At 44.0% G+C, this 144,179-nt stretch overlaps 2 protein-coding genes and 1 pseudogene across 4 annotated transcripts; 1 reads left to right on the top strand and 2 right to left on the bottom strand.

Moving 5' to 3' along the window:
- Nucleotides 1–15,882: 15,882 nt before the first annotated feature.
- On the bottom strand, nucleotides 15,883–18,538 carry LOC147612298 (pentatricopeptide repeat-containing protein At2g13600-like). 2 transcript variants are annotated; one of them, XM_086782902.1, is made up of 2 exons: nucleotides 18,418–18,538; nucleotides 15,883–18,337 (listed from the first exon to the last, which is right to left on the bottom strand). In XM_086782902.1, the coding sequence occupies exon 2, from the start codon at nucleotides 18,196–18,198 to the stop codon at nucleotides 16,663–16,665; it is 1,536 nt and encodes a 511-aa protein (XP_086639028.1). In that variant the 5' UTR covers nucleotides 18,199–18,337; nucleotides 18,418–18,538; the 3' UTR covers nucleotides 15,883–16,662. The 2 variants fall into 2 exon arrangements, with proteins under 2 accessions (XP_086639028.1, XP_086639029.1); XM_086782903.1 differs by having other exon boundaries at nucleotides 18,452–18,532.
- A 16,753-nt stretch (nucleotides 18,539–35,291) lies between these two features.
- Nucleotides 35,292–103,045, bottom strand: PDF1B (peptide deformylase 1B). 2 transcript variants are annotated; one of them, XM_086782906.1, is made up of 6 exons: nucleotides 102,614–103,045; nucleotides 74,169–74,307; nucleotides 73,763–73,955; nucleotides 73,503–73,613; nucleotides 35,966–36,028; nucleotides 35,292–35,712 (listed from the first exon to the last, which is right to left on the bottom strand). In XM_086782906.1, the coding sequence occupies exons 1-6, from the start codon at nucleotides 102,981–102,983 to the stop codon at nucleotides 35,641–35,643; spliced, it is 948 nt and encodes a 315-aa protein (XP_086639032.1). In that variant the 5' UTR covers nucleotides 102,984–103,045; the 3' UTR covers nucleotides 35,292–35,640. The 2 variants fall into 2 exon arrangements, with proteins under 2 accessions (XP_086639032.1, XP_086639033.1); XM_086782907.1 differs by lacking the exons at nucleotides 35,292–35,712; nucleotides 35,966–36,028 and adding an exon at nucleotides 73,229–73,344.
- A 39,043-nt stretch (nucleotides 103,046–142,088) lies between these two features.
- The window catches only part of LOC147612296 (glutamate decarboxylase pseudogene), a 5,951-nt pseudogene continuing 3,860 nt past the window's right edge, over nucleotides 142,089–144,179 (top strand).

The following is a 144,179-nucleotide window of genomic DNA, read 5'->3' as shown; positions in this document are numbered from 1 at the left end:
CACACAAAGGTCCCAATCCAAATACCCTATACGAATAAGAGCTTGAGGACAAGCCAAGGTGACCTTTCTCAAAGGAGCAGCATCTGCTCCTTTGAGACATTGCAGGTCTCTCTTCCTTCCTCTCTTCTCAGATCGAGATTGTCGTTGGCACTTTACTTCAAGGTAGCCAAGATTATGGCTGAATCTAAAAGATTGGATGGAGGGATGCCTTGGGGCAGGCATGCAGGAATATGTGGAGCTAGATAGCTCTAATGAGACTGAGGAGGATGAACTCATTGAATCCCATGAGATCACTCGCACCCCCATGGTTCGAGTCAACAAACTCGGACAATATTTCAAAGGTGATGAACTCAATGCTACATTGCCAATAACCTTTGACGGCCTCTAGGTCACTGCCATCCTGGATGGGGGGTAGGAGTGAGCATTATCACCACACAATGCTGGGAAAAATGGGGGCACCAACCATGGATGACATGACCTTATTGGTAAAACTCGTTGATGGAGCCACTGCTAGACCCATTGGTCTTTTGAAGGATTTAAAAATCAAGATCCTTGGAACCACCTTCCGCTGACAGCCAGTTTCATAAGACTGCATCCTTGGATGACCCTTCATGAGAGAAACAAAAATAATCCATGACTAGGATACCAACCACATCTACATTTGAAGGAAAGGTCAAACAGTCAAGATCAACCTATGCACTTGGAAGGTTCATTCCATGAGCGGTCGACCCTTCACAGAGGACTTAGTAACAACTACCCAATCCACTGCAATCCACCTGTGTCAAACGTGTGATAAAACAATAGATGAGGAAAAGGATAGCAAGGAATGTGCACCCTTTTTGGAGCCAAAAGACTCTGAGAATTGGATGCATATCCTTGCTACCTTGGACATACTTCCAAGGTGCATGGAACCGGGTTTATGATAGGAGATTACATCCCTCTACATGCTTAGCACTGCACTGCATACTGATATCACCACTCATGAACCCAAAAAGGCCGATAATATGAAACCATCATGGGGAACATGCTCACATAGAACTCGCAAACCCGATGGATTCCTTAGATAAGAATGTTATGTCTTTCCTACCGATTAAGACACCCACCACTTGCTTAAATACATAGAGGCGGTTGAAGCACATGAACACTTCAACCAAATTTGGCAAAAGGAGTTTACCAATAACTCCCTCTTGGTCCGACCACCCCAAAGCCAATGGAACCCATTGACCCCAACCCCAACCCCAACCCCAACCCCAACCCCAAAAGCTTTGTCGCTCTATGCCCAAAGCATGCAACAAGAAGTTAGCACTGGCGGAAAAGGAAGCCAAAAAACTGATAGAAGACGAAAGCGCTAGGGCAAAAGAGACTAAACAAGTGCCCAAACACTTCAAAACCTTCTAGATGGCCAATAGATTTGTACAATATGACTCATCCCAAAGGTCCCACAATGGAGAGCCACGGACCTCATATGACAATCCAGCCAAGGTGAAGGAAATTAACACATGGTAGGCTCGGGCAAAGACCCGAGGCCAATATACATTGGGGATGACCTCTCGACCAAGCAAAAGACCAAACTCATCACTCTACTCATAAATTCTAGGATTGCTTCACCTAGAAGTACACGGATATGAAGGCTGTACCTTCCAAATAGTCAAACACACCATTCCTATGGTTGATGGAGCAAGACCGATCAAGCAAAGATCTTACACCCTATGAAATCAAAGTACTACAAGATGGTCTGGGAAGAAATCGATCAACTCATTGATACCAGATTCATCTATGAAATTGAGCACACAGAATGGATATCACCCATAGTGATAGTTCCCAAAAAGAATGGTAAAGTACGAGTGTGCATGGACCTCAAAAGGTTAATGCTGCCACTATACGCGATCACTATCCCTTACCCTTCACAGAGCACATGCTTGAAAGAGTCCTAGGAGGAAAGGAAGCCTACAACTTCCTAGATGGATTCTCTTGCCATAATTGGGTATTCATTGACCCCAAAGATCAACACAAAACTTCCTTTGCTATTGAATGGGGAACTTCTGCATACTGCATCATGCCTTTGGGCTGACCAATGCCCCCGGCACCTTCCAGCCGTCTGATGTACACGGCCTACAAGGAGTATCTTCAAAAATTCCTTGAGGTCTTTATGGATGACCTCTATGTCAATTCCACGTGGAAAGCACACCTCGAATGTTTACAGAAGGTGCTAGAAAGATGCAGGTTGTACCGTATTTCATTGAACCCTCTCAAATGCCAGTTTTAGGTTAGGCATGGAGTTATCTTGGGACACATTATCTCCAAACAAGGAATCTCCACTAATGATAACAAGGTGCAGCTCATCCTTGACATGCCCCCACCAACCAACATTAAGGGAGTCTAGCGCTTCATGGGGAACGTTGGCTATTATTGGCATTTCATTTTCATGTATGCGAATATAGCTCACCCCTACGCACTCCTGATCCTCTTTGAGTGGATAGAGGAATGCCAACCGGCGTATACCGCCCTAAAGAAATCCTTGGCAAGTGCTCCTATTCTGAGGTCCCCCAACTGGGACATCATCTTTCATGTCCACATCGATGCCTTCGCCTTTGTTGTTGGGTGTGTGCAGGCCCACAACGTGGTGCACATAAGATGGATTTTCCCATCAGCTTTGCCAGTGCCAACTAAACCAGGTAGAACGAAATTATACCACAACTGAGAGGGAAGGGTTAGTTATGGTTTACACGATCAAGAAGTTTTGCCATTATCTTTTGGTGATTGAATTTATCTTCTTCGTAGACCATCAAGCTCTTCTATATCTGCTGGTAAACAAGCCCTACACAACAGGAAGAATCACTAGATGGTTGTTGATCTTCCTTGAGTTCGACTTCACTATCACAATGTGGAAGGACTCACAACATGTCTTGGCAGAAAATATGTCATGCATCCCCAACTGCGAGCCACAGGTGGGAGTTGATGATAATTTACCATACGCCACCTTGTGCCAATTATGCTTAATTCCAGAATGAGGAGAGGAGGTTACACACTTTCTAGCTAATGGCCTATGAGTTGACCCCCTCCTTAACAAGGACCGTGCACCGCACCTCATTAAACATGCGGCCCCCTACCAAACTGATTGCAGGCCAACTCTACAGGCAGGGGAAAGACAATTATCAGACGTTGTATCTGAGAAGAGGAATTTGTCTTCCTTTTGGAACAGGCTCTCTGACTGTGCTGGGGGGCACTTCTCAATAGATATCACTGCATGCAAAGTCCTCACAACTGGGTTATGGTGGCCCACCTTAATGGCCGACGTAGCGGAATATGTCAAGCGGTGCGATGAATGCCAATGAGTGGAAATTCCCCACTTTAAGGAGGACAATATGCCCTTGAATCCCATTGTGTCCTTGGCAACCATTCGAAAAATGGGGCATTGATTTCATTGGACCCATTAGTCCTTAGGCTAGATACACTTAAGCTTGATATATCATCTCAGCCATAGACTATTGCATGAAATGGGTTGAAGCAAGGGCTACCCGTAAAGCTGATGTGCGATCTATTGCAAAATTCATGTATGGGTCAATATAATCACTCGCTTTGGATGTCCCCTTGAGATTGTGAGCGACAATGGCACACACTTTATTAATGACGTAATCCAATTCCTCTTACAAGAATTCCTTGTCACTCATAGGAAATCTTCCCCATATTACCCTCAAGCTAATGGCCAAGCAGAAAGCACCAATAAAGTTCTATGTGCCATTCTCACCAAAATGGTTGAAGCCAGTCCACCACAACAATTGGGAATAAAAGTTGCCGGCAGTACTCTGGGCCTATCAAACATCCTCCAAGGCTATTATCAATGTGACACCCTTTAGTTTGACCTATGGTACTAAGTGGTTATGCCTATAGAGTTCTTGGTCCCGAGTGTAAATTATTGTAAAAGAAAAACTCACGAGCAATGTCCTAGAATGTCACCTGTTTGAGTTTGAAAATCTAAACAAAACACGCCTCCTCGCTGTCTATAGTATGATCATAGAAAAAGTGAGGCTTAAAAAATGGTTTGATGACCAGCTGAGGACAAACAAATGAATGAGGGCGACATGGCCCTCACTATCTATAGTATGATTGCAGAAAAACTAAGGCTTAAACAATGGTTTGATGACCAGTTGAAGGACAAACAAATGAACGAGAGCGATGCTTGATTATGGGGTTAGGAATGACCACCCCGACAAGATTCACCCAAAAATTAGCTCATGTAGATACAAGGGCTAATTACAACAACTTGATGTCTTATGACACATGGCTTTCCCTCCTATTAAAAAAGACTCCTACGCAGTCACAACAGTGACCTCTCAACAAGAGGTTCATTGTTTAGGCACAATCAAAATCTTATTCCACATTGGAAATAATCCCTTGGAAAGGAAGTTTTATGTGATACCTGCAGGAACCATGCGTGAGGAGATCCTTCTCGGACAAGGTTGGATGGGACACAACCGGTGCAACATCGACTAGAATGCAAGGAATGCCACCTTACAATTGACCTCTGACCAAGTTACAGTCCTAATGACAGACAAAGAACCCGTGCCCAATGCTCCCTCATGCCAAGGTGATACTCCTCCCCTCACCACTGTTATTCCACCCTCCGATCCATACCGCTCAAAAAGAGGCCTCTCCCCACTCTGGACACTCCACTACCTCGAAGTGTCCTCTCAACTACCCAACTTGGCCGTAGCCCCCAATTCAAACTCTCAAATGCCACCATTGCTACTACCCCCCCCCCCAAAAAAAACAAAAAACAAAAAACAAAAAACAAAAAACAAAAAACAAAACAAAACTAACCCTACTAACAACTCTAACCAATGCACACAGGGCAAGCACTCTCGAGACAGTGGGTACCTAAGAAGCTTCTCACCGTCCAAAGGTATTATGAAGGTACTACCACTCTGTGGATCCCCTGCCGATCCACTTCCCATACTCATATATTGGCAACACAAGCTCCTCGTCCCTCTCAAAGTCAACCCATTCAACAACCCCAAGCCCACAGGGGTACAAGACAATCGCCGGCCCAAACGCTCCCCAAAGCCAAACCATCCTCACTCACACCCTAAGCCTTACCCAAAAACAAATTACCGATGGATCCCAAAACCTCTGCTTCAAGCTCAACATTACTATGAGGGAAATCACCAAATTTGGGTCCCCAAATCACCAAGGTACAAACTCCCTACTCTTGTCATTTTGCAGTTACCAACCCTTCCAAAGTGGCCTCTATCACTAATATTGCATAGGAGAAAGGGAAGCAAAAACTTCACGACAACCCCTTGCCCCCCCACAGAGAAGCCCACGGTCCAGAACAATGATATACCCTCAACTTCGGTTACTCCCCCACCCATCATTATAAGGCTACCTCGAAATACTCCCTAACCTCTCCATTCTCAGCTACTCCCTCATTACAAGCCTCTAAACTCCCCAGGGAGATACCAATCTTTCCATTACCCAATTGGAACCATCTTCTCTATTTGGTGAACTAGGCATGAAATCAATACAAAACCTGCAATGGAGTGTTGGCTACATAGCCCGTGGGTACAAAACTTGTTTGCATGGTTCCCAAAAAAATGCCACATGGCCATACCATTTTGCACCTCAACTACCACCACGGTTGTACCAAAAAGATGCCACAGTTGCACCAACCTCTATCTCAAACTGCCATGGCTGTACCATTTTCCATCAACTTTGCCACGACCATACCAAACCTCCATCCACTGTGCCATGTCTGTACCATCATTCTACACCCGGTTGCCATGATTGTACCAAAAAGAAGCCACAACTATACCATTCTTTATCCATTGTGCCATGGTCGTACAATTCTCCACCTAGCTGCCATGGCTGTACCAATCGTTGCCACGACCATACCAATCATTACTACGCCCGTACCAATTCAGAAGCGTACGCCCATACCCTAGAGTTTCCATGGTCGTACCAAAATTTGCCACGGCCGTCCTTTCCTGAAAACCTATAAATATGGGCCCACGACTTCCTTTTCCTCACTTTTTGCTCTCAGCCTAGCCAAACTCTTACAAACATTTTTTTCTTGAGCTTGCACTTCATGTCCCCTGTGAGGACAAAAGGACTAGATGTATGAGATATCAGAGCAAAACAACACAGCATGAAATATGTAAGTGAGTCTATACATAATGGTGAGTGAACATATGTATAAGAGCCCTCTGATGTGAGGTGACTTTGAGTAGTAGACATGTGTAGAGGCAGAGATAATGTTGGAGTTGAAGCACGGTCGATACGAAGGCTGGCGTTAATGTGAGACAAAGCACTCTGAGAGGGTGTTGTGTCCCTAAAGGGTGGTGATTTCGTCCTAAGTGGTGCAACTCTAGTGACAAGGGTGCTACTACGTACCGAAAGGGTGTTGATGGTGAAGATAAGCAGAGACTTGGTCTTTCGTCCCGATGGTGTGATGCAGCAGAGAGTGGGTTGTTGTCCCGATGAAGATAGGTGAGGAAAAATGCTAAAGTTCTCTATGTAGCAGAGAGGGCTGTTGTCCCACGAGCTGTGGTAAAACACTGATGATATGTTGATGTGAATGCTGATGTGAATGTTGATGTAGCTCCGCTCGGCATGCACATGAAATTTTCGATCACATGAACCTACCCCGAGAGCGTCCATGCATCACATGGGGAAGTGCTAGACTTCTGCCCAAGACTTCTCCCACATGGGCCGTGAACTTATCACTTAGATAACGGACTGTATTTATCGGCAATAGGAGATAGCAATAGTGGTGCAGCAACAAATGTTTCTTGCAAAAGCACAAGAACAACAAAACACGAAGGCTGTCTATACTGCCACCCTCAATATCAACCTCCAACAGGCCCTGCATGACAGCGAGTGGGTATTGGAAAGCACATTATCCTCCCTTTTAGAGCTTTAAAGCCAGTTGCAAGCAACACAAGAAACATAGTAGCGGGCTCTCCATGAACTCTGCCCTCACTGACGCCATAGCACAAGACCTCCTCCAAAAGGTAGAAAGCCTCAACAAAACAAACCTTGACTTTCTGCACTACCATGAGGTTGTAGAGGAGGCTCTCCATCAGAAATTAGCGCAGATGGAAGCCGTTGAGACACGGGCAGCCCAACACCTAGTCACTCCCTCTGGCCCCCTGTCCCTAGCACAATCAAAAGAAAGGTCGACCCGTTGATGATGAACACCACCACGGAGCTTCCCATCTTGGCCATTCCTCCCCAGAACCCCTCACAAATCCTCGAGCTCAATTTTTGCACCATACGCCTTAACCTACTACGACATGACATATTTATAAATAAACCCCTATCCCAAACCACCTTTTCTTATATACTAACCAAACTCCTAGCCCATAGCATCTCCCTCCTAGCCACCCTCTTCTTTCAAGGGAAACTTTCTTTCACCCACCCTTCCATATTTTTTGACCTCCCAGTCCATCCTCTCCAAGACAACCTTCTCAAGTGGGCCCATCTCCTTCCATACGACTAGCCAACCAAAGACACAGAACCCACAGACCTCGCTGTACAGATGGGCTTTGCCCGTACCCTTATTCCTCCCCCAAGACTACTGAAGGCCTACGATTCCTACACCGCACAGGTTGGGAAGTCATATATGATTCTTACAAATCCCTTAGGCGCTACGAGGAGCTCTAGCCATACTCAGTAGAAGACCTCCTCATCCTGAACCAATGCTGCCATTTGCAAATCGAGGTTACCCATGCCACATATATCATGTAGTTTGATGACTGGCATGCGGCTTTCCCAATGGAGTACACCCCCGAAGAAGCCGCAGCTGCCAAAGCCTTTTTCCACTCCAAACGCCCCGACGACTCCAACTCAGATGACGATGACAATGACAACAATGACAGAGGAGCCTTGGGCACCCAACCCCATCTTCATCTCCCCCCCCCCATTAGCCTCCTCCTCTCACCCTAGCATAAGCACACAACCACCCCCACTCCCACCCGGCACCACCACACTCACTCTCTTCCCCTCACAATCCTCTACACCCCGCCATCTCCGCACTCCACTTCCCTCACCAACTCCTCCCACCTACTACTTTAACCCTTAACTAAGGCCTGCCCAAAGCCACCATCACAGATTTACCCTCAACATCGGCTAGGCCTCCCCCATTACTTACAGGCGCAAGCCTCGTCACCACCATCACCTCGACATCAACCACCCCTCCACCCTCGTCATAACCACCACCCAAAATCCCCTCCGCCCACCCTTGGAAGAAGGAGAAATCCCACCGCCACCACCATGAGAGTAGGAGGAGATCAACCCTCCGCTTAACTCTCTCAATTGGCACAATCCACTCGATCGCACGGAGTTCAAGCAAGCCATACAAATTTAGATCAACAATGATGAAGATCAAGCTCCTCCAACTTTTTCTCTCCCTGCTCTAGCTACACATAAGAAGAGAAGATGGAGACTAGGCACTTCCACTCTTCGTGAAATTAGGAGATTGATTATATCTAAGGAATCTTTCTCGAGGTTGGTGCAAGAAACATTTCAAGATCTATAAGGGGGAAATCATTATAGGTACTTTTTAAAAGGTCAAGTATGTAATGTGGAGCGATGGTCATTCCAAGAGGTGGTTGAAACTTACGTGGTCGGCCTCATGCATGATGGTCAGCTGTTAGCCATACATGCCCGACGCATCACACTCAAGCTCTCAGATCTCTATCTTGTTTGTAGGATTCGTAACAATAGTGATACATTCAACCTTAACCATGACATGGTTTGAAGAGCTGCGATAAGATTCATGTTACATGGATCTAGAATCATAGCTCTCTCATTGGTTAGGCCATTCTTTTTTTATTCACTCAAGGGAAAAAATGGAGATCTCCTAATGTATTAAGGTTAATTATTTCTCAATAATTGCTCACGTACCCTAAGATAGGTACTAAGCTCCATGTACCACTTGGAATCCTTACCCAAGTGTGTCTATTTCATAAAAATAAAAATATATGATCCTATTTTATAAAAAAATCCATGAGTCCAGCTAGCTATGAGAGACGTGAGTCCGTAAGATGTGGGACCATAAGACATGAGGCTACCAAATGTGAGTCTTCTATCTAAGTGTGGTGTGAGTCTAGCTAAGCATGCTATGAGTCTAGATCACTAGACTCACACGAGCCTATTTTATGTAAAACTATGTAAGTCTTTTCATCCAATTAGTGTGAGTATTTCATCTAAATCACGTGATGTGAACCAAGCTCACTAAACCTATGTAAACTTACAATTTGCGTGATCCCAACAAGTTGAATCCAAATGAGCCTAGATCAGTGGACCTATTGAAGGCCTAGTAAGTCTCAATTTTTACATGACATGAGCCCACCAAATTTGTGTACACCAAGTTACTTCAAATCTATGTGAGCCCGTCACACATGAGCCACCCACTAGATGTGAACTCAGCTAGATGTGACATGAGTCGACCAAACGTGACGTGAGCCAACAAAAGAGGAACTAAAAAACCTAACTTTTAAAAAAAATAGTTTTCATAATTTTTGTTGTAGCATCTGATTCTATTCAACCCCAGCTTGAGTGGCCAATCTTAGAGCCACCACGTCTCCTTAACATGTTGTTTTTAAATAATGGTATTACCAAACCTACTCGTCTAGCTAGCCCACCAACCACTCAGTACTAATTGTTGAGAAATATGGTGCCATGGAGCACAAGGAAGGTAGGGAGTGTGTGTCAATCTAGCAAATAGCCACATGAGCAAGTATCAAATATCTCACATGAGCTAACAAAGCCAAGTTTTACTCACCTCATATAAAAGGGGTCATTTTCAAGCAATCAAATCAAGTAAGCTCTCAAGTCTTTCTATGAGTACAAGTCTCTATCTTATAACCTAACTGAACTTGAGTTTAAGCTTTATTAGTGTTAATCTTTCATCATTATGAATATACTTAGGCTGCATCCACCTTAGCTTAGTGTTTTGCATTATCACATTTGTTCACAACACCATACTCAATCGTCCTTGAGGTACTCATGTTTCTTAACATGCTATCACAACAAACCTGGCTCTTATTAGGAGGTAATTAGGAGATATTCATCATGTGATTAGTGTTTATTGAGGAGCTTAATTAAGAATATTCTTGTGAAGTTTAGCAATTTAGGTTTAAGGATTTTGTGGTTGATGTATTCATTGCAAGTTCTTAATCTTTAGCTCATCTTCATCATACGTGCTTCTCTAGCTTCATATAATAGCTTTATAGTGTAATCTTGTAGCATAGTAAGGAGGCACAAAGAGAGCAAGGTAGCTACTTGTAATGTAGCTAACAATGACCCTAACAGGCATATAACTCTTAGTAGGTTAAACCCTACAAGATTAACAACACAACAAGATTCAGTTTTGAGAAGAAGTCAAAGAAGTATATTTTGTCTCCAGTAGATGTGCAGCGACTTTCTAGGCATTAGTAGTAGATATCCTCACAACCTATAAAAGCACCACCAAAATGAATAGATAAGGTTTCAAAAATCCTAAGGTTACCTTAATTGGTATAAACAAACTTTTGTAAGGGGTTTTCATATGGGATCATCTTTTTCCAAGTAGTTTTATTACATAACTCTTATCTCCTCACTTGTATTAGGACTAGACATTGACCGTGAATCGTTATCACGTGCAAAGACTTTATCGACTTCCTCATTGCATATCAAATTTGCAAAAAGCTTACATCAAATTAAAAAAAAAACCAATCTTGTATGAGATCAAACATTGCTAACAAAACCTTCTTAGTAAGAGATTAGACAATCTTGTATGATTAGAAATTGTTAACAAAGCAAAACAAAAGCTTGTTAGTAAGACCTTCTCATCATGGTAAGGAGCACCAAGTGCATGAGCAAACTCATTAGGAAAGAGTTACATCGTCAAGCAAGAACAAAAGGGTACACACATGTGTATACGCATCCAAAGCATCTCACAAAGAAAAGCATAGATGCATAAATCACTCTCCTAAGCATGCCAAAAGCACAAATGCATGAGATGACTGTAATGCAAACCACAACATCCACACATAATGCATCAAAGGCACTTAAGGAAGTAAAACTTAATCACCAAGCATCAAGCATTAGAGTCAAAGAGCCAAGAAGAAACCAACAAAAGAAAGGATGAGACAAAGAGCTAGGATGACAAGGACAAAGCTGCACAAAGAAGCATGAAGGTAACCACACAAGGTCTTCACCAAGCGAAGAAGAGGAGACCACAAGAACCTCACTTCTCAACCCAAAAAACTCAGTACCCAAGCCTATATTGTAGTCTATATGTTGTAAAATGGTGTCGCAATATGAGTAGACACCCATCTCATCTCATTTTTGGTGTTTCCACCACACCTTACCACCTTAAGTAGCTATGGTGGGACTAGGGGGTGATGGCTCACATCGTATGGGAAGTTTCCTCGAAAGGATCCTACACTAAGTCTCCCTCAAGTGCTCTAAGCACTCCGAATCCTGTGTCGATAGACCCTAATGTCATTCCTTACGATAGCACATGCTATAAGTGCCGATTTAATCATGCTTTTATAAGGATTGTCCCAACAAAGTGACGATGTCCTAGAAGCATTATAAGCCACTCTAATGGTCCCTAGTCCATATGGTCCCCTCAATGCCACGAGATCAAATAAGCAAAAGTCTCAACCTTGAACTTCGAAGCAATAAGCTAAAAAGCTTGAGGTGACACAAGTCCCAAAGGTTGCATTAGCCCATGGCTAAGATGATGGATTGGAAATAGAGGTCCACTAAGGAAAGAAGAAGACTTTGAAGAGCACACAAAAGAATAACTCACAATCAGTTGTCAAGGCCAGATGAAGTCGTTACTCTTAAAAGTGGTTTGTCAATGAGAGCTCCGAAGCTAGCTTAGAAACAATGAGTAATCCCCATTCAAACCAGCTCTTCACAAAGAGAAGACCCTTGAAAGTGGTTTGTCGCGAGACGAGAGAAACATTAAGTGATCTCCCACTCAACTTCACAAAGGAAAGAATCCCATAGACTATAATAACCTTCCCAAGAAACTCAAAGAGGAGAAAGAGCAAATGAAATAAGCCCAAGAGCTTGTGATGAGGAAGGTGCAGGGACTAATTCTTGAGCAAGTGGTTGAGCCTATTCTTGAGCAATTGGTCAAGTATGAACCAGTGACCCCTAAGCATATTCCAAACCCTATTCTAGAGCCAATCATGGAGCCTATGAGGGAATGTCAAATCCTCCCAAAGGCCTTGATCGAACCAGTAACCATCCTTAAGAGGACCAATTCAACCACATCCCACGTTGTTATGCAGTGTGAAAGAGGACTTAGAAGTTGGCCTTCAATGGGTCAATCATCACAATATTTTCTATGAGGTGATTAGCAACAACAAATTTAGAGACACTACCTCGTAATGCACATCCCCTACACGATGGCAGATCTTAGCCCACCTCCAAGTGAGTATGATTTTTTTCTAAGTTTAGAGCCATGAGCTTAGAACTCCAAGCTTGCCCCCTCTCTACATAAACTAGATTAACCACTATAGAAACTTGGATTTAGGGGAAAAAAAGAAAAGAAATATTCACGCCGATGGTAGTGATAAAAACTAGGGATATTAACGTGTGAAAAACTCTAGTTTTCACTATCGTGAAAAAATTGAGATTCATGTCGACACACATTGGCGTGAAAAACCAAAGGAATTCACGTCAAAAAAAGCTATGAAAATCACTCGGTGACTGGTGACTGGAGAGATTGCCTTGCCCAAGCCTAGAAAATCTTATCCTAAAAATCTCATTCTCAAAAATTGAAAATTTGGGGTTATACTCTAAGCTAACATCTAGTACACTTGGTGGGTTGCCCAAAAACCATGGGCAAAGATGGGACCCACATAATTGTGCCCAGGGTAAGTAATAACATATACAAAATGTCCCAAGCCTGATGGATCCTATGAACGCCTAGGTATGATAGTAGAGCATTTATTTGGATGATTCAATTTATAAAAGAACATCTAGATTTCAACATAATCTAAAAATTGCCTCCAAAAATTAGTTTGATTGTCCAGATCAAAATCCGCCGGATCTGGTTGGCTGTCTTAAGTACTTCGGCCAGCTGATCGTCTGAGTGCACGTGTTTGATGAGAAGTAAAATTGGATTCTATAATCAATTCGAATTCCTCAATGTATCCGGAGTAAATCTCATATGAATCTAACTCTACCGTCCGTAGACTTTTGTATTTCCTGTGTATCCAAACAATTTTTCGACTTCGTGTCTTGTCTTCTTTAAGCCCACCAGCTGATGGATGACACGACTAAGGGATAAGCTAAACCATTGTACCCACAACAGAAGAGAAGCATATCAACTAAAACTAGTGAGAATACCTTACTCGTTTATGGTGGGAACGAGGGTGTCTACCCCTTTAGAGCTTCCCAAGGGAGGTTCCCTAAACACTTTTTGATGTAGCTAGCTAGTATTGCATCTTCCACCATTGCCACCCATAGTGTTTGTTGTAGCTCTCCACTGACACATCCTCACAACAAGAAACTATGGTGGTATGAGACAAGCTCTCACACTCTCATACTCACTCTCACCACACACACACACTCAAGGGATAAGGTAGAGTAGAGAAGCTAGTACTCTTAATCTTATACAAGGAAAGTGTCCATTAAGTTATCTTTTAAACAACTTACCAAGTGCCTAAGCACCTAGACTTATGTACCCGACCCTAGTCTAAACTACGTGTATGTGTGTCCTAGGCTAACTAATGTACATCTATTTATGCCAACATTACACTTAGCTCGGTCATTCTTTGTTTACATTATTGTGAGCGTATCAGAGCAAAAAAACTAATAAGTTTACATGAAATGATAAAAAATTGCTTAGGCGGGCAAAATTACAAAGTGACCCAACTGAATCGATTTGTTGATGCCAATCACTCATAATGACTCCGGCTTCATAAAAAATACGTTGAAGAAGCTTTTCAAAGCCATCCGTCTCATTAACCACTATTAAATGGCTAGTGTTTGCATTACCGCTATGGACATTATTACAAAGCACCAAAATTTTCTCTCTCTTGAAACTCATACACTTCGTCCACACTCTCTATCAATAAAAATAAGTTTTGATGCGGCCCGCCAGAGTTGTCCACCTAGTTATCCACCAAAAATGGGATTAATATCTCCCCCCTCTTACCTGATGTAAGTCCGTCCTCGGACCTCTACAAGAAAGAGCACGGTCGAGACATTGGTTCATGTGTTGACGTAGAAGAAGCTAAAGACTTGAAGACGTAGGCCACCAGTGTCAATGAAGCGCCTCACAAACTATTAATGTAGCCATATATGCTACATGTTAATACTCAGTTATACTAGGGTGTTGTAATGGTGGTAAGGTTTGGCTTTTGCTGAAAACATTGTAGATGTCATGTGCATAGATAAAAACAAGAAAAGAGTGCCTAATGTAAGTTCTTGAAAGGTGCAAATACCTACAGTTAGTTGTACTAGGATGTTGTAATGGGAGAAGGGTTGGCATTTGCTATCAACGTTACAGATGTCATGTGCATAGATAAAAACAAGAAAAGAGTGCCTAATGTGAGCGCTTGAAAGGTGCAAATATCTGTATGCTACACATAAAAGAACCAGCCATTAGTGATGCAAGTTTTTAGTAGTTTTTCTTTCTTTATCTTTTTATAATTTTTAAAAAAGTATAAGAAGCATGTATGCTTATGCAAGACTCAATGCAGGACTATGCCTTTGACCAAAAAATCTTAGGCAACTTGTTAGACTCTTGTGCCAATACTTAGACTGGCAACTTCTAACATGCTTTCCTAAAAAATAGGACTACGCCAATGGTTGAAAAACCAATTGGCGACTTTGTGTGCAGGAACTTTTTATGGCATTTTTTTGCCCAACAAGGCTGACATCGACTCAAACTTTTTAACATATATGCGGATCTTTTTATGTACACGAATTGCATACAAATTTGTGTCGAAGCTCCCGAGAATATTGAGTTCTCTTGAATGCTTTGTTTGAAGATGAATGTAGACACGAGGCTAATCCCTACAAAAGAGAGCTTGGGGATTGTAATGGATGTATATCTGCATAATCCATAGACCATTGGCTTGTCCCAGTTCCTTGGTGACCTACGAGTCACGGATATCATCAACAGGTCTTGGTCTTGGCTTATGGCAAGGATGGAGTGCCATGAGGATTCCACAACCTTTCCTAATAGAACCCATAAGGAACCTGACATCTGAATTGCAACACATCCACGGGAATTCATACCAGTTTCCTAATTGACACCAAATCAGTGTTCACCAACTATGCCACATTTCAGCCTTAAAAAGACCACTCATCTAATCTTAATTCCACTAAAAGGAGGATGCAGATCTACTAATTCCAGAATTAAAACCTCTACCATGGCTATTCTTTTGCTATATACCTTTCTCACAGACTTACACCTGATTTTAATCCATCCATGATCTAAATGCCCTTCCCTTTGGTGTTATGTACTAATTTTCGTCCCACCTGCAATTGAGTTGCACACCCTCCTTCGTTCAATTGTAATGCTCAATAGGACAGCTTAGCCATCCTTATCTAAGACCATCACAAGATGTTTTCCCACCATAGGCATGTGGACAGCGGGGTTGCTCACCTCTGATAGCAGCAACTATGATCCTTTCTTCAATGCCATAATTTTAGAGAGCAAAAAGGACCTTGATTTTGCAACCGAAATATGCTACACACCTTACTGTTACGTATATATATGCTCACAATAGCACTTGCCACTTTTGAATACATGAAAGCCACCCACGTCTCTGCAATATATAGTCCTATGCTCTATCATCTTCTGCTGTTGAACACAAACCTAGAAACAGGATTATATAAGAATATAGCACAATGGAAAGATAGATTGCAAAACAAAGTGTAATAGAGAATGAAATGAATAGAGAATTTAAGAATTCTGAGACAGGTACAATGTGATGGTGTTCCTCTCATAGATGACGATCTAGATAGACCATGGATGGAGGAAGTACTGAGTGTAGAGGGTGTGCATACTTACAAGAATTAGATACCTTAGCTTGTGATAACTATGTCCTTATATAATGATGCAAGTGGTGTGGTAGACGTGTAAACAACGTGGTCGGTTACGCTGTATGGACGCAGTCACCGCCCGCGTATCCAAAACATAGCCAACCGTCCACTGCCCACTAATAATGAACTTAAGTATCCTAGAGAATATTCTCTATAGGGGCCGGGGGCTCGCGCTCTCAGGTCCCAACTAATGCTTGCATCCTTGATTATCTTCTAACCATCAATGGTCACAATAACGATCCCATTGACGTCTAAGCCAAGGTTCCCACCAAAGACATGTGCACCAATGGCCTCTCCTTATAATGGGGGCCTTACAAATGTGTACCAAACATAGATCTGAGATACATGTCGAGAGGCGGACATTGAGTGTATACTGACACGTTATTCGTATTAGGTGGACTGATTACACCACATATAATACTGGTCCTCTCACTGATTTCCTTTGCATCTCCAGATAAGTCTTGTAAACCCACTATTTGCACAGCTGCTTTGCACACCTCATCTTACCCAATCCAAATGCATTGAGAATGACCACTACTCTCAATCCAACTCTTTAATGGCTCCACCAATACTTCTATTCCCAGAAACCCCAACCTCAATTCAACTACTCTCTGGCTCCTTCAATGCGGCTATATTTTTTCTCATTGCTTCTGCCTTCACTTCCCCCCACTTCTGAACATCTGCATAGATATTGGACATCAAAATAAATACAGTGGCGTCCTTCTCCTTCAATCCCACTGCATTCTCAAAGGCCCTTTTGCAAAGCTCTACATCACCCCACTTTTGACAAGCGCCCAACAGGCTACTCCATGTTACATAATTAGGCCGATAAGGCATCTGCTCCATCATCATTACAGCCTCACTGAGCTGGCCCAGACGACCAAGAAGGTCAATCATGCAATTGTAATGCTTGATGGATGGAGTGATGCTATATTCTTTGCGCATAGCCTGGAAGTACTTCTCGCCCTTATCCAGAAAACCTCCATGACAGCATACACTGAGAAGATTAAGAAATGTAATAGCATCTGGCTGTATGCCTTCCTCCCTCATTCTATCAAACAAACGAAAAACACGTTCATTCTCTCCCTGGTGAGCATACCCTGTGATCAAAGCATTCCATGTCACGAGGTCTTTCAGTGGCATTGCGTCAAATAGCTGCTCAGCGTCAAACATCTTCCCACATTTTCCATACATGTCAATGAGAGCAGTTACCAGAGCTCTTTCAGTACCACCTGGTCTGTGAATCTGAGCATGGACTTTTACTCCAACTTTTAGGGCTGCTCTGTTACCACATGCTTTCAAGATGTTCAGAAAGGTCACAAGATTTGGTGGTAGACCTAGTTCCTGCATGTGTGCATAATGTTTGAATGCTTTCTCACTTTCTCCATGCTCAGCATATGCCAAGATCACAGCATTCCACAACACTACATCCGGAGACACAGCACCCAGTTGCATCTGTTGCAAGCATCTCGACGCCTTCTCGCCGAGCCCCTGTTCAGCATACCCTGTGATAAGCGCAGTCCAACAGACTACATCTTGATCTGGCAGACAGTCAAACACATCCTGTGCTTCCGCAAGTGAGCCGCACTTGGCATACATATCCACCAAAGCACTGACAAGAAAAGGATCTCCTTCTAATCCCTCCATGGCAATGTCAGCATGTATTTCTTGACCTCTTTCCATGCAGGTCAGCTTAGCACAAGCTTTCAGTAGGGCTACAAAAGTGTACCTAGTAGGATGCATGCAGTCCTCTTCCATTCTCTTAAACATGTCAAGCGCACACTGCGAATCACCGTGATCAACAAACCCTTGGATGAGAGAAGTCCAAGAGTACTCATTCCAGTGAGGGAACCTGTTAAAGATCTGCTGAGCATGATGCATGCTTCCACATTCCACAAACATTGGGACGAGGTAGTTCCCTATCACTTTATGAGCTTCCAGCCCATTGCTGCAGATGAGCATATGTGCGCGCTTGGCACATGCTAGGCTTCTAGCTTTTCTGCACTTTTGCAAGATGGAGGTGAAGTTGTCCACTGATGGCAGATCGGGCACCTGCTCCATGAAGGCAAGTGCCTCTTCTGCACTCATCATCTCCCAAGAACCACCACCGTTACTATCTTTCAATGTATGGTACATTTTACAGACCTAGATCAGAAGCCTCCAAGATGGACTTGCCCCCTTGTGCTTGCTATCTTCTTCTTCCTGGGACTATTGTCACATGTGTGACAGTCCTCTCCATCATCAGTCACATGCACATCCATAATCCATATAGTTCCTGTCAAGCAAAGGGCCAAATTACCATAACTTACATCCAAATTTGCCAATTTTGCGAGAAATAATTGTAGGAAACGAGACCTATTTCAGAGTGCAGCATAGCCAATCATCTCACAAATCATATTTTGTCTCCCGCTTATGTGGGCACCCCTGTGTGTGTGCGCGCTACGCGTGGGCACCCTTGGCAGTCTGGGTTCAAAATTTATATATAAAGTCCGCCCCCAGGCTTGATTTTTGCCTCCTTTTTAACCTGTGCATTTTTCAATTAAATTTCACTAAATCGGCTCATTTTTTTAAAATCAAGTCTAACCCATCCAACCTACCTAGGCTTCAAACTTGTGAGCCTATTTTTTTTGCAAAAAAATTAAAGGATCATTAAAAGATAAATGCCCCCTTAGAATTAGAAAGATCAAGAGAGTGATCGGATCTTATGCGTGTCACGCATGCGCTTTGCGAGTGGGCGAGTGGTGATTTTACTCTACTCGTGCGAGTGCATGACTAGCGTACGTCGACGGGTGGTGGGTGTATCGGGTCCTACATGGCGGTCGCTTCTAGTGGGTGGCCCTTCATCATGAGGATGAAGGGGCGATTGGATGGGGAGATTGGGATCCAAAGGCAGAGGTGGAGATGAAGCGAAGAGGTGAGGAGGCCGAGGTGGTGTACGTCAAAAGAAAATGTGTCCTTGATTGGCTTAATGAACGTCTCTGTAACCATGTTAAAGGCAAGGTATTCTTGAAGTTGAGCCAGGAATTCATCAAAAGTCAAGTAGGATTATTCTCGATCAGTAGCGTGTTTTTGTTCTGTCGAGGCAAACCTCCGTTGAAGGGAGAACTAGGTAGATGGTTGCATGAAACTATCTTGCATGATTATGTTGTGTTTAAGATCTTCTATCTTGGTAAGGGGTTTTTCAATGTTCTGTTTATCAAAGGGCAATTTGGGACTGAATTATTTGCCAAGGGCCCTTTGTTCTTTGGTCAGAGGTTAATACATGTTTTTCCCTTTGACCCTCTGTTCTTTGGTCAGAGGTTAATACATGTTTTTCCCTTTGACCCTCTGTTTGATGTCAATAAAAGTCTCCAAAATGCGTGCCATGTTTGGGTCGAGGTGATAGGATTGCCTCCTTGGCTTAGACCAGCTTTGCGCGACATTGCTCAATCCCTTGGCTCAGTGTTGTTTGTCCCTGGTGATAAGGTAGGAGGAAAACAGGGTAACAATGTTGTTTGTCCCTGGTGATAAGGTAGGAGGAAAACAGGGTAACAATGTATGTATCAGAACCCATCTATTGAGACTCCTAAATCTGTTGAAGTTGATTTAGGTCAATTAGGTAAATTGGAATTGGGTCTTAAGTTTGGTGCATTCCCCGGAGCTTGCTTCAAGTGCGAGGCTTTTGGGCACATTGCTAAAGACTGTTGTCTGGGTGTGGAGACCTCAAGAGAGGACCTTAAAGAGGAGTATAGGGGAGGAAACGATAAGGAGAAGGGTCCTCTGTTGGAGTCTCAGAAAGTTGATACTAAGGGGAAGTAAGTGATGCTAGATACTAGGGAGATTGAGAAAGAAAGAGGCTGGGATAAAGTTAAGACTAGAGCCAATGTTAGGTAGAGTAAAGCTGAAGCTTGGAACGCTCAGAGCAGTAGAAGTTATGAGACTAGGAGGAATGGGAGGGGGGATAACCAGAACTCTATTATTTTCTCTAACCCTTATAGTCCACTGCTTGAGAGAGATAACTCCTGGTGGGCTGGTAGAACAATGTTCTGATAAAGTTCTCAGTGAAGCTGGCAAGGAGATTAATCTGGCTCAGAATAGTCAGAAGGATTGTGAGGAAGCGGAAATGGTTCTGGAAACTCCATTAACATGATGAATCTTAAAGAATTCAAAGGATGTACATGGAACATGAAAGGGATCAAAGACAAAAAGAAAAATACCATTTTTTGGGATCTAGTGGAGTCTTGGGACTTATCTGTTTTAGTAGCTGTTCAAGAACATAACCTTTTTGGCAGTGTTCCGGGGATTAATTGCTTTAGTGAATGGGATATATTTTATGGCGGCACTAATTCACGCTTTAATGGGGTTATGACTATAGTTAAGAGGGATCTCAGCCCTAGCATTATAGCTAATCATCCAGAGGGAAGGATTTTGATAGTAGAGATTATTGTTAATGGTGAGAGAATATAGATCATTAATGTTTATGGGGCTCACAATCACAAGTTTAGGAGTTGCGTGTGGGATTGGATTGCTGTGGTAAATGTTCAAGTGCCTTGTGTTCTTTTAGGAGACTTTAATATGGTAGAAAGAGCGGTTGACAAATGTGGTGGTAGCACTGTCTTATTAGGGAAAGAAAAAGGGAAGTGGGAAGACCTTAGAAGGGGTTTGGGACTTAAGGACTGTTGGTACCTTAGGGACTGGAGAGATAAACTAGGGCATACATACTTTAGTATTCAATATCTTTCCTCCTCATCAAGAATTGACAGAGTTTTTTTTAGTCAACAGGCTTCTTGGGTGCCTCGCACATTGAGGGTGACAATGGACTGTAGCTCTACTTTATCTAACCATCTCCCTTTGAAGTGGGGTTGGTCTCATTATGATGGGTCTAATATGGACCTATCTCATTATCCCACTAGGAAATTGAGAGTCAATAATTTACTTTGGAAAAGACCCTCTTTTTGTGGAATATACGAAACCATCAATAACTTAAAAAGGAGAAAGGGAGCTGACAGATCTTGGAAATAGTTTGCCAATGAGATGCAAGGTGTCATTAGGGCTATGGGTAAACAGAGAGCTGAGGAAAGGAGAGGTGAGAAAAAAAAACGGTCTGCTTTACTAGAGGATCTACTATTGAAAAGACAGACTGTTGGGTTGGATTCTGGTGACATTGAGCTGTATCTTAAGTGTCAAGCTAATATAAAATGGAGGAAGATAAATGCTTTAGAGAACATCAGTATTGGACTAGAAAGAGTCTTTTCAACAATAAAAAGAAACCTGACAATAAGTTCTTTATACTATCCAAGAATAAAGGTGACAGAGTAATGGGGGGGTGCATTCTAGATGAGGATGGCACTCCTATACATGACTCCAAATGGGTCAAGTTATTGGGATCTACATTGAGTTTGAAAGAAGATTCTTCCTTGAGGAGGTTCCAAGTTGAAAAACAGGTTGCTTGGTCTTCTTAATCAAAAAATGGATTCTGATAAAGCTAAATGGTTAGAAAGAGATATTGAGATGGATGAGTGTTGGTGTACTTTACTAAAGCTAGGTAGGGAGAAGGCTCCTAGGTGGGATGGTCTTTCAACTGAGTTTTTCACATAACCTTTTGGCCCTCATTAAAAGAGGTGGTGACTGACATTTATAAGAAAGCTTTCAAATTGGGTCACTGGGACACAAGGCCTTTAAAGAAGGATTGATGAAACTCATTCCTAAATAGACTTCTTGCAGGTTTGGGCATTGGAGGCCTATCACCTTACTGACTGTGATGTATAAAATCTTAGCTAAGGTGATTGCTCTCATAATTACCCTTGTGTTGCAAGAGATCATCTCCAAAAAACAACATGGTTTTATTAAAGGCAGGTCCATCTATGACAACATCTTTGCTACTTTACTCGGTAGAGATGTGGCCATTAAAACTCAGCAGAAATGTATTATGATGCAATTAGATCTTGAGAAAGCTTATGATAGGATACAGTTGTCATTTATTGCAAGAGTGATGGAAAGATTGGGGTTTGGTACCAGAATGGCCACTTGTATCTATACTCTCTCCTTGGGTGGATACTCTAAAGTACTCCTAAATGGAATAATAGTAGGGGGCTTTGAAATCAGCAAGTCAATCAGACAAGGGTGCCCTTTAGCCCCCTTATTGTTTGCTATTGCTTCTCATCCTCTAATCATACCACTAGAGTTGGCTTGCAGCCAGGGAAGGGAAGATTAATGGCCTAAAACTCAAACACAGTGAGCAACTGGTCATTCAATGCTTTGCTGATGATTCTCAATTATTTTTAAAAGTTGAGAACAGTAATGTGAGAATGACCTTGGAAATTGTTCAGGATTTCGCTAATGCCTCAGGTTCTAAATGCAATATTATAAAATCTAGGATCATAAGCTTGATAGAGGATAATGATTTTGATCTTCAGAGATGGGGATGTGAGGTAGTACAAAAGGGTCACATTGTTAGACTTCTTGGGGCTCCCTTTGGGGTGGGACTTACTAATAAACAGTTGGTCATGTGGGCCATAAATAGGTTTGTGGAGAAATTGAAGAAGTGGGAAGGCTTGAAAGTACCCTTTCATATCAGAATTGATATATGCAACTCAGTGTTGAATGCTTATGATGGGGTCAAACTGAAGGATGGTAAAACTAAAGACATCTATGCACTTATGAGGAAGGAAGATGCTAATGTTATGTACTGTAACAGCAGATGGAATGTAAAGTGGAGTGTTGCTAGTTGGAAAAAGAGATGGCATTTGATATGGAACTGTTAGGTGCCCAAGAAATTTCAGGTCTTTTTGTGGAAGGTTTGTCTGTGGGCACTTCCCACCATTGGGTATAAGCTGCATAAAAGAAACATGGCTAGTGGTGTGTGCCCTAGATGCAGGTCTTCTATGGAAATTGGTAAGCGTTGTTTTGGGACTTCCCTGCTTTAAGGAGCATCTGGGGTAAAATGACTAGGTGGATACAGAAGGGCTTAAATATGCAAACCTTTTGGGAGGATTGGCTACTTAGGAAACGGGCAATCAATGATGAATTCAATGGATTGGTTTTTAACATTATCAGAGCTTGCACTTTATGGGAATCTGGACCAGTAGAAATGAAATTGTGTTCTTGAAGACTACATGTACAAGACTGCAGGATTCTGAGTTGATGTATAAATATATTTGCGTGTGTTGGTCTATTTGTAATGTAAATAAAATCTAGTCTGTGGAGTTGGATGTGCTCATTCAAAATCTACAGAGGAATATTCCATGATTATGTCCCCATTATCTTGGCAGAGTTTCATGCATACTAGGGGTTGTTCCCTAATGTGGATTTGTTGGATACAGGTGAGATGCTAGATTGAGAAGAAAAGGCCTCCTAGATTTGGCCCCAAGCTCAAAGATGGTACTGTAAGGAAAAGCAAGTGGATCATACTTTCGTGGCCTTTATTGAGAACCATGTTGGCACAAGACCTACTATTAAGGTGTGGTCAAAACATGGAGGTTTGCTGGAAAAACAATCTCCCCAGGTCTGTGCTACTGAGGCTATGATGGAGGCTTGTTTACTGTTGGGATATTAGATCTCATGGGATCAGTCCAGTTTTTTATGTGAAGATGAAAGATGGGATTTTCTTTGTAAAATTTTAAATGAGATAAAAAAGGAATAGAGTAGTGTGGATGTGGGGGTGATATAGGACAGAGTTAGATAGGGTGATATATGATGTTGGTTTGACTTTGAATAGTTAATATAAATACTTTATTGTTCCCAAAAAAAGAATTAGAAAGATCAAAGTGCTTTGCTAAAGGAGGTCTTTGAGTTAAAGATTGGCTTTCTTAACCATGAATAAAGAAAAAATGAATGAACTCTCTGATTACTCTCCGTTGAATTCTCAACAAAATCTTAAAAAGAAAAAAAACAAAGACAACCATTAAAGTGGTGTTTTACTTTAAAATAGCATTGAACTTGAGCTAAATATTAAAACAAGTGTGTTCTCATGTATGTGTTCAATTGAGGAAGGGTAAGTAATAATGGTTCATAGGCATATAGGAAAAAAAATTTCACATGTATCGGTGTTTCCAAAGTAATACTTTAAACACCAAAATACCGCAAAAAAAAAAATCATGCATTTCATAAATATGTGTTCATGCATTTCTTTCAATTAGCATTACAACATGTAAAATCAATAAAAAAATAATTCACTTGCATTGAACATTGGATTAGGAACTATCAAGTCGTAAACCATAGAGAACTTGAAAAACCAAGCCAAACCACCTCTCGGGTTGGGAGACATGAGCACCTCTCGGGTTGGGAGACGTGAGCTCACAATCCTCGAAAAATCAAACTTGAGCCCAACATACGCGAGTCTATAGAGACATGATGTGAGGATGCAAGGATGTGATGTGAGCCTACCTTGGTGAGACATAAGCCAAGTATAAGACGTGACATAAATATTATATTGTAGCAACTAATTAAAATTGTCTATTTGTGGGTTGAAATTCAAGCCGAGTTTTAGCTAATATGGGCTGATTTACATCACCTTTTTGAGCATTCATTTGCTCCACATATGGCTGCCCAATATTGTACAAAGGTAGGAGTGTATCACAGATGTCATGTGAGCATATATTTTGTTGTTTTTTACATAAAAGCATGGGCTAAACTGAGTTCTCAACAAAGACAATATCTCTAATCCGTGTTATGGGTGGATGGTAGAGTCTATATCCTTTTCTTTATGAACTGTATCCCACAAAAATACATTTTACTACCTTATCATCTAGCTTATTGCATTGTTGCTCAGGCACAAGAGCATAGAAAGATAACCAAAAACATGCAAATGAGCCACATAGGTCTTTCTCCGAGTCCAAGCTTCATAAAAGATAATTGTCTCAAGGCCTTAGGGAGCTATGCACCCACTCTGGCATGTCTCTCTAATTAGAGTCTTTGATCAGTGATGATTGGTGGGACCTCACCTCTTGTGGTTTGCTTCCCTCTTGCGAGAATATGGTGGTTCCTCAAAAGCATCAGTACATTAAGTTCTGGGAATTCCATCCCCTAGGGCTGGTCTTCTCTCTTTGTTATAGTTTCTTGTTGGAAGGCCTTGGCATCCTTTGGCTACTCAATAGCTAAAGAAGCCACCCTCTGGATTAACTACTCATCAATAGTTATGCTACAGGGTGGCTCTTTCTCTCTATTGATGTTCCTTAGAAGGCCTTGGCATCCTTTTTCATGTAGCCAAAGGATATCCTTGGAAGGCCTTGGCATCCTTTGGCTACTCATCAATATAGCTAAAGGATAGCTAGAGGATGGCTCTTTCTCTTTGTTGCAATTCCTTATTAGAAGGCCTAGCCAAAGGATATCCTTGGAAGGCCTTGGCATCCTTTAAACTAATTAAGCATAGACTCAAGCATAATTAGGTTACAATATTGATCCTTGTACTTGTATAGAGGCTTGAGATCTTGCTTCACATTTCATTGCTTGAAAATGGCTCGTTTTATATAAGGTGGGTACATCTTGGCTTTAATAGCTTATGTGGGATAATTCCATTTTTCTCATATGGCTTCTTGCTAGGTTTGGTACATGTTTGGACTTCCTCATACTCATTCCCTACCTTTCTTATACTCACTGACACCACATTTCTCAACACGTCTTGTTGGATGAGGGAGAAGATGCCCTGTACACTCACACAGACACACACATGCACACAGTTGAATCGAGCTCAAAGAACGAGAGGGAGACCAAAAGCGAAGATGGAAAGTACTACTTGATGATAATTATAATCAAATAAGTACTTGATGATAATTATAATCAAATAAGTAAAGTACAAGAGTATTATAGTCCTAGCCCTAGGGTTGGTGTGGCTAACACACAATAGTGTGTTCACAAGGGGAAAAAACCCCTGCCCCAGCATAGGGTAAAAAGTACCCGTGTGCAGGGCTATTCACACCAGAGATTTCCAAGCTAACAAAGCCTCCTGAAGTGAATGGTGTGAACATGGACATAGTGCATAGTGCATTCTCCAAAATCTCACTCAGCTTGCCATTTTGATCCAATGCTACATAGATGGTCTTATAGCTAACCATACCATATTTGGACAACATCCTCTTTGATAGCCATATGTCCTCAGGCATCTTGATGACCTCAATGCCAAGAAAGTATCTCAGCTCACCCAAGTCCATGCCAAACTTCTTGAGGAGACCCTTTTTATTCTCAACTTCCTCTTCATTATCACCTCCAACAATCAAGTCATCCACATAGATGGTGATGACCAAATCCACTTATCACTCTTTTTCACATATAGTGAATGAGCAACATTTGCCATATGAAAGCCAATGGTGATAAGATATTATGCAATCTTATCATGCCATGCTTTCGGTGCCTGCTTTAAGCCATACAAGGCTTTATGTAGCCTCCACGCATCATTTGGGTGACTCAAATCTTCATAATCAAAGTGGTTGTTCCAAATATACTTTTTCTTGCAATTCAACATGCAAGAATACATTCTGTACATCCATATGATGCAAAACGTAACCTTTTGATATAGCCACTGCAATAACAGCTCTCACGGTTGCCATCTTAGCAACAGGGCTGAATGTCTCCTCATAATCAATGCTGAGTAACCAATGAACACACATTTTTCAACCTTTAGATCCAACTTACTAGGTAGAGATCATCAAGAATGTGTACAAATGGAATGCATCCGAATCTCTTCTTCAAGTGTGACAAATCTAGTTTCCTACCAGTACACTTATCCTATGGAGTCACACCATACACTGGCTATGGAGTCTTGTTCATAATGTATCTCTACAAATGTGCCTATTCTTTGTGTCACCAACACCGTTTTGTTGCAGAGTGTACTTGCATGTGAATTACCTCTCTGAATTCCATACTTTCTTAAGTACTTATTAAACTCATTAGAGAAGTACTCTCCCCTCCATCTGACCTTAGGCACTTAATATGTAAACCTATTTGCTTTTCAGCCAACATTTTGAAATTCTAAAAGTGAGTAAAAACTTCACTTTTCTCTTTTATGAAATAGATCCAAACCTTTCTTGTGTGGTCATCATCAATCAATGATATATAGTAACAACATCCTCCCATTGATGCCACCTTTGTCGGCTCTCATACATCTGAGTGCACTACATCAAGTTCTCTCTTACTTGTGTTCCTGTCATGTGAAAATACATTCTTTGTTTGCTTTCTAAATTGATATGCTTCACATAATTTATGCATTCCATCCACCTTAAACTCACCTTAAACTTTGGCAACCTGTTAAAATTTTAGAATTTTACATAGACTTCAATCACTTCTCATTCACATGACCAATATGTTTATACTAGATATCTATATTGGCCACAACATCTATGCCTGATGTAAATATAGTAGCTTTTACCTTGGGCATATTTACATCCAAAGAAAATATTATGCCCACTCTTTTGCCCTTTGCAAATAAATGACATTTGTTTTTGAAGTCCTTAACATAGCATCCCTTAGGGTTAAAGTGTACCTACAAACCCTACTCAACCATCTACCCAATAGAAACTAAGTTCTTTGTTATATGTAAGGCACATGAACTACATCAACCAAGTACCTCATCTTGCCATCCCCTACATAGCCCAATGGCATATTCCCAATGTGAGCACTAGGATGAGCCGTGCCATCCTCCATCTCTACATAACCTAGTTTTTCCAAATTTATGATATCTCTAAACCACTTACCCCATGACAAGTTATATGGTTAGAGGCTCCTAAATCCATATAGCATACATCATCACTATTTTTAGATATATCTACAATCATTGAATTTAACATGTGCTGGATAATAAAGAACTTCTCACATCTATCTTCAGCTTGCTTTCTTAAAGATGCATAATTATTTTGTTGTAATCTGTCACTTTTTATGTCACTCTTCTTCTGGTGACATTATGCTATGAGGTGACCTAGTTTTCTACAATAAACGAAATCCTTTGAACTTGATCATGATTGCTATTTTTGCCAATTACCTCGGCTTCTTTGGCTCCCTCTACCATGAGATTGGTCTCTTCCACCTGTGTGTTTGTTCTACTGTGAATCATTGGACACTACTGCTATCCATAATTATAATTTCCAAAATGTCCACCACCTTGGCCTCAACCATGACCTCTACCTCTACTTGTATCTTACTGAGTTTGAGTAAAAGGCCTAGTCTGAAGCGTTCTTACTTTGGGAGGAAGAGTTGTCACCCAAATACTTCTCTTCTATGATTAACAGACACTAAAAGTCCCTAAAGTTAGGAACATTCTTAATGGCTTGTATTCTTTGCCAAGCCCATTCAAACAGATGCTCACCAAGTCATCATCTTCCACTAAGATATTAATAGATCCAAGGGATTCAACAATACCCTTAATCTTCAATGCATACTTATTTGATAGACATGTTCTTCTTCTCCACTCTTTATAACTCCTATTTTAGCTATAACTTCTTTGACTTTGTTTTTGTTTAGAACATCTTTACTAGGTTTTGCCATGCAATTGTTGCTAGATTGTTGGCATCTTGTATATGCCTTATCATAGTGTTTATTAAATTGACTGCCAATATATAATTTTCCTTGCACCCTAGATATAATCTTTAAACGCCCTTATCTCTATTGGAGTTGCGTTCTCTTCATGCAATTCTAGAGGCTCCTTATTATCTCCTTTAACATAGGCCCAAAATCATTTTCCCATCATGAAATTAGTCATTCTAAACTTCCACACATGGAAGTTGTTCTTGTCAAGCTTCTCATTAATAATTTGGTTGATGTTGTCAAAATTTTTTCTTGCAACCTGTAACACAGTAGTATCTACTATAAATCCTGTAGCGGTACTTCTACATAACCTGTACGTCATAGCACATGACCAAAGTAAATGTACATATACCCACAATCAACAATACATGTGTAATCTATGTATGGGCACCCAAAATGCATTGTTGCACTGCAATAATTGGAGTTCGGATAGAAATAGATCCAAACTAGAACTTCCCAAAAGTGCACGAAAACACCTTGCAGTGGTGGCTAAACGGAGGCCAAAATTTTCTCATAACGTGAATCTAGCCGTAAAACCTTAGTACAAAGTACTAGTATAAAGTACTACACACCACACAGGCACCTCTACACTTATGAAGGCAGCTCCTCAATCGGAGATGTGTAGCTCTCAAAGCTACCCAAGGGGTGTCGTACCTAAACAAGAAGGGAAAGAGATGATGATGCTCTTACTTGTGTACCTCTTCCTTTGCCTTTGTAGCTTCTATTTCTTGTTGCTTAGCTCCTTGGGCTCTTTGATACCATGAAAAGATTGGGGGAAAAGAGAGAGCTTGAGCTCTTGCAAGCACACAGATACACACATAAAGACAGAAGGCTGAAATCTTCTTCTTCTTCTTGCTCTCAAAAGAAGGCAAAAGATAACTAAAAACCCAACATAAGTAATAAAGTACTATGTAAAACCGGTACATAACGTGAACATGCTAAATAGGTTAGTTAGCAAGATAAGTATGCCATAACTCGATTGGTAGCTGGACTAGGTAGGTGTAGTCCAGCTATAGAATCACTACTGAAGATTTGCCGTGTTAGCTACCAAACACACCAATGGTGTAAATGTGGAATGGTCACCCAAGTGCATCATGAATGTCACCTCGTGTTGAGCTTGATATCACAATATATAAATGTATATATCCATTACTAAGATAGAACTTATAAGCCTAACGAGGACAGACTAGCATACTTTAAAGCCTATAAAGAATTTTTCCTGTGTAGTACAACCTTTGTAAACAGCTGCTGGTGAGTGAGTGAAGCTACCACGTCTTTACCAGCCACCATAGAAGACGTGATCAGTTATTTAGATGAAATGATAGAGTTGAGTTGAGAAGAAATGTAGTTAGAATTAGAATGCATGGGTGGTGAAAGTAGTAGTATGGAAGCTAGGAGAAGAGAAAGAGAGGAGCGACAACAAAATAGAGATAAGGAGCGTAACTAACGTATGGTAGAGCGGTTGGAGAGGTTGAACAAATTAGTAAAATAAGGATTTAGAGGAGACACATCAGCTAGTATAAATGCAAACAAAGGAAACATAATAGGGAGTACACCCTCTAGCATTTAGAATGATCCACAATACTAGGACCAAATTATTTTGAGTCCTAGTAGTGATGACAAGGGTTACCAGCCTAATATAAGCCCAATTAATGAAGAGAAAGAGAGTGGTAAGAATAAGAGCAATGGAGACGAAGATAGTGCACACTCTCTCCAATTGTTTAAGAGGAAGATATCACTTGAAATCGCACACTCTCTCCAATTTTTTGAGGGGAATTTAGTGGCTTTGAAGATAACAAGAATTTTGGCTTTAGAGACAATTCTTTCATTTTCACAAAGAGAAACCACTAAATTTCTTCAAAGAATAAGACTTTGGCTTACATGTGATTTTCTTTTAAAAAATGGCAGTCCTAGCCACCTAGAGCTATAAATGGACTTTTACCCAGTTCGGGGGACTTTGGGACAAATATGCTCAAAAATAATGATTTGAAGTCACGTGCATGGCTAATGAAATAGTAGCCGATGACCAAAAGTTATATATCTTCCCTTCTACTCCAAAGGATGAGGCTACTAGTTGGTATGGGAATCTAAATGTCGCATCAACAAAAGCAACTTACAATGATCTATCACAAGCTTTTCTTATCAAATATAGAATGTAAGGTTTCCAAGTTCGCCTAGCATAACAAGTAGACTATTTATCTTAAGGCATAAATGGCAGCATTGATCATTATATTTTTAAAAAATGATTGTGAGAAAGATGGGACCCAATGCTCCAAATAAAGAGACACAAAAACATTGATTCATTGATGGGGCCTTCAAAATGTAGAAGCTCAAATACATGTAAGCTTAGATTCCCCGCAAATGATACAAAAACAAGAAGCAAGATATTGGGAAGAAATGTAATTAAGTCAACAATGACAAGAGTAGCCTCCACAACCTTTAGTTGCTATACAGACAAAGCTAGTGAAGCCACCATAAACTTATGGGATGGCCAATATTCCTAGAACTAGAGTGCAAGGACAAGTGCAAGGACAAGGCATGATGGATCCTAAAACATCTAATTGTGTTCCATAGGGTGTAATTTTTTGGCAAGCTTCATTAGGTGACCTTTTTTGCAAATAGAACAAAATAGTGAGCTTTTTTTACAAATATATGAATTAAGAAAATCTAAGCCTATATCTTTGTTTGGATTTGATAAACTAACAGAAAAGATATGTGCTTCTACACGTAAGCCACACTGAGCATACATATCTATTATCTACTAAATAATTTTCAACAAAATGATATTTTCAAAATCAAAATGTGCAAGTGTAGGATGGTAGGACGTGAGAAGAACAAATTCATGAGGATATTCACAAACGTGGGCTCGAATCAGATGTTTTGTTTTGGAACACCACTCTTGACATGTACTCCAAATGCACTAGCTTATAGGAGGCTCTTAAGATTGCCACAATGCAATTAAGATTATCTCAAAGATTGAAAGGTAATACTCTGTGTTCATCAGTTCATACATGGGGTATGCTCATGTATGGATCAATGTGTGTAGGTGTGTCACTAAACATTTCTTTGCCCTTCTCAGATGCTCCTTTGTTGTAAGGACACTGTATTTAATACACATATCCACCAATATGTTGTCAAGTGACACCACTATTTCCGACCAACCCCACTTTGACAAAATAGAGGCAAGGACACTATATATATTCAAAACAATTGGTAATATCATGCGATTAGTGCATTCCAAGAGACAACATGCATACTTATGACACCCAAACTCTTCCCACCAAACTTACATACGAGCAACAAGAAAGTGGAGGCACATGTATATAATCATAAACAAGACAAAGTAAAAGCAACAAGACCAAGATTTCTTTACAAATTGAACAAAAATAAAGACATTATTTAAAGCATTCTCTCTCTCACACACAACGTTATATACAACAAAAGAAAATATTAAGTTCATGTTTTCCTTAGAACATATCATACAACACTAGAAGTAAAACTACTAAGGTGATCATCAAGTTGAGGAATGTCTAAGAGGAGGTGTGCTTTGATGTCCCAACTCCCCACATCCAACAAAGATATCAATGATCGTGTCATGCACATCTGTGGTGAAAGCACTAAGCAACCACCCATAAGAAATAACATTTAACCATTAAAACTCCTAAAATTTGGAACAAGATTGAGATACTTACTTGTAAAGATGTATAGATCGCTTTGCACCTCCCCATGTACATATACCAGCTACTTTTGTTCTCTCAGATGGACACCATTGGTTGGATTCCTCTATCAAATTGAATTTGGCATTAAATAGCATAGGTGAGATCAACTTATAAAATTTTATGGAGAAAGCAAAATAACAAAAGGAGAACATACCATAGAAGGATTTATAAATCTTATCCCTTTGAGAAGAGAGAATCAAACCTTCAAATTTCAAGGTATAACTAATTGGAAAGAATGGAACCTCAAGGACACATGGGCTTATATTAGTAACATCGAACCTTTGAGAGAGAAGTATGGAACTTTACTTCAACTAGCACAGATAGCTTTATTGCCCTGTTGTACTACTGCTAATTGTGAACATGGGTTTAGTATCATAAAGTCCAAATTAAGAAATTCTCTCACCACTATAAGTGCCTCTACTTTGTTGAGAGTTTCAATCGAAGGTCCCCCATTGGCCGAGTTTGACTTTGATGAAGCAATTACGTTTTCGCGTGATGATGTGAAGACTACAAGGCATATCTACAACTCCGAAGAGAATAAGTGAAAGGTAAAGTATATAAAGTTTTATTCGCTTCTTATGCTAAATTTATAAGTGTAAATTCGACATTTAACTTCATGATTGTTATGAATGTTAAGCATAGAATGTGTAATGAGAATCGAGGATCACAAAAGATGATGCAAGAAGTTCAATTTCATGAAACTATCGAAGATGGTGGGTATAATGAAAAGAGAAAATTCTTCTTTTGATATCATGCAAGGAGTTTCATCTTCATGGTAAAATTAATGATGGTTTCTATTATGAACAAAGCAAATTCCTCTTCCATTGTATAACCATGGAGTTGCTCTTAATGAGCAATGATTATGTTTTTTCCTCCAATTTGTCCTTTGATTCTGGCTCTAAATCTTACATATTTTTAGATATTTTGTTACATTTTTGAGAAGTAATTTGAAGGTTTTTCAAATGTTAAATGGCTCTACAAAGCCCTTTGCATACCTTCCACTTTGGTAAGAAAAAAACAAATTTAACTATATGTTAGTGACAAAACCTTCTCAATTAAAAATCAAAGGTTTCTCAAATGTTCTAGAAAACATTTATTTCGAGCACTGTTGTGAACCCCATTAGCTATCTAAGAATTTTAAAAAGGTGGGGACATGATTTGCAACTAGCAAAGTTATACACGTGCATATGGAATTCAAATTAACTTACAGGGTATAAGCAACTCGGCCTACTTTAGGTCCTAATCGGCATTTTTAAAAAACTATAAAAGAACCCAATTTTTTCTCTCAAGGCCCCCTAAACATTAGACTTGAAAAAATATTTATACAGTAATTGCTTGTGAAGATCCTAGATATAGATAGTGATGCAGAAAGATATACTGGTTTATAAAGTAGCTCAAACACATGAGAATTAAACTGCGTGCCTTTTCTCATTTGTTTTTTTAAGGTAAGTGGCACAAGTATGGGAGCTTACAAGTCACAAACACCACACAAGGGCCCATCACTTTTTTTTTCAACACAAACAAGGTAAAGGGGATTCACACATGGCACATTAAGAGTGGTGCCAACCCTTGTTTCTACCAATTGTCGCTTACATTGTTGTTAACACACAACTTAGACAATTGAGCTAGATGAAGCAAAAGGCCAACAACATGGCATCCTTCAACTCTATAATTACTTGAGAAAAAGCACACCTACACTGACCCATCGTGTAACTTTATCTGGATTCATGAATTAATCCCTGTTTTCTTCAATAAATTCAGAAGAGCATGTCTCTATGGAGTATGCACCAATATAAAAGTAGCATGCTCTTGCATGCATCTAATTGTGACCTCTGTGTACTGTCTTTTACCATCTCGATCCCGCGCACTACAATCATGGCATGTAACTATTGCAAACATTGAGGGGTTCAATAATACATCAACTGACTAGCAATTTTTTGTTCTCGAAGGGCTCCACAACCTCGACTTTCATCCGGCTCACATTTTTTGATACATTTGCTAAGCACAACCTGGTACTATCACCTTGCTCAAAGCTCAAGCCAATCAACATGACTGAGTTGCACTAAAGACGTTCATATCATGGTTAGAAGTGTATATATACCTACATGAATCCAAGAACATGTCCCAATTCACCTTTTAGGAACGTGCATGTTATATACTCATGGTAATCAATCCACAAGACTGTATAACTATCAACTCCATTATGCATAGTATGGACTAGATACTACATCCCCACGTACTTCATCAGTGCCCAATAGTGGGTGTAGAACTCTATATCAAGATATGCTCTCACACACGCACTCCACACACACACAAAGTATGGACAAGATACTACGGCATCCCCACTAATGCCATCAGTGCCCAATAGTGGGTGTAGAACTCTGTATCAAGATATGCTCTCACACGCACTCCACACACACACACACACACACACATAAGAGCATTATTCGCACAAAGCTCTTCGTACTAAGTTTCTGCCAAACCTCCGGAGATGCAAGGCAGACTCAGCCATAATGAAGCCTACACTAAGGAAAGTAGCAAATAGAAAGAATTAGTACACCAAATAAGTAGTTAATAGGACCAATGCACTGCTAAAGATAGAAAGAATTAGCACAATATCAAGTGGCCGTAACTCGGACGAAAACTTCACAATGTGAAATCTGCATGTCCACTAATACGGCTGAATTATATACCTAGATGAATCCAAGAACATGCCCGAATTCACCTTTTAGGAACGTGCACGTTATATACTCATGGTAGTCAATCCACAAGACTATAAAACTATCAACTCCATTATGCATAGTATGGACTAGATACTACGACATCCCCACTATCGTCATCAGTGCCCAATAGTGGGTCTAGAACTCTATATCAAGATATGCTCTCACACACACACTCTTAGAAGTGTACTTGAATACCTTAATGTTCTAGTCCCATGCATCAACAGAACGTGTGATCTGTGCCCAATCCATTCATTGCATATACTTGAAAGGGAGGAAGCACAAACAACAATTCGCATTTTGAAATTTTGCTTAGGTAGTGCATAGTAGACCAATGAATATTTACAAATACCCTTAGAAGTAAATTCTGATGTATCTTTCCATGCCCTTTGGCATGTAATGAGATCAAAATTCTCAATCCTTTAAATTATACTAAAGGTTCCACATGATCAGACACAACTTAATATGCGCTGCACATCAACAGCACCAAAGAATGATCAAAGGCTGTTTCTGCACAACCATCAACATGACCCTCCAGAAGATCCTGACAACAATATATTTCTCTTCCAGTTGCATTTACAAAGAACGCCCAACTTGTGTCCGTAGACTTGGAATACATCGGTCTTTTTCCTTTAGGCAAACATCTACTATCCTTTCTTATTACTTACCCTCTCTGGTGCAGGCAACCCAGTCTTCTGCTCATAGTTATTTTCCAGCTTCTGCAAGTTTAACACCACATGGTACAAGAAATGCAGACATCAAGGCCAAACCCATCAGAAAAACACCTTTCAATGCTTTCTACGTTGAATAGCCTTGACGCGAATAGTCCACAAAATACAGGCAGGCAGGTGGGCTCAACTGCCCCTCCATGAGCCCATTGTCAGATCATCTGACAGTAAGGACGTCTGCATATATAGTTGAACACCCTTAATTACATATGATCGAAACAAACAATTTTCACATCACATATACCTGCAGGGCTGGAATGATCATGTCAAGAACAGCCGGTGTCATTCGCTCAAAAAAAAGTATAGACTGCAAGAATTCAAAGTACGGTTAAGAGAAATTTGCATATAATCAACAACCTGAAGGAAAAAACTCTGAAAAGTCAAAAAATATTAGTTAGAAACAATGCCAAAGCTAAAAAACGCCTGCCCCCTTTTCATATCATGTGCAGCCAGGCTGACCAAATACATGCAGCCAGGCAGACAAAAACTCCATCAACAAGATATAGGTACTTCTTTAAGAATTTTGACATGGGAACCCATGAGAATCCCTCGCCTTTTCTATGTCCTCTCTCTTCTCGCTCCCAACATTCAGGCAATCTATACAGGTGATGGCCAGCATCAGGACTCAACATTCAGCTTTAGATCATGAAAAAGATATTAGAACTACGGTAAATTGACTTGGGCAAGAAGCCAAGCGACTTAGCAAGAATCTTGCATTGACTCGAGCCGATGCCCCAGCACAAAGTACACTGTCATACATGCCCATGTGCAAGCTTTTGTGGGTGTGCATGTGCATCTGTCCTAGAAAGCTTTAGAAGAAAAAAAATTGTGGTGAATTTACAATTTCAGCCATCGAAGAGAAACCAGAAGAAAAAAAGAAAAACAAAAGGAGGAAAGAAGGAAAGAAGAAATAAACATTCGAAAGAGGAGAGGGGAAGAAGACAAAGGAGGGAGAGAGAAAGAAAGAAAGTTATATTAAACGTCTCCTGAAGACCCAATGGTTTATGAGACCAAATTGATACAATGGTATCCATGGTATGTCTCATCATGGAAAAGCAAAACAAAACAAGTACAAATAACATAGCTCTCTGAAAGTAGAGGCTGATACAATGATCATCATGGGGAAGTATAAGCACTAGTACAAGAGACTCTCATCATGGAGTACATTAGGATATGAAGCATGTGGGGCGCATCCTCCTCCTCGAGAGGGCACATCCTCCTCCTCGAGTCAAGTATGTCAAGTACATCAAGGAGTGCAAGCCCCATTCCGAAGTAACTCCTCGGGACGGAGTGGAGCTCACAGTATCCTCTGTGGTAGACCCGCGGGGTCCACTATGCCGATATCCTCTCCCAAAGCCAGGAAGAAACTGGTGATGGTCGGCTAGCAAGGAAGAAGGGGTGGTGGTTGTGGCCGACACTCTCTTAGGGCCCACCATTTTTTACCATTGCTGTTTTGACCTTTTTTTTTTAATGGCTGTTTTTGACTGTTATGGGGCTTGCATCCTTTGGGCCTTGGCCTTGGGTGGGTGCCTTGGACTCTTTGGTCTCCCTTTAAAAAGCTCTCCTCCAACCTTCTCTCCATCACAAGTTTCAAGCTCTCAAGCTCAAGCTATCAAAGCTCTACCTTTCATTGCTCTCAAGCACTCCTTTCTTGGGCCTTGGCACTTGCAAGGTGCCCAACTCCAAGTCTCCAAGCATTTCTCTCTCTCTTACCAATGTGAGTATTTTTCTCTTACCTGCATACTGAATTTCCACTACCTTCTCCAACATGGAGTGCTTTCCGGATACAAGAACTAGGGGTGAGAAGGAGAGGAAATACAGCACTGTATGGGTGAATACACAGAAAATTAGCGACCCCCATGCTAAAACATGCATGACAGCCATGAAAGAGATATGCAAACTGCAAGATACAGATAAAGAAAGCCTGCAAAAGAAGCTTGGAGAAGGTTTGGACGAACTCTTACAGGGGCTGCAAACCTCTATGCAAGAGGAGATAGACAGGTGGAAGGAAGAGATGCAAGGCCACATGGTGAGCCAACTCAACAAGGTGCGAGAGGAAATGGTTCAGATGCTGGAAGATAAAACCAGCCATCAAGCCTCCCTGATCTTGGATTTAGAGGCTCAAGTAGCCATACTTAAAGAGGAAAACAACCTCTTGAGGGCACACACCCAATATGAAGAAGGCAAAATTCAGCCATCCCTCAATGAGGAGCTGAATACAAGTAGGGAGCAAGTGCAGACCCTCCAAGCCCAAGAGGAGAAGAAGGCCAATGAAGCAGATACATGGACTGAAGTGATCAAGAGACGCAGCAACAAGTCGCAGAAGCGGGCAATTGGATTGAGGTTGCCAAGAGGCGACGAAACCCACGATCGATCCCGAATATCATTCACGGCACGCTTGAAGAAGAGAAGAGAAGGAAAATCCGGGCACTCAATGTGAGACTGGTGGGATGGAAGGAATGGGTCTCGCCGAAGGAAGCTGCCATAGCTCTATGCATGAAGATGGAGATTCCCGACACTCCCTTTGTCGAGGCATGGAGGGTGGGGAAAGACACCACAAAGGAGTGCGCAGTCATCCTCAAGTTTGAGGGGGTAGAGGCAAGGCAGGCATTCCTTGCCAAAAGACGGGCATTAAAAGGGGAAAAGACTTACCTTGAGGATGACCTTACGCCAGCCCAGGTAGCAAACAGGACGAAGTGCATGCCTCGCATGCTGGAAACGCATAAGGCAGGAAAGTGGGCAATGTACAGAGAAGGGAGGGTGATTATCATCGAGCGGCACTCTCCATGACAGTGTGCAACCTATGGGACCAAACTAGAGATTGCAGTCTGGAACTCCAATGGCGCTCTACAAATAGATGCAGGTCTATTCAAAGCAACATTTAGAGGGTGTGACAAGGTCCTTTATACAAAGAAACACCAGTGCCAGGGGAGCTCTTTACTTGAGGTGCAGGGATATACATGGGAGTGTCCGCCGCCCACAGCCACGCACAGTAGGCCGCGTTAGAGGTTCAGGAGGAGTGGTCACATTATACAGAGAGAGACTGCAGCACGTTATACAAGTGGTCAGACAGGATGAGGATGCACAGTTCATGTGGGTGAAGATCAGGAGCCAGAGATATCTACCTTGTAGTGTGCTACTTTGCACCATCCACATCCAAATATGCCACCCGTGGGGAGTCTCCATACCTGCCACTCTATGAGGACATTTGAAGTTCTCCAATCTAGGGGATATCCACTTTGCTGGAGACTCCAATGCTTGCACCACGAGTGCAGAGGTACCTTTCTTTGAGACAAAGGATCCCATGTACCAAGAGATCGACACTATGGGCACAATCTCGAGCGGACATCACTGAACATGAAAGCCCGTACAGACTATGGGGAGTACCTCCTAGCGCTTGGAGGAGCTCATGGATTAGCCATTTATAATGGCCTCTCGCCTGGTGGCCTGGCTCACCCCATTGATGTTGCAGCTGATCATGCATACTTAGCTTTCTCCCTCACATGCCAACACACCATCTAGCCACTGGACTTACCACACCACCGCCACCCGAGAATCGAGATACCACTTCGCCAAGGATACCTCTTCCGTCTACTCTGACCACATTTTCCACACCCTCTTCGACCTCAACCCAAACATCCCACTTGATGAGCTTTACCACACAGCTTGCAGCCACCCTTCACACATCTGCTGTAGCCGCTTTCCCTCACAACAGACCCACCCCTGGACCACCTGGAGGGACTGTTCCACAAAACAGTTGGTATGATGAGTGCCGCGAAACTTGTGCCTGCCTGCAGCGGCGGGGGAGGTCACTCTGGGCTCCACCACTCACTAGCAAGCACAACACATCATCCGCTGTCTCGTATGGAGGAAGAAGCAAGGGAGGAAGATGAGAGCCTACCTAGCTCACCTCGGGCAGGAGTTGTACCAGTTGTTTCTAGGATAGGACTATAAGGAGGCCTGGAGGCTCTTCTAGGATCGTTGCCCACCAACCCCGATCACCTCACCCAATATATGGCATGCATACGCCACCTCCCTTTACCATGTCCCCGGACAACACCCACCCCCCACCCCCCCCCCCTCCCCCCCAGCATGGTGAGAGATGCTATTGACAGGATGCAAAATGGGAGAGCACAGGATCATGATGGGCTGATTGCCGAGCACTTTTCACATGTGAGGGATCATAGTTGTTTGCGGAACGTGTATTGCACCAACGGCACGTAAAGTACGGGACGGGATGAAACGATCCAACCGAAACGAATACGGGAAGGGTTTTCTTTTTCGAATCGCGTTTTGCTGCAACCGTACAAAACAAAATGGTACGTTTCGTACCGTACGATATGGTACGTGAGTGAAACGGGCTTGGAAAAAAAAAAGTTCAAGTCCCGCATTTCTGACCATTTTTTCCGCCTGCTTTTTCCCGTTTTTGTAGCCATTCCGGGCGTGGGTGGCTCGGCCTTAGGCTCCCTTGTATAAGCTCTCTCTCTCTCTCTCTCTCTCTCTTTCTTTTCTTTTCCGATAGTGTATCAGATGTCACATGGTTGTAACTTTGGTCTCATAGGTCACTTTGGCCTTTTGAAGACGTTAATATAACATTTCATTTCTCTCTCATGCTCTCGAGTCTCTCTCAAGCTCTCTCTCTCTCTCAACATCCGAGTCACACGGATACCAGAGAGCACTACCTCCACGCCCGAGTCACAGGGGTACCAAGCTAGGACTAAAGGAGGATGAGCCGCTCCCATTCACTAGAGTATGGAGGACAACCCCAAAGGACTCCACCAAAGGCAAGGCCTTAGTGCTACAGTTCCCGGACGCAGGAGCCTCTTATGATCCGTATGAAATAACTATAACATCAAGCACCGCGGATACTAGCACGAATGAAATTGTCATTGAAGTTGTGGAGGAGTCAATTCCACTTGAGAAGGAGATTTGTTCAATACAAAACACATCTAAGAGAGCAATGCTGATTGTGGTATTGGATTTAAATGCATTTCTCTTGAAGCGTTGCTTCCAGCCATGTTCTCTACACCAATCCATTATGTATGCTCCAAATAGATACCTTATACTTCGTCCAGGCCCGTCCTCCCACACCTATTGCCGATCCTCAGACCTGGCAGACATATGCAGAGAGACTTTATGATGTGCCTGCACAACCCCCTATACCACAGCCCACAGAGCCATGCTCCACAGCCTCCACCTTCTTCACCCCACCTATGGTTAGGAGGGCCATATGCCGACTCCAACATGGACGGGCGACAGATCATACAGGATTACAGGGAGAGCATCTCATCTATGCTATTGATACATTGGCACCATTTCTTGCTCATCTCTTCAACAGAGCTCTGTCAGAGGGGTTTCCGGCTGAGTGGACGATGCACACTATTGTGCCGATCCATAAAGCGGGAGATGTACAAGACCCCGGGAACTACAGGACCATCATGATTGGCCATATATTGGCCAAACTATACGGGACAGTTTTGGAGGCAGAGCTAAGCACTCATGCAGAGGTTGGGGAATTGAGAGCAGCAAGCCAGGCAGGCTTCCGTCGAGCCTTCTCGACCATCGCCCACATTTTTACATTGAGGTGCCTGATTGATAAAGCCAAGGCACGGAGGCAACGGCTCTATTGTTGCTTTGTGGATTTCCGCAAGGCATTTGATACTGTGCCTAGAGAGCGCCTCTTTCGGCGACTACAGACACTAGGCATACCTTCAGACATGATGTGGGACATATACAGGCTATATGAGCAGGTCTTTGGGAGAGTCCGATGCCCAGGAGGCTTGTCCGACAAAGTTGCTAGCACCATTGGTGTGAAGCAGGGGTGCCCGCTCTCCCCCACGCTCTTTGGGCTCTATATTGATGAGGTGGTGGATTACATCACACAGGGAGGAGGCTCTGGGGTTGAGCTATCATGTATTACTGTCCATGTTATGCTTTATGCTGATGACATCGTCTTGGTATCCGACACGCAGGTTGGGCTTCCAAGACACCTTGTGGCTCTTGATGACTTCTGCGCACAGCAGGGGCTCACAGTGAACCTTGGGAAAACCAAGGTTATGATTTTCCACACTTCACCCGCAATCAGGAGCCACACTACTCTCACATTAGCAGGAGGGTGGGTCGAGGTGGTGAGCTCTTATGTTTACCTTGGCATCACATTTACTAGCTTAGCTGGACGCTTCTCCATGGCTCAGGCAGTCCGAGACAGAGTGACCCGGGGGTATGCAGCTCTTGCTGGCCTTGAGCGTCAATGTCATCAGGCACATTTTCAGGAACCCCGCACGAAGGGGTGGCTCTTTGATACATTAGTGACACCAGCCTTGATGTATGCAACAGCGGTTTGGGCACCAAGGCTTGCAGTCTCCACATGGGTACAGCTGGAGAGACCACAGATCTTGATGCTCTCGAGGATGATACGCAGCAAACCATCCGTCCCGCACGACATTGTTCGAGCCGAGTTTGCTGCACCACCTATGGCACTGGAGGCATTGTTCCAGACGATCTCCTTTATATACAGGATGAGAGAGATGCCCACAGAGAGATTATCCCGCCGAGCTTTTGAGGCATCCAGACAGCTGGCCGAGGCTGGACACACTAGATCTTGGTATGCACAGATGCTACAGTGGTTCTCACATCATGGGATAGACATTGAGCGGTTGCCACCTTTTCAGTATAATCAGTCTGCTCCACGGGGTTACCTCTCTCTCAATGAGAGGAACACAGTGATGAGACAGGACATATGGCAGCACTACATACAGGAGACATGGACAGCACCAGAGAGCCCACTACCACCGAAGATGCTGTATTACAGAGACCACTTTATGAGCATCTTAGGGGATGGGTTTATACATCGACTGTGGTACATGGATGTATACATGCCACACAGCTCTCGCGTTGCTATTGGACAGCTACGAGTCTCATCACATCAGCTAGAGATAGAGGCTGGGAGAGCGGCACGGGTTCCCAGAGCTGAGCGGATATGCAGATTGTGCCGCGAGGAGGTGGAGACTGAGGATCACTTTGTATGTAGATGTAGAGCGCACCAGGGGGTCAGAAATAGATATGCAGTATTGTTTGAGGAGCACTCTTCACTACATCAGTTGATGGAGGCCTCGGACCAGCGACGACAGCTTGGCAGACTACTACTAGAGCTTCATAGTTCTCGAGAGACTCCTCCATACACCCGCTCCCACTAGGGGTGGCAGATAGTCCCAGCTCACAGATTTCTTCCAGAGAGCTATGCCAGTGTCAGCTGATGTACCACGTGGGGTGACCACACAGAGAGCAGAGGAATTGAGAGCCAGGAGGAGACCTAGACAGACTGGACATAGAGCACCCTGACTCCGTCACTGAGAGATAGTAGCTATCCGAATGAGACACCAGATGGAGACACAGGAGAGGCTAGCTCGCTTTCATTCAGACTCAGGGTACATGTTCACGCCATTCACAGCCTCAGCATCGGCGATGTATGATATCTTATATCCCTCTTATGGCACTGGATGGAGTTAGACATAGATCTGCATAGCATGCTTGTACTACCCCTTCAGCATATAGAGATGCATCTTGCCTTAGCACTCCATCCACATCCCCACCCCCCCTTATATTGTTTGTATATGGGCTCCACCGATCCATGATGATTCTTTTCTTCCGATGACTGGAAGAACACAGTTGTATTATTTTTTGTCTCATAGGCCGACTTTGGCCTCTCGTAGACGTTAATATATCTTTCTTCTTTCTCCCTCAAGGCTCAAGGCTCAAGCTCTCTCTCTCTCTCGTCGGACGGACACCCTCTAAGGGTTTTTGTTTACCTTCCAGTTCCAGTTTCATTTTCTAGGTGCCAGTAGTATCATCTTTATTTTTCATTTTCTGGTTTTTTATCCAGACATTGTATCAGATCCACCATGATGTAACTTTTTAGTCTCATAGGTCATTATGGCCTTTTGAAGCATTAATATAACATTTCATTTCATTTCATTTCTCTCTCTCTCTCTCTCTCTCTCTCCCCGCTGCTCCCTGTTCGCCGCCCTCTCCTCTGTTCGCTATTGTCGCCGCCGCCTTCTCCTTGGGCCGCCCCTGCTCACCGCCGCCTTCTCCCCGCTGCTCTCTGTTCGCTGCTTCTCTCTCTTGACATCCCTCGCCTACCCTCCTCGCCCTCGCCACTGTCCTCTCTGTTCGCCACTGGCGGCCAGTACTGCTGGCAATATGCTGGCCCGCATCCCTCCCCGCTAGGGTCTGCGCCGCCCACCCACGCACCCTTCCACCCATCAACCCACCCTTGCTCAGGCCCCCAAGGCAGCAACATAACTCTCTCTCTCTTCTCAATCTAGAGGAATGGCCCTGAGTCTCCAAGAGAAACTCGAGGCCCTCGAGACGGCAATGAAGGCACTAATCAAGGAGAATAAGAAGACATCTGATTCCAACCTCAATGAGGTGGAGAACAAACTACACCGGCACATCATGGCCCTCGAAGCACGGGTCACGGGCCTTGAACAAGAGAACACAGCACTCAAGGAGGAGGAGAGTGCATTGAAAGTGGAACTGGTAGCCGTCAAGAACACCGAGAAGGAAGAAGGGGAGATCAATGATAACACTCTCACGGCCATCAAAGAAGAGATCTCCAAGGAGATCACAAAGGACATGGAGGGAAAACTCGAAGCCAAGCAATCAGGATGGGTTGAGGTGGCGAAGAAGAACATCCGCAAAGAAGTAAGGGAGGAGACTCAAAGGGAAGAACATCAAATCATTCACACCACCATTGAGGAGGAGAAGATGAGGCATGCCCGCCGCCTCAACATTCGAGTCACAGGTATAGCCGAGACACCCAACTCCACTCCCGAGAAAGATGGACAGCTTCTATGCATGAAGCTAGGCTACAGGGAAGAGGACCCTCTCCCCTTCACCAAAGCATGGAGAGCCGGGAAAGACTCAACACGCAAGTGAGCCCTCATCCTACAGTTTGCAGGATAGACGGAGAGGGTCACCTTCATGAGGAAGAGGGTCATACTACGAGGCTTAGAGGGAGCTCCTATTTTCTTGGATGATGATCTCACGAGGATGCAGCTAGAGCATAGGAGAGCTTGCATGCCACGAGTCTTACACGCGAGGAGAGAAGGCAAGAAGGCCTTCTATCGAGATGGTCGGGTCATCATTGATGGCCGGCCCATGGATTAGCGGTTTGGGGCCTATGGGACACAGACCAGGCCACTGACAGAGATACACATGGCAGTATGGAACTATAATGGTTCACTATGGGTGCAGCCCGGACGACTGGAGCATGTTATGGTGGGGAGAGAGATCATACTTCTGACAGAGACACATCAGAGCCCAGAGAGAGGGCTACCTCGAGTAGAGGGATTCCAGTGGGAGCCAGCATACAGGAGGACCACACGCCAGGGTACCTCGAGAGGGTCGGGGGGAGTAGCAATTCTATTCAGACGGGAGCTACAGGGGAGACTGAGAGTGGTAGCAAAGGATCCAGAGGCCAGATACATGTGGATCAGCTTACAGCTCTCACAGGACAGGGTTATATACGTAGTCCTATGTTACTTTCCTCCATCAGGATCCTCCTATGTCATTACAAAGGACATGCCACAGGAGGAGGAGACAGGAGCCTCGCCATACACTTGTCTGTCAGAGGAGATTATGCATTATTCTACACTAGGGGAAGTATTTCTTACGGGTGACTTCAATGCCCACACACAGAGCAGACAGTGTGAGGTGTATGACTATGATAACATGGAGATCCTCCACCCTGTGGATCCAGAGGAGATAGGGGCTAGTCGGGCATCAGAGGACACTGGACCAGACAGAGGACATTATGGGGACCACTTACTAGAGTTGGGAGCCAGGCATCGTCTCGTTATTTATAACGGGATGCTACAGTGGCCGGGATCAGGAGGGTTGACATGCTTCTCACATGGGGGTCATACACGGACCGGAGGCACGGTGGTGGACTACATTATGGGATCTTTGGAGGCATCACAGCTTTTCACCTCATTCTCCATCCCACCTCGTCCTATTGGGGCAGATCATACATACTTGGCATTTTCACTAGCCGGATCACCAGTATCACCAGCCCCCCACATACAGACGCCACACACTACCATCTACTTCACACATGACATGGCAGACATATACACTGGCAGAGTAGAGGATGGGCTCCTACTCATGGATCCCCTAGCACCTATGGATACCATTACAGCCCAGCTGGCATCACTTCTACACACGGCTGCATTACAGAGCTTCCCACATCGTGTCCACTCAGGAGAGCCTGCGAGATCTGGGACTATGCCCTAGAACAGATGGTATGATGACGAGTGCAGAGCCCTATACTCATGGCTCCCCATACAAAGAGCCTTGGGAGCCATCACAGAGCATGAGTTGAGGAGAGAGATGAGGAGACTTACTCGCCGCAAAAGGCGGGCCTTCGCAGGGATACAGGAGCTAGAGATCTTTCATTTCTTCATGAGTAGAGATAGCCCTATCTCATGGCGGCACTTCAGAGAGCCCCGGACACCGACACCCATTGCAGACCCACAGGCATGGCACACATGCAGAGGGCCTATACCACGCCCCACAGCAGCCACCTATACCTCAGCCACACGAGCCTTGACCTACCACAGCTAGCTTCTTTACCCACTCGATGGTAAAGGAAGCTATCCGCCGCCTACAGCATGGACGAGCCGCCGACCATATGGGCCTACAGGGTGAGCATCTCATATATGCAGTAGATTCTTTGGCTCCTTTTCTTGCACACCTGTTTAACAGGGCACTAGCAGAGGGTTTGCCTGCGGAGTGGACGATGCACACCATTGTGCCGATCCACAAAACAGGGGATATGCTCGATCCAAGAAACTACAGGACGGTTATGGTTGGCCACGTGTTGGCCAAACTCTATGGTGCAGTGTTGGAGCAAGAGCTTAGCTTATATGCTGAGCGAGCAAGTTTACACTCATCAGGGCAGGCAGGCTTCAGGAGAGCTTTCTCTACCACTGACCATGTATTCACTTTGAGATGTATGATTGATCAGGCCTAAGTGAGGAAGAGAAAGCTCTATTGCTCCTTTGTGGATTTCCGCAAGGTATTTGACAAAGTACCACGAGAGAGGCTCTTTCAGCACCTGCAATCTCTTGGCATACCAGCAGATATGGGGCATCTATGCATTATATGAGCAGGTTTTTGGGCGAGTCAGATGCCCAGGAGGTATGTCCGAGACTATTGCTAGCACCATTGGTGTGAAGCAAGGATGCCCACTTTCCCCCACGCTATTTGGGTTATACATTGATGAGGTAGCTGACTTCATTACACGGGGAGGCGGAGATGGAGTTGATCTAGCAAGTACCTCAGTACATATTATGCTTTATGCTTTATGCTGATGATATTGTATTAGTGTCTGAGTCTCCAAGAGGTCTACAGCAGCATCTACATGCACTTGATGATTTCTGCACACAGAGGGGTCTTACTGTGAACCTTGGGAAAACCAAGGTTATGGTCTTTCATACATCGAGACAGGGTAGGAGTCAGCTGACATTCACTCTCGCAGGACGCCAGGTGGAGGTGGTGACATCATACGTGTACCGAGGGGTTACCTTCTCTGCAACAACCACGCGCTTCACCATGGGTTCAGCAGCCAAAGCCAGATTGACACGGGGATATGTAGCATTGGCTATTATGCTAGAGAGACAGTGCCACCAGGCGCATTTTCAGGAGCCCCGGACGAAAGGGTGGCTATTTGACACATTAGTCACACCGGCACTGATGTATGGAGCAGCGGTATGGGCGCCAAGACTTGCTACCCATTGGTGGACACACATAGAGAGACCACAGGCCCTCATGATGGCACGCATGATACGCAGCAAACCGTCAGTACCTCATGACATTATCCGAGCAGAGTTTGCTGCGCCTCCTATGATGGTAGAGGCCATATTCCAGACTATATGCTTGCTAAACAGATTCAGAGAGATGCAACAGGACAGATTGTCATACAGAGCTTTTGAGGTATCTAGACAGCTGGCTGAGGCAAGAGACAGAGGATCATGGTATGCACAGGTCACACATTGGTTCTCACAGCATGGCCTAGACATGGATCATCTACCACCATTCCAGTATGACAAGGATGCACCACATATCCGTCTCTCTCATAGTGAGAGGAACAGAGTATTGAGACAGGAAGTAATGTAGCTCTATACACGAGAGACATGGATATCACCTACACAGCCTCTTCCACCGAAGATGCTATACTACAGAGATCACTTCATGAGTATCACTGATGATGGATTTATAAAGAGGCCTAGATACATGGAGGGCTTTTTACCACACGGCTCCCGAGTAGCTATTGGTCAGCTTAGAGTCTCATCACATCGATTGGAGATCGAGACTGGCAGAGCAGCACGGATCCCCCGAGAGGAGAGGGTATGCAGATTGTGCAGAGAGGAGGTGGAGAGTGAGGAGCATTATGTATGCAGATGCAGAGCATATACAGCCATCAGAGAGCGATATCCCATTTTATTCAGAGAGCCACATTCCCTACGCCAGATCTTTGAGGCAGCAGACCAGTGCATACTGGGGAGATTCATTCAAGACATACAGCGTCACAGAGAGACATCATTACAAGCTCAGATAGCTCCAGAGGGAGGATGACAGACACAGATTACTACATTTTTTCAGAGATCCACCCCACTCCCAGCCCCTACACAACAAGGAATTACTCTCCAGAGAGCAGAGACACTTAGAGCCCGCAGGAGACAGAGGACACCTGGCTTTCGGACACCACGCCTATACCAGAGAGAGATGACAGAGATCAGAGCTCAGTTTCACAGAGGGTGCGGAGCGACTGGCTCACTTCAGAGCAGACCCAGGCATGTTCTTCAGGGAGCTGTGGACACCCCCTTCATTGATGTATACCATTCTCTACCCCCAGTATGGTATAGGATGGAGCTAGCTAGGGTGCATATCATGATTGTATACTCCATGCATATAGCTTTGCATTCTCCTAGTAGTAGAGCTCCATCACCTCCCCCACTCATTGTACTTATTGCACACCCAGATTCAGCTTTTTTTAGTTCACTACTTTTTCATTTTGTTGGGATGACAGAGGATACCCCACACAGGTACACTGATTTGTCTCATAGGCCGAGTTCGGTCTTTTGGAAGACATTAATAAAATCTCTCTCTCTCTCTCTCTCTCTCTCTCTCTCTCTCTCTCATGAAAGGAGGAGGCTTTGTTTACAGCTTTTGTACTTACTTCGTGGGGGTCCCATGGGCCGTTTTTCAGCCTCCCGAGGACGATAATATATTCTTCTTCTTCTTCTTCTCCTCAGGCTGGACTGCTGTTCGCTGGTTCGCTGTTCTCTCTCTCGCTGGTTCGCTGGTTCGCAGGCTGGTTCGCTGGTTCGCTGTTCGTGTTGTTGCTTGTTTCTCGCCCTCGCCCTCGCCCTCGCCCTCGCCCTCGCCCTCCCCTCTCGCCCACCCTTCCACCATTCGCCCTCCCCCACCTCCCTTGCCCTCGCCCTCCCCTTCGCCTACCCTCCTCGCACTCCCCTCTCGCCCACCCTCCACTCTCGCCCAGCCCCTCCCTCACCCTTGTCTACTCTCCGCCCCTCCCCTCCCACCCACCCACCCGCCAAGCACTCCTGCCTCGCCTGCGTGCCTGCGCTCTCTCGCGCTACCTGCCCTTCGCCCCCCCCGCCCCCCCCACATTGCCTGCCCCTCGCTCTCTCTGCCCTCCCCCCGTCTCTCTCCTGCGCATCTCTCCCTCCCCTCCCTCCCACCTGTGCGCCCTCTTGCCCGCATGCACCCCGCCCTTTGTCCCCTCCATCTCTCTCTCTCTCTCCTGAAGGTCAGCACCATGTTGAGACCAACCCTGGTCTGCTGAAGTAACAGTCACAGCCCACAAGGATTAACGACAGAAGAAACGTCACAGAGGCATGTATGGAAAAGCTCGAAAAGATACTGAAGGATTTGAAGAAAACCACGGACAGCAACCTCAACACTATCCAGAAGAGCCTCCTCGATCGCATTGCTAAGCTGGAGACCGAGGCAGAAACATGGAAGAAAGAAAAGGAAACAATGCAGGAGGAGATTGCCCAACTTAAAGGCGAAGTAGCTTCATTGCGTGAACGCCCAGAAGAAGGGGAAATCCTCGAGGCAGACAAAGAAGCCATGAAGGAGGAGCTCACCCAGACGATTACCAAAACCCTGGAGGGCAAGATGGAAGCAGTAAGAGAAGGATGGGTGGAAGTGGTCAAAAAAAACATTAAGAAAGAAGTACAAGAGGACACGCACATGAAGATGAGGAGAATCCGTCGCCTGAACATACGCGTGACAGGTATTCCAGAGACAGAGGGGTGCACCCCTGAGGCGGACGGCCGAAACTTATACATAAAATTAGGCCATGCGGAGGATGCACCACTTCCATTCACCAAGATATGGAGGACAGCCCCACCCCAGGACCCCACCCAAAGTAAAGTCCTAGTGCTACAGTTCGCAGACGAAGTGAGCAGGCAAACCTTCATGAGACAGAGAGTTATTCTGAGAAACCTACCAGGGGACCCCATCTACTTTGATGATGACCTAACTTGGATGCAGAGACAACATAGGAAATCATGCATGCCACAAATTAAAGCAGCACGTGCTGAAGGGAAAAAGGCACATTACAGAGACGGCCATGTATACATAGAGGGCAAGATGGTGGCATAGCGCCATATGGCCTATGGGACACAGGAAATTATCAAGAAGCACAAGGAGATATATGCAGCAGTTTGGAACTGCAATGGGGCTCTATGGACACATCCAGGCAGACTAGAGGAGGTTATGGAGAACCGGGACATCATGTTTCTGACAGAGACACATGAAAGACCAGAGAGAGGCCTACCACGGGTAGCAAGGCACCAGTCGGAATCAGTGTATAGACAAGGGATGCGACAGGGCACTTCCAGAGGCTCAGGTGGGATCGCTATACTATTCAGACGAGCACTACACCAACGTATCAGGGTGGTGTCGAGAGACCCAGAGGCACGCTACATGTGGATTAGCCTACAGCTCTCAGAGGTGAGAACAGTTTACTTGGCAATATGCTACTTCCCGCCGAAGGGGTCGAGATTCAACACAGGTCACATGGAGGACCAGATTGGAGGAGAGGAGAGGAGAGAGGGGCCCTTCCTAGTGAGTCTCCATACGCCACTCTATCCGCAGATATCCTACACTATTCGACCATGGGGGAGGTTCTCCTGATGGGGGACTTCAATGCACGCACACAGAATCGACAGTGTGAATCATTCGACTTCACAGATCCCCTCATCCTACAGGCACTAGACGATGTAGATGCAGGGACCACGAGGATGTCAGAGGACAGTGGGCCAGACAGTACAGGTTATGGGCAACACCTTCTGGACCTGGGAGCTAGACACCATCTCGTTATTTATAACGGGATGTCACAATGGCCAGAATCGGGAAGACTCACATGTTTCCCATCATCAGGAGGCAGCAGCACTGTGGACTACATATTGGGCTCGCGGGAGAGCACAGACCTAATAGACTCTTTCACTATCCCTACATGCCCCATTGGTGCGGACCCTTACAGTATGACCTAGCTGCACCACACAGACACCTCTCTCAGACAGAGAGGAACAGAGTCATGAGACATGACATTTGGCAGGGCCACATACAGGAGACTTGGCTATCTCCCAGTCAGCCACTCCCGACGAAGATGCTCTACTACAGAGACCACTTCTTGAGCACCTCCACAGACGGCTTCATCCAGCGACCACGATACTTGGTGGTCCACTTATCACATGGAGCCAGAGTAGCCATTGGGCGACTAAGGGTCTCATCACACCAACTAGAGATCGAGACTGGGAGAGCAGCATGCATCCCTCGAGCAGAGCGCATTTGCAGATTATGCCAGACGGGGGTAGAGACAGAGGAGCATTTTGTTTGCCAGTGTGGTGCTTTGCAAGAGATCAGGGCATGCTATCCTGAGGTTTTTAGAGGGACCACATCACTTAGACAGATCTGGGAGAGATCGGACCAGAGACAGCTAGGCAGACTACTACTAGCACTACAGAGACACAGGGAGATCTTACTTCAGACACCCGCACATCATAGCGGAGGAAGACAGTCCCAGTTGACTGAGTTCTTCCAGAGATTGGCACCAGTAGCCCAGCCACATACATTGGGAGTGACATCTCAGCGAGTGGAGGAGATTCGAGCTAGGCGACCGCCGACGACCCAGACTAGCCGGCTACCACACACCACGGCTACACCACAGAGAGATCGCGGCCATCCGGTCTCGACACCAGCAGGAGGTCGAGGAGCAGCTGGCACATTTTCGCTTTGATCCAAGACGCATGTTCCAGACATTTACGGCATCCTCAGTTCGGATGTATGACATATTGTACCCAGACTATGGGACTGGATGGAGTTGGGAGTAGATAACATATCATACTTGCATCACCCCTTTAGCATATAGAGATGCATTAGTAGCCCTAGTACTCCATCCACACCCTCTCGTTTGTACACCACCATTGAGTCCCCTATGGTCGTGTTGTCATACTTGTACATTTTATTCTCACTCCACATTTTCCTCTTGATGACTGGAGGAACATGATTGTACTACTTGTTTGTCTCATAGGCCAATTTTGGCCTTTTGCAGACGTTAATATATCTTTCTTTCTTTCTTTCTTTCTCTCTCTCTAGAACTGCAATGGAGCACTTTGGACACATCCTGGGAGGATGGAGGAAGTCATGGAGGGACGGGACATCATACTACTTATAAAGACGCACCAGAGCCCAAAGAGGGGGCTACCCAAAGTAAAGGACTATCAGTGGGAGTTTACATAAAGGGGACCACACGGCAGAGCACATCGAGAGGATCTGGAGGTATAGCGGTACTCTTCAAGCAAGAGTATTCTGTTTTATTTTCCATTCCATGATGAGATATGCCATGGACATTATTGTACCACTTTGGTCTCATAGGCCCATTGGGTCTTTAGTAGACGCTTAATCTCTCTCTCTCTCTCTCTCTCTCTCTCTCTCTCTCTCTCTCAGCTTCCACATTTACATATGGGCAGGAGATTGTGGAGTATACAGATGCATATACATATCTTGGGGTAGTATTCAGTGGGCCAGTGTTTTCGATGAGGAGAGCAGCAGAGACTAGATTGACTAGAGCACATGCAGCCCTGGGTGGTTTGGAGAGGATGTGTTCGCAGGTTCAGTTTCAGGAACCTCGAACGAAACTCTGGCTTTTTGACACTCTAGTGACATCAGCTATGCTTTATGGAGTGCAGATATGGGGACCTTCAGTGGGCCATCACAGCGCAGGCGGGTGGAGAGGTATGGAGAGGCCTTTGGTATCTATGATTGCTAGGCTTATTAGAGCCAAGGCTGTGGTACCTCATGAGATTATTCAAGCAGAGCTGGCGGCTGCCCCTCTGGTGATTGAGGCTCTTACGAGATCAGTCTCCTACATACATGGCTTGTGGGATCTCCCCCGAGATAGATATGCACGCCTCGCCCTGGAGTCCTCCCGACAGTTAGCTTTACAGGGAGACACGGCTTGTTGGTATGGACAGATGACATCTTGGTTCCAGGCACATGGTTTTAGCATGGACAGATTGCCTCCCTTCCAGTATTCTCTGGAGGCACCCTCTCTCACTCTTACACGGACAGAGATTACCAGACTCATCCGTCAGGATTTAGTTCAGCTGGACATTAGGAGGACATGGATACAGCCGACTGAGGAGCTGGGCACGAAGATGGCTTTCTACAGAGAGCATTTTCTTCAGCTCACAGCAGATGGTTTTGTGATCAGACCCAGTTACATGGATGTACACTTGTCTCATGCAGTACGATGTGCTATTGGTCAGATTCGCACATCCTCACACCAGCTTGAGATTGAGATTGGCCGATATAGAGGTATACCAGCTGAGGCCAGGATATGCCGAGTATGCCATGGGGAGCCAGAGACAGAGCTGCATTATATATGCCATTGTACTGCATACTATGAGATACGTGGTCGTTTCCACTGTTTATTCAGAGAGGGTTTTGGACCACTTTCCAGAGTCATGGGGTACCAGGACCAGAGGTGTTTGGGATTGTTCTTGCTTGAGCTGCGGAGACATAGAGATAGCCTGCTTAGGCGCACAGAGAGCCAGACTCAGAGGCACATTACAGACTTCTTTAGTCCAGCCATCACTGCGCCAGATGGACCACAGCAGCAGCAGGACATGGATACCGCCCACACCAGGGGTACACTGATTGATCGTGCGATTGAGCTTGGGTGGTCCAGACGCCCACGACTACGGAGGAGGGCATCCCAGCATAGACGGAGGTTGCAGCGGCAGATTCGGATTATTCTTGCGAGGCATGCGGGACACCCAGTCAGGGTGCTGACCACAGAGGATATTGAGGAGATCCGCCAGTGTCCGATGCGGCACATATTATGAGATGGAGGTACCTCCATAGTGTACCTTCCAGTTCCAGTTTTATTTTCTAGGTGCCAGTAGTATCATCTTTATTTTTCATTTTCTGGGTTTTTTTATCCAGACATTGTATCAGATCCACCATGATGTAACTTTTGGTCTCATAGGTCATTATGGCCTTTTGAAGACGTTAATATAACATTTCATTTCATTTCATTTCTCTGACACTTGACAGAGCCACTGAGTTCTGCAAAGCTCGACGCCCCAGACCCCATGGCCCTCGCCCACGGCCACACCACCACAGGAGGATCCAAGCCATCATCTCCACACCACCACAGGAGGATCCAAGCCACTAGGGGTGGGAGACAGTCCCAGCTCACAGATTTCTTCCAGAGAGCTATGCCAGTGCCAGCTGATGTACCACGTGGGGTGACCACACAGAGAGCAGAGGAATTGAGAGCCAGGAGGAGACATAGTCAGACTGGACATAGAGCACCCCGACTCCGTCACCGAGAGATAGCAGCTATCCGAATGAGACACCAGATGGAGACACAGGAGAGGCTAGCTCGCTTTCATTCAGACTCAGGGTACATGTTCACGCCATTCACAGCCTCAGCATCGGTGATGTATGATATCTTATATCCCTCTTATGACACTGGATGGAGCTAGACATAGATCTGCATAGCATGCTTGTACTACCCCTTCAGCATATAGAGATGCATCTTGCCTTAGCACTCCATCCACATCCCCACCCCCCCTTATATTGTTTGTATATGGGCTCCACCGATCCATGATGATTCACAGTTGTATCCAAACACATGCACACTTTTTCTTTTCTTCCTTTTCTTCCGATGACCGGAAGAACACAGTTGTATTATTTTTTGGCCTCTCGTAGACGTTAATATATCTTTCTTTCTTCTTTCTTTCTTTTTCTCTCTCTCTCTCTCTCTCTCTCTCGGTGTGATGCTTGACAGAGCCACTGAGTTATGCAAAGCTCGACGCCCCAGACCCCGTGGCCCTCGCCTACGGCCACGCCACCATAGGAGGATCCGAGCCATCATCTCTCATCATCACAGGACCTTCTTGTGCCAGCTCAGTTTTACCACCTTCAACACCATGTCACAGCGGCCCATGAGGGATGTATTAGGGTGATATGAGAGCTCTCTGCTCATGTACCTAGATTAGATTTTATAGTTCTAGATTTTTGTTATCTTTCTTTATTACTATTTTGTACCTAGGATGATGTGCCTCATGGATATGATGTAACCGTATGGTCTCATAGGTCATTTTGGCCTTATGGTCTCGCAGGACGCCAAGTGGAGGTGGTGACATCATACGTGTACCTAGGGGTTACCTTCTCTGCAGCAGCCACGCGCTTCACCATGGGTTCCGCAGCCAGAGCCAGATTGACACGGGGATATGCAGCATTGAATATGCTAGAGAGACAGTGCCACCAGGCACATTTTCAGGAACCCCGGACGAAAGGGTGGCTATTTGACACATTAGTCACACCGGCACTGATGTATGGAGCAGCGGTATGGGCGCCAGGACTTGCTACCCATTGGTGGACACAGATAGAGAGACCACAGGCCCTCATGATGGCACGCATGATACACAGCAAACCGTCAGTACCTCATGACATTATCCGAGCAGAGTTTGCTGCGCCTCCTATGATGGTAGAGGCCATATTCTAGACTATATGCCTGCTAGACAGATTCAGAGAGATGCCACAGGATAGATTGTCATATAGAGCTTTTGAGGCATCTAGACAGCTGGCTGAGGCAGGAGACAGAGGATCATGGTATGCACAGGTCACACATTGGTTCTCACAGCATGGCCTAGACATGGATCATCTACCACCATTCCAGTATGGCAGGGATGCACCACATATCCGTCTCTCTCACAGTGAGAGGAACAAAGTATTGAGACAGTACCTATGGCAGCTCTATACACGAGAGACATGGATATCACCTACACAGTCTCTTCCACCGAAGATGCTATACTATAGAGATCACTTCATGAGTATCACTGATGATGGATTTATAGAGAGGCCTAGATACATGGAGGGCTTTTTACCACACGGCTCCCGAGTAGCTATTGGTGAGCTTAGAGTCTCATCGCATCGATTGGAGATCGAGACTGGCAGAGCAGCACAGATCCCCCGAGAGGAGAGGGTATGCAGATTGTGCAGAGAGGAGGTGGAGAGTGAGGAGCATTATGTATGCAGATGCAGAGCATATACAGCCATCAAAGAGAGATATCTCATTTTATTCAGAGAGCCACATTCCCTACGCCAGATCTTTGAGGCACAGACCAGCGCATACTAGGGAGATTCATTCTAGACATACAACGTCACAGAGAGACATCATTACAGGCTCAGACAGCTCCACAGGGGGGACGACAGACACAGATTACTACATTTTTTCAGAGATCCACCCCACTCCCAGCCCCTACACAGCAGGGAATTACTCTCCAGAGAGCAGAGACACTCAGAGCCCGCAGGAGACAGAGGACACCTGGCTTTCGGACACCACGCCTATACCAGAGAGAGATGACAGAGATCAGAGCTCAGTTTCACAGAGAGGGTGCGGAGCGACTGGCTCGCTTCAGAGCAGACCCAAGCATGTTCTTTAGGGAGCTGTGGACACCCCCTTCATTGATGTATACCATTCTATACCCCCAGAATGGTACAAGATGGAGCTAGCTAGGTTGCATATCATGATTGTATACTCCATGCATATAGCTTTGCATTCTCCTAGTAGTAGAGCTCCATCACCTCCCCCACTCATTGTACTTATTGCACACCCAAATTCAGCTTTTTTAGTTCAGTACTTTTTCATTTTGTTGGGATGACAGAGGATACCCCACACAGGTACACTGATTTGTCTCATAGGCCGAGTTCGGTCTTTTGGAAGACGTTAATAAAATCTTTCTTTCTTTCTTTCTCTCTCTCCACGAGCTGCTCCATACCTACATCGCCCGAGAGGAGTTACCTTGGACCGAGCCTCCACACTCCGGCCATCGGCCACAATCACCTCATCAACTCTAGATCCAAGACATGCTCTACTGCCATCAAGCTACCTTTCCACATGACATAGCTGAGGGAGACCTCTCGGCCATACTCATTAGCCCCATGCTTTATATTTTGGAGAGTGGTATACCCACTACTCGAAGCTAATGCTGCTCTCATGTTTCTATGTTCTTAGTATTCCATGATGAGTTTCCATGGAGAGTTTTGTAAGATAGCTATGTTTATGTTTTCTTTCTGTTTTATCTTCCATTCCATGATGAGATATGCCAGACATTATTGTATCACCTTAGTCTCATAGGCCCATTGGGTCTTTAGTAGACGTTCAATATATCTTTCTTTCTTTCTTTCTTTCTTCCAAACGATATCTTTCATTCAAAGAGTTAGCCATGGACCCAGTCCGACTTCCCCGCCGCACACTAGAGGCAGCATAGAGGATGGTCACCCAGGGCTGAGAGTGCTCATGGTATGCAGCAGTCCTACACTGGTTTTCAGAGCATGGACTGGACATTCACAGACTCCCTCCTTTTCAGTACGATGAGGCCTCCCCATACTTCAGACTCTCTCATGCTGAGAGGAACCGGGTTTTGAGATATGATCTGTTGCAGTTGCACACCTGTCGGACATGGATTGGCCCAGCCTAACCCCTGCCGCCGCTGACAAAGATGCAATACTATCATGACTATTTCCTACAGCTCACAGAGGACGGTCTTGTCCGGAGGCCCAGCTACAGAGATACATACATGTCACATGCTATGAGGGTGACCATTGGATGTCTGAGAGTTTCCTCACACACCCTCAAGATCCAGGCAAGACCCGCTTCTGCAGGAGTACCATGAGAGGCATGCACATGCAGACTATGTCATAAGGAGGTTGAGTCGGACGAGCACTTTGTATGTAGATTCTCGGCCTACTATGAGATCAGAGGGAGATACCACTGCTTATTTCGGGAGGGTTTCAGACCACTGCGCTGAGTGATGGACTACCCAGATCAGTGATGCTTGGGACTATTCCTTATGGCCGCATAGAGAGTGGCCCTACAATTACGGTTACAGTGACCCAGCTCATCCCAGACCCACATCACCAGCCTCTTCCGACCCTCTACAAAGACAGCCTCTACACTACAGACCGCCCATCTACCACCTCCATGGATTGCCTCTCGCCCTCCTCACTCGACCACCAGAGGTGGCCTTACTATCTCGAGAGTCATGGAGGCCCGCGCTACATGGAGGCCACAGCTACCTGGACCATGTCCTCCACAGCGGCTCGAGGGACAGATTGATGAGATCTTGGCCCATCATTACAGAGCTCAACAAGAGGCTATGGGGCGTCCCCGACTGGATGTAACAGATTTGGGAGCTTTCCTAGCCCCATCCCCGATGTATGACCTCCTACACCCACCTACTTCCACAGGATGGGGATAGTTTTTAGTGGCATCATTGTTCACATTATAACATACTAGAGATAGCCTTGCATTGAACCTAGATATAGATCTATCCTCCCATCTCGCCCAAGAGGAGTTACCTCGGACCGGGCCTCCACACTCCAGCGGGTCCAACGTTCCCAAACCCCCGGCCGTCGGCCAAGATCCCCTCATCAGCTTCAGATCGAGGACATGCTCCACCGCCAGCGAGCTACCTTTCCACGTGACATCACTGAGGGAGACCTCTCGGCCATACTCATTAGCCCCATGCTTGATATTTTGGAGAGTGGTATACCATCTATTGGGGGCTGATGCTACTCTCATGTTTCTATGTTCCTAGCATTCCATGATGAGTTTCCATGGACAGTTTTGTATCACCCTAATGAGATAGATATGTTTATGTTTTGTTTCTGTTTTATTTTCCATTCCATGATGAGATATGCCATGGACATTATTGTATCACTTTGGTCTCATAGGCCCATTGGGTCTTTAGTAGACGCTTAATATATCTTTCTTTCTTTCACTGCTTGTTTAGAGAGGGTTTTGGCCCACTTAGTCGGGTGATGGAGTATCCTGATCACAGATGCCTAGGCCTTTTCCTCCTTGAGCTACACTGCCATAGAGAGAGGCTTCTACAGGTGCAAAGCCAAAGATCCCAACCCACAGATCACCAGCTTCTTCAGGCCTATCAACACGCCACATCCCCTCCCCCTGTATCATCTACCTCCCGACGAGGGCTCACACTACAAAGAGCCTCGGAGTATAGAGCTGCTAGGAGACCGCGACTACCTAGACGCAAACTACCACTACTCCATCAGGCCCAGTCTGCCCCGATCCAAGCACGATAACGCAAAGCTATGGAGGAGAGCGTCCAAAGGCTACACCAGGGCACAGCAAATGTGAGAGTCCTCCTCAGCCCATGCTCCATGTATGATGTACTACACCCCACCATCTCCATTGGGTGGAATTAGTAGTATACCACTTATCATGATTGTACATCTATAGCATTCTAGACAGTGACTGCATAGTGAGCTGCATATGACTAGGATTAGCTTTTCATTTCAGTTTTTTTTTCCATGATACTCAGGACATGGACTTGTTGTATACATATTTGTCTCATAGGCCAATCTGGCCTTCCATAGATGTTAAGATATCTTTTCTTTCTTTTTTCTTTTTTCTTTTTTCCCTCATTCATTTTGAAAGCAAGTGACCCCATGGACCCCGGTAACTACACAACTATTATGATTGGTCACACGCTGGCCAAGATTGATGGATCAATCTTGAAGCATGAGCTCAGCAGATGGGTCGAGGAGTAGAAGACTCAAAGCACCAGGGCATGCAGGTTTCCAAAGGGGACACTCCACACTAGATCACATCTTCACGCTACGGGGGATCATTGAGGAGGGGAGAGCTCACGGGCGTCAGATATACTATTGCTTTGTAGATTCCCGCAACGTTTTTGACAATGTCCCATAGGCCAGATTGATGAGGAGACTTCAAGATATGGGAGTAACAACAGATATGGTATGGGAGATCCTCACACTTTACAGGCCCCAAGGGATGCTCAGAGGTCATGTTGGGGTAAAGGCATTATGCCCACCCTTATAGTGTGTACAAGCCCATAAGTTATAGTACATAGTACACTTAGTACTTTTAATGTACTAAGTGCACTATGTGTACTAGTGCAATATACATGTGTGATAGGGGGTCACACTCTCACACTTGATGAGTTGACTTATCCCCACAACTCTCTCTCTCTCCTTGCTTCTCTGTGTATGTCTCCCACACATGAACTCTAACCCTAATTAACTCTCCCATTCAACTGGTATCAGAGCCAGCCTGCAGCTCTCTGCATGTGCAGTTTCCTTCCAACAAGTTTCATTGCAGTCCGTCCGTCAACAGCCTGCTTACGTTGCTGCACTTGTCGCCTGAACTTCCAACAATGGTGGTGTCGAATTTGCTGTAGAGGAGAAGAAGCTGCAAAGCGCTGCACAGCAGGTAGCGAATCAGTCGTAGGCAGTGTGAGCGTTAGCCACAAGGCGTAAGGCTATTATGCGAAGGCAGGCAGCGATGTTGCAAAGCGACGGGTGAAGCTGGAGCCGCTGGAAAAACACGTGGCGTGTTTTTAGTGCTGGTAAGCGTGTCGCCCACTAGGAGAGCTACGCACCAACACGTGCGCGACCTCATCGCAAGGACTGCTGCTCCCGCTGCTGACCAACGTCAACAGCGGTTTGCGCTTCCTCTCGTCGTCCCTGATTAAATCGCGAGGTGCGACAATAGCCGGGCGCTGCTCAAGTGGCCACGTAAGCCAAGTGCGCTGCTTGTCCACAGGCTCGTGACCATCGTCTTTTTTTGGAACCGTGACCAGCAGCTAGGCGTAGGCAGCTAGCAGACGTGGGCTGCCCAGCCAGCAGCGTGGGCTGCTCAGCTGCTGCCCAGCAGCAGCCACATTGCCCAACCAGGCAACGCAGAGGGCTGCCCAGCCATCCGTACTTTTTCAGCAGGAGCAGCATCATCAACTGGTAAGCGTGAGAAGTCCTTCATCAGCACAATTCTTTCTGCAGCAATGCAGCAACATCAGCAAACCCCCCTTTCCTGCAACAAAAAATCAAAAATTACCTGAGGTATTTGCTGCAATTTTGGAATTTGCATGTCCAATTTGCAATTCAGCAAGTACAATTATCAATTGAGCAGGTACAGGTGCCAAATTGCTCAATTTTTGAGCAAAATTGGCAAAATTGGGTAACATTGGTCACAATCAAGATCAATTTGCAGGAAATTGGATGTCAAAATTTGGGGCTTTTGATGTAATTGTGCAATTAAGCATTCATACATGCTGTATGATGTGAAAAATCGCACATTCGGGCAAAATTGCAGCAAATTGCAGTGCAAATCAAGGGGCTTTTGTGCCGATTGGATTGATTTGCATGCAGGCACTCGCATTTGATGCTTTGGGCAACGTGTTGATGCCTATCAAGCACTCAATGTGCGTGTAAATCAAGGGGCTTTTATGTGTTGGATGTATATGTGGCCAAGGGGAAGCATCGTGAAGACTCTGGATGCCTTCATGTGCGCTAATGTACCATGTATGATCAGAAATTGATCTTAAATCAAGGGGCTTTTCAAGATCTTATGCTTGTTGAGCTTGGCAAAGCAGCAGGCAACACTTTTATGCCTTGAATCCTCAGAAATCAGCTTGCAGTCAAGGGGCTTTTGCCCAATTTCTGTTCGGGACTGTTGTATGCAGTGTTCGGGACTGTAAAAGTCTGATTTTCACTCATTTGGACAGCCAGGAGAGCATTTATTGCTACTGTACTTGCTGGTACAGATTTGGTACAGCTTTGTACAAGTTTTGGCATGGCTGCACATTGATTTGAGTGAGCAAAAATCTCATTTTCAGCTGCTGTACTTGTCGGTACAGGTTTGGTACATCATTGGTGAGCACTTAGTACTGCTGTACAGTACTTTGAAAGGGGAACAGAGCACATTTAAGGTGCTGTCCTAAATCTGCAGTAACCAGATTTTGGTGATTTCATCACATACAGTGGGAGTAGAGTTGCATTTGTGCTTCCGCAGTGGGAGATAAAGCTTGGGAGAACAACTGTGAGCACTTTGTGTGCTTTTGGTGCAGTGTTTACACATTTTGCAGGGAGTCAGGCATTGACAGGTTGCATATTGCTATGGCAACCACAGGTGAGAGCTCTTCATTGCTTCACATCAAGAAGCTTGAAGGCTCACATAACTATGATATTTGGCAAACCCAGTGCTATAATGTGTTGCTCCAGAAGAAGCAGCACAAGCCTATCAAAGAAAGGAGTGTAATGCCCGCTTCTCTTATTGCTGAAGAGTGGGAAGATATGGATGAGCTGGCAAGATCTACTATCATGTTGTCTGTGTCAGATTCTTTACTTTTCAGCATTCGTGAAGAGAAGACAGCTTGGGAAATGTGGCAGAGATTGCAGGACTTGTATGCCCAGCAAAGTGCCTCAAGCAAAGTGTATTGGTTGAAGAAACTCATAGGTCTTCAGATGAAGGAAGGGGCGTCTATGACAGCCCATCTAAATGAGTTTAATGGTATTGTCAACCAAGTTATAAATCAAAAGTTGGCAATGGACGATGAGTTCAAAGCCACCTTTCTCTTATGCACTTTGCCAGAGAGTTGGGACACATTCAGGACAGCCACTAGCAATTCGAATGCTATGCTGTCATATGCAGATGTTGAGGGTGCTCTTCTTCAAGAAGAGATGAACAGGAAGAACAACTCTGTTGGAAAGCCCAATGCAATGAATGCACGTGGGAGATCCAAGGAGAGGGGTAAAAGCCAAGAACGGGGAAGGAGCAAGTCCCACTCCAAAAAGGACTTGGAATGCCATTATTGTGGCAAGAAGGGACACATTAAAAAGCAATGCTACAAATGGAAAAATGATCAAAAGGAAAAGGGAAAAGGCAAAGACAAAGACAAAGATGAAGCCAAAGATGTAAAGCCAAAGGGCAAAAGTGGAGTCAAGATTGAAGAAATCAATGTGTCACATGCAGGTGACAGTGAGGATGAGGTCCTATTCACGTCTTCACTTGATACCCGTTCACTTCTTACAGGAGATGGTCATGGTATGCACTCATGGATCATTGATTCACGTGCCTCCTTTCATGTCACAGGTTGCAGAGACTTGTTTGTCAGGTATACTGCTGGCAATGAAGGAGTAGTTTATTTGGGTGACAACCATGCATGCAAGATTCTTGGCAGAGGTGATGTGAGGCTTGTGTTTTCAGATGGCTCACAGCTTATGCTCCATGATGTCAGGCATGTGCCTGAGATTAAGAAGAACCTGCTTTCTACTGGACAGCTTGATGATGCTGATTATGTTACCACATTTGATCGTGGAAAGTGGAAAATTTGTAAGGGCTCACTGGTTGTTGCCAGAGGCTCTAAGGTGGACACTCTTTACTTCATGCATGCAGGTGTTTGTCACCATGCTAATGTAAATGCAACCGAGCTGCCGGAAATCTCTATGTGGCATAGCCGGTTGGGACACATGAGTGTCAAAGGAATGGAGCAATTGTCTCGTTTGGGTTACTTGCCTTCTCTAAAGTTTTCAAGTTTTCAGTTTTGTGAGCATTGTATATATGGCAAGCAACTCCAGTGCCCCCACAAGAAAGCTCTTGGACAGAAAGATGCTCAATTAGAGCTTGTGCATACAGATGTATGTGAGATGCCTCAGCTTTCTTTGGGAGGGGCAAAATATTTTGTGTCTTTTATTGATGATGCCACACGTAAAGTGTGGGTCTATCCTCTTCGTTTGAAGAGTGATACATTCTCAGTGTTTGAGAAGTTTGTTGCTCTTGTTGAAAATCAAACTGGCAAAACACTGAAGGCTTTGCGTTCCGACAATGGTGGAGAGTATATGTCGAAACAGTTTCATGACTTTTGTGATGCTAAAGGCATCAAGAGGGAGCTCTCTACTCCTTATGATCCTCCACAAAACGGGACAGCACAGAGGATGAACAGGACCATTCAGGAGAAGGTCCGTTCTATGTTGTCACATGCTGCATTACCTCATGGTTTTTGGGCTGAAGCTGTTATGACAGCCGTTCACCTTATAAACAGGTCACCTAACACGAGGCTTGGTGGGAAAGTGCCAGAGGAAGTATGGACAGGGAAGCCTCCGTCATACAAGCACTTGAGAGTGTTTGGTTACGTTGCGTACGTGCACATACGCAGGGAAATGCGCACCAAACTTGATCCTAAGTCTCACAAATGCATATTCCTAGGATATGGTGACAGAGGTGAAATGGGGTATAGACTTTGGGATCCGTGAATAGAAAGATTATACGCAGCAATGATGTCATTTTTGATGAAACATGCATGTATAAGGAGCCTGGTAGAGTCATCTTTGATGATGATGGACATCATGGACAACAACCAAGGGCTGTAAATCAACCATTACAGCAGCAAAACCAGCCCTTAAATGGTGCTGAAAATGGTCCAAATGGACAGCCAGAGATGGCAGAAGATATCCCTATGGATATCCCACAGTTAGAGGAGATACCGGGCATGATCTTTCAACCATATGGCATGGAACAGGAGCCACCAATGGGTGATATGCAGGCTGGACAGCAACCTGCAAATGATGGTCATTGGGTACGGAGGTCCACAAGACCCTCCAGAGCCCCTGACAGGTTTGTTCCAGGGGTTGACTACTTGATGCTCACTGACTGTGGGGAGCCCTCATGTTACAAGGAGGCTTTACAGAGGGCAGACAAGGCTCTTTGGGAGCGTGCCATGAAGTCAGAGATGGATTCTCTGCACAAAAATGGAACATGGAAGTTGGTGCATTTGCCTGCAGGCAAGAAGGTTTTGCCATGCAAGTGGGTTTACAGGCTCAAAGTTGCACCAGATGCAAAGCCAAGATACAAAGCCAGGTTAGTGGCTAAAGGCTTCAAGCAGGAATATGGTGTGGACTTTGATGAGATCTTCTCTCCAGTGGTCAAAATGACCACACTTAGAGCTGTGTTAGCTTTGGTTGCACATGATGATCTCGACTTGATTCAGATGGATGTGAAGACTGCTTTTCTTCACGGTGATCTCCATGAGGAGATATATATGCAACAACCAGAGGGTTATGCAGTAAGTGGAAAGGAGAAGCTTGTATGCAAGCTGAAAAAGAGTCTTTATGGGCTCAAACAGGCACCAAGGGAATGGTATCATAAATTTGATACATTCATGAAATCCCAGAAATTCAGGAGAAGTGACATAGATCACTGCTTATACACCAAGAAAGCTTTGGATGGCAGTCTATTGATCCTCATCTTGTATGTTGATGATATGTTGATTGCCGGGAAATCTCGTAAGGAGATGGATACCTTGAAGAAGAGGCTGCATCAAACCTTTGATATGAAGGATTTGGGTGATGCAAATCACATTTTGGATATGCGGATACTTCGGGACAGAAATCAGCATGTGTTGTATTTGTCTCAGAAGGAATACATTGGCAAAGTTTTGCAGAGGTTCAATATGGATGGGGGGAAGAAGACTAGTACTCCTTTGCCTCCATATGTGAAACTCAGTGCTATGGACAGCCCACAGTCAGATAGTGGCAGGGCTGATATAGCCAAGATTCCGTGTGCTTCAGCTTGTGGCAGTCTCATGTATGCCATGGTTGCTACTAGGCCGGACATTGCATTTGCAGTGGGAGTGGTTTCTAGATACATGGCCAACCCTGGCAAGAAGCATTGGGAAGCAGTGAAAGGTGTCATGAGATACCTGAAGGGCACAGAGGATATGTGCATTTGCTTTGGCAAACAGGATGCATTAGTGCATGGTTACACGGATTCGGATTATGCCGGTCATCCAGATAACCGGAAGTCTACTACCGGTTATGTGTTTACATTCGCAGGAGGTGCTGTGTCATGGATATCCAGGATGCAGAAGTGCACAGCCTTATCTACTACAGAGGCCGAGTATATTGCAGCCACAGAGGCTTGCAAGGAGGCATTATGGCTATCTCGGTTAGTGGTTGATTTGGGTTATACAGGGGATATTCCATTGTTGCATTGTGACAGTCAGAGTGCCATCCAGTTGGCAAAGAACCCTGTCTTTCATGCAAAGACGAAGCATGTGGATGTGAAGTATCACTTCATCAGAGAGGTGATAGAGAACAAGCAAATTCAGCTTGTTAAGATTCATACGGATGACAACCCGGCTGATCTATTGACAAAGAGTTTGCCTCCGGAGCGGTTTGCTCATTGCAGACACTTGATGGGCATTGGATGAGGCCAGTTTCAGCCTTGATATGGCCTTGTATATTATCATGTACATGCTGATTTTTTCTTTTCCTTCATTTAAGGGCACTTTGCCTTTAAGTGGGAGGTTGTTGGGGTAAAGGCATTATGCCCACCCTTGCAATATACATGTGTGATAGGGGAGTCACACTCTCACACTTGATGAGTTGACTTATCCCCACGACTCTCTCTCTCTCCCTACTTCTCTATGTATGTCTCCCACACATGAACTCTAACCCTAATTAACTCTCCCATTCAGGTCATACACAGCATTATAAGGGTGAACTAAGGCTGCCCCCTGTCTCCTATTCTATTCGGGCTATACATTGATGAGATATTTGACTACATAGACAAACAAGGAGGACCAGAAGAACGATTGGCAGGAGTCTTAATACGCATCCTATCATATGCAAACAACATTGTCCTTACCTCTGACTCACCAAAGGGGCTACAAAGGCATTTGGATGAATTACAGGCCTATTGCGTGGACTGTGACCTCACTATGAACCTTGGAAAGACCAAGGTTATGATCTTTAATACCTCCCCGTAGTGGATAGTAGATCCGCACCGTAGTTTACATATAGTGGGGAGCCCGTGGAGCATGTGACCTCCTATGTGCATCTTGGGATCACTTTTTCTAGACCGCAGTCCTCTATGCGGAAGGCAACCAAACCCAGATTGATGTGTGGCTATGCAGCCTCAGCTCACTCGAGAGGCAATGCTCACAAATATAGTTTCATGAGCCGAGGACAAAGCTCTAGCTATTTGACACACCTGTCACACCTACACTATTGTATGGAGATCCCATCTGGGGTCCCACTTTGTACCATAGGAAGAGATGGAGGGGAGAGCCGGCTGAGACAAATACGGAAGAGGTACATGATGGGTGGAAGCCAATGGAGAGGCCCCTAGTGATGTTGATCTTACACATGATTAAGAGTAAGCCTTCAATACCACATGATTAAGAGTAAGCCTTCAATACCACATGAGATTGTGCAAGCGGAGATGGGGACTTCACCGATTGTGATAGAGGCTCTATTCTAGACAATAGCATACTGGCACAGATTATAAAAGCTCCCACCAGATAGATACCCCCAGCGTGCCCTAGAGTCCTTGAGACAACTTGCACTAGACGGAGACACATAGTGCTAGTATGCACAAGTGGGCACTTGGTATGGTATACATGGCATGCAGATGGGGGCATTCCCCCTATTTCATTACAGCATAGAGGCCCCCTCCTTTGCTCTCAGCCATACAAAGTTGAATAAGGTCATCCGGAAGGACATTGTAAGATTAGATACTCAGATGACCATGCGTTCACTCGTGCAACCGCTAGAGATGAAGATGGCCATCTACAGAGATCATCTTCGCTTGACACAGGACGGTTTCATCATACCCCCACGCTACATGGACACACATCTGTCATTTGGGGTGCGATGAGGATCAACGCCATCATTTCCCACCACCACAAGACTTTCTCCCACCGGCTCTGTTGCATGCGCGGATGCCTTGTTGTAGTGACCCACAGCCCTAAGCCTGATTAAGAACAAGATGTTGATTAAACATGATTACGACACAAGAGAGAGAAGAAGAGAAATGAAATGAAATGAAATCTACATTAACGTCTTCGAAAGGCCAAAATGACCTATGAGACCAAAAGTTACAATAATCTGATCAAATGAAGTACAAATGTCAGTGGTGTGAAAAGGTTGCATAAATGCTTGTATATGATGCAGGCCCTTGGTCAACCCCGGAGGACCTCTGGCCTCTACATAACTTCTACTAACTGATGGATGATGAATAATGACTTGCTAGACTTCATGATTAAATGATTTATGTCTTCTACTTATATATATGTTGAGGTATGCTGGTCGACCTGTTCTCGCAGCTGTCGGCCAACTTTGGACAAATAAGCCATAAATGGCTGCCTTGAATATTTGGCCTTTCCCATATGTTGGCCACTGCTTGGAGACAAGTGCCTGCATGCTGGGACTCCCTTGAAGGCAGCCAACTGCTGGCTAGAAGCCTATGATGGCTGCCGATTGAGTTTCCAAGGCCTCTTGCTACTGATGGTGGTGTTGTTACTGATGATTATGATGATTCTGATGATGATGGGACTGTTGATGATGATGATGCTGATGCTACTGGTACTGCTAATGATGATAATGACGATGATTAGTCAAGGATTAAGACTGTTCCTGCAGATGATTAGCCATGGCACGGGCACGTGACATTCCCTTCTACTAAAGTTGATGACAGGGTGGACACTGTCATCCTTCCTCCCTGGATTGCTACTGACTTGAACTTACTGCTACTAACTTTCTACTGACTTTGACTTTAACTGACTGATATTTTTGTCCAAACACCTTTCACTCCTAATCTCCACTTCCAAGTCTTGTTGAAGAACTCAGCACCTGCTCAACTGTCGTCCCCTTGCCTGCTTTCCCCTTACCTGTAACACAACGGTGGGTCACTTGCTGGAACTGATCATGCATGTTGCTAGGCCTTTGGAACTGATCAGAGAGCTTAGTGATGTACTAGTTCTGCGTACATACCCTCAAGGTGTAAGCCCAACAGGGTGTGCTGTGACAAATTCCACCACGTGTCCAAGAGATAGAAAAAATAGAGAGAGAAGATAAGAGACAGGGAGAGAGAGAAGGGTTGAGGGAACTTTGCACAAGACACACGCACTGAGCAGGGAACAGGCCCCGCCCCCTTCCAAGAATTTATTCAGGAACAATCCACAAGCTCGCAAGCCACGCTCAATACATCAATGAATAGAAAAGCAAACAAATATAGCAATGTAGAAACCAAAGTCAAAGTCGATGTCGAGGCACAAGATCCTAATGCCGAGCACACCACGGGGATGACCCACGATCTCTCACCAGGCTAGTACCAATCCAAATCCAACGTACCCAAAACTTGAGCTACTAAGAAATACGGATAGATGAAGATTCTACCACCCAAGCTGAAGTAGAAACAGCCCACAAAAAGGGTTGTACAGGGAAGTATAAATCTGGACCGATCCACGTGGCAGCACGACAACCGCTGGACGGCGTAGTACAGTAAGTGGTTGCAGATCCAGTCAGCAAACTGCTAGTAGACGGCGGCAGTGGCACACAATAGGCAGCCGCGCAGACAGACGGCAAGCGGAAGTAGATCAGGCTGTATGGCAACGGACAGGTGGCACTGTTCAGCAGGTGGCGGCACTATCAGCAGAGAGAGGTGCAATCAGGTGGTGGCAACGCTGTCAGGCGACAATGCAGATAGGCGCAGGCGGCAGTGCAGATAGGTGATGGTGGCACACAACAAAAGTAGCGCAATCCACGCAGGAGGCGACGCAGAACAGGCGTACGGCAGCCACATGCGTAGATAGCAGTTCAGTCAGTGGGGTGGCAGTTTTATATGGCACAGGCAACCCGTATGGTCCAGCAATAGTACAGCAACAAATTCTGGGGTTGGGATCCCACTGGCAAACTTGTTGTGGAGCATGTGGTGTAGGGGAAGCTGGCGTGGGCAGAGTCATGGATGATGGAGGAAAGCCAGGATGTGATGGAGATAGGGAGGGATAAGTCGAGCTGAAATGTGGCGGGAGAGGTGGTCCTCATAGAGGTGGTCAAGATCATGATGGAAATGAATCCGGGTGAAGGCGGTGACAAGGGGTGTGGGTGTGGGTGTGGGTGGTAAGATGGAGCATGAAATCGTGAAAGAAAGTAATACGTGGTCAGCTAGTATGGGGGAGGAGGGATGGTGAAGTCTGGGATGTGTGGTATAAGAGCAGGATATCCCATGAGGTAATCTACCGTACTAGTGCCTCCCCCATGCAGAAAAGATTTAAGGCTGTCCGACTGCGGCCATCTGGCCGCAACCCATTATATATAACCAGCTCATGCATAGCCCCCATCTCCAAGAAGTGTCTACCATATGGTGTTGCATTCCCCATATCTTGGTTGGCCCTCTGGAGGCCCATCTCAGCCAAGTCAATTTCTGACAACATAATGGTATCTCTCTGGAAGTCGTATGTCTGCACTTGTTCCCCTTTTGACCGTGCATTAAAGTCTCCTGATAGGAGGACCTCTCCTTGCTGGGAGAACTCAGCAACGTCTGCAAATAATGGCGCATATGGAGTCTCCCCTTTCTTTGTCAACCTGCATGCATATTCTGATTTCTCTGGTGGGAAGTAGCATAATGCAATATGCATCACTCTCAAGCCAGGCTTGGCTAATCGCATCCACATAAAGCGAGCCTCCTCATCGTGTCTAACCATCGTGAGCATGCATCTCAAATGAGGGCGAAACAAGCATGTCACTCCTCCCGAGCCACGCATCCCCCCAATGGTGCGTGTTTGTCCTCTAAAAGCTTACTCCCATGTGTAACCCTCCACTTTGGATAGCCCTCTCTCAAGGCTTTGATGCGTTTTTGTGTAGAAGATAATATCCCTATCTGTGTAAGTCTCTGTGAAGCCTCCTGTGTTTGACCATAGAGTTCCATTGCAATTCCATACTCCCATCCTCAATGCATCTATGGTCTCATAGGCCCCACACCGTCATGTGGGGCGTTTATCCGTGATGATGACTCGGTCATCACGATAAATGTCCCATTTTCCTACCTTGCAGGCTTCCATAACCTGAACCATCCCGGCTTTCCTGTGTTCCACCTGTAGGGGGGTGCGGTCATCTCCAAGGTATATTTGGTGGTTCGGAGGGTGGCCCTCCTCTTCAAAAAAGCCAAACGGGACTCTGTATCTTTGAACTTGAGGAGGAGAGGCCTCTCCCTCGTCAAGTCCTTCCCGGCTCGCCAAGCATATCTACAAAAGGGGTGTCAGTGAGGCCCATCTGTCTGCATAAAGTCTCACCGTCCTCTCTTGGTGAGTTGCCCGCTTGCAAGCTTGTTACTTGCATACCTAGATTGGCGACACTTCTCTTCCTCAAGAGTGGCTGTCATGATGGATGTGGCATTCGGGGTGTGGACTGTTTTTTGCTTTTTCACAACCTCAACCCATTTCGAGGTTTCTCCAACCTCTTCTTTGGTTGCTTCCATGTCTTTTCGGAGGCCCGCATGTTCCTCTTGGAATCCTGATTTGGCCTCTTGAATCTCTATTGTGATTGCCTTCTTAGCCTTCTCTAGTTCCACCTCAAGTTTGGCATTGGCGTCTCTCAACTGGGCAATCTCTAGAGCAAGGGCTTCTTGTGTAGCTAGCTCTCCTTCCTCTTTGCCATGTGCATCTCTTCCTTGCATAATTCCATACAGTTCTCCATGCATGCAGTTAGGCATGCGTCCTTCCAAGCTTCCATCTCTTGTCGCATCTCATATTGCAACTCTTTGTACATTTCCTCTTTGCCCTGGATCTCAGTCCTGACAGCATGAATCTCTTTTTGATGCTAGTTCAATGTCCTGTCTATCAGCTTCTTTTGGTCTGAAAGGGCCTTCTGAGCCTATTCTTCGATCTTGTTCACTCTGTCTTCGAAAGGGAGCACCATTGTCACAATCACCCAACTCAAGCTATGGTCAAGGACACTGGAGAAGACGGGAGCCGGCCCGATGTGCGATGGGGTAAGGGCCAGAGTGGCTTCTGATTGAGGGTTCAACCATTGGTCCGGGGTAGGGACATTCTACATTACTGGATTCGTGATCTTTTGCTCTCCCATTATGCAGCTTTTTAAGAGCCCTAGTGACATTGGGGGAATCAAAGAGATAAGATGATGTAGGCCTAGGCATGTGTGACATTTGTGGTATAGACTGGTTTGGCACATCATACAGCTGTCGTGCATAGGCTTCCCAAAGGCTAGGATCGGTGATAGGTGTAGGTGCTCTTTTTCCTTCGAGAATGCGCCAAGCATCTGAGTTGTCCTCGCTCAAAAAGAGCTGGTATAACTCTTGTTCTCGTCTAGCGAGAAATGCCCATTTCTTTCGGCGAGTGAATGTACGGAAGATGTGTTGCATCTTATGTGCTGAAATCAGCGCATGATCCCTCTCGCGTAAGAGGCGAAGCCTGGTGGTTTTGCACTCTTCATCATACCATCCATTCTGGGGTTGGGATCCCACTGGCAAACTTGATGTGGAGCATGTGGTGTGGGGGAAGCTGGCGTGGGCGGAGTCATGGATGATGGAGGAAAGCCGGAATGTGATGGTGGAGATAGGGAGGGATAAGTCGAGAGCTGAAATGTGGAGAGAGATTGATGAGGTGGGACTAGGGTTGGGTGGTTGGTTGGGTACATGGTAGAGCTTTTGTGTGTACGTGTACCAGATAAGAGGATCGGTGAAGGGTGTGAGCGGTCAGTGATCCAAAAGACTGCGCGATGGCTCCTTCCTATCCGAGCTCAAAAAGAGTTGGTATAATTCATTCTCACATCTGACTACAAAGACTCGCTTCTTCTTGCGTCGAGTAAGGCGTCAAAAATCCGTTGTGCTTTGTAGTTAGTGATTTGCCTGGGCATCTAGCTCACTGGCCACCTGTACAGCCCCTCGGGCTCACCCCTAAGTTGGAGGACCAGAGGCATCTAGAGGCATGGCTTGCATGTACAGTAAGCCTTGCCATCCCATACTACTAGGACACACCTCTCAAGTGTCCATGGAGTAGTCTAGAGTGGAATGCACTCCCCCTGAACTGAAACCAAAAAGTGACTTATATGGTCCCTAAAATGAACTAGGAGGTATAACTAACCAACGCCTCTAACCTCCCCTTTAGATGCCCCATCCACGTGCTCAAGTTAACCTACCCCAGGGTTAGACCCGTTAACCAGCCTAGGGCTTTGGGATGTAGCATACTTCCCCCCTTACGAACCACTGAAAATCCTCCACAATGAATAAGCAGAAATGACAAAACTCGGCTCGCTTTCCCAATTTGCCTCACCTTTGACCATCCCTTCCGCTAGATCAGATCCTTGTAATAAACGGTATTCCTGGACCGTCTAGTATGTTGATCTAGAATCACCTCATGGTTTGGAGCCAGTGCAAAGTCTTAGCTGGACCTGCACAAGCAGGTACAAGCACATATACACACACTCACCATTTGGGTAACATCCCAATCGCAAGATCACACATTCTTCGATTCTAAGTTAAAAAAAGCTGTGAAAATTTTACACACACACACACACACACACAAAAAGAACACTTGGCATTCCCATACCTGCAGATGATCATATTCATGCTGAAATATTCTGGCCTGAAAACCCTTTAAATGGATGGTGAATTTCTTGCCTTTGATGTCTTGAGCTTCAATTTTTACAGAAACTGGCCTCTGCAGACATTAGAATGGCATCAAAGAGAAATGTGATACACATGTAATTCACACAACACATAATGTGTGCCTTGTTAAGAAAGGTATCACATTGATTTCACAGATATACTTCTTTTATCTATTATTTATACATTTTGGAGGAACATTACCTCCACATCTGCTTCGATTTGAGGAAATGATAGGCATCCTTCAGTATAAAGAGAGCGCTTGTTTGCATACTTGAATATCTTTGGATTCACAAGTACTATCTCCTCTCCTTTTCCCTTTTCACCTTCAGGATTGAACACCATCAGCTGTATGTTGACCCCAACTTGTGGTGCAGATAGACCTACTCCATCAGTCCTAGAATATCTCAATAAAAACAAGTTCAGACTCCTAAAAGTTCAGTTTTTGTACAAACAAGAACCAAAGTAGAATCACGAGAGTTGGGACTGGGGAGATCCCTGCACTATAGGGGATAGGCAGGTAAGACCTCCCCTTTTGACAGGCCGGGTTGATGTAAATCCTCTTAACAACAACAAATATATGGTTAAAGTTGGTTGAAAGACGACTTACGCATACATAACTTCAAACATCTCTTCTACAAACTTTTCCAATTTCTCATCAAAAACAGTGATTCGCTTGTTTTTGGCTCTCAGCCTTGGATCTGGGTATAAAACTATCTTCAGTGGTGTTTCATACTCCAAAGAACCAGCTGCATATTCGAAAGAACAATAGATCAGAGATGATACAAGCTTGATTATGCGACAGCATTAATCCAAGCCTTCCACATATATTACTTCACAGGTAATCTGAGCTTTCACATATCTTATTTCGATGGTTAGAACTCGTCAATGCACTTAACCTTTTCACTACCTTGCATGATCAAGCAAAAAGCATATAAAACAGCTTTGGCTCTTCAAATCCATCTTAAGACCCTTCATGGGCTTGTAAAACCAAGTCACAAAAAGTTGCCTTTGTGGACTCCCCTCTTAGCAATACCACAAATCTCCACGTTGGGAATATATCCCACACTAATAAGGGCTCATCCACCAACTTTTCAACCTGATCCCTTAGGCAAATATGCTTTTGCAAAAGCAAAAGAAACTAACAAAACTGGGCAGTCACACATTGTGTAATTGTCCTGAAAGTTTGACTTTAAGCACTTCATTTGCCCATGAAACCTGTTTGGCATGAATTGCTTCAAAAGCCCACACCAAATGTCATCCGCTCTAAGCCTAGCTCCTGCCCATGTAAGAGAAGTTCCACAAGATAAATACAAAATGGTGCCATCCTTCCCATCTTCTTAAAAGTTGTCCTCAAATTTATAAGATACAAGACATAATGCACCAAAATATTCCAGTTCGCCTCGCCATATACTCAATAATACCAATAAAGATATTCCAAATATGAGCACAAGATCACCATATCTCCAAGGCTTGCATACATATCAGATACCAATGAAAGAAAACATATTTTATATATACCTAGATGAATCCAAGAACATGCCCAAATTCACCTTTTAGGAACATGCATGTTATATACTCATGGTATTCAACCCACAAGACTATATAACTATCAACTCCATTATACATAGTATGGACTAGATACTACGACATCCCCACTAACGTCATCAATGCCCAATAGTGGGTGTAGAACTCTGTATCAAGATATGCTCTAACACACGCACTCCACACACACAAACACACACACACACACACATAAGAGCATATATTCACACAAAGCCCTTCATACTGAGTTTCTGTCAAACATATTTTATAAGTCGAAAGACGGGTTATAAGACCCAACTGCGTCTCTACAACAGAATCCAAAATCCAAGGATCAAATCCCAAACTATGGATAGAATCCAAATCCATGTAAGCAAGAATACTCAATCACAAGTCCCATGCCGATGTTCAGAACATGCTTCAATGAATCCTTGCATCCCAACTTCCACCAAGTTGGGTGACTCTACCAGTTACACACCCAGTTGGGTTCCTGCCACAAACTGCAGAGTAAGAGCTGGGCTCAAGTCAAATTTCAAATCTTGTCTAGGTTGTTGCACAAAGCCAAACCTCAACCAAGCCACATCTTGGTGTAGTTGCCAAGTGCAAGCTACTGCAAAGTCAAACCCTTGACCTTCCCACATGCAATGGTCTACAATCCAAGGGGCATCACTTGGTCTTGCCACATGTCCGTGGCCCAAGAGCCATTTCTAAGGCGATTCCCAAGAGCTAGCCCTCTTCTAAGCCCCGGGTTTTTCACCAGTAGCCAAACAGGTCCCAAATCTTTCACCGATGGCCCAAGAGAGTAACACCTTGGCCTCACTTGGGACAAATCCCCAAGTGCCAATGAAAGGATCCATAAGATCTGCTAACTACTAGTTGCACTCCTAGCTAACCCACACACAGCCTTACCTAGGACAAATCCCCAAGTGCCAATGAAAGAATCCCCATAAGATCTACTGACTGCTAGTTGCACCCCTAGTGAACCCATGGCCACTACAGAGGACATTTGCGCTGGAGTCAAAAAAAAAAATTAGATAAGATTCTCACAAGAATATTCAAACCAGGATATCCTAGTTCTCTATTCACAAGACTCCCCCTCTCAGAATCTCTCAGTTCTTCGTAGTTATAAGCATTTTGGTTCTCTAGTTTTTTTTCCCGAGAAAAAGATCCTTCTATTAGTTAATGAAAGACAACCACAAAGGGCTAGATACAACCCACAGACGTTAGAAGCGTTTGGTATGAGGCAAGTATGGTACGCACCTTGAAAGACTCGTATTTTTTAGAGACATTAGAGGCGTGTTAGAGGCATCTGTTTTATATATACATACATGCATACATGCATGCATGTATATGTATGTATGTATGTATGTATGTATAGTGAAAGTTGAGAAAGAGAGAGAGACTAGAGTGTGTATGTACGAGCCTTGAGGGAGGGAGAGAGAGGGTGTATATGAGAGAGGGAGAGAGAGTGTGTGTGTGTGTGAAAGAAAGAAGAAAGAAAGAAAGCTGTATTAAACGTCTGCTGAAGGCCAAAATGACCTATGAGACCAAAATAGTACATCCTCATCATCTGGATACATCATAAGTCAAATGAAACGAACTTGTAGAGTATAGAGATAGCTCCAAAAGTGGGTATAAAAAAACATCATCATCCTAGTGTGTGTGTTTGGGTCTTTAGAAAGGCTCAAGGAGGGAGGGAGAGAATACATGAGAGAGGGAGAGAATATATGAGAGAGGGAGAGAAAGAAAGAAAGAAAGAAAGATTTTATTAACGTCTTCCAAAAGACCGAACTCGGCCTATGAGACAAATCGGAGTACATGTATGGGGTATCCTCTGTCATCCCAACAAAATGAAAAAGTACTGAACTAAAAAGCTGAATCTGGGTGTGCAATAAGTACAATGAGTGGTGAAGGGGATGGAGTTCTACTACTAGAATGCAAAGCTATATGCATGGAGTATACAATCATGATATGCAACCTAGCTAGAGAGTGTATGTGAGAGGGGCTGCCTTGGGCCCTTAAAGCCCCCGTCTGGAGACTCAAACCATCATTTTATTTTTTTTTGTGGATGCCTCGTACGCCTAGAGGCATGCCTCGTAACAACTATGATACAACCACGAAGGGCTAGATACAAACTCGCCTCATGTACCAGGGGGGGGGAGGGGGGGAACAACCACACAAGTGGTCTGTCATGCCAAGTGGGGTCACCACCTCTATATGTGAGAAAAGGGCCATGCCTCCAGGGCCTCAAGAAAGCTTCCCGCCGCTTCTGCATGTGATCAAAACCTCCCTGTAACTTCCCCCACACCGTGGAGGGTATGAATGATGTCGAGCCAAATGCTCTTGATGGACACAGCAGACTAAGTGTGGGTACCCTCTACGGCCTCGCTACATCTAACTCGCCAAATGTGCCAAGCCGCAATGCTACTACAAATCTCCCATCTTTGACATGAGCTTGGTCACCAGTGGTATGTAGGTGGGGCTGTGACTGGCACTGCCGAAATGCAATGGTAAGAGACTTGGAGGGCTAGCCCTCCCCCATCCTCCTCACAAGCCCTAACCACCTCAGCCTCTGTGGCCCAAGTGACAGTGCCCCATGCAGGCTTGTTTCCGTACGGCGTACGATGGCTTATCATAGGAAATACCGTACGGACTTATACGGGTTTCTTCAAGAAAAAAAAAATCGAGAATTTTTTTTTCAAAAAAAAATCCCCAAAAAAAATAACTTTTTTTGGGAGGTAATAGTCTTTTTTTTGCTTATCTATGGCCATTTGAGCTTCCTCTGTACTATGATGCTTCCCTCCTTTTTAAAATACTCCATATCTCGAATTGGAAATACCTAAGTTTATAAGTATTTTTTTAAAACACCGTATTTTATCATACGATAAGAAGAAAAAAAATTTATATTGTATCGTATTTTCTTGTACGGTATCGTATCATACGAACCATACGGTATTGTACCTGACAACTATGGCCCATGTAATGATCCGGGTCGAGGCCCTGTCCATAGTCAAGATGCGGAGAGTCCGTTGCCAAATCTGCGGAGCCTTCGGGCAATCCCAAAGGCAATGTCACTGAGACTCCTGAGGGTGGCCGCACCGCGGGCAAGCTGCTGGCGGACCTCCAACTGCTAGCCAAGTGCCGACCGCCAAGCTCCTGTGTGCCATCAACCAAAGAAAGAGGGTGATCTTCAAGGCTTTCAGCTGTTAGGGTTAGGGTTTGGAGGTACTGCAAACATAACATGGGGAAGCAGAGAGAGAGAACACGACTCTTGTTGTATTCAATATGATAATGTGAAGTACAATAGCCACATAATGAAGTGACCTAAAAGATGTGTTCACATGTCCGACCATAAAATGTGCCGGGTGGACCAAAACACTTATAAACTGTTTATAAGTGAAACTAAGCTAAACTGGGGAAAAAAACCTCCACTAACTGAAGTAAAAAGTGCCCCAGGAATCTACTGATGATCACTAGCACTCCTCTGGGTGCATACACAGCATAAAACCCAACAAACCCCCCTGGAGTGATATGTGATCATTGTACATCATCCACCAAAAGGAAACAAATTCAAAGCAGTGCGGAATGCTTCGAATTTCGGACGTGGTAATGCCTTGGTGAAGATGTCTGCCACATTCTGATCTGTAGGACAGTAGATCAAACTGATATCACCTGCCTGGAGTCTCTCCCAAACAAAATGATAGTGAATCTCAATGTGTTTCGTGCGAGCATGAAGAAACACAGGATTCCTGGCCAGAGCAATGGCACTCTGACTATCAGTATAGATAGGTGTAGGCTCCTCCACTGAAATATCCATATCAGTCATGAGACGACGCAGCCAAACACACTCAACAGTAGTAGTGTAGGCTGCTCTGTACTCTGCCTCACAAGACGAAGTGGCCACTGTGGTATGTTTCTTGCTTAGCCAAGAAATGCATGAAGAGCCAAGAAAGAAACAATTTCCACTAGTGGAATGTCTAGTATCAAAATCACCAGCCCAATCTGAATCACTGTAAGCATATAACTGCATGTCACCCCCCTCAAGATAAAGCAATCCAAGAGACAAGGTACCCTGCAAATATTGGAATACACGCTTCACAGCTTGCCAATGTGACAACCGCGGGCTGTGCATGCATCTGCTCAACTGAGATACAACATACTGAATATCTGGCCGTGTAGTACACAAGTAAATAAGGCACCCAACAGCCTGAGCATATGTAGTGGCATCAAAGGAAATACTGTCATCTTGTAGTGACAGTTTCATCCCAGGATCCATAGGAGTGCTGATAGACTTGCAATCCTGAAATTTAAACTTCTCCAGAAGTTTAGAAACATACCGAGATTGCAACAACCCAATGCCTCTGCTATCCTGCACAAACTGTATGCCCAAATAGTAGTGTACGAGCCCCAAATCAGACATGTCAAATCTCTGTTGCAGTATCTCTTTAAAAGCTGCAATTTTGTCATCATTTGATCCCATGAGCAAGAGATCATCTACATAAAGACTGATGACCAGCAGATCTTTCTCTTCTTTCTTTACATACAAAGTGGCTTCTGATGGCCTGTTCACAAAGCCTTGAGTGAGTAGGAAAGCATCTATCTTTGCATACCAAGCTCGTGGAGCTTGTTTCCAACCATACAAGGCCTTTTTCAGCCTGCATACTTTCCCTTTATGATCATGTTCTGCAAAACCTATGGGCTGATGTACATGAACTTCCTCCTCGAGGTCCCCATGTAGGAAAGCAATCTTAATGTCCAACTGGTGAACAACCCAACCACGATGTGCAACCAATGCAATGACACACCTAGGTGTCGACATACGGGATGTAGGAGCAAATGTCTTCTCATAATCAATGCCCTTCTTCTGGGCATAGCCCTTTGCAACTAGACGGGCTTTGTACCTGTCAATGGATCCATCTGCATGTCTTTTCAACTTATAGACCCACTTAGTACCAATTGCTTTCTTGCCTTTGGGTAGATCAACCAAATCCCATGTTTGATTCCTTTTAATAGAATCAAGCTCATCCTGCATGGCTTTGTTCCAATGCACATTGTCTCGTGCATCCACAAATGAATCAGGCTCATCATCATCCTGTAAACTGGCTGCCATAACCATATTCAAATCCATGATGTGTGCATGCTCATTGGTCCGTGTCTCCCTACGAGTACGACCAGCAAGAGGACCCTCTAGATGGCTGTCCTGTAACGTCCTCAAATACCATCTAGGTATGTGTCTGACCTGTGGTGCCTGCTGCCCCATATTTGGTTCAGCTTCTGGCTCAATTTGCTGCTGAATTTCTGCACCACCTTCATGATTTGCTGGCTGTCCTGTACCCTCATGAGTTGGATCACCAACTCTGGAATGAAACTCCATAGGTAGTAGACCTTCAAACACATCATTTTCAGCCTGATTTGCATCATAACCAGCCATGGATATTTCTGATTTTTCATCAAAAATCACATTCCGACTAGTGAATATCTTCCTGGATAGTGGGTCATATAACCGGTAGCCCTTGCTCTCACGACTATACCCAACAAAAATGCATTTTGTGGCTTTATCATCCAACTTCCTCCTCAACTCTTTGGGTATATGTGCATATGCAAGACACCCAAAAGTACGAAAATGTGATACCAAAGGCTTGCAGCCATGCCAAGCCTCAAAAGGAGTAATGGAAACCAATGCCTTTGTGGGACATCGATTCAAAATATGACAAGCACACATGACGGCTTCCACCCAAAAGATATGTGGTAGCTTCTTTGCCTTTAGCATACATCTGGCCATCTCCATGAGTGACCGATTCTTCCTTTCTGCAACCCCATTTTGCTATGGAGTATAAGGAGTAGTATACTGATGTTTTATACCTCTACTCTCAAGAAAGGAATTCAACATGTGTGACATATATTCCCCCCCTCGGTCAGAACGGAGAGTCTTAACCTTGCATCCTGACTCTTTTTCAGCAAGTGCTACAAAGGCCAAAAATGCATCATATACCTGTGATTTCTATGTCAAAGGATAGACCCAGCATATACGAGAGAAGTCATGAATAAATGTAGCAAAATAGAAGCAGTCTCCTAATGACTTCGTCTGCATGGGACCACAAAGATCACTGTGTATAAGCTGCAACTTTGCAGTTGCTCGTAGAGCCTGATCACGTGGGAAGGAAAACCGATGCATTTTTCCCAAAATACATCCTTCACAAATGTGATCTGGAAGCTTCTCCATAAGAGGTAGATCTGTAAACATATTATGTCACTGCATAAGCATAAGACTACCAAAATTTACATGCCCCATGCGAGCATGCCATAACTCCGCATCAACCATAGCTGGAGGAAGAGTGAATGCATTATAAGCAGACTGATCCACTGGCTGAAATGCATCCAACTGATAAAGTCCATGACATAATGTACCAGTAAGCATCAAGGTCAAAGCATTAGCTTTGTCTCTGACCATGCATTTGTCATCATCAAAGTGGACTTGCATACCACAGTGTGCTAAAGAAGAAATGGACAACAAATTCTTCTTTATCCCTGGTACATATAAGGCATCTGTAAGGCGAAGAATGGAGCCATCAATGGCTGTGAGCTGAATCTCCCCAATGCCACGAACTGGATATGAAGCATTGTTGGCACACTGCACAGTTTTGCCAACAGGGGCAGGGCCTACATGACAAAACAAATCCTTGCGAGATGTGATATGCTTTGAAGCACCACTATCAAAATACCAAGTACATGCATGCTCTGTCATACTGAGTGCCTGTGAAGACCAAGAGGCATCATAGCTGCATGTATAGAAACAGTAATCCCTGTCCTCAACAAAAGAAGCAATCTCTGGAGGAGCTTTAGAGGCATCATTTACAGACATCCCAGATTCCTTTGCCTTCTCTTTGGCAATCCTCTTTCTACACTCTGTGATCTAGTGACCTGGCTTCTTACAGTAATGACATTTGCCCTTCTTCTTGGGCTGTCCATCACCTTTCTTGGTATCCTGAGATGAACCACCATCACCTAAATTCTGATTTGAACTCTTTGGCTGAGATTTGCCTTTCCCCTTTTGACCTGTAGTAAATGCTTGTTCAGCACTTGTGTTCATATTCATATTCTTCCTCATTTGCTGTTCTTGTAGCAAGAGAGCAACAAGTTCCTGATACTTGAGGGGTTCAACAACATTCCTCATGCTGAGGTTCAAAGAGGTATGAAAAGCCAAGTAAGATCTTGGCAAAGTGTGCAAGACGGTGGACACAAGCTGTGTCTCAGGAATAATCTCATCCACATTGATGAGTTGTTCTCTCAAATCCTGCAGCTTGTTTAAGTGGCTAGACATATCATCTCCTTCATGCATTTTCTGATTTTCCAGCTCTCTTTTCAAAAACGAGATCCGAGCCTCATTACGAGCAGCATACATCTGCTCCAAAGTCACCCATGCATTCTGTGAAGAGCCAGCTGAACGAATATGAGGTATAATAGACCTCTGTACTGACAATGCAATGAGTGACAAGGCTTGTGCATCTCTGGCATCCCATGTCTTCTGAGCATTTGTTCTTTGAACAGGCAATGGCTGACCTGGAGCCTGTACCTGTTGTCCTCGTCCACGAGCACCCCCCTTGGGGAGGAGTCTCTGGAGCCAATGGACCTGGACGTGGTTCATCACCACTAACAAAATCCCAAAGACCTCTTGCCACGAGCACATTTTTCAGCATAAAACTCCACAAGGAGTAGTTCGTGCCGTCCAATTTGTCTTCCTTAGACAAATACGTGAATACATCACTCTGCTGTTGATTTGCCATTATGCCAATGCACAATGTTGTACCTGTGTATCAAAAAACCCAACAGCAAGAACCCTAAAAGCAACTGTACTCCACTGAATACAGTTAACCCAAATATGCCTGCACTCTCAATCCTCTGAATGTGCAACACAATGCACCACTCATTGAGTAGAGCAGAAAAAATGGCTTACACAGTGCCAAAATGCCCAAAAATTGCCCAAAGTTACTGCACCCAAAACCTTGCAAGAAACCTGTAGAGATTTCTTTGCAAGAAAGTCTACCTGTATCTGCCAAAAGATTTTCACAGGAAAAAATGCCCAAAATTCAAAACTTGTAATGCTTACCACAACTGTACGGAGCAGGTTCTGGTATTTGTAATAAACAAATACAGTCGACTGTACTGTGCAGGTACACAGCACCTACAGTCGTGGTACTGTACGGATGCAGTACGGAAGCAGGGCGAGCAAGTGCAGTACGGAAGCAAGAATCGAAACTGCAGTCGACTGTTGACTTCGGATGTGCGCAGCAGATACAATCGTGGTACTGAACAAGTACACAGCAGGTCGCTTGTACGGAATGAACAGGTGCATAGCAAGTCGCCTGTACGGCTGTCTGCGCAGGACAATACTGCTGTCTGTGCAGGTGTGTACGGAGGTTGGCGGCGCTGTCTGCGCAGGTGTGGAACAATACGGGCAGGCACAGGTGTACGGAGCAGGACAGTAGCTGTCAGCGAACTCGTACGGACAGCTGCAGGGTACGAACAGCTGCAGGGTACGGGCTGTTGCAGGCGAAGCTGTGCGGGCAGTTGTGTAGGCGAAGCTAATGTTGATGAGCCTGGGTGTTAAACAGTACGAGCAAGGCAAGGACAGGCCAACCTGGTAGCTCTGATACCAAATGAAGGCTTTCAGCTGTTAGGGTTAGGGTTTGGAGGTACTGCAAACATAAACGTGGGGAAGCAGAGAGAGAGAGAACACGACTCTTGTTGTATTCAGTATGATAATGTGAAGTACAATAGCCACATAATGAAGTGACCTAAAAGATGTGTTCACATGTCCGGCCATAAAATGTGCCGGGTGGACCAAAACACTTATAAACTGTTTATAAGTGAAACTAAGCTAAACTGGGGGGAAAAAACCTCCACTAACTGAAGTAAAAAGTGTCCCAGTAATCTACTGATGATCACTAGCACTCCTCTGGTGGGTGCATACACAGCATAAAACCCAACAGATCTTTCTAGGCCGAAATCTATCCCAAAGCCTCTTCCAAAAATCTGAAAGGAAACGCTTTGAGAGGACTTGTGACTGCCAATGTGCTGCTACTGCCGGAGTGCCATCAATCTCTGGCATCTAAATCCTACAGCCTAGCCGCGCTGTATATGCAAAGAAGGGGGCATCCAAAGTCTCCTCCCAATCAGCAGGGTCATGCCAAGTGCACTCTCCCGGGTCCCACTGTAGGCACATGAGAGGTCGGCACTCCCATATCCATAGCCGCCAAAATCTCTCCATGGCCACCTTCGTTGGCGATGGGTCTATGTGCCACTCCCATGCCTGAAAACCAATCACCCTCACCCTCTACAAGGTGCAACCACTGAAATCCTCTAAGGGAAGCTCAGATCTCTCTAATCTACCATGGGAACCAACAGTGAGCAAACCACTGCCCTCATCGTCGTCCACTCCTGAGGGATAGCTGAGTCGATGTCAATGCTGAGCCTGTCTCTACCTCGGACCACTGTCACGCCTCTCTCTTGCACCTCCGGGGATAAGTGCCTAGCAGCCTATGTGAGATCCAATCTCCAAGGGACCTGGCTGGTCCTATGCTCAAGGTGCCCCATGATACATGCGGTTGGGCCCCCAACATGTGGCCACTGATAAAGTTGCACAATGAGGAAGCAAAACATAGGAGATAGGGAGGGCACGAGAGAGAGAGAGAGAGAGAGAGAGAGAGAGAGAGAGAGAGAGAAATGAAATGAAATGAAATGATATATTAACGTCTTCAAAAGGCCAAAATGACCTATGAGACCAAAAAGGTTACAACAATTGGTGGATCTGATACAATGTCTGTGTAAGAAAAGCTAAAAACAACTAACTGAAACTGAAATAACTGTGAGGAAAAGTACGATACTAGGAGCTCCTAATGGATAACATCTGGGAGGAAAACTCCAGCAACAAAGGTAAGCATCACACACATCACTATCCAAAGATGTCTCTCATCGGTCGATGGCGGATATCCTCAATGTCCTCCATGGTGAGTACTCTGACTGGACGTCTCCCATGCCGTGCTAGTATGGTCCTGATCCTCTGATGTAGTCTCCGCCGGTGTCGAGAGAGAGAAAGGAAAGGAAAGGAAAACTATATTAACGTCCTTTAGAGGCCACATCTGACCTATAGGACTAATCAGATACATCCATGTGATTACATTCCACTTCGGGGGCAAAAAAATGAGAATAGAGATAAAACTAAAAATAGTTCAAATTCCCTACATGACCGTAGGAGAATCCTAGATAGCATGAAGGATTTCTCTAGCAGCTACTCTTCATTACTACCATGTTTGGTTGTCCTGAAATCTGCAATAACAGCTCTACCTCTACGGTAGACTGCCCATTTTCCTTGTTTCCTTGCTTCGTATACTTTATTGAGTTCTTGTTTCCTATTTTTTAGTTGTGTGACTGTGAGTTCATCCACACCTTCTGTCATGTGCATCACAGATGCCATGGACATTCTCAGGGCTAGATCCAAAAGAGGCAAACAGATAAAGACCATGAACCAGTAGAAGATAGGTAGAACCAGAATGTAGGAGCTTCAGGTGTAGCATCTGAGGTGGACATGGAGCAGGACTTGGAGCAAAGCATGGATCAGATGGCTGTCGGCTGCAGGACAGAGGATGCTGGCTGCCAGAAGAGCTGTTGGCTCACGTCAGCAGAGTGTGGGCAGCAGGCGCATCAAGCAGCAGATCCAGTCGGGCAGAGTTTATCATCAGTCGGGCAGCGCTGAATATTGGTATGGACATGGAACTGGCCGACCAGCAGTCGGCCAGCATAAAAAGGGGTCCAAGACCCATATAAAAAGGCCCCCTTGCTCTATGTTGTAGTCATTCAGCCCACTAGGGGTTTGGATCAGTAGGGTCCTAGTCTAGGGCAGAATTTTGGGTGTTTTACCACCTTTTCAGGAAGGCAGCCAAGGGCTGCAGACATGTACCTTTTTGTACCATAGTATATACTGAATTTTCCCGCACTTCTCTCTCTCTCTCTCTCTCTACTCTCTCTCTACCTGCGTTTTTGCATCAGATGGTGCGTTTTTGCATCAGAAGGTTTCCAAGAGTGTTTAGGGCTGAAAGAAGACTACCCAGAGCTTCCGCGTGTTACATTGGTATCAGAGCATCAGGCTCAGCCAGGCTAAACGCTGATTCAGTCCCATATGATGGTGTCCAGGTCCAAGGTACAGGAAAGTACACGGATTCAAAGCCCAAGGCAAGAACACAGATCGGGAAGAACTCCCAGGAGCTTGTTGGTGGTGTTCCACAGTGCCAGATGGGGATGGTAGTTCCGTGAGCCAGATAGGTTCTCAAGTAACGGTCCCAAGGGAGGTTGATCCTCCAAGGGTGATGTGAGAGTGCCAGACTCAGTTCCAGGAATGAAGACCAAGACGGTGTTCAGAGTCAGGGCAGGAATGGATTGTGGACTAGAGGAAGACCAGATGCATAGATCTTCATCAGAGACAAGAGTGGTTTGGAGAACAGACCGGATTTTCAGAGAAAAAGGTTTTGCCAGGGATGGATGATGACAGAGGGACTTCGGGACAGGATTGGGATGATGACAGTCATCCAAGTGCAGGTTGGATTCCCGTCATCAAGTTTAGCAGAGGGGGATGTCATGTGCATCACAGATGCCATGGACATTCTCAGGGCTAGATCCAGAAGAGGCAAACAGATAAAGACCATGAACCAGTAGAAGATAGGTAGAACCAGAATGTAGGAGCTTCAGGTGTAGCATCTGAGGTGGACATGGAGCAGGACTTGGAGCAAAGCATGGATCAGATGGCTGTCGGCTGCAAGACAGAGGATGCTGGCTGCCAGAAGAGCTGTTGGCTCACGTCAGCAGAGTGTGGGCAGCAGGCGCATCAAGCAGCAGATCCAGTCGGGCAGAGCGCTGAATATTGGTATGGACATGGAACTAGCCGACCAGCAGTCGGCCAGCATAAAAAGGGGTCCAAGACCCATATAAAAAGGCCCCCTTGCTCTATGTTGTAGTCATTCAGCCCACTAGGGGTTTGGATCAGTAGGGTCCTAGTCTAGGGCAGAATTTTGGGTGTTTTACCACCTTTTTAGGAAGGCAGCCAAGGGCTGCAGACATGTACCTTTTTGTACCATAGTATATACTGAATTTTCCAGCACTTCTCTCTCTCTCTCTCTCTCTCTCTCTACTCTCTCTCTACCTGCGTTTTTGCATCAGATGGTGCGTTTTTGCATCAGAAGGTTTCCAAGAGTGTTTAGGGCTGAAAGAGGACTACCCAGAGCTTCCGCGTGTTACATTGGTATCAGAGCATCAGGCTCAGCCAGGCTAAACGCTGATTCAGTCCCATATGATGGTGTCCAGGTCCAAGGTACAGGAAAGTACACGGATTCAAAGCCCAAGGCAAGAACACAGATCGGGAAGAACTCCCAGGAGCTTTGTTGGTGGTGTTCCACAGTGCCAGATGGGGATGGTAGTTCCGTGAGCCAGATAGGTTCTCAAGTAACGGTCCCAAGGGAGGTTGATCCTCCAAGGGTGATGTGAGAGTGCCAAACTCAGTTCCAGGAATGAAGACCAAGACGGTGTTCAGAGTCAGGGCAGGAATGGATTGTGGACTAGAGGAAGACCAGATGCATAGATCTTCATCAGAGACAGAGTGGTTTGGAGAACAGACCGGATTTTCAGAGAAAAAGGTTTTGCCAGGGATGGATGATGACAGAGGGACTTCGGGACAGGATTGGGATGATGACAGTCATCCAAGCCAGGTTGGATTCCCGTCATCAAGTTTAGCAGAGGGGGATGTCATGTGCATCACAGATGCCATGGAAATTCTCAGGGCTAGATCCAGAAGAGGCAAACAGATAAAGACCATGAACCAGTAGAAGATAGGTAGAACCAAAATGTAGGAGCTTCAGGTGTAGCATCTGAGGTGGACATGGAGCAGGACTTGGAGCAAAGCATGGATCAGATGGCTGTCGGCTGCAGGACAGAGGATGCTGGCTGCCAGAAGAGTTGTTGGCTCACGTCAGCAGAGTGTGGGCAACAGGCGCATCAAGCAGCAGATCCAGTCGGGCAGAGTTTATCATCAGTCGGGCAGCGCTGAATATTGGTATGGACATGGAACTGGCCGACCAGCAGTCGGCCAGCATAAAAAGGGGTCCAAGACCCATATAAAAAGGCCCCCTTGCTCTATGTTGTAGTCATTCAGCCCACTAGGGGTTTGGATCAGTAGGGTCCTAGTCTAGGGCAGAATTTTGGGTGTTTTACCACCTTTTCAGGAAGGCAGCCAAGGGCTGCAGACATGTACCTTTTTGTACCATAGTATATACTGAATTTTCCAGCACTTCTCTCTCTCTCTCTCTCTCTACTCTCTCTCTACCTTCGTTTTTGCATCAGATGGTGCGTTTTTGCATCAGAAGGTTTCCAAGAGTGTTTAGGGCTGAAAGAAGACTACCCAGAGCTTCCGCGTGTTACACCTTCGTTCCCTTAAGTGACCTTGTTTGCTTCATGACTTTAATTTTGTCTTTCATATCTGCGTACCTCCACATGTTTTCCTTTGATTGCCATTGAGGGATCTCCAATGTCGATGAAAGGGATAGCTCTGCACAGCTTTCTTTGTAGAATCTCGCATTCCGGGACATAAGTATCATTCGCAATCTCCTCGTCCTCCAATACCTCCACCTGTTCCCAACCCTCTGACAAACCACCCACCCTAATTTCTTTTGCAATCCATTGCTGCTCATTCTCTTCATTAATCTGTGATATTACTTCTTTAATGAGAATTTCTTTAGGCTGTGAATCAAGTAAATTTACCTGTGTGATTTCCTCCCTGTTTTCTTTTTCGTGTTGTTGTTCCTTAATCTGTTTCTCATAGGCCAAACTCGACCTATGAGACAAATCAATGTACAACTATCAATGTCTTATGATGTCCAGAAAAAAAAAGGACAAAATGAACATGAAATAAACTATGAAAGTACTGAGCTAGTGGGGACTACTACTAGAGGCTCAGTATGCAACCTATATGCGTAGGGTATACAAGAATGCAATGCAGATCTGTCTAGCTCCAACCAGTACCATAATGGGGGTGTAATATGTGATACATAGGCGATGGCGAGGCAAAAATACCTCGAAGCATGATCTCCGGGTGTGAGTGTAAGTGAGCTAGACGCTCCTGGATATGGTGCTGATGTCAAGCCCGTATCTCTGTGATCTCCATCTGATGTAGTCTGGGAGTCTGGTAGCCTGGTGCTCTCGGTCTCCGTCTGGATCGGAGTTTTGCAGCGCGCTGAAGTGTAACCCCCTCCTGTGTCAGGATAGGCATCAGACAATGAACATCATGTTACGTAGCAAGAGGCTTTTACAATGGCAATATCAGCCAGCAAATGGTGTAGAACATGTACTTGTGAATAGGTTAGATGATTAACAAGTCAATATGGGAGAGCCCCTTTTATAGTGATGATGGAAAGTTGGCCAAATGCCCTTAGGAGCTAGCCGACAGCCCATGACCTACTAAAAAGGTGATAAATGGATAAAACCTCATGAATAGGCATTCCTCAAATACACTGAGATGCACAATTTCTAACACCCCCTCTACAGCTCATAGTGTGCATCAAAAGTCTGAAGGAGATAAGCTGATAAAGATGCAACCATGGACACTCCAGTATTGCGTAGTACCGGATACACCTTGGAAAGAGCACCCGCCAACTTGAAACAAAATCCCACCACGAACAACAAGGAACTTTGCTTGGCTTCGAATTCTCACACAAGTGTGCAGGGAACTCCAAGAATAGCTGCTGGACACACCACGCCCATTATCCCCCAATAGTGGACTGTGAACACATCACGTCCCAAAAACCTCGAACAATGAACTTGGAACTCATCCAGTCCATAATCTCTGCTACACCAAGCAATAGACATGGAACACATCCATTCCATAGCTCCAAAAAATGAACTTGTCTCACCAGATATTTTTAATGCTTGGAACTCCAACTCACGATTCCCATGCACTAGAAATGGAGCTACTAATAGCCCCCTCTCCCGTCCACAAGCCTCCTCTATCTGGAAGCACATGGGGGAGAACTATCTGTATAACTATAGAAGCTGACCATCCAGGTCCTCCCTGGCTTTTGTAGCCTTGGGGACACTAGAAGCATCAGAGTCATTATCTTGTATATGATCATTGCCTTTCTTTGAAAACTTGGTCCTGGCCTAGGCTGTACCTTTGGTCTTGTAATCCTTGGCCAAATGACCCTACTTTCCAGAAGAGTAGTAGTGACACCGTCCTGTCTGTTGCATTGTAGCAAGTGCCTAGGAGGGAACCTTACCTGCTCGTGAGAAACAAGGATAGATGCCTCCTCCAAGACGGAACCCATATCCACGGCAATAGCACACCTCTGCAAGCAAGCCTTTGTGCCACTAATGATATGAACACTCCACAACCAATCTCCAACACTTCTCCAACGGAATGAGGTATGAGGAACACGCAGCCCCCTCTCAAAACTAAGAGAGAAAGGGGCTGGACAGTAGCAACCAGTCCACCAAAACTTGCCCAAAAACACCCACAAAGGAGGTAGATCCATCGAAGACGAGGCAGGTTGCAGATGCCACAAGTCTATGGTGCTCCACACGCGAAGAAGAGGACCATCAACTGCTGTCCAAGGCTTTGCTCCAAAAGCCAACACCGTGAAAGCACATGACCGACAGGCTTCTCTCAAGCGAAGGAAGGGCTAAAACACCACCAGCAAGAGAACCTCCACTGCTCAGTGCTGCCCAAGGCTGAACACAGCCCACGCACCACCACCAACAGCACCGTCTGATGGAGAAGAAAGCCTTGAGAGAAGAAAACACAGCCCCAAGCAGGGAAACGCTACCACCAAAGCTGAACCACAAAACCCCCGGAAGAAAAACGCAGCCACCAATGTGAAAACGCAGTCTTCAAGATGAAAACTCTGTTAGAAGTCATCTCCTGTCTTTCTGTAGACACCACGGCCTTTGTTGTGGGTGTGCCCACCCTTGTAGGTGTTTTCTCATTTTTCCCCACTCTCCGTATTTTTTCCCCCATTTTTCCCTATTTTTCTGTGGCTTGGGTGGCAGCCCTATGGTGGAAGGAGGACCTGTCATGTGCACAGTGTGTATCTACCGTGTGCTACACGCACACAAGACTAGCTTCGAGGTTTGGGGAAGCTTGGAGCTAGGCAGGCTGATTGGCGAGCTGAGTTAGGGATAGACTAACGGGTGGGCACCCAAGGATGGACGGGCGGGCGCCCAAGTGTGGACGCCCGATGACCGGCCAAGAGCCTATAAAAGGGTGGCCAAGATTAGTCATTAGTCATTAGTCAGAGAGATTACCATGGCTTTTTAGTGAGCTCTTAGAGGAAGGGGAGTATGTCATGTGCACAAAGTGTATCTACCGTACGCTACACGCACACAAGACTAGCTTCGAGGTTTGGGGAAGCTTGGAGCTAGGCCCTTGGAGTATTTTATTACCCAAAGAGAATAATATCATGTACAAGCTTTGAGGGCCTTACTCTCCCCACGGGAGATGCCGGATTATCCATATACAAATGCCCCGATCGAGTGTGAGCACTAATTGGGCAACATCATCTCGTAAATAATCAGCATTTAACACTTATGAATTGGAACCAGCACAAGACAGACAATGAAACTTTGGACAATGACACCACCACACTAGGGCTGGAACCGGGGCGACCCCCCCACCCCCCCCCCCCTCTCTCTCTCTCTCTCTCTCTCTCTCTCTCAATACATAAGTATATTATTGGAGTATTTTATTTTGTACAATGTTTCATAGGCTCTCAAGCTAGATTTACCATGAACAAAAAAAATGAATACAAGTACCAAACAATATTGCTAGTAATGAATTCATCAATGTACAGGTTTCCAAGCAACTCCACACCTCTCACTAGAGTGAAGCAATCTCAAAACTGGTGTTCCAGGTCCACATGCGTCACTGGTGTGCCTGCACTAGTGCCTAGATTGCAGCCTCACGGTGATGGGAATGCTGAAAAGGAAGAATTGGCACAAGTAGCAGAGCAAAGTCATAGACGAATTTCTGTCACATATACATCAATGGACAGTCAATCATGTGGGAGCCACCCATGGACACAAACAGGTACTATGGATGCCCAGAAGAGCCCTAAATCAGCACAACCAGCCCCCCCGCAAGAATTTGACCAGCTCAAAACAGGCTGTCCAACAACATGAGCTGATCAAGGGCAGCACATGGTGGCTATACAGCAGCAATTCAACCGCATGATGATGATGTGGCACCCGAACAGGCCACCTTGGTGATGTAGCCAGAAAACTAACGGGGAGGGTTGAGCACGACGCCCTTCTAATGAGGATCACAACTATGTTCTTGGTTTTGCGAATGGATGGGTGGAGCCTCCTCAATGAGGAAAAACGATGGAGAGACGGAGTGTAGGAAAATGACGATGAAGATTGCAGAGATGGTGAATGAATTGTGCAAGAGTTTTTGGGTTGTCTAAACTAACTCTTGCCACATGGGTGATCACCCCACACTTATGGGGTGCCCAACCCACACACTATGGCTACCAAGGTGTCACGTGCATCCCGCACTTGGATGCCACGTAGACATTTCTGTACAGAAGGTGCAAGACCTGGGATGGTGAACTGGTCCCATGTCATGTGCACAGTGTGTATCTACCGTGTGCTATACGCATGCAAGACTAGTTTCGAGGCTTGGGGAAGGTTGGAACTAGGCAGGCTGCGGCCAAGTGTGGACGCCCGATGACCGGCCAAGAGCCTATAAAAGGGTGGCCAAGGTTAGTTATTGTATTATAGAGAGTCTCGCGAGTTTGTGAGAGCTCTATGGTCTTGGAGCCTGGATCTAGTGCAGACGTGCACCTGCCTTATGCAGCCGAGGCCGGCAGCAATCTCGAGGCCCGCGAGGGCAGCTTCGTGGCGGTATGGGACGTCGCGAGGAGGAGATTGGTCGGTACGTCATCCTAGTTAGCTCAGCTCGTGGCTCGGTGGGGACAGCCAAGACTGTGGGCTCGCCCACGGCTGTCATGGTTGGGAGGTCAGTCAGGCCTGCACCCCCTTTGTTGTTTGTTGTTTGTTGTTCGTTTGTTTGCAGGATTCGAGTTTCGAACCAAGATCGATCACGAGGGGATCTGTGGGGATTTGACAGTGGTATCAGAGCATATCTCGTGAACGAGCAAGTCGGTAGATAGAGAAGAAGAGGTCGAAGAACGGTATGTGTTAAAAAACTTGCTGTTTTTTCTGTGCATACTGCAGTTTTCAGATTTGGTATGTGCTTTTCCTTCATCAAAGAAACCCATGTTGATGGGAGATGTAGTGTAATAGGGTTGATTGCTTTTGCAAGGAAGAGGAGTGTGTTTATGCAGTCGCATGAGAGAAAACAGAAAAAAAAAGAAGAAGAAAAAAGCATGTTGATTTTCATTGCTTTTTGGCGCATGAGAGAGAGCGAGCGTAGAATTGCTTGACGCGTTGCTGGCGGGTGTGCGTTTTGGGCCGCAAGAAACCCTGTAGGCAGGCGCCTAAGGCCATGTAGGCCTGTGTAGCCAGGCAGCCAGGCGCCTAGGCTTGCGTAGCCAGGCCTACGCAACCTACGCAGCCTAGCGCAAGCAGCCCAGGCCAGGCCGGTGCCCAAGCCAAGCAGGCCAGCGCTCATGCCAGGCAGCCGGCGCCCAGGCCACGTCCAGCAGGTTGGCGCCCAGGCCACGCACAGCAGGCTAGCGAAGCGCACGCTGGCGGACAAGTTGGCGCATGCGCTCGAGCGAAGGTGCAGCCGACTACAAGTGACGTCAGCAGTCCACGATGGCAACCGGCAGCTAATCCAGGCGCCAACAGCTCACCAACGGGTGAATTCAGGAGGGAAGCGAAAAAAAAAACGCAAGTAAAGCATTACGTTTCTTTTAGTGCTTTCGTTTTTTTTTTTTTTTTGAGTTTAAAATTTTTAAATTTTAAAAGAACCCCCCTCCCTAAGGTTTCCAAGGTGCTTATTTTTTTTTAAAGGAAAAAGAATATATATATATCCATATATATATATATATATCCATATATATATACATATATATACACACATATATACACATATATACACATATATACACATATATATACACATATATACACATATATATAAAAACACAAAAGCTAAAGCAAAAGCTAAGCCTAGCTTTTCGAGATTTTTTGGCTTTTGGAAAACCTTTATAAACCCCCTCAAGTGGGCTTCTTGCCACACATCTCTCAAGTTCTCAAGTTTTCAAGCTCTCAAGCTCTCGAGTTCGCTTGCACTTTCATTGTGCAAAGATCGAATTTTCTCTCCACGTACCCTCTTCACGATGTCGACCCAAGAATCAGAGTTGGAGCCCCTCGTGGAACGCGAAGGCTTGCCGGCTACGGAAACTACCGATGCCGATCTTTTTGACGATTTTGTGTCAAAATCAGATTTCCAAGAGTTCAAAGTAGCTCTCGAAGCTTCTTCGACGGAACGTCAGGCACAAATCGCAGCCCAGATGCAAGCTTTGCAGAACTCCATCGCTCTATTGACCACTAGCCTCTCTACTTTCTCGGGTATGGATACCTTGGCTTCAACTTTAGGCCCCAACATTACTCCGGAACCGTTCGGGGGCGAGCAAAAGCAACGCACCAAGGAGATCGTGGACACTTGGCTACATAAGTGGCAAGTTCACTTTCAGTTTCATCCATATGATGATGGAAAGAAGATACAGTTAGCAGCAGGTTTCCTGTCCGGCAAAGCTTTGCTTTGGTGGAAGGAACTGAACCCAAAGCCAACGACTTGGACACAATTTGAAGATATCTTCAAGAAAGAATTCCTCAAGAAAGAGGATGACTATGATGTTGTTGCCCGGTTTTCAGCTTTGACCATGACCTCGCAGCACCTCACTTATGAGGTCTACCTCCAGAAGTTTCGTGACTTACAGATGAAAGCTACAAAGATGGATCCCACTACTATGTTGGGGTTTTTCGTGGCTGGTTTACCCGACTCGTACCGATTACAGGTTAAAAATAACAAATGTAAAACTTTGGACGAGGCCATTCATTCAACTCGTATCTATGATGATACGATGGTCTCTTCCAAGTCGAAACCCGTTACCGAGCATGGGAACAAGCATAAAAGAAAGTTCTCCGCACCTATGGCTAACACGAATGAAGGCAAGTCTTCGGACCAACCTTCGAAGAATTCTAGTTCGACACCAACGAAGAAGAAACGACTACTTCGGGCTTTGAAGCTCAAGAAGGAAGGACGTTGTTTTATCTGTGAAGAAAAAGGACACATGCGTAATGAGTGCCCGAGGCAAAAGGGTACCAAGACAAATTCAGGACCCAAGCCAAAGGCAGCTAACCAGTTGTCTTTGACAAGTACGTCAATTACTGTACTTTCTCGCCCTAGTACTTGTTCTGATTGTCTGTTCAATTCTAAAGTATTTCGCATGCATGATCTTCTCCGCGTTTATGGAGAAGTGAAGGGCCATAAAATTCACATTCTTTTAGACCCTGGCAGTTCGCATAACTTTGTTAACTACAAACTTGTGCAGAAATTGAGTCTTGATACGACACTCAGCGACCATACCTATGAGATACGTCTACCTGCGGACAGACAAGTTTGGGATCACAAGGTGGAGATGCTTCCAATCCAGATTCAGGACTACAAAGACACTCTGGAATGCTATGTTATGCATATGGAAAATGTAGACTTGTTATTAGGGATTGAGTGGTTTACGACTCTTGACGTCCAGATAGATTGGTCTAGTCATATTTTTTCTTTTCAGCATAGGGACACCAAGTATAGTATTTTAGGTGATTGTATCCATCTCTCTCAGGGACCTCTTGTAAATACAATTGATTTTGAAAATATAATGAATTCTTCTTTGTATATCGCTTTCCATTGTGTATTGATTCCACTTTCTTCTTTTCTCATCCCTTCCCTGGATGTGAATGAATTAAGTGTGTTTGAAAGCAAAGAATTACAGAAGATACTTGATTCGTTTCAAGACGTATTTCCTAAGGAACTGCCATCGGGTTTACCACCTGAACGGGCAGTAGATCATCGTATTGACTTCATCCCTGGTGCTCATCCTGTGAGTATTCCACCTTATAGGACGAGACAAGCTGAGGAAGATGAGTTGGCTAAACAACTCGCAGATTATTTGAGGATGGACCAGATCCGTCCAAGTAAATCACCTTGGGGTGCACCTGTGTTGCTTAGGAGAAAGAAGGACAATACTTGGAGAATGTGTATAGATTACAAGAGATTGAACAAGCTGACTATTAAGAACCGTTCTCTTCTCCCTAGATCAGATGACCTAATTGACCGGTTAGCAGGAGCGAAATATTTCACGAAGATAGATTTACGTACTGGCTATCACCAGATACGTATTCATGAAAGGCATGTCGAAAGAACCGCCTTTCGGACTAGGTATGGCCATTACGAGTTTCTCGTATTACCTTTTGGGTTAACCAATGCTCCAGCCACTTTCCAGCAAATGATGAACGATCTTTTTCGTGAACATTTGGGGAAATTTGTGGTGGTGTTCCTGGATGATATTTTGATTTATAGTCGTACTCTTGAGGATCATGTCAGACACCTCACGATTGTCTTATCTATTTTAAGACAGAATCGACTATATGCTAAATTGAGTAAATGTGAGTTCTTTATGACCGACATCATTTACTTGGGACACAAGATCACTAGAGATGGATTGAGCATTGACTATGACCGAGTTCAGAAGGTTTTGGACTGACCTATACCGCGAACAGTGAAACAACTTCGTTCTTTTCTCAGTTTTGTAGTTTTTCTTCGGAAATCTGTACGGGAGTACTCTCAGCTCACACTACCGATGACCGACTTATTGAAAGGTCGTGGACGTAAGTCCAATCAGCCTATCACTTGGAATAACGATTTGGATATGGCCTTCAGACTTTTGAAAGATAAAGTCAAGGAAGCACCTATCTTAGCATTACCTGATCCTAGTCGGCCTTATGTTTTTGAAACTGATGCCAGTGACTATGCTATCGGGGCTGCTTTATTTCAAGATGGTAGACCGGTTGCTTTTGAAAGTAAAAAGCTAGACGACACTCAATCTCGTTGGCCAACCCTTGAGAAGGAGCTTTATGCTGTGATTCATGCTCTCAAGGTTTGGAGACATTATTTATATGGCTCCAAGTTTGTGGTATTGACTGATCATCAGTCAATCAAGTATGTGTGTGATGCAGATGATTTGAGAGGAAGGAAAGCTCGTTGGGCAGAGTTAATGCAAGATTTTGATTTTGAGATCCGTTATCGGAAAGGGTCCATGAATAATATTGCAAATGCGCTTAGTCAGATTAGAGAGGTGAATACTTTGTCGTTCACCGAGATTTCTACTGACTTATTTCAGTCATTGAGAGGGCTTTGCAGGACTGATAGTTATTTTGGTCCATTTTGGCAGAAGATCCAGGACGGGAGCTCATTGATTGACCAAGACTCGATGACTGAGCAGTCTACCATTCAGGCTGCAGGAGGCCAGTGGATGATTCGGAATGGTTTACTGTTCCGTAATGACAAAATTTGTGTACCACAGATCCCGGACATTAGGTCCAAGATTCTGAAGGAGTGTCACGACGCCCCTTCTGCTGGACACCCTGGGGTACACAGGACACTATCATTAGTGAAACACACTTTTTATTGGCCAAAGATGAAAGGGTATGTAGAAGATTATATTCTCAAGTGTCAGATTTGTCAGGCAAATAAAGCTAAACGCTTTAGACAGGCTGGGTTGTTGCATCCTTTGCAAATCCCAGGTAATAAATGGAAAAGTATTTCCATGGATTTTATTACCAGATTGCCACGAACATATCAAGGCCACGATTCTATTTGGGTTGTGGTAGATCGCTTGACAAAAATGGCTAGATTTTTACCGACCCGGAAGACTATTACAGCTACGCAATTGGCTCGGCAGTTTATCGAGCAATTGTTTAGACTGTACGGGTTACCGCAGGACATAGTCAGTGATAGGGACTCTAAGTTTACGAGTGACTTTTGGAAACTTGTTTTTGAGAAGTTGGAAACAACTTTGAATTTGAGTTCCTCATATCATCCTCAATCTGATGGCCAGACTGAAAGAGTGAATCAGATTTTGGAGGATATGGTTCGAGCATATGTCTCCAAAAGACAGAGTTCATGGGAGGATTATCTTCCTATGCTAGAATTTGCATATAACAGTACTAAGCATACGAGTACAGGGTTTAGTCCTTTCATGCTTATGTATGGTTTTCAACCTAGATCACCTGTTACAGTAGGATTCTCAGGACTTCAGCATGATGCAGCACGTAATTTTTTGCAAGATATGCAGCAAAATGTTACAAGTTGCAAAGGAATCTATTAGAAGTGCTCAAGACCGAGATAGGTTTTATTCTAATAGACATCGTTCACCTAGAGAGTTCTCTGAAGAAACGATGGTATATTTGCGAGTTCCGAAAGATTTCGAGACTTTACGGACAGGTAGATCTCCGAAATTATCCCCTAGATACTATGGACCATTTCGTGTTACACGACGGATTGGTTCAGTTGCATATGAATTAGATTTGCCTTCTCATGTGAAAGTTCATCCTGTATTTCATGTCAGTAGACTTAAGGAAGTACTGGGTGGAGCAGATCAGTTAGTTACTCCTCAAGAAATCATAGATGTCCAGGACATGACATTTGTTCCGCACGAACCTGAAAAGATTCTTGGCTTTCGTGAACGAAGATTGCGTCATACGCTTATCACGGAATACAAGATCAAGTGGAAGGATCGTGTTGAGGAGGACGCTACATGGGAGACATTGACTTCTCTTCAGAGAGATTACCCTGGCTTTTTAGTGAGCTCAGGAGTGAGCTCTTAGAGGAAGGGGAGTATGTCATGTGCACAGTGTGTATCTACCGTGTGCTATACGCATGCAAGACTAGTTTCGAGACTTGGGAAAGCTTGGAACTAGGCAGGTTGATTGACGAGCTGAGTTAGGGAAATACTAACAGACGGGCACCCAAGTATGGACGGGCGGGCGGCCAAGTGTGGACGCCCGATGACCGGCCAAGAGCCTATAAAAGGGTGGCCAAGGTTAGTTATTGTATTATAGAGAGTCTCGCGAGTTTGTGAGAGCTCTATGGTCTTGGAGCCTAGATCTAGTGCAGACATGCACCTGCCTTATGCAGCCGAGGCCGGCAGCAATCTCGAGGCCCGCGAGGGCAGCTTCGTGGCGGTATGGGACGTCGCGAGGAGGAGATTGGTCGGTACGTCATCCTAGTTAGCTCAGCTCGTGGCTCGGTGGGGACAGCCAAGACTGTGGGCTCGCCCACGGCTGTCATGGTTGGGAGGTCAGTCAGGCCTGCACCCCCTTTGTTGTTTGTTGTTCGTTTGTTTGCAGGATTCGAGTTTCGAACCAAGATCGATCACGAGGGGATCCGTGGGGATTTGACATCCCATGTGAGCCCAGTCCGGGACGAGTCAGCCAGGGATCCATCTCAGCGTCCGAGGTCAAGTGTGCATTTCAGGAACAATCCACGGGCTTTCCCAAGCCAAGCCCGACACAACAAATGAATACCATATCAAACAAGTATGTCGATGACGAGGTCGGGCCGATGTCCACGTCGAGGCACAAGATCTCTGATGCCTGAGCTCACCACTACACCACGCTATACCAATATCCAATGTCCGAATCAAATCTAATGCTCCCGAATACCCACAAGGGTCTCTACACCCAATCCGGACAAAGAAAATCCCCCCAAAAGGCACACACCAAGGTGGTGGCAGACGGCGACAGAGCTTCGAAGGTGGCGACACCTTGAGGTGGAACAAGGGGCACTGCTGGAGGCGCATGCAACGATTCTCTTGAAGGCGGCGCAAGCAGCTCTGCATAGGGACAGCAGGCGATGCTTGTGCTAGCGCTGCTGGCGGCAACTAGAGGCAACAACAAAGGCGGCTACAAGTGGCACAGTGACAGCACAACCAGGCAAAACAGGGTGCTGTTGGGCGGTGCAGTGGCAAATATGGCGGAGCAGGGCAACGCAACCACGAAACAACGCAAAGTAGGGCGCTGCAGGGCGACGCAACTAGCGAAGCAGCAACGAAAATGGGCACTACAGAGGTGGCTGCTGCCGACGGAGATGGAGAAGCAGGGTGACGCTAGGAGGTGGAGGGAAAGATGATGATGATGATGAATCTCCAAGGTGGCTCTCCACAAATTCTCCACAAGTTCTTCTCTAAATTTTCAAGAGAATACAAGTTTCTTATATACTTGAAGAGGGGTCCTTGCTTTTTGCCTTGCCTTCTCTTGCTTTGTCTTTCTACTTTTGCTTTTGCTTTTCTCTTTAAATATTAATAGTAGCCAAAAATAGCCAAAGTTCTTGATTTGTGCTTTTGTAGATTCAGAGCCTTACTTTTTGGCCCTGGAGCTACTTTTTAGAAAAGTAGCTTTTAGCTTTTTGATCCAGTTTGATGTCCTCTTTCCAATGGTGCCCTTAGCTCTCGATCAACATAGTTTGACTTTTTGCTTTTTTCCTGCTTTTTGACCAAGGTTGGTGCTTTTTCCTATGCCAGCTTTAGGGACCCTATTCCCATGTGTCCATCAACTTGTCCATGTGTCTGGGCATGAGTTCCATCATGTGAAAAGAGCTCAAAGGGCCAAATAGTTACATTTGGCCATCCGTTTGTGGGCAACATAAAAGGTGACCATCTCTACTATATCGCCTTCATATGATCTGAGAATGTCAAAGTGGCTATTAAGTTACATGGTGGGAGGTGTGACTTTTGTTAATTCCATGTGGCATGAACATGCTCTTTGTGCTAATGAGTCAAACTCTATTTTCAAAAGGTGGATGCAAAGGTGCGCTTTGTTTATGCATATGGAGGGAAAGAGAAAGCTATGAAGTTGTGTGCAAATCTCCACTGGAGCTCTCACAAACCATCCACGAAAAAAAATCATGTACATGAAATGCAACAACATCTATGTAAGGTCCCTATTACGAGCACACCCATCATTGAGCAGCCCGGATGCCGGCATCCCTTGTCCACAACCTAGAAGGCCAAATGGTTTAGAGGCGACTCAGAAAGGTTTGGCATGTTGCCAAGAAGGATACATACTTGTGGGCACTGGGGACCATTATTTCCATGACAAATCCATACATGGGATTGGTGGATTTTATTCCACGATAGTATATTCTCAAGTTCTGGGGCTCAAATGGGCACCCATACGATTCTAGACAAGCTTGAAGCTTTAGTTGAACCAGAGGTCTTTAGTATGACTTACAATAATGGTTGATGGTGATGGAACTATCATGTGATCCTAGTCAACACCTGCCACACAATGGCCATTCTATTGCGCTCTACCTTCCAATAGCATACAGTCTCCCATCTTAGGAGTTCCAGATCAACTGTTGAAGATCCATTCATCAAAAGCATAGTTGTCCGGTACAATATCATAAGGTTGGTTTGACGATACGATACCGTACGGGAAAACACAGTACGATATAAATTTTTTTCTTATTGTATGATAAAATACGGTGTTTTTAAAAAAAACACTTATAAACTTAGGTATTTCCAATTCGAGATATGGAGTATTTTAAAAAGGAGGGAAGCATCATAGTACAGAGGAAGCCCAAACAGCCATAGACAAGCAAAAAAAAAGACCATTACCTCCCAAAAAAAAAATTTGGAAAAATCCGTACAAGTCCGTAAGGTATCATACCATACGGTATTCCATACGATATGGTGTCATACACCGTATGGAAACAACTAGGATCAAAAGACACTTGTTTGGAACCTACAGCCATCTATTATATGATGTATAACAGTAGTAATAATACAATACACCCTGAGTTTAAGTTTTTCTAATGTCAAAGAATCTTCTTCTTGTAACTGTTTTCTACATACACTGAACATTATATCCTATCACAAAGTTTTTAAAAAATTGTCACTACCTCCTTCCAGCTTACAAAGGACACAGTGGACCTCATCTAACACAGCAGAAAGGCACCATGAGGTGATGTACATGTGCCCATTAGTGTTTAACTGTCTTTACTGTCTCCATAGACCTCTAGAGGCCGCCACTTGTATAATGATAAAAATGCCAATATTCCTGCAAAAAAAGAGATTCTAGAGGAAGATGACCAATGCAGACAAAGACAGCTTTGTCTCCAATGGCATAAGAGATGCTGGACTGCTGTAGAACCATCCAGACTAAAAATGCGTGCTTATCTGTTATGTCAAGGACAGGTTTGACATAGAGAACGGCATCTGGCTATAGAAGGATTTTTGGCAGCCCGACTTATGCTTTGATTGGAGACATAGAGAGGATTGGATCATCCAAAGCACTGCACATGAAGCTACCAAAGAAACGGGAAACATCAAGGATACCTTTCATCTCATAAGCACTTCTTAGTTTGAAACTTTAGTGTTATGTTGAATGTTATGTTGAATGCCAAGCCCACAACAGTCTAGATGCATTCAAAATGAGCTCGTTTGAGAGTGGACTGACCGATATTGTTCTCTTCCCGGATATCTTGAAGCTCTGCGAACACAGTTCGGCGGGCGCGGCTTACCAGCCTCGATGGCGGATTCACTGATGAAGGGGCATCCATCTTTGCAGAGAACGCAGCGGCAGCAGCGAGAGGACGCTTGCTTCCACTTGCCGCATTCAACTTGCCTGCATCTTCTAGCGCAAAGAGTGGGAGGGCCACACGCTGCTGGGACTCCGACGAAGAAGAAGACGACCGCGAAGGAGTACAGCACAGAAGTCTCGAGCTCCAGAAGGCGCACGGCGAGAAGAAGTGGGACTTGGAGAAGGAGAGGGCAGACGGAGATGACAGTAGAAACGGTTTGGTGGACGCTGCAATGGCTGTACGCATTTTTTCTGCAAGACCACAAACTCACGCTGCTTTCTTCTCCTTCACTTCTCGCCTAAACATGAGCCTATCGATGGGAAATATATATATAAATTTCATTTTTTCCAGAAAGGCACCCAAACGTTTTCTGTTATTAATTAATTACTTTGTGTTTAATAGTAGATTTGTGATTGAACTCCAGTGTGTGGCATTTGCATACTGCTTCTGGATAAGGTTGATGGGGCATTGTTATGCATGTCGTCGTCTTTCTAGAGACAACGTGCTCTTCTACAGGTCGCCGTCTTTTTGGAGATGGCCTACTTTTAGAGCGCTTCTGGACCTCATGCCTGCATGATAGAAGTCGTCTCTCTCTGTTGCATGTGCATGCTACTTCTGGAGCGCTTCTGGACCTTGTGCTTGCATGAGCTCTGTCCTGTCGCGTGTGCATGCTACTTCTAGACAAGGTTCACGCGGCATGCTTCTACAAGTCCCCGTCTTTTTGGGAGATGCCCTGCTTCTAGAGATTTTGGATGCTCATGCTTTTCACTGTGCTGATGTTCTTTGTTTGGTTGTTCGAGATTCATATCAATCATTCGGATGGTAGCTTCTACATGACTCTGCATGTTGTTGTGTCATTGGTTTTCTTGATGGTTGCCATATTGTGTTGGGAGATGCCCTGCTTCTGGAGATTTTGGATGCTCATCACTTTCAGACGATGGTCGTTCTAATGGCTCCATCATGGATAAGCATTGGTAAGCTCATCAAACGATACATTGGTTGGAACTTCTTTAAACCAGAGGGTGGTATCGTCATGTGCCTCGGCAAATAAGAATGCATACATTTGAAGGTATGCTTGGCTATTACATGAAAGATTTGCACAAGCCACACTTCAAGTTTTTGTCGTATAACATCTCCACTAAAGAGATTACAAGAGCTCTTTTATAAATAGATTGATTTAAAGAACAAGGTTTGTTTGTTACCCGTTAACTTGTTTGAACGAGCATATGTGTTCATGGATAACTACATCACTAAAACAAGCTTGGTGCCTCGCTTCAGAGTACGCTTCTAAAAATGGTCCACACTGGTAAATACTATCCAGCTACATCATGGATAATTCCAAAGACGAGGAATGGCGTGAGTAGAAGAAGGTCTTCTGCAATTTGGAAAGTGATGAAGCTTCCTCACCATACACAATGCATAGACATAGATGCAATCTTCTTCATGGATAGTCCCAATGTCAGATACTTCAATCCACTATATGGACAGTCCAACATAGATGAAGATGCAAATGCAGACGTGGATCGACCATACGGTCATGTAGATGCAGCTGCACATCCAAATGACTCTGATCAACATGATGGAGAGCTAAACAGCCATAACAATCCTATCATCATCGATGATGATGAGAAGCCTTGTGACCAAGAAGATTATAGTGCATCTTATCTATCTGTCTGTCTGGGAAAAAACGGAGAAATTTAAGAAAGCTATTGTAGATGGTGACTACGTCCCACTATCACCTAGTATGTGTGAATAAGTTGGGCTTTGTGAGGAGGAAGCATGCTTCCTGTAGCTTTGTTAGAATTCCCTTTGAAAAATAAGTATGTCGGGGCCATAGTTTGTCGGTTTCTGTTCTTTCATATTCATCATGTGTCTATGCTGAAGTGTCAAAACTTCACTTCTGTTTGGTTTGGTAGTTTACCTTGTCGTTGTTAAGTGGATTTTGAGAACCTCAAAATGCCTAAAATAATACTGGGACTTAATGTAAATACTCTTAAAGTATAGTCAATGTCATGTTTTTTTATTTTAGGCAGCCCATTGTTGTTGCTGTGAGGTCTTAGCCGGAATGCTTTTTTTTTTTTTGCTGTGTTATCATCATTTTTGTACATATAGCATGGTGTGAATACATTATTAGGGAGATGAGGAGAAGTAGGATGGTATTTTGACCGGTATCTCTTGAGAGAGTTTAGCTTGCAATATAGCATGGTGTGAATACATTATTAGGGAGATGAGGAGAAGTAGGATGGTATTTTGAACAGTATCTCTTGAGAGAGTTTAGCTTGCAATAGTTCAATGCACACTAGTAACATAATGATGTTGATACTGTGGCAATATGCTAATGCTAGTGGTGGCTAATGTATTGGCAGCTAATGTGTTGAGGGTCTTCGTTGTGAAGGGCACTTACGTCATCAAGATAAGATGCCGAACCTTTGGTGGCCATTTTTTGATATATGAGGACTTGGACTAAGGCGCCTAGTATATGGGCCATGTGAAAAATTTTCTATTAAAAAAAAAGAGAGATTAAGCTAAAAGCCTTGACATTAAGCTCTTTAAAAATGAAATGATAAAAATATAGGAAGGCCTATGTGGTGCAACCATCGCAGGCAAAAGCTCAGGAACTTGCACATCATCGAGTGGAGGCAATTGTTAGCTTTTTTGTAGTCGACCAAGCAGGCAATAGCATAGTGATCACATGGCATGCTTACCACAGCCACACGAATTTTGGCATGCAGTAAAAGCTGGATATATGTGAGGCCATGTGATTAATTGGGAAAAGAAGAGGTGAAGATTAACGACTACAGGACGTCTATAAAACTACAAGAAGAGCTCATATGTACTGTGAAGGGGGGGCACTACAGAAACTCTCTTGTGTGTTTGTAAGTGAAGCACCGAGTGTACTGAGTAAGTTCAAATTGTGAGGAACATGTGTTGTGAAAATTTCCTTGTGTATCTCTGAGAGCACCGTATGTGTTGAATCTTTGTGTGTGGCCATTTCTGTGATCACAGTGATTGTAGAAGAGGCTGTGTGTACTGTGAGAATCCTCCTGGTTGTCATTAAGAGGCATCGTATGCACGGAATTCTCCTTGTGTATGGCCGTTGCAATGATTGTAGAGAAAAGGAGTGTGTGCTGTAGAAACTCTATGTGTGTTTATGAATGAGGCACTGTGTTTGTTAAGTAAATCCACATTGTGGGGCACATGTGAAAATTATCTTTGTGTCTTTGAAGGTGTTGGGTGTGCGTTGAAATATTGTTGTGTGTATTCTTGAAGCTGCTTCAGTTATCACTGTAATTATTGATGGAGATAAGCCGCCTCAACGTTTATAATTGTTGTTAAGAGAATCTCTCCCTCATACTTGAGAGATCCTCATACATCTTGAAGAGATGGATCAGTGGCCTCTAAAAGGTTTCTTGTGTGTATTTGTTAGGAAGGCATTGGGTGTGGTCATGTATGTTGAAGATGACTGATATGCTAGGATAGAGGGAGGATAGAGGCTATATACTAGTAGAATCTAGGGAGGATAGAGGCTATATACTAGTAGAATCTAGGGAGTAAACTCATAGTGATGACTGATAAATTGTGTGGAGAAGGGGTTGGCCATGTATCTATATAGGCGTGTATACGCAAGGCAGCCATATGTGACCATGTAGGTTTGTGGGCATAGTCAATGCCACTGTTCGTGTGGTGTAGACTTGACCCATAAAGATGTACTACATAATATGTAGCAATTTTCCCACCTCCCATGCCATCTGAGCTCATCTTGGTCCCCATAATGTTAGGAAAGGGTGTCCAAGGGTAAAGTCTACCTACTCCATGTGTGGATCATTATTATAAGATCGTGTGAATATGGGGATGCTAGGCTCAACCATGGCTATTCCTCATAATGGGGGTTGTACAAACATGAGCTACTTGATGTCTGTACAATGCAATATGAGGGTGGATCATGCCCTCAATTCCCCCCACTCGTCCACCCGAAGGTGAACTACCTCTGTGGTTTGATGCCCAGTCGATGAAGATGCCACTCCATCTAATTCTTGCTAAGAGCCTTTGTAAAGATGTCTACACATCTATGTGTCATTCGGCAGTAGACCATATTTGACCTCCTTGAACATGATGAACTTGCACTCAAAGTGACAATGAATCTCAATGTGTTTCATGTGAGCATGAATCTTAATGTGTTTCGTGTGAGCATGAAACTCAATGTGTTTTGTGTGAGCATGAATCTTAATGGGTTTCGTGTAAGCATGAAACTCAATGTGTTTTGTGTGAGCATGAAACTCAATGTGTTTTGTGTGAGCATGAAACACAAGATTCCAAGAAATGGCCATGCAACTCTAGTTGTCACATTGCATCATTGTAGGTTACTTCTGCACCACTCCCATATCCTATAGAATCCTCCTCAACCATAATGCCTCGTATGATACAAAGCATTTAGCTTTGTACACAACCTGTGTCAATGAGAGTAGTGCAACTATGGGTTTTTTCTTACTAATCCAAGAAATGCAACAAAGAAAAAAATAATGCCCACTTAGTGCCCGCCCAATCTGAGTCACAAAAGCCACCAAGGGTCTTGCCCAAAGCATAGGTGATGTTGTACTCCTAAGTACGATTCTCAATACAAGGTAATCATGCAGTACTCACTTTTTTTACCAAATTAGATAGTATTGGAATTCTAAAATAATCAAAACAACTTAAGGAAACAAAGATATGGATTGCATGGGAACTCACACCAATGCAATTTAAGCAAAAAAGATGTGAACTAGACAAAGTTATAGAAGCTCAACAAGAAAGGCAAATGGGAAGTCTACCACAAAGGAAAAGATCTCATTGAGGATTTTTGCAAGTATAATCCAAAGCCTAAACCTAAAACAACCCAAAAACCACATCCAAATGATAGCTTCATTTGAGTCTTAGAAACGTCGATCTCCTAGCATATAGTAGGTTGTAGTGCTCTAATGTATTAGTCATTTGATCGCTTTCATTGTGTTCAAGTTGACTTTGAAACTTGACGTTTCATCAAACAAAATAGAGACATGCTCTTTCAATGCATCAACTTGTTCTTTACAATTTCTATTGCACAGGCTAGATCTCTTTCCACATGAATTTCTCTAGAGCACCATGCATGTCTTTTACATCATGCTAAATTTGAGCATTTCTAGCAATAATAGCCATAGAAGAAGTTTCCAAGTCCTCTCTTAACATTTTTCTAGTAGGCACTCTCGATCCACGAACTTTCATCCATATTCCCATTAAGTATTTCCTAATTATTCCATTCATATTCCCATTAAGTATTTCCTAGTTGTATTCCATCCATATTTCCATTAAGTATCTCCTAGGTGTATTCTTCCATGTTCCCATTAAGTATTTCCTAGTTATATTCCATCCATATTTCCATTAAGTATCTCCTAGGTGTATTCTTCCATGTTCCCATTAAGCATTTCCTAGGTGTATTCTTCCATGTTCCCATTAAGCATTTCCTAGTTATATCATCAATGCCTTTGAACACACATATTTTCATCTATTATTAGCACCACTCCTTGAAGGTGATAAGGACCATGTAATATGTTTAGTGGCACAAAATTTAACTCATCCTAATTGAGTAGAACAAATAACATCCAAGTCACTGGCATTCCTATTTGACAAAACACTCTGTTCAATATCCAAAGCCATCGCCATAATAAAAAATCAAAAGGCACCCTATTTGACAGAACACTGTGGTCAATATCTAAAACCATCGCCATAACAAAAATCAAAGGGCAATAAAAATGTCTTGATCTTTTTCTTTTGATGATAACTTCCAAATTAAGTTTCAATCTAGCATTGTCAAATTTACACCATACATATTTCAATTATGTATATTATTTTTAAGAATTCTTAGATTCTTAAGAGCATCACAAGTACCAGATGACGGTGTGTCTTGCCTAAAGTGGGGATGAAGTGCAAGGGAAACATGGAACCCCCACTCGGGACAAGGACACTCCCATGAGTCAATCCCCCAAGGGGTATGGCGTTTCCTACTCAGAAACCCACCGGGTTTGAAGGTTTTTTAGTGGGTGAGCCTACCTTGCGGCGCGGTAAGTCCCACAGTACCTCGACCCCTACTTGGGTATTTGGTTGCTATCAAGTCATCCACATAGATGACTAATAGCATGATCTCTCTTTCTGTCTTTTTCACATAAAGTGAAAGATCTACATTGAATATCTAAAATCCAATGGTAACAAGATACTCCCTGATCTTGTTAGACCATGCTTTGGGTGCCTGCTTCAAGCCATATAAGGCTTTGCGTAACGTGTACACAAAATCTGGGTGTGCATCACTCTCATAACTTGGTGGCTGCATCATGTAAACTTCTTCTTGCAAATCGCCATGCAAGAAGGCATTCTTTGTATCCATCTGATGTAAAGACCAACCCTTTGCTATAGCCATAGCAATGACAGCTCTCATGGTTGCCATTCTTGCAACTGAGCTACATGTCTCTTCATAGTCCATAAGTCTGCGCATAGCCTTTGGCCACCAATGTTGCCTTATACCTGCTCACTAAACCATCAGCGTTATGCTTGACTTTATACACCCACTACATCCAATTGCCTTCTTTTCCTTAGGTAAAGGCACTAACTCCCTTGTTGCATTTGAATCCAATGCTGCCATCTCCTCATTCATGGCATCTTATTTCCAAGTGCCTGCTCAAAACAAGTGGGCTCCAATTCTTGTATTGCTTTAACCATGTAAGAATAATGATGGGATGTATATCCATCATATCTCAACTTGTCAATAGGGTACCTAACTCTCGTAGACCTGTGTACACCCGAATTAGTACTAGGTGTCCTCAAAACAGCCCTGGTTTTCCTTACACCAGGAGTAACCACAGATGGGATGCAAAGCTCCTCATTAAGGCTCTACTTAGAGCCATTAGAGTCACCATCCACATATGAGTGACCTGTTGACAGATAAGGCACAAAAGGTTGATCTACCTTTTCCTTCCCTCTGCGTGATACATGTGTACCTACATCTGTCCTCAACTTGCCTGACCATGGGGGGCTCTGACCATGGGCTAACATTGGATCCACTGCTAGAAGACTTTCTAGGTCCACTAAGCACCTGTGATTGTTGCTCTACATATGGTGCAACATTAACACTTCCTACATCTACATCTTCTGTTGCCTTCACCTGCTGTGGTGCATACCATCTACTCATCTCGTCAAAGACAACATCTTTGATTACTTGCATCTCACGAGTGGTAGGCTTATAACATCTATAACCTTTTCGCTCCATAGCATAACCAATAAAGATGCATTTCTCTGCCTTTGGATCCAACTTTATGCTCACTTTATCATGAACATGTACATATGGAATATACCTAAATACTTTCAAGTGAGACACATCCGGTCTTATGCCTGTAAACTTCTATTCAGGCGTCATACCATGAACAGTTGTAATGGGTGTCCTATTCATAATGTACACAGCAGTTGCTACTGCTTTTGCCCAAAAATAATGTGGCATATTCTTTTCAGCCCATCAAGGCATGTGCCACTCCTGCAATGTGCCTGTTTTTTACGGAGTGTACCTGCATGTAAACTGTCTCTTGATTCCTTGCTTCCTTAGGAAATTGCTAAACTTATTAAAGAAATATTCTCCCCCACTATCTGATCTCAAGCATTTTATTTGCATGCCTTTTTCCTTCTCGACAAAGGTTTTAAATCTCTGAAAGTGAGCAAACACCTCACTTTTCTCCTTCATGAAGTAAACCCTGAAGGAACATGGAAGCTACTGCTAAGCTAGACTAGAAAGCAGGAAGAACTGAGCAAGGCTAAGCTAAGGCAGAAAGAACACAAAGACAAGCATGATGAAGAAGCTAACTACTCAGACATAGACTCAAGTTCAGTTAGGCCACAAGATTGAGACTTGTGTTCATAAAAAGACTTGAGAGCTTGCTGGATGATTTATTCATGATAGAGACCTCACTTATATAGAAGTGAAGTACAAGTGTTACAATGACACCTAACTATATGGGATAATAGAAAGAGTGCCACATGGCAACTCACACACAAAGACTAGTTCCTAGTACACACTAGGACACCTTGACTTCATGTTCCAACACCCCCCCATGAAGGAAAGGTGAGTGATAACATGAGTTTATAAAAGATACAGTTCCTTGATATTCCCAACAAATCCCCCCCTCAAGGAAATGCCTCATACTGCAAGGATAAATCATAGGCTCATGGTCTCTCATGCCAGGGTCTCTGGTCAAGGATAAATCCACGGCTCTAGTCTCTCATGCAAGTTGGACATCCTTGGGTAGGTACAGAATATGGGATATACCAGGACAAACACACAAAATATAATAGATACCTCTGAGAGGTTCAAACAGATAAGACAAGTTACCTTTGCATACTCATAGTGGTTGCAATAGGTTTACAAAAATCCTTTTTGGAAACATGATCCAGGCAGGGAACCCTAGAAACAGAAATCTTTATCATCTACCATATATGCTTTTTCATCACTTGTGTCCTCCACAATATTTGCTGAATTTTTCTTTGAGAAACAGTTACTTTCAGAGTGACCATTCTTGCCACAAATCCCACATGGCTTGATGCGAAAACAATCTTTCTCATCATGATTGTTTTTGCCACAATGTCTACAAGATTTAAAAGAAATCCTTTTGAACTTGGTTGCCAAAGCTTGTTCTCCCTCCACTTGGTGATCCTTTTGCTTCTCCCGCTTCCTTTCATCTTCCTGCAATGCACTTATGATCCCTTCAAATGAAGGATCGGGACCATATTTCAGTGTCGTGACCAAGTTGTCATAATCTTCAGGCATGCTTTTGAGAAGCACTGCCATAGCATCATCTTCTGTCAATCGGAGAGTGAACAGAAGCCAATTGATTCATTAGGCTTCGCATTTTGTTAATATGAGCATCCAAAGGTGCTCCAGGTTTTAGATCTAACTCAAAGAATTCAATCTTGAGTGACAACTTTGAATGCTTGCTACTTGCACCAAATAAGTGGTCAAGCACATTCCAAGCATCAGTAGGGTCTTCAAGATCAGAGATGTGATGCAGATAATTGTCTCCAAGACCCAATGCAATGATTGCGAATGCTTGCTCGAGACATTGAGGTTCCTTTTCCTTCTCCTTCTTGTTTGATGAAGAAGTTCCCTTGACCAGATTCCATAGATTGTGCTTCATCAAGTGGAACTTGATCTTCATTTGCCAGGTGTGGAATCCTTGGCCATTGAACTTCTCAATGGCAGCATGAGTATTCATCATGATGAATCAATCTGAGAGATATCTCAACTCGAAATGAAGATTAGCAATACACAGCTCCCATACATGCAGACAGTGAACTGAAAATGGTGGGCTGATTCATGGGAAGACACAGGAGAATGGGGTGCACATTTGGGACAGATATAGCTGAAAGTGTTGCGCTGATTTTGGGGCAAAAATCGTGGACAAATGCTGAGGCAGATTTAGGGCAAACTTGGTAGAGCAATGGCGCACAGATTTCAGCAAGTTTTGGGCAGAAGTTGGCGCATATTTGCAGCAGAGAATGACGAGCTGAATCGTGGGTAAATGCTGAGGCAGATGGCTAGAAATGTGGCACAGATTTTGGGGCAGAAATAGAGGGCAGATCTCAGGCAATGTGGCGCATATGTGGGGTAGATTTCTAGCGGAGAATGGTGCAGATCTGGAGAAGAAAATGGCGCAGATCTGGGGCAGCTTATGTGTTACATTCCCGTAACGCCGCTACGGGCGTTACCACAAGAGGGGACGGCCTCTGGCTCACCACCCCCAGCCATAGAGGAAGAATGAGGATTGCCCCTCATCCCCCAGGCTATATAGTGTGTGGCCTGCCGTCCACACTAGCCTGGCCGCCCATGACTCCGCATGGGCGTCCTCTCCCACTGAACCCCGGACATGGCCATCCGGTCTACCGCCGTCGGTCACACAGGCATTACAGCCTACGTGACATTACCCCCCCCTTAAGAAGAGTTTTCGTCCTCGAAAACAAACTGGAAATTGCACTACGGCGTTCCCAGGTAGCTACCTCCTCATCCCTATCTGTCCATTTAACAAGTACCTTCTGGTACACTTTATGTCGGGTTTGTCTGTCTCAATACCCAAGAATCCTTTCCGGTTCATGTGGTATCTTTGGTGGAGTGATCAATTCCACCAAAATATCTAGAGAAACTACGTTCTCTAACCCGTGAACTGATTTCTTCAGTTTACTAACATGGATGACAGGATGAACTTGAGAACTCTCCGGTAACTCAAGTTTATATGCTACGTCCCCAATCTTCTTAAGGATTTTAAAAGGACCACAATATCTCGGAGAAAGTTTATTACACTTTCTCGTTTTCATGGTTTCTAACTGCGCAGGAACCTTGAGGAATACAAAGTCACCTTCTGCAAAGGTCACCTTTCTTCGTCCTTTATCCGCATAAGTTTTAGCGCGATCCTGGGTGCTACGAATGCTCTCACGTGCGGCTCTGAGCATATCATTCATATCTTCAAGGAAATCCTTGACAGATTGAATCTTCTCCTTTTCTAGGCCTACAGCCATCGGAGATCTCGGCTGGAATCCATACATTAACATGAATGGTGTAAATTCAGTCGCTGAGTGTTTGGAGCTGTTATAGGCAAACTCCAATAAGGGTAAGTACTCTTCCCAATTAGATTGCTTCTTACTAACATAAGAACGCAATATATCCTCGAGTATTTGGTTAACCCTTTCTATTTGACCATCAGACTCCGGATGATCTACCATACTCATACTCAGAGTAGTATCCAACTTTTTGAAGATTTCCCTCCAAAAATGACTGTTGAACTTTCTATCTCTATCTGACACTATATCTGCGGACAGGCCATATAGCTTGTAGAGATGTTCAATAAAGAGTTTTGCCAACTCTGGCGTTTTAACAGTTTTCTTCGTGGCAATAAACTTTGCCATTTTAGTTGTCCACTACTACCCACACCGAGTCATTCCCTCGACTCGTCTTGGGTAAACCGGTAATGAAATCCATGGAAATGCTTTCCCATTTCCCTTGAGGAATCTCCAGCAGATGGAGTAGTCCTCCAATCTTAAGACGTTCATGTTTATTGACCTGGCACTTACTGCATTTTAGCACATAAGTCTGGACGTTCTTAAACAAACTAGGCCAATAAAACGGTCTTTTTACTAGTGCATAGGTCTTCTGAATCCCAGGATGACCCGCACTTGGACTATCAAAACTATACCCCGAAGACTCGGCTAGCCTCGTCGGACTAACTCTCGCCTCGCTACCTACCGCACCTATGGCCAGTCTCTTCGGACTAGCATTACGTGCTGGCGAGGAAGGTGGGCGCGGCTGTGACAAGGTGCGTACGCGTACAGCGCGCCAGACCTCTGTAAAGACAGGATCATGCTCACACAAGCCATGATTTGGTATTTCAACCAAAACCTTAAGGCAAATTTCATGCCTTGATTTTGCATCATGTCATTAGCACAGAAGCTAATGTACTGGAGAGCACTCTAGTAGCGCAAGTTCTTAGACTATGCTACTAGATATTTGTAGACTACGCTACCATGTTGCATCACCAACTTGTTAAAACTTCTCCTTAGAAAGCTTTACGGCCATAGGAGAAATAAACTAGAGCCAATCTAATCATGCATCACAAGGATTAGTTCCAAAGTTGAGAGATACTTTTCTCTTAGAGTAACATCTTTGCACAAGCATATGCTCTAGAATGTTGTTGAGTTTCTAACTACCATCAATCTACGGATGGTTAAACTCCACTCTAACTCAGAGTAAATGTAACATTTTGAAGATTTCCCTTCAAATATAACAATCAAACTTCCTACCTCTTATGCCATACTATATATGCGGGCAGACCATATAGTATGTGGAGATGTTTGATAAAGATTCTTGCACCACTACGGGTGTCTGGAGTTACATCCAAGCACTTACAACTCTTTGTTGCTATTACCAGACACATCCCTTCAAGTATTGTCTGGACTCACACAACTATTCGAGTTTATGTGATATTTGAGGATATCCCTCCTTTCCCTCAAGAAAGGTTTTTGTCCTCAAAAATTCTACTCTCAAGCGGACTACGCGCTAGTGTCATAGGTCTAAGAACAAATCTAGACCGTGTTTAATATCATATGTTATATTCTTGAGTCCTTCCAAGAAACTTTTAAACATCTTGCAACGAAGATGTGGTATAGTGTCTACGCACATATGGTGGTACTATTGAACTGCTTTGCAACAGATCAGTGGTTTCACACTTGTAACAAAGTGCTTCATTGTTGCATATTATTACCCTTCATAAGCGGTTACACACTTATGAATCATGTGGGTGGGTTGTACCATCTATCAAGAAAAATTCCAAACTACTAATAACCACATTATCAATCCACAGATAATGACTGAGCTTGCTGCTGCGAAGCCATAGGTTGCTAGATAATTGATGGTAATTACACAAGCCCAATGTCTCATTACATCATACATTCAATATAAATGCAAACATCACAGTACTTCGTGATGATGAACTTAGGAATTTCATCCTATCCCTGTTTGGTGTTGGTATGAAGTATAACTATAAGAACATTATTTACTGCCTCCTCATTATAGCAGCAAAGCTACCTACCCATCACAGGTGGCAATCTCTACCAAGCTATAACCAATGACAAGCAAATAAACGAGTACTCTTGTAAGTTCTTCATAACCATATCTCGCACCAACTCATAATCACTATGGATTAAATGCCAGGGCTTGCAAAATTGAATGTTATCTGATAGTAGGTAGAGGGGATCATCAAACTACGGATGACCTCGACAACTTACTAGGACTAGTGATGTGACTTTTAAGTTACTCCACTCTCCTTGCTTATTCCATACCATTGAACAAATCGGTCCCTCGATTTGAGCAACGTCAACATATTTATGAGTACCTCGATACTCATGGATTGTGGTTCGGTAATTTAAAATGTTGATCTAGAGTATCTTTCACTCGAGGATTTAATTTTATTAGCAGCTATGTATTAGTAGTGAGTAACTACGTACCCACTATCATCACACTAGTGAGTAACTACGTACCCACTATCATCACACTAGTAGCTCCATACTAGTCTGTGAGTAACTCCGTACCCAATGGCGTACCTCCCCCGAGTGGGAGTACCATATACAACCATCTATAACAAGATGCTTAAGTCACCGCTGCTAAGAAGTGACTACACAAATTGACCCCTCCATTGCACATTGCAGTACAATTTCTGGTATTACAACACGAATTTTTGGACGTCCTTATCATAGAGGTCAACTTAAAAACTAGTGCATAGGTCTTGTGGAGTCTCGGCTGACCTAACCACACCACTGGTGACTTCCTACAAAAAATGTGGCGCCGAAGTCACCACCTATGTACTTTAACTCCGTAAAGTACATGGTCTTCATCTATCATCTATGGAAAGTTGTAAAACATTCCTGCGATGGATTTTTATCACCCTAAAATTATTGTGCACTATTTTAGTGTGAAGAGCTTTTTTCCTGGGTACCATGGTTCACCCCAAGCTCATCTTTTGCTAAATTCTCCGATTTAATAAAAGATATGTCTGCCTCCGAACACTCCGGTTCAGCCCCAGACTTTGAGTTTACTTCTTAACACTCCGGTTAAGTCAAAACTCACCAGATACCGTAGGATTTACCACTAAGCTCTCCGGCTTAGCCTTCTATCCTAACTCAGCCCGAGTTTATGTACACTACATATGTCGGATCCGATACTAACAACAACCAGGCTCATCTGGAGTGAGTTACTACTCACTATTGCCATGTAAAACCTTATTAAAATCCTAGAAATGCTCCACTCATTTTCCAGGGGTCATACGATTTATAGGGTTTACACGCACATGAACTTGTAAGCAAAATAGCCTGTCATGCAATATTACAATTGCTTATGTAGGAAAGTAATATATTTCCAAATTCATATGGTAGCAGCTAAAATGTGCTCACACAATCGCACACTTATGTTGAACATAGGCAAGACTACGCTTGCAAAATGCTATAGGGCGTCCCCCATGCATGAAACTGTCCAACCAAACTAGTCTTACTGTCCAACCAAACTAGTCTTACTGTCCAAGACTACGCTTGCAAAATGCTATAGGGCGTCCCCCATGCATGAAACTGTCCAACCAAACTAGTCTTACTGCTAACCTCTAGATTTAGATCACTCCGGAACTAAATCACTCTGTTAGCACTAGTACATCATCATGGTCTTGCTACCTAGAGCTTCTCCGAACTCTGTAACTGGGTTTTATCCCAACTTATGGCTATATTTGGTAAATTTCAAAGTTCAAATTTTATCTTGCACACTTTATCACTACAGACAAGTGTACATACAGACCTGCCAAAGAGTCAAGTTACATGCACAAGCCTTGGCGTCCCATTCCACCAAGACTACAATCGATTCCGTGAGAATTTGATGTCCCATACCATCAAATTACCACCAAACCAATTGATGTGACATATAAAAAGACTCTTTTCCCCCTTGAAAGATCACCACAAACTCTCGAGCAGTGGGATGTCGACGCATGGCAATAAAAAGAAGAGAAAACCATGCTAGTAAGTTTAAGAACAGTTCTCTTCGATCAACTTTTATAAGGGCATTGAGCATTACATCTCAAGACTATACCCCTTTTAGATTTATCTTTGATTTCTACAAATCAATCCTAAATCTGCTATTATTATCTAGGCATATGCTAATCCCTCAGATTAGTACTCCTAGATAAACCATTCAATTGAGTACTGCTAGCAGCACTGCTAGCCCCTTTATCTCAATTAATACACACCTTAGGGATTACTTTTACAAGGCAATCTACGTGACTAAATCAAACTAGTCACTACTCTCTAGGCCCAAGTAGTGACACTATTTTGTTACTACCAACAAGGGCCAGCTTGCCTCTACGGGCCAAAACCTTTTGTTGCTACAAACAGTAAGCAACTTGTTTGGACACAAGGCATAACCACATCAAGACTACGCTTGTACATGGTTCTTATTTGCCAAAGATTATCACAATCTTCTAGCATCTGTTAAAAGATTGTGAAGGGTTATGAGCACTACGGCTCAATTATGCTTACCTAGATTTCTCGTGATAAGCACTTTGTCTAATTTGGGCACAACAACTGACGCCATTGCCGGTCCTCTTAGCCCCAGTAAAACACACCTCAGTTTTAGATTTACACTAGCCAAACTACGTGACTTTGATGGTCAACACTAAGTCTATGCTCAGCTTAAATTTAGTTTCTCTGAACCAAATGTGTGATCACCACATGTGCTACTTTCGAGGTGCTACGGTCATAGACATGTTCAGTAGGCAACGGCCATAGAACGGCTCTCTCTCGAAGGATTCGGCACTACGGCCGTGGGATTTGTCTCTCTCTTAGCACGCGGCGCTACGGCCATGTGCGGTGGGTCTCTTTCGTGGAAAACGGGCACTACGGCCACACGGCACGACGGCCGTGTTGGGTTTGTTTCGTGGGGTGTACTGTTGTTTTGTGTGTTTTGTTTTTTTTTTGTTTAAAAAAAATAAAATAAAAAAAATAACGGGCCGGGCCGGCCCTCGTCGCTTCGGGCGTGGCCGCCCGCCCGTGGGGAGTGTCCTTAGGGCCGAGTCTGGCCGCCGCCGCCGCTGGCTGGCCGCTTGCTGGGCTGGCCGCCCGTTTTATTTTTAATAAAAAAAGAACTATTATTATTATTATTATTTATTTTTTTTCTGCTTGTGCGCTGGTTGGCTGCCTGGTGGTCGTTGGTGGCCGCCTGGCCGCCCGCTGGGCTGGTCGCTCTGGCTGGCTGGCTGGCCTGGCTGGCCGCCGCGCCGCCTGGCTGGCTGGCCTGGCCGCCTAGGCTGGTCGCCGGGCTGGGCCTCAGCAGGGCATTCAATTCCGCCCGCCCGCCATCTACCCGCCCATCAACGCCAGCGCAGTTCTGCAGCAGCCGGCGTTGTGCGTCTTCAGCTCTTCCCAGGCTTTCACCGCAGCCAGTATTCACAGCAGGCTCCGTGGCCCCCCCACGCCCTTCAACGCGGCCCTGGGCTGCTCTTCGCGTTGGGTGTTTTTGCTTCACACACAGCAGGCTCCGTGGCCCCCCCCACACTCTTCAACGCGGCCCTGGGCTGCTCTTCACGTTTCCAAGGCCGCTTGGCAAGCCCAATCTCACAAGGGGGGGCTGCTTTTCGCCTTCCCCCACACAATGCAAGTCGCCCCCCCAGGCTCTTCAACGCAGCCGTGGGGCTCGTGGGCTAATCTTCGCAGTGGGGCTGCGCTTCGCCCCACGTCAAAGCAGGCGCTCCATGGGCTCTGCGCCCCCCCCTTTTCCACACAGCTTCAACGCATCTTTGATAGACATTCAACACAGACAATTTCAACGCAGAGAAAAACAAACAAAACGAGATGCTTTGCTTACCTGCGATGCTGCTTGCTGTGTGTGACAGGGAGAGAGAGAGAGAGAGAGAGTGTGTGTGTGAATTCTTCCCTTCCATTCTTCCATGGCTGCCTCCCTCCACACCCTCCATTCGAGATAAGGATAAGGAGACGAATGGTCGAAAACCATCGACGAGTGGGCTCCGGTCCCCCGGTCACGCGCGGGCTTTGACAATCCCATCGAACCACGCTCTGATACTAGTGTTCCATTCCCGTAGGTAACGCTGCTATACGGGCGTTACCACAAGAGGGGACGGCCTCTGGCTCACCACCCAGCCATAGAGGAAGAATGAGGATTGCCCCTCATCCCCCAGGCTATATAGTGTGTGGCCTGCCGTCCACACTAGCCTGGCCGCCCATGACTCCGCATGGGCGTCCTCTCCCACTGAACCCCGGACATGGCCATCCGGTCTGCCCCGTCGGTCACAGGCATTACAGCCTACGTGACATTATGGCGGGTAGAATGTAGGCAAAGATGACGAGGCTAATGGCGAGGCAAGGAGAAGAGAATCAGGGCAGCATCAAGGCTAGAAGGAGGAAGACGAGGCAACGTGACGACGAGGGTAGCATGGCTGTGATACCACATGAAGGAACATGGAAGCTACTACTAAGCTAGACTAGAAAGCAGGAAGAACTGAGCAAGGCTAAGCTAAGGTGGAAAGAACACAAAGACAAGCATGATGAAGAAGCTAACTACTTAGACATAGACTCAAGTTCAGTTAGGCCACAAGATTGAGACTTGTGTTCATAAAAAGACTTGAGAGCTTGCTGGATGATTTATTCATGATAGAGACCTCACTTATATAGAAGTGAAGTACAAGTGTTACAATGACACCCAACTATATGGGATAATAGAAAGAGTGCCACATGGCAACTCACACATAAAGACTAGTTCCTAGTACACACTAGGACACCTTGACTTCATGTTCCAACACCACACTTTCCTAGTGGTCATCAACGAATGTAACATAATACATGCAACCTACAATTGTTGTAGTCTTGGTCGGTCCCCATACATTTGAATGTATGACATCTAATGGCCTTGCATTAAGATGCTTTTCATGTAGGAAAGCATGTTTGGCGTGCTTACCAAGCTGGCATACTTCACATACTTTTTGCATACCATCAACCTTAAACTTTGGCAAACCTAAAACAATATTTTGGGCCTGCATATACTTTAGTCGCTGTACATTCACATGACCAATGCACTTGTGCCATATGTCAATATTTACAATGACACCTGTTCCATGTGCAAACATGGCTGTCTTTACTTCATGCACGTTTGCATCTAAGGTAAGCATCCTACCATTTCTGTTACCCTTTGTAACCAAGTGACATTGATTTTTGAAGTCTTCCATAAAACATCCTTGAGGATTAAACCTTACATGCAGACCCTACTCAACCACACCAGTCCAACAAAAACCATTTCTGTTACCCTTTGTAACCAAGTGACATTGATTTTTGAAGTCTTCCATAAAACATCCTTGAGGATTAAACCTTACATGCAGACCCTACTCAACCACACCAGTCCAACAAAAACCAAGTTCTTTCTAATATTTGGAACATAAAGTACATCTGCCAAGTACTTCATTTTGCCATCATACATAGACAATGACACTTTACTAACATGTGCAATGGGATGCACAGTGTCATCATCGATTTCTACATAACTTGGTTTTTTCATTTTCTACATGTCTTTAAACCACTCAATATGACTGGTCATGTGGTTAGAGGCACCAAAATCCACATATCATGTAGCTTGAGATTCTGACACATCTCCTATTATGGAATTGAGCATGTATTGTATCACAATAGTTGCTCACTTGTGTCATCACCTCCCTGTTTACTAGATGATGCATAGTTGCATTGCTGCAACTTTTCCCTTTTAATGTCATTCTACTTTTTATAGTAGTCCTTTGCCATGTGCCCTGGTTTGGCACAATAATAGCACTCTATGCTATTGCATTTTGATTGCTTTGCCAAGCACCACGGCCACTTTGGTTCCCTTGTCTCTAGACTGGCCTCTTCCATCTATGTATGATTGCTACTGTGAATCATTGGATTGTTGTTGTCCAGAATTTTGATTTCCTTGTCGGCCACCACCTTGGTCTAAACCACGATATCTACCTTCACCTCTACCTGAAGTAGAGTAAAAGGCCTATTCCGATGTATTCTTGCTTTGTGAAGAAGAGTCCTCACCTAGTGACTTTTCTTCTATTATCATCATAGCCATTAAGCCCCGAAAGTTAGAAATATTGTCCCTGACTGCAAAGGAGGTCTTGAATGGCTTGTACTCTTTACCAAGCCCATTCAAATAGACACTCACTAAATCATCCTCTTCCACCGATACATTGATGGACACAAGGGATTCAACAATGCCCTTGATCTTTAAAGCATACTCATTGATAGACATACTTTTCTTTTCCATAGTGTAGCTCTTGCTTTAGCTGTCATTTCCTTGCCTTTGTGTTGGTTTGGAACATTTGCACCAGATTTTACCATGCAACTGATGGAGTCTTGGTATCTTGTATGTGTCCTGTCTCATCGTGTCTGACACTAATTAAAATCCAATACATGACTTTCCTTTAGCACCCTGGTTCCAATCCTTGAATGCCTTTATATCTACTTGAGTGGCATTCTCTTCAGACAACTCTGGAGGCTCCTCATTGTCTCCTTCCACATAGTCCCAAAATCCTTTACCCACCATAAGGAAATTGGTCATTCATAATTTCCAGGCATAGAAGTTGTTCTTGTCTAGCTTCTCACTAATAATCTGATTGATTCCATTAGACATGTTTTCTTGCAGCAATCAAAAAACTGCAATAGACAATTTCTGTATGCAACTTGTAACATAGTAGTATCTTGTGTGACTACTGCAGCAGCAGTACTTTAGCACAACCTGTAGGTCACCAAATCTGACCAAAGTACATATGTCAATAATATATGTGCAAACAGTGTATGCACTCCCAAAATGCATTGATATATTACAAAAACTAGATTTTGACCAGAGTTCTCAACCAAAACTTCTCGAAACTGTGGAAAATACCTTGCAATGACAGAACGGAGACCAAGACGCACCCAAAACGTGATTCTAGCTGATAAAGTGGAGTACAAAGTACTAAGTACCACACATGCACCTCCAAGCCTGTGAAGATAGCTCCTCAATTGGACTTGTGTAGCTCCCAGAGCTACCGAGATGGGTGTTGTACCTAAACCAAGAAGGGAAAGAAATGATGATGCTCTTACTTGTGTACCGCTTCCTTCCTTGCTTGTTCTTGCCTCTTGCTTGCCTCCTTAGATCTCATACAAACTGGAGCTTTGATACCATAAAGAGAGTGTGGGGGAGAGAGCGAGAGAGCTTGAGTTCCTTGCAAGCAAGCACGCACACACACACACACACACACGCATGCTTGCAAGCAAGCAAGCAAGCAAGCAAGCACGCACACACACACACGCACACACACACACACACATACACACACACACATACATACACACATACACACACAAGAGAGTGCAAGACACAAGAGAGACATGGATGGCTGAATTTTATTCTATCTTCTCTACAACCCTATAACTAAAAGATAAGAGTACATACATAAAGGGAAAGTACTTTCCTACAACAACATACAAAGTGGTCGGTCTGTAGTGTGAACCGACTATATGAGCTGGTGCTATAACTATGCCATAAATCTAGTACTCCAAAGGGGTTGTCACACAACTTGTCATCCACTCTGGTGGCATACCAACCATAATCTCACCAACCATGCTAGTGGCATAAGTGCGAAAATTGTCACCCAGGTGGGTCATCAATTTTTGCTGTAGAACTAGTTGAGCTCGATATCTCAATAACATCAATGCTCACAATGCAAATTTCAAGAGCCTAGGGAACAAAGTACTCATCAACCTCTTTGGCAAAAACCCAAAAGCGCCCAACAAGATCATCTCTAACTCATGAGTTATGGTTTCCCAAGAAATTATTGCAAGCACGGGGATTCTCTGAACATAATGAAAATGTGTGGATCCCAAAGAAATCCACAAGATCCTCTCAACTTGCACAAAGGAAACTACCTTAATAATGAAGGAACCAATCCCCCTACATTGTAAAGTTCATAAAAAATGGGTGTCTACATGTCTATTGGATGCTTAAAGGTATTATGATCAGAATTCCACCATTTGGATGCCCAAAGCCATCAAAGTAAGAATAGCCTTACCACCAACTTCTATATGAAGAAGTGGCACACCCACATCTTTAATGGTATAGCGGAGTAGGAATAGCCTAACCACCAACTTCTATGTCAAGAAGTGGCACACCCACGTCGCGAACGGTATAGTGGCTGAAGCAATAGCAAGCAAACCACAAGAACTCTCCCAAAAATGGAGAAGGTATAAGAACTTTCTTGTACTACTTTGAACAACAAGGATATGCAACAAGTCACCTCATCGGATGCATTAACATCAGAAGAAATATAAGTTAATGCTTCAACAACAAAATTTATTACTGCCACAACTGAGTCATCTGAATGCTTCATGGCATGACTCAAACTATTTGTCAACTCACTTATCCAGTAAAAAAGGGGTCATTGAAGCTTAGATGCGGCGAGCGACAGACATAAGAACGTGGATAATAATTTTGCAAGCCTCTCATTTATAGCTTTTTGACATGTTTTAGAGCTTTTCAACTTAAGGGTGGCTATAAAAGGTGAGTATAGATGTATAAATAACCCTTTCTTGGTGCTGACATCATTATGGAGGATTGCATTGTATCAATATTCCTCTCTCATGACTATGAGCAACATGTGTTTTCTTACTATGTTGAATGAAGTTTTCAAACTAACATTGAACTACCATATGAAGACTTACAAACATCCAAATGACTGAGAAGTGTGTCTTACCCATATGGCCATACATATCTAGGCATTTACTTACAATTATAATACACTTGAAAGCACTTAAAAAGTGTAACTAAACAATGTAAAGCATACATATCTAGGCACTTACTTACAATTATAATACAAACAGTTTCCTTCCTACAATTGAGCATTCACTTACAAACATTTTACTTCCACAATTGAGCATTCACTTACAAGCCACTTCCACATGGCCATAGATATTTGAGCATGCACTAACCTTCCACAATTGAGCATTCACTTACAAGCCACTTCCACATGGCCATAGATATTTGAGCATGCACTAACCATCCACAAAGTCTCATAATTAAACCAAAACATCAATGTAAAGCATATGAATCACTGGAAGAGTATCCCAAAAGCACAAATGTAGCATGTCCTGTAAATAACACTGCACCAATACATATCTAGGTCTAAACCAAAACATAGACCAAAATGCTACATGTCTTGTAAATAACGCTACACCAATACATAGCTATGTCTAAACCAAAACATAGACGAAAACATCAATGCAAAGCATATAAATCACTGAAAGAGTATCCCAAAAGCATAAAAGTACATATCTATGTCTAAACCGCATCACCCCAGGCTAGGTGGGCCACATACCACGTTTCTAAGGCACTCACTATAAGCATAAAATCACTATAAAAGTACATATCTATGTCTAAACCACATCACCCTAGGCTAGGTGTGCCACATACCACCTTTCTAAGGCTAGGTGGAGCCACATACCACCTTTCTCAGGCTAGGTGGGCCACATACCACCTTTCTGAGGCACTCACTCTATAAGCATAAAATCCCCCTCCAAGCATAAACAATGATGTGTCACCTCTGAACTACTAGCACCCAAACCGTCGCATCCTGCAAATATGTCAATGACCTAATCTACATCTTGTGTAAATGTTGCTAGCAACCATATGTAAAATCACCATTAATAATGAATGAAAGGCATGTATTTTTCACTTACATAGTGAGCATGATAAAAAAAAGCTTCAATTTTATATGAGTTAGATAGGAACACACGTAAAAAAAGCACAAGAGCATTCAACACCCCCTCTGATTAGGATCCCATCCACCTCAGTGCAGTCAACATCGGATTGTGCATGTGACTCTGTAATACAACTCCTAGTAGTTGGAAACATGAGGAATGACACATTCTCGCCGGCCTATCATAATGAGACACATGCATATCTGCACGATATAATAGGCCAATGGTAAGATCAATGACCTACACATAAGCAAGTTTCAAAAAAGACATTGCAACAAGGTCCTTGGCAAGGGTGACTTAGCCACGAACGACAAGCTCTTGTTTGTCGCTCACTCTCCCACGGATCATCCTCCTCTATTACTTTTTTTCTCTTCTCTTTCTCCTTTGAGGTTTCTTTCTCTCCTTCATTTCCTTCTTTAGATGCCTCCAAGGTCACATTAAGTGAGGGCTCCCCCTTTCCCTTCTTCAGACTCTTACTTTTTGTGATTTCTTTCCCCACCATTTCTTTTGCCTCATTTTGTATGGGTGGTGAGGTGATGCTCACATTCAAATTTACTTATGTGTTTCTTTAATAAACCCTTACAAATAAACTCACAAATCACATAAGCACCACATAAATCACTTAAATATCCTTTCCCCCTCTCTTTCCTTTATGTCCTCTTTCACACACACCCACATACAAAATATCACTCCCACACACACACACACAATTCACACACACATTCAATTTCACTAAGACACACACACATTCAATTTTAGTAACATATTTAATTTATACAATGCTATGTATACACACACATACGCATACACACACATTTAATTCACACAATGCTTTGTATACGCCCACATACATGCACACACATACATACAATTCACACAATGCTTTGCATATGCCCACATACATGCACACACATACAATTCACACAATGCTTTGCATACGCCCACATACGTGCACACACATACAATTCACACAATGCTACATGTGATCACAATGCTACATGTGATCACATAAAACCATGCACACAATTTCACTCACACACACACACACACACACACACACACACACATTCAATTTCACTAACATACACACACATACACATGAGATTTCACACACACACACACACACACACACACACACACACACACACACACACACACACACACATAGTCAATTTCACTCACACACATTCATTTTCACTCACACATACATACAAACTCTATTTCACAAACACACAAAATTTATGTCAAACTATGTGTATACACACACACACACACATATTCTCAATCACAATCTCAAATTTTTTAAAGTTTACTTATTGGCACTAGCTCCTGTTCTTGCTTAGGGATTACCCCTATAGGGTACTTTATCCACTATGGATAATGGCTACACTCCCATGGGGTAATACCCTTTTCCAACCACCAATGCAGTAAAGAACATAGTGTTCTCACTTGAAATATCCTACCACTCTCTAATGATCACATGCATCTCAGAAATTATTTTTTGCACCAAACAATCAGAAAGCCATCTACAACACAACAAACTCACAAAAAACAAATGATCAACATAGTAAACCATATAGGCAGCAAAAGTTTAAACATATCCAAATTTATACCTATAGACTAGCCTCTTGCTTGAGGGCACCAACTTTGGCATATGCATACCATCCAAAGCACTCTTAATCTCACCCAAGAGGTAAGAGTAAGCTTGTATAACATGCACTCTTATTTGAGATTTAAAGAAAGGATTAAAGCTTTTGGGAAATTGTGGTCCCCATACCTCAATAATCCCAATGAGTATTCAAGCCTCTGAATACATATGGGCCCAATAGACCTCCTTCCTCATGTAGTTTCTAAAATTTTTGTAGTTTACAAAATGAGAACCCTAAGGGATTTTTTGCCTTTGTCAAGCTCATCATATGTAATTTTACTTTTTTCCTATGAACCATAATGCACAAGCTATTAGTTGACTTTATTAATGCACTTCCCATAATCTTCTTTTTTACTTTGAAAAACTAGCACCACCACAATAGTATTTTGCATGTGAAAGCAATAAATTATTAATAGTATTTTACATGTAAAAGTAATAAAATATTAATCGATAACCATGATAACCATGCTTAATTGATAACCATGCTTCATGAATGGCAATACAAACCTCTTAGTAGCCACTTTTGTTGAGAGCATAAGCAATAAAGCTTGTCTCTAGTAAGACCAACCATAGTTTTATCGCTTCAATTTCTCTTGCAGTAAAGGATAGAGAAAAGGTTTTCACCATTATTTGGATTTGTAATTCATATGTATTTGTAGCCTTGATCTTTCATTTTTTTGACAATTAGAATGCAGGGCCTGGTGTACCATGGTGTAAACAAATGTGCCTGTCGAGTCTTAAATTTAATCTTTTACCTCCGCCCACTTAATTTGCTTAGGAGTCAATCTCTCCATGATACTATCCTTGTTTGCAACACTAAACTTTTGGAACATAAAGATTTCCTGGCCAAGGTTGGCTTTGCAGTTACCATGGATATACTAAGCATAGGGTATGAAATATATAAAATAAGGTCTTTATCACATGAAAATAAATTACTCGAGTATATAAATAATTCTTACGCATTAGTGGTATTTAATGCAAGGATAAGTTCTCCTTCTTTTTTTTAATCCACCTCTATAAACTGGCAACACACACAAAAATGGTACTCTTCTTGGTCGGAGTACACTTATGCACCACAAACACAATTAGAAATTCATGACCATAAACACATTGATGTACCACATATAATTGGGAAAAAAAAAGAATTAAAGTAGATACTTACAATTTACAATCCTTTTCATCCACATGGTGGTTGCTGTCCCACATTGAAAACTTCCTCCCATCCAATTTTACTTATTCATCTGTGAGCTCTCTCTTGAATTCTTCATTAAGCCTCCTCCAAATTGGATCCCATCTATCTATAGTTTGTGGAAAGATAAACATTGATTCACCATATGGACCTTTAATTGAGACAATAAAAAACCCCATGGTTTCCACGTAGCCCGCCAAATCAAATAAGAGGATGAGCTATGCGGCATCATTAATTGCTAGTCTAACAGCTTTATTGGGAAACCAAATGGCAAAGAGGAACCAAGGGAGCCTCAGTGGTCCACATCACATAGAATTGTCCCAGCACATCTCGCATAAAACCCAAAGGGACTTTTCTACCCATCTGATGACAATGCTTCATATCTCCATCGTGCTCTATATCACCACTGGCTCATCAAAGTCGACATCTAGTGTAGTGGCTAAACTCCTCCATGGTGATAGCATGGCTAGGAGAACCAATGTCGTGGGTCGTTGCCACTGTCGCACTAGGAGACCCAAAGAGCGCATTTGAATCTTCCTGCACTTCCGCCTCATCATAAATAAATGGATAACGCCTAGCTTGCACCCCTTGTTTCTTGAGAGGACTATTCACCCATGATAAAAGATGAGGCCTCTCGGTCTCCAAAATGTCTCTAGGAGATAGGACTAGACCTTAAGTTCCAAAATGTCTCTAGGAGATAGGACCAGACCTTAAGTTCCACTTCCTACATTACAGCCCTTAAGTTCATTCCACTTCCTACATTATAATCACATCACAAAAATATCACAAAATCACATCACAATTTTCTTCATCAAACAGACGCTGACTTTGGTTGAGACATATAACAAAAAGGAGGCTCTACTCACCTCTTCCATGCTTTGAAACTTGGCACACTCAGGAGCCATAACCAATGTGATAAAACTAAATAAGAAACTTCCATAACAAATGTGACGGACGTAGATTTAGGTTGAGAGTGAGGGAGATAAATATCTTGATATAGCTAATGAGGAGGATTTTTATGGCAAAGAAATTATCAAGAGATGGTAGTTTTTTATTATGTATGTATGTGAGAGAGAGAGAGAGAGAGAGAGAGAGAGAGAGAGAGAGAGAGAGAGAGAGAGAGAGAGAGAGAGAGAGAGAGAGAGAGAGAGAGAGAGAGTAAAATAAGCAAAGAAAAAACATTTTTAGCAAATGCAATTTAATGATAAAATGATGTGTGAGGCCCAAATATATACAACATTAAAATATGTCAAATTTGTGGTTTAGTAATACAATACATTCAAATAGAGGAAGGAAAAAACTATTAATTAGCTAGTACCTTAGTTACAATGTTATCCATTAAATAGATTCATCTTAAACTATAAGGAATGTAGTTTTGTTTTGGGTTTTTGGTTGGTTTTTTGGTTGAATGTTGATAAAATTCTCAATGAGGGCTCTATCCTTATGATATATTACCCATTTGCATGCTTTATGTGCTGCTCAAACCTTGTTTAGATTTTAATCTTAAGCTTGAGTTACTTTGGGGTGAATACCTCTATAGTACATACCCTTGTGTCTTTAAGATATTTGACTACTTTAGGAATCTAAACTTGTTAGATTTGGTACAATGTGTTACATTCCTGGCATGGGTATGGGCTAATGCTTTATACTAGGCAAGGGAATAACACACATATAAGAGATTGGGCATTGAAAGAGCTAGATAATTGTTTGGATAAAAATAGCACCAAAGTCATATATAAACAAGAGGTGGGATCATAATTCACTGTTGAACTAACCTTGTGTGGGTCTTGATATAGACTATCCCTAAGGTGGGTATGGGGCTACTAAGCTTAGTGGTCTGACTATGAATTTTGGTCTCATGAGTCATGATATGGTGGTGCATGTCTACCTTTCCTAATCTCAAGGGTGGCTCCGAGCAGCATGCCTATGGTTGGGAGATGTCTTCCTCCTACTTTCCTTGTGTGCTCTATGTGTGTGCATGTCTGTATGCTAGATACAAGATAACATTGCAAGAATGTTGTAGTTAGTATCAGAGCTCCACTTGCAACAAAATTAACACTGCATTTCTCACAATAAAGAGCAGGTATAGCTTGCTGATTCACATGAACCTCCAATTTTTGTGAACGAGAAGAAATGGGGGATGTTCCCTATTCCTTTAAGGAAGAGACCCTAGTAGGTGGTTTTCAATTGCTCACAAGAGGGCCCACTTTTTTTAGCAAGGCCTTTTTTTTGGCCTTTGTACGAGATAAACCGTCGTGGAGAGCCTTACCCACAGGACATTGTTGCTAACAGGGTTGATCCCTCTCTAGTTGTATAGAATGCCATCTCCCCACCATTGCTGGTGTTAATATTCAACCCATAGTAGGTTTCTTTGTTGAAAAGCTGTTGCCTTCTTGTCACCTTTCCCATAGTTGGATCTCTTCCACATTATATCATTGTTCGATCAATGGAACACTGCCACCACGATGTCGCCCACAGGCTACTACCCTACATACAACCCATAAGATGTGGACCGCAAGTGCAGATATACATTTAAGGTGTAAGCGGTGGCATTGCCGTATATGCTACAAAGAAAGGTACTGCACAATGAGAGAGCTTGATCATGGTGGGCTCTAGGGGAGCACCATGGGTGCATCCCATTAGAGCATGGAGATGGTTTCTCAACATTTTTGTCTTCCTTGGCTCCTAACAAACTCCTAACATTTTCGAAGAGCACCCAAAATTGGCATCTCCTTATTTTTTGAGGTGCAACATCTGATTCACTTTTGGTTTATAGCACACAATTTTTGGTTAAAATTCTTGGGTAGTACCTCAGCCATCTTACCCAATCCCACCTTCTCCAGCTTGTACTGTACATCTGTGTCCTCCAAAATTTTAAGATACTTGGGGCTGTGGTACTGGAAGAGAATCTTTCCTTGATCTATATGGATATCTCCTGGAGCATTGTCCCCCTCAAATCCTTGGCATAAGGGCCGAGATAGGTGAGCTTTGTGTCGCAAGGCCCTCTCTTGTGTGAGTCCAACACTAGATCATGCTTTGTTCTTCTCTTCTTTCTTGCTGTAGGTGATCTGGTGGTGCTGGCTTGAATGATTGCCGGGGTCTCTTCAAACTCCGGGTCGGACTCTTCTGTGGAAGCCATCTAAAAAGTGGAGGCAGTGAAATGTTGGGCTGAAGGAGCGCAGGCGATGGACACAATCGACATCAGGGTGGAAGCCATCTAAAAAGTGGAGGCGGTGAAATGTTGGGCTAAAGGAGCGCAGGCGATGGACACAATCGACATCAGGGTGTAGAATAAGATTTTTTAAGAAGATTGTGAGGAGTGAACTGCATGAAATAGGAAAGGGAAATGTATTTATGCTCCAGCCCGTCGGCATGGTGGTCCTCTTCATTGGACATGCCACATGTCAAGATATGATTTGTTGGATCTTTTTGACCATTTCACGACATGAAATCCCATAGCTTTTCATGACATGAAATGCTTTGAATATTTTCATGATGTGAAAGTGCAAGTTAGGTTTTTGTGAAATGCTCGCTTTCCCTTATGCATGCAAATGGGGATACCCTAAATAGTCATATATGCTCAAACATTCCAAGGCCAAAAAACATGCATTGAGGGGGGGAGAACTGAGCATGTGAAACGTATGAACCTGTTTCATGGTGTGAAATGGGTTAGACATTTCACGGCGTGAAATGCTTAACCCTTTACCTTGTACCCATTGAAATTTGAAGTTATTTGCTTGGTATCTAGGTACTTGTCCCTTTTACCTTCCCTCTTTCCTATTTCCATGGAAACCAAGCTAGTACTTTGGAGCTTGTGGGTATGTGTTGTTGTAGATGCTTTAGTTTTGAGTGAGAACTCCTTAGTTTTCCTTCCATTGAGTAGAAGAGAACATTTACCGAATCCAGATGAACCTGTTGTTTATCTTGTGCATGTGGGTCTACTTCTACGTTACCCTTATCTAGAACTTGGCTATGATTTTTTTTTTTTGGGGTGACATTGGAGTTGTTGCATTCTCTTGTTTACTTGGATGTTTGTTAGAGGTGAACACATGTTCCATGGATCCTCTTGATTTGCTTGTCACTGGTTGCTCTATGTCGCATGTAATTTCTTGCCTCCCTTTATTCAAGGAACTGGTTTCATTGCCATCGTTAAGTTGCAGTGTTTGTTCTTCCCATTGGATGATATAGTTGGTGGCGCAAATCCAGGATCTTCCTGGAATCATCTCCTCTTCCATTATTCCTCCAGGCATAAAAAATACCTTCCCAACCAAGGGAAAATCCCATGGTTTGTGTAACTGATAGATGCACACTATGAACGTGGGTGTTAGTTGCCTCTAGGTGGGGTTTGTCTAAAACTACCCAAGTTTCATAGGAAATCAAGTTGTGACTTGATCCCATATCAATCAATGCAATGGTCTTTGTTTGACTACCCTTTGTAGAGGCATGTACAATGAGGCATGCAGGTTCAATATCCAAGTCATCATCCTCAAGTAATGTGAGTGAAGCGATGTTTACATGTAGCTTCTCCCTTAGAGTCTTTATTTTGTTTTGGCTTCCCTTCCCTTGGATTCTACTTGAGCTTGTCTGATTTTTTCTTTTATTAGCTCTTTCTTTTGTTTAAGAAGAAGCTCTTGCGTGCGATCATTTCTTGGGTCAGGGGTCCATAATATTTTTTCAGCTTACTTCCGTTGATACCCCTCCATTTCTACCCCATCAATGGTTTCGATTCTGACTGAACCTTAAGGGGTGATCCTAGACACTATAAAAGGTCCTAACCCTCGATACTTCAATTTCTTTTTCTTGGTGCTTCCAACACCATACATGAGGACAAGGTACCCCTTTTCCAGTTCTTTATGTTTTAGGTTATGATCAAACTAATGTTTTCGTCAAAGTTTCTCTACCATAAGCCCATGTGATGCAATTAGCTGTGTTTCATCGAGTTTTTCCAAGTCAATCAACCTCTCAGAAGCTAATGCAATTTCTATGAGCCTTTCTTGTACCGTAATACGCAGACTTGGAACTAAGAATTTCATAGGCATCACCACATCGATGCCATAAGTTAGACGAAAGGGAGTATATCCTGTCGCAACCTTGTACGACGTACGATAGGCCCATAGTGCTGCTGTCAACTTGTGTTCCCAATCCGTTCAACTGGCCTCTAAAGTCTTGGTCAAAATAGCACATAGAATCTTGTTAGTGCTCTTAGCTTGGCCATTTGCCTGTGGATAATAAGGTGATGATTTCTGATAGACTACAAGGAATCCCATGAGTAAATGTTCAATCACCTCATTGATGAAATGTGAACCCTAGTCTCATTGACTAATTCTAGGACAGCCAAATTTGGAAATGATTTGTTCATACAAGAACTTGGCTGTAGTTCGAGCATCAGATTTTTTAGAGGCTCTTGCTTCTGCCCACTTGGTGAAATAATCCGTGGTGGCCATGATCACATAACGAGCTTGTGAGACAGATGAGCTGCTGGACTAATGGGTCCAATAAAATCAATACCCATTTCTCAAAAGGTTGTCTCATAATTACACGGGTAAGTGGCATGGTGTCTTTATATTGTAGATTAGCAAATCGTTAACATTCTTCACATCTTTCAACAAATTCTGTGGTGTCTCCGAATAACGTTAGCCACCATAGTCCTGCTTGAAGCACCTTGCGAGCTGTAACTTCTCCAACAAAATGTCCTCTTCTAGTACCGTGAACGAACTCATCTTCTCGCACACATCTTCTAAGGATATTGTCTTTGCCTAGCTTATATAGTTCTCTTGCAATCAATTGATATGGTGTGACCAACTTAACAATTCGAAGCATCTTATCCTTGTTCAAAGGCTGAGCTTGTGGAAAACCATTAGCTAGGTATTCAGATATTTCCTTACTCCACTCAGGCACCACATCAATCTTGAATAGACATGCATCTGGAAGGTCATCACCTGGAAGGTCATCATCAATGCTAGTTTTAGGTTCTCTGTTTGGAATCCTTGACATATAGTCTGCCAATACATGTGTTCCTTTTCTCACCAATGACCGTAAAGTCAAATTCCTAGAGTAAAAGTAACCATCGTGTGATCCTCCCCGTGGTATGGCTTTTTCACTAGATATATTAAGGCCCGATGATCCACAAAGAATACAAACTTGTTGGCCAGCAAGTGATGTTTGTATTTCTTGATAGCATATACCATGGCCAACCCTTCACATTCAGTTGTGGTATAGTTTAATTCTACATCATTTAATTGTCGCTTGGCAAAGCAAACCAGGTAATCCAATTTAAATTCTGCAAGTTGCACCAATACGTATCCTATAGAAAAATTTGATGCACCAATGTGCACATGGAATGCGAGGTCCCAATTGGGTGGTCTCAAAATCACTGCACTAGCAAGTGCTTGTTTCAATTGATCATATGCTTTTTGGCATTCTTCAGTCCATTTAAAGACGATGAGTAGTCTATACAATGGACTTGTAATTTCAACATAGAATATGATGAATCTTTGATAATACCTAACGTGCCCCATAAATCGTTGCACACCCTTGTAGTTTGTTGGCGATTAATTCCAGGATTAACTTCATCTTGTTCTCATCAGTGGAAATACCATTTTTAGACACAATGTGTCCTAAGGTAACACCGTGTTTGACCCACAATTGGCATTTTAGAGGGTTTAAGGATATGCGATATAATCAACATCTCTCAAACACCTTCCTTAAGCAAGCCGGATGTTTTGTTCATCGTGAGTGTGCACAAAGATTGTCCATGAATACCTCAAGCCACTTTTGCAAGTAGTCCTTGAAGGCTGTGCACATCAATCGTTGGAAAGTTGCAAGGGCATTAGTGAGGTCAAAAGGCACAACCTTATAAGCATAGGTCCCCCACATTGTATTGAAGGCCATCTTGTGTTGGTCCTCTGGTGCAATGGACACCTGATTGTAGCCTGAAAACCATCTAAGAAGCTATAGGCTTCTTCACCTGCTACCCGTTCTAATACATGCTCCGTATATGGTAATGGGTAGTGGTTTTTGTTGGTAGCTGTATTGACCTTTTTGAGATCAACACAAACTCTTAGCTTCCCATTCTTTGTTGGCACGATCACGTTTGGTGAGCCAATCTGTGTGCTCAATCTCGTATGAAATTCGCAACTATGAGTTGATTGATTTCCTCCTTGACAATAGTTGCGTGTATAGGATTCATCTGATAAGGTTTGTTCTTGTGGATGGTATTGATCCCTCCATGATCGGAATAGTGTGCTCAATCACCTTGGGTGGTACACCCTTCATTTCAGTATATTTCCAAGAAAAACAATCCTTGAATTCTTTTAAGAGAGTAATGATCTCTTTTTCTTCAACACAGTTAAGTTATTAGTAAAATGAAGACAAGTTTGGATCCTCCATTGGTTCTGCAATATCTACCTCCTTAACTTCTACTGACCCATCGTAAGACCTGGACTGTCTATTCTCCTTCACCCTTTTGGCCGTCAGTTGGATCACCTTTTTGAAATGATCTGGCACACTAGATCTAGCTTGTCATCATCCTCATCCTCTTTTCAAACTATTGCCTTCCTTGCCTCTCGCTCGACTTCAGCCAAAGCCTTATTTTGTTTTCTTCTTTGTTCCTTAGTGAGTTTAGGTGGATCATGCTCTTGAATATTAGTTTTCTCTTCTCTTTTTCCTTCCAAGGTAATCTTACTCAACTCCTCACCCGAGTTCTTAGAAAACTCATTATGCACCTTAGTGACCTCGAGATATTGTAGCCATTGGGCGTTTGTAGCTTTACTTCGTAAAACAAAGCATTGTGTTGAGTGGTATACCTCTTTTGTTTCCACCACATCCTAAGGCATTGAGTGATGTTGGGAGTCAGGACCATGCGGTCTAGGCACTTCTGTGCTTGAGGCTTCATCCTTTGTTTCCTCCTCCATGAGTTGCACATTTACCATGTGCATTGAGGTAGTGGGAATCATTCTTGATTCAACATACTTTGTTCCTCTCTAGGGGGGGCATCACATCTATGGTGGCAAGTACATGCATCTAGTTTTCACACTAAAGTTCAAAGCGATGTGTACATCTCATTCTCTTCCTCTTCCCAACCATGAGTGTTCTTTAACTGGTTGGCAGACTTGTAAGGATGTGGTTCGTTCAGTTGTTGTGAGCCAATCATTATTCAGTTGTGAGCTGGAAGCGATGTGTACATCTCATTCTCTTCCTCTTCCCAACCATGAGTGTTCTTTAACTGGTTGTTGGCAGACTTGTAAGGATGATGTGGTTTGTTCAGTTTTATGAGCCAATCATCTGCAAACAATTTCTCTTCCATGAGATGTGCCTTCTACGTATGGATATCAATCTTCACAATTTGTAAATCCTTTTGTATATACACTTAGTCTAATGCTCAATCGTGCACCACCTTGGCTTCCCTCATGAAGGGTTTATCCAAGATAATATCATATGAATCTGGTTGGTGCAAAAAGTCCATTACAACAAATGTATGATGGTAGCAAAATGAAAAGACCTTAAGCTTAACGTTTTTCAATAACCCCATTGGCCTTGAGGATGTTCCATCTTCCATCTTAACGATTAGGTCTGCTCTTTCTAACTCTGGTTTTCCCCAGTCTTCCCAACATTGCTTGGTGATAATTCTCACACCCATACCTCCATCCAGTATAGCAAGTTCTTGGTACCCTTTATGGTGGATTCGAATTGTGGTGTTCACGTCATCACTCTCATAATACCTCCCCACTTAAGTTGGATGAATTTGGGTGCTCCCCTTTCCTCAAGTACTTGGTTTTTCCTTGCCAGAGGTGTCTGGCTTTCCTATGTGGTGTTCATTGGGTTCATTCTTCCTTCTACCCAATCCTTGACATCTTTCCCACAATGTTGGCGTGTTGCGTAACAATGGTCCAAGTGGCATTTTGAAAGGTAAAGATAGTATTGCTGAGAGATTGCCTATGTCTCTAGGTTTTCTAGCAAGTGAGGGCTCCTTCCACGTGTTTGTCTCATATTCAATCCTAGGGAATGAATGGATCGATAATTCTTGATTTGTCTCTGCAAATTTTCTTGCCATCAGATCACTATGAGTCTCTTCCTCGGACTCTTTTGGAATTGGAGTGGGCACATCCAACTTTCTTTCTTTTAGCAACTCATTCCGGGGATACATTGTATCCCTAGCCTTTTTTGCCCTCAATTTGGCATCATGGTTGTGGTGACACTCCTCTACAAGTGCCTTAGCCTCTTTGAGCTTTCTTGTTTCCTCCTCCACATTTGGATATCCTCCAACACCCTTGGGGGTTGCTGGTCTCTCCCTTGTGGTTTCTTGTGCCTACTCATTTAGTCTTGGCACTTGATCACCTCCTTCCTATGATTGGGTGGAGCCAATGTCAATGGTGTCTTCCTCGGATCCATCCTGAATTACGACCACAATGTCACCCTTGCCCACTTTTTTTCTCTTCTCCTTCTCCTAGTCTAAGAAATTTTACTACCTCCTTTTTTTTCCCCAACGTTTACGTGATTCGCTTATGCGCGTGTCAGGACATTTACTAGCATGATATTTCTAGGTTGTACACTTATAGTCCTGATGGTGGCATGTTTAGATGTAGAAGCATTTCCATTGGCGCCATATGGGCAGTCCTTGATTAAACGTTAACACCACACTTAACACATGAAAGAGTTGGCATGGCGTTGGATTGCGTTGATCGGCTGAGTGGTGAGACAGGACTCCAATGTGGTTCACTATGTGAGGATGGATGCCACATTCTTTATCTTGGCTACGAGCCAAATAGCAAAGGTGTTTATACGGAGTTGTTGCAATAAAGCAAACTTACAAAGAAGGATTGATTGTGTTTGCTAGATGTAAAGGACAAGTTGGCTGAGTGGGTGGGCCAAGAAATATGTGGGGTTGCTTCCTTTGAGTACTGGGAAAAACCTATTTTTTTCACAACTTTGAGGAGATTCTGGGCTCTGTTACCAGAGTACAACAACAAGAACACACTTTTGTTGGATGATAGCCACTAAAAGTGCTATACAAGCCAAGATGGAACATACGTTATCCTGTATACTTTTGACAAGCAGACAAAGTCACAGTGGATGAATTTTCTGGGAAGGGATGTTTTGGATTTTGTGCACACATGGGTGGAGTCAACTGAGAGCAGGGCTCTTGCAGAAGAGGATGTTTTTAATGCAAGATCACAGCAAGGATAGCAAATCGGTGACGAAAATAACAAAATCAAAAGAAATCCAAGTGTAGTTTTCCTCCAAGTATTACCAAGTACTCACACACACTTCAACAAACACAAAATTTCGTAACTAATCTAATTCGCTCTCTTCCACATAAACCTTATCCACACAGTTTTTCACAATGCACTCCAGAATGCAAAGACAACATTAAATCTTGTATAGTGGAAGATGGAGCTCTAAGAAGATGGAAGAAACAATGGTGGTTTCCTCGGTAGTGGTGCCAAAAATGTTATGGCCTACTGTACCTCCCAAAAGAACTCCACCCATTCACCAATGGAATAAGCAATAGACAGTAACCGTGTAGGGTACTTACCAATGCTCCAATATCCACCTCCACTCTGTCACCCTGCAGAGTCGCTCACACCACATTGCAAGGCAATCATCCTCTCACTCTCCCACACACAAGCATAGAAGAGGCACATGCACTAAAGTACACACACTCTCTCTCTCCCATACACCAGAAAAAACAAGAACTCTCATAGCACAAAGGGCGATTGTGTCTTTCCATTATGAGAAATTACCTTATATACAAGTGGACCTTATTCTCACCTTATTCAGACTTGGGCACCCAAAACTTACTAACTAAAGACTTGGCTGGCCAGTATCTCATAATGTACAATATTTATAATGTCTTTACATAACACTTTTATTAATGTCCTCAATGGAAGAAGCATCTTTGTTAATCCAAAATGGGAGGAGCATCTTTGTTAATCCAAAATGGGATTAACAATGATGTCCAAATCTACAACTTGGGTGGGGGCTCGAAAATGGTCCAACAGAGTTCTTAGGATGGTCCCACTCCAAGAGTGTGTGGCAACAACAAGCTAGAATGGATTTCTTGTGAATGTACTTCACGCATGTATTGTGAGATTAAGCGTTGCATAAGTACTAGGCCACTTAGGAGCCTTGGTTACATGACTAGCCACAGTTTAAGTGTGTGTGAACACTTATGGCCTTGTATATAAGTCACTTTCTCTTATAATGTAATATACTCTTTCATAGTCTTGCTCTTGCTAATCCTCTTGCTAATTATCTTCTCTAATGTATGCTAGTGAGTGTGTATAAGTGATTTGAGGTGAGAGGAAAAACGAGGACCTGGTGTCCAACGTGGTGGTGACAACGCTCACGAGAGATGGTGATGGAATCTAGTACCCAATGAGGAGTGGAGCTCTTGAAGTGGTGTGCTCGACCATTGGAAAGACCCCCCCATGACAGTTGTAGCTCACAAAGGTAAGCTCTTAACCATTGGAAAGATTCCCCCACGATGGTTGTAGCTCGCGAAGGTAAACTCTTGTGAATGTGTTTCTAGAAGTGACCAAAATTGGCCATAACACAGAATAGAAAGAGATGCACATCCTTCCTCGTGACATAGTACCCACGATTGACTTCATAGAAAGAGAGGCGCTGGCCAATGCTTTCTTTTTTGTATAGTGCTCAAACATTGGAGAGAGAGAGAGAGAGAAATGCGAACTAGGCCCCCTTCAATCCCCTATGTGCAAGGAGATATGTGGCCAATAAGAGAGAAGAGAGTGCGGTAGAGAGAAAGCATGCATGCACAAAAGCAATTTGAAATATGGATGAACAACACAAATAAGGCACTTGTCGAAAAGGAGATTCAAATTGATAGATTACTTTTAAAAAAAAAGAGAACCCTCTAACTCAAACTTTTTACATGGTACATATTCCAAACCAAATTAAATTCATCGTAATTTGAGTTAGAGAACCCTCTAACTCAAATTTTTTACATATTCCAAACCAAATTAAATTCATCGTAATTGTATTAATTAAATACCACTACGATCTTAGTACAAGAGAGCCCCCCAAGAAGAATATCTCGTTCCTGGGGGTAGGTCCGAAGGTAGGCCCGGAAGTCGTGTATGAAGATCAAAAGAGGAAGTTTCGGATACTCATGACATGTAGACCAGATCAAAGTCGTGACTCAATCAAATTTTGCCACTTGGTGGAGACTCTTCGTCAGCGGCTGCGTCCACTCTTGGCATGCTTATCATGTGCCTTGTGTGACCGCTATCGCAGCATAGACCCCCCATTCCTGTTCTGTGTCTACCTTATCGATTTTCTGTCTGTCATCACACTGTGTGTGTGTTTTGCACATCTTAAAGCATCGCCGCGCATGAGCAGCTGCTTATTTCCGCTGGCCTTCTTTAGGGGCATCGCGGCAGTGTACGTGTCACCGGCCACGTTGCTTGCCTGCATAATTATAGTCCCAGCTGGAGTTGCCTTCACGGTGGTGTCGTATGTTCTGAGGAAAGACCGGCAGCACCAGCACGAGGAGGAGGAGGAGGAGGAGGAGGAAATCACAACCAACTCGCCAGCGTGGAGAAATGCGTTCAGTCAGTATTACCTGGAGAATTCCGTGCCTCGCGCGCTGGAGGAAGAGGTGGTCGAGATGATCCCATTAGTCAAGTATACGTCCCGCAGCAGTACTTCTTCATCATCGGCTATGGCTGATGAGTGCGAGAGCTGCGTGGTGTGCCTGGCCCAATTCGAAGAGGAGGAAGTCGTGAAGGTGCTGCCTCCGTGCCAGCACTCCTTCCACGTGCCGTGCATCGATAGGTGGTTCGAAACCCACTCCACGTGTCCCCTCTGCCGAAGCAAGGTCACCATCGACACCGAGCAGGCTGCTGTTGATTATCATCATCATCAACAACAACAAGAGACCGATCACACGCTCCCCCCGCGGCCCTTGCAGAGCATTAATTCGACTGACGCTAGTGCAGCAGATCTGTCAAGCACCGCTGCTTGCATCGTTGTGGTGATTGTCGAAGATCATCATAGAGCGACAATTGGGCGGCTCTGATCTCTGTGTGACATGGGTATCATCCACATCGCACAAGAACCGTCCCGATGATCCGAGGCTCTCACTCCTGAGTCCTCACAAGCAACAGAGTAATTCTACCAGTGAAAAGCCATCTTCAATCGAGGCCAACAGTTCTGGCACGAATAGCTCTGCTTTTTGGGTGCTAGGGGTGGGGCCTGCTGTACGCAACAAACAATACAAAGCTACGCCTTACCAGCCGATCTACCTAGACTACGAATTCTGCAACGCCTTAATCCGTTAGCAATACTTTGGTTGCAAAATTCAAAATTCATTATCATATGAGCATCTCTTTATGCGCCATGTTATGCTCCACTGCTCGGAAGTAGTGTATTTTCCTCCCAATTGAAAACCAAAAATGGAGAGTTGAAATTTGGTGTTATCTTTATCTTCAAGTGGTAAAAAATTATACATTTTAGTTACCTCACATTTCTCTATCGGTTACTTACTTCTTCTTTTTCGGAAGCCCCTTTGGGGATGTAATTCAAGCACTGCACTACTCACATAAACCGAACTACTCACACAAATCAAGGATGTCACGGTTTCAACCCAAGTCCATTTGTTTGGGTAAAGGCTGGCCGCTGTGACTGGTTACTTACTTTTGAGTGGTACTATTATTTTGATTAGTAGAATGCTTAGGCATCGGTGGCTACGTTTTGTAGCTGTTGGTGACCATATTGGTAGTATCTTTGTTCTAATTTCGATCATGTTATCCCCAGGCAATGATGTAAATAAGACAACTGGCATCTCTATGTTATCTTTTTCTACTCCAAAAAAATCGTAGGTGTGCCTACTATAATGATTTGATTGAGAGAGTGTGCATGAATTTCTACCTGTCCCCATAAAGTATACATGTGCAATGAAATTATATGTGTACCAAGTATTCCAAAGAAAGAGAATATGAGTAACGATCCATTCTCGAGTACACAATATACCAAAGAGTACGCACGTTGTCGTGCCATGGCACGTCTATGGTGTGAAACCATGCATATGAGGCCATTAAATGCAAATCCAGATGCATGGGATTAAGTGTCATGACTTGAGTCATTATATGATGCCTAAGTACATATGTTCATATTGTAAATGAGGTTCAATAAGACGAGCTGAGGCTGAGCCAGGTCTTGAAGCCTCTGTACATGAGTGTGGTGTGAGTTATGGAGTTTTATGCTTATGGTAGACCTTGTAGTAGGGAACACCCTTCTCAACATGTATGGAAATGTGAGAGCATGTATGATGTAAGGATTGGTTTTGAAGAATGCCCTTTTGAGATATCGTGTCTTGGAATGCCATGATTTTTGTTCTTACTCGGAATGAGCAAAACAAGGAGGCTCTGGTTTTGTATGATGAGATGCACTGTTGGAGGCTGGGGGTTGGCCTGGGCATTAATAAGGCAATGATGAAGCTAATGGAGGGAAAGGTCTTGGGTGGTGGCTTTCATTTCCACCACCCAGAATTAAGAACAAGGCTGAGAGATGGATACTATGTGATGGATCCTGAGAAGGCAGTCTAGCTAGTGAATGAGAACACCATCTGTGTGTGCACGATTCTAGGTTCCACATACAATGGGGAGTTTGAAGATGTGAAGCGTTTGAATGATCTGCTTGAGAAAAAGAACAAGGAAACAGGATGGGACACTCCAATTCATGTGGATGCGGCCAGCGGTGGTTTTGTGGTACCATTTTTGTACCCGGAGATAGAGTGGGATTTTAGGTTACCATGTGTGAGGAGCATCGATGTGAGTGGTCACAAGTATGGCCTCGTGTACGTAGGGATTGGGTGGGTAATATGGAAGAGCAAGAAAGACCTGCCAGAGGAGCTCATCTTCCACGTGAACTACCTTGGGGCAGACCAGCTCACCTTCACTCTCAATTTCTCCAAAGGAGCTAGCCAAATCATTGCACAGTACTATCAGCTCATCCGTCTAGATTTTGAGGGTTACAAGAGTATAATGGACAATTGCCGTTCCAATGCCAAGATGTGTGACGGGATTCTCAAGACTGGGAGGTTTGATATTTTGTCAAAGGAGGTGGGCGTGCCAGTGGTGGCATTCTCTCTTAAGGACAAGAGCGAATACGATGAGTATGAGATTGCAGACAACCTTCGCAGGTATGGCTGGATTGTGCCTGCCTACACTATGGCTCTGGATGCACAGCATGTGAGTCTACTGAGGGTGGTGATCGGAGAGGACTTCAGCTGCACCTTAGCGCAGACGCAAGGTGGCAGCTTGCGTGGCATGCGAAAGAGGAAATTTTCGATTAATAAGCTAAAAAAAAGGAGGCGCAGTGTATTCGAATCGGGGGAAACTCGAAATTTTAGCTGCAAAAGGCGAAGGAGCCCGAATCTCTTGCGGGGAAAGAGAGAAAAACCAGAAAAACGGCGCATATCAGGGGGTGTGCAGGAAAATGAGAACCAGAGCAGAAATTGACCAGTGATTCAAAAATCTTAAGAACGGCTACTGTAAAGGGCATCTTGGGGTTAGAATTAAAGGAGAAATGAAGCGCTATTGAGGGAGATGATCTTCAAAAATCCTACTATACATGATGAATACTGGTTTGGATGCATACTGCAGTGAAGCGAAGTAAGGAAAAAGCAAAAATTCGAGCATTCGCTTTTTTTTTACTCAAAGATAAGTATTCTAGTTGTTTTTGTTACTTACAATTTCCAAAAAAAAATCGTATAGCCCTGGGATAAATACACTACCCCTTTAAGGCTTTTGGGGAAGACTTTGGGTAGTTTTTTTTTGTTGTTTTGGAGAGTCTTGGAATAAGAAGGCATCAAAATACAAAGATTCCTGGAATTTGGATTTTATTTTCTACTCGGTTGGATTTTGGATTGCTAGACATGGAGTTTTCTAAAATCACATGAATATGTTGTACATATGCCATATGTCATCTTTTGCTTTGTGAGTTGTTGGAATCTGAAAAGCAGGTTTTCATGAAATCAAGAGATATCTTGAAATGATGGAGTTGGCAATATATGAAATATGTGATGTGAATGGTCACATGTATATGGAAATCATTTGTAGAATGTGTTATGCCTACATGTGATTGGTTTGAGGCATTTGGAAAAAGGAGTCAGGAGATCTATGCTTGGAACTGGACATGCTCTTGATACACAATTTATGTGCAATCATCAAGCTAAATTTGGGGATGTATTAAAGTGAATTGTATATTTAATCAAAAATGGAGATGTCTTATGCTC

Source organism: Cibotium barometz, chromosome 45, assembly GCF_041138505.1.
Source record: "Cibotium barometz isolate CiBa-2024 chromosome 45, ASM4113850v1, whole genome shotgun sequence".
Taxonomy (NCBI): domain Eukaryota; kingdom Viridiplantae; phylum Streptophyta; class Polypodiopsida; order Cyatheales; family Cibotiaceae; genus Cibotium; species Cibotium barometz.
Note: the sequence above shows the minus strand (reverse complement) of the source record. Positions and strands in the feature narration are given on the sequence as shown.

Coding starts and splice junctions, on each gene's coding strand:
- LOC147612298 (XM_086782902.1), bottom strand. CDS start 18,198: ATGTACCATACATTGAAAGATAGTAACGGTGGTGGTTCTTGGGAGATG.
- PDF1B (XM_086782906.1), bottom strand. CDS start 102,983: ATGCGTACAGCCATTGCAGCGTCCACCAAACCGTTTCTACTGTCATCT. Junction 73,956..74,168: donor ATGTTTGAAGTTATGTATGC/GTAAGTCGTCTT, acceptor GAGATATTCTAG/GACTGATGGAGTAGGTCTAT. Junction 73,614..73,762: donor AAATCGAAGCAGATGTGGAG/GTAATGTTCCTC, acceptor TAATGTCTGCAG/AGGCCAGTTTCTGTAAAAAT.